The 109,615-nt window shown below is 42.0% G+C and overlaps 1 protein-coding gene across 5 annotated transcripts; it reads left to right on the top strand.

Moving 5' to 3' along the window:
* The first annotated feature begins 24,801 nt into the window (after window positions 1–24,801).
* HAVCR1 (hepatitis A virus cellular receptor 1) lies at window positions 24,802–78,993 on the top strand. 5 transcript variants are annotated; one of them, XM_004042891.5, is made up of 9 exons: window positions 24,802–24,997; window positions 25,962–26,019; window positions 28,400–28,732; window positions 31,277–31,573; window positions 34,793–34,900; window positions 40,754–40,809; window positions 46,070–46,184; window positions 50,569–50,602; window positions 53,643–57,668. In XM_004042891.5, exons 2-9 carry the CDS (start codon window positions 25,974–25,976, stop codon window positions 53,749–53,751), a joined length of 1,098 nt encoding a protein of 365 aa, XP_004042939.5. In that variant the 5' UTR covers window positions 24,802–24,997; window positions 25,962–25,973; the 3' UTR covers window positions 53,752–57,668. The 5 variants fall into 5 exon arrangements, with proteins under 5 accessions (XP_004042939.5, XP_018884176.4, XP_055243187.2 ...); XM_019028631.4 differs by having other exon boundaries at window positions 24,826–24,997; window positions 25,838–26,019; window positions 53,643–53,817; XM_055387212.2 differs by lacking the exons at window positions 24,802–24,997; window positions 53,643–57,668 and adding an exon at window positions 78,963–78,993 and having other exon boundaries at window positions 25,424–26,019.
* The last annotated feature ends 30,622 nt before the right edge of the window (window positions 78,994–109,615 follow it).

The raw sequence follows: 109,615 nt of genomic DNA, 5'->3' as shown, positions 1-109,615 counted from the left end.
TTGACCTCCTGGGCACAATTCACCCTTCTGCCTCAGCCTCCCCAGTAGCTGGGACTGTAGCCATGCACCACCACGCCAAGCTAATTTGCATAGTTTTAGTAGAGACAAGGTTTCACCATGTTGGCTCAGCTGGTCTCAAACTCCTGGGCTCAAGCAATCCCCCCTGCCTCGACTTCCCAAAGTGCTGGGATTTGAGGTGTGAGCCACCATGCCCGGACTAAATATTTTTGGAGTGAAAAAATTAAATAATCAGAAAGGTAGCTTTCTGGAAGACTTCCATTAGACAGCTCAGAGAAAGTGTGACTCTGCAAGTTCACTTCTTAGGGAACTCACAAATACCCAGAAGCTCCCATATTCACTCTTTTGTTTGTTTGTTTTGAGAGAGTCTCACTCTGTTGCCCAGGCTGGAGTGCAGTGGCACAATCTTGGCTCATCACAACCTGTGCCTCCTGGGTTCAAGCGATTCTCCTGCCTCAGCCTCCCAAGTAGCTGGGACTACAGGCGTGCACCACCACACCCAGCTAATTTTTGTATTTTTAGTAGAGACGGGGTTTCACTATGTTGGCCAGGCTGGTCTCAAACTCCTGACTGTGTGATCTGCCCACCTCGACCTCCCAAATTGCTGGGATTACAGGTGTGACCCACTGTGCCCAGCCCCATATTCACTCTTATCCAGGCCAAAGTGGCCTTTGTTTCTCAACATTGTTCAGCTCAGGCCTTTGTTGGGGTCTTACTCTTTTGTCTATTTCCCTCTTTCTGCTGAGCCATCCTCAGCACATAGGAATGAATTAACAATATGGGCCTATCACTGCCTAAAAACTGGTCCTCCCCAGGTGATGACTAAGCTGTGATTGTGTTGCATGCAGAAGATGTTGGCCAGCAAGGCTGTCACCAGCCTGCTTGTTTCTAGAAGTCTTTCTGACAGTCTCGTGTGAATTAGAGTGTTGGGCTGCATCTAGATAGTTTCGGGACAGACCGACATTCTGTAGGGAGATACGTAAGGGAGATCATTTTGCAAAATTAATTGTAGGGAGCAGCTCTCATACAGGCTAAAAAATTAATCTTAACTGTCTTTTTAAATTTTTTGACATAGAGTCTTGCTCTGTCGCCCAGGGTGGAGTGCAATGGTACAATCTCGGCTCACTGCAACCTCCACCTCCTGAGTTCAAGTGATTCTCCTACCAAAGCCTCCCAAATAGCTGGGATTACAGGTGCACATCACCACACTCGGCTAATTTTTTGTATTTTTAGTAGAGATGAGGTTTTGCCATATTGACCAGGCTGGTCTCGAACTCCTGACCTCAGGTGATCCACTCGCCTCGGTCTCCCAAAGTGCTGGGATTACAGGCGTTGAGTTATCGTGCCCAGCCCATAAGTGTCTTAATGCCATGAAATCCTAGTGAGAAGAAACTTCAGGACACATTTGAAGCAGATCAATGGTCTCCCTCAAAAGACATTCTTATCCTACCAAAATCTTTAAATAAGGGTATGTGTACAAGGCTGATCATTGCAATGGTGTTTGCAGAGATTTTTACAATGAGTAAGGGAATTGTTGATTACAGTGTTATGTCAATACACTGGTGCAAGTAAAAAGAATTAGGTGGTTTTATCATTAAGCTTTTTTGCTAAATCAACAAATACTTATTAAATGCTTACTGTGTGCCAGGCACTTTGTTTGGTGCTGGGACCACAGAAGGGGACCAAATAGACACATTCCCGGCTCCATTCCATTCAACTCCTAGTTGATCTGACAGGAAGGAGGATTCGTGTCCTTTCATTCATTCAGTGAAAAAAAAAAATGTATATATATATATATATTTATATACTACTAATATATATATTTATATACTACTATATATATTTATATACTACTATATATATATTTATATACTGCTTATATATATGTATATATACTACTACTACTTTTTTTTTTTTTCCCCGTCAGGTCAACTGGGAGTTCCATGGAGCCAGGGATGTGTATATTTGGTCCCCTTCTGTTTTGTTTTTTTTTTTTAATTTTTAATTTTTTTTTTTTGAGACTGAGTCTCACTCTGTTGCTCAGGCTGGAGTGCAGTGGTGCAATCTTGGCTCACTGCAGCCTTCGCCTCCTAGGTTTAAGCGATTCTCCTGTCCAGATACTCAATGGAGTAGCTGGAATTACAGGCGTGCGCCCCCATACCTGGCTAATTTTTGTATTTTTAATAGAGACGGGGTTTCACCATGTTGGTCAGGCTGGTTTTGAACTCCTGGCCTCAAGTGATCTGTTCGTCTTGGCCTCCCAAAGTGCTAGGATTACAGCTGTGAGCCACCACGTCCGGTGCATTCAGTGAATATTTGTTGGCACCTACTTTATGCCAAACGGTATTCTAGTCTCCAGAAATATAGCAGTGAATGAAGCAGTCAAAAATCCTTGCTGTCTGGAGCTTACATTACTTATCAGAGAATGCTACATAGTTAAGTTCAAAGGAAAATAAAAAGGGTTCCATAATAGTATATATATATATATCTGTTGAATTTGTTTTTGCCTTAAAAACATGCAAGAATATACCCAAATGAATATGGTTACTGATGGAGACAAATAGTGAAGACTCACTTTTCCCTTTTTCATGTTTCTGCTATAGTTTGAATTATTTTCTTCATTTTCTTTTGTAATAAAAAAAATTTAAGCACTATAGCAGTGTTTTTCTGTCTGCCCTCCTCATCAAAGAAATAAAGGAAGACAAGGTCAAGGTCAAGATCAAGGTCAGCAGTAGAGTGTAGCAGCAAGCCAGGACTGGAACCCTGGTTTTCAAGGTGGAATCTCCCTTTACATCAAGTATTTGGAATGGGAAAGCTGGACACAGAAAAACAAAAAAGGGAGGGGAATTACTACAAAGGGCCAAGGAGATGGCAAATGATAACTTAGAGAATTAAAAACAGCTGGGCGAGGTGGCTCATGCCTGTAATCTCAGCACTCTGGGAGGTCGAGGCGGGTGGATCACCTGAGGCCAGGAGTTTGAGACCAGCCTGGCCAACATGATGAAACCCCGTTTCTATTAAAAATACAAAAATTAGCCAGGCATGGTGGCGGGCACCTGTAATCCCAGCTACTTGGGAGCCTGAGGCAGGAGAATTGCTTGAACCCAGGAGGCAGAGGCTGCAGTGAGCCAAGATCGTGCCATCGCACTCCAACCTGGGGACAAGAGCAAAACTCTGTTTCAAAAAAAAAAAAAAAAAGAATTAAAAACAGTGCAACATAGACCAATGTTGGGGAGCCACGTATACACTGCCTCAGGCCACACCAGGTGTTCCTGCACAGCAGTTCCCAAGCATGTGAGACAGATACATTCTAAGGGAAGAGGCCCATGTGCCTGTCTTTTGCTGCATAAGCAAGGCTTTTCTAGCAATACTAGATCCCACTAAGAAACTCCCACGCTGGCATCTGAGCTCCTGATAGGCTGATGGAGCTCCTGATTTGACAAAGGAGCTTGCCTCCTTTGAATGACCTAGAGTACAGGGAGGAACTTGTCCATTAGTTTGGAATTGTGTTCTTCATAAAGACTGAGGCAAGCAAGTGCTGTGAAATAACATCTTAGTCCCTTGGGGGGTGTGTGTGTGTTTTATATATTTTAAGCATAAAACTTCATATAAAATTAAAATAAAAAAATGCAATAAAATTGAATGTGTGGTTTGCTCTTAGAAATGCCTTAGGATTTTTCTTCCAGAGCTGCCCACAGAAAGCCCACAGGCTCTGAAAAGGGGGAGAGTCCCTGATCTTTTTTAGAATGAAAAAAAGTAAAGTCTACTGTGTTTTATCTGCCCATCACTTCTAGATTTAGAATTCCTAAGGGAGAAATTCCAAGCAGGTCAATTGCTCATGAATTGATTCAGATAACATCAAGTCAATTTATGTAAATGAAAATTGTTTTTTTCCTTTTTTAATGTTATGAGAGAATGTATATATGGAAATCACTTATTGAATTTTTTTTTTTTTTTTTTTTTTTTTTTTTTGAGACAGAGTCTCACTCTGTCGCCCAGGCTGGAGTGCAGTGGCGTGATCTCGGCTCACTGCAAGCTCCGCCTCCCGGGTTCATGCTATTCTCCTGCCTCAGCCTCCCGAGTAGCTGGGACTACAGGCACCCACCACTTTGGCAGGCTAAATTTTTGTATTTTTAGTAGAGACGGGGTTTCACCGTGTTAGCCAGGATGGTCTCGATCTCCTGACCTCGTGATCCGCCCGCCTCAGCCTCCTAAACTGCTGGGATTACAGGAGTGAGCCACTCTGCCTGGCCTGAATTTTTATTTTTATTATTATTTTTCATTCTGCCATCATGTGGACAAATTTTTAAACAGGAACAATTTAAATGCATTAAAATGCTCTCTTTTTTCTTTTTTCTTTGAGACAGATTTTCCCTCTGTCTCCAAGGCTAGAGTGCAGTGGCGCCATCTTGCTCACCGCAACTTCTGCCTCCCAGGCTCAAGCTAATCTCGTGCCTCAGCCTCCCCAGTAGCTGGGATTACAGGCACGCACCATCATGCCCGGTGAATTTTTTGTATTTTAGTATAGACAGGGTTTTGCCATGTTGGCCAGGTTGGTCTCAAACTCCTGGCCTCAAGTGATCTGCCCACCTCGGCCTCCCAAAATGCTGGGATTACAGGCATGAGCCACCACGCCTGGCCAAAATGCTCTCATTTTAAGCAGACAATTTAAATTCCGCAAATAGTCCAGGCACAGTGGCTCACGCCTGCAATCCCAGCACTTTGGGAGGCCAAAGCAGGCAGATCACCTGAGGTTAGGAGTTCGAGACCAGCCTGGCCTATATGGTGAAACTCCGTCTCTACTAAAAATACAAAAATTAGCCAGGCGTGGTGACAGGCGCCTGTAATCCCAGCTACTAGGGAGGCTGAGGCAGGAGAACTGCTTGAACTTGGGAGGCGGAGGTTGCAGTGAGCCGAGATCGTGCCATTGCACTCCAGCCTGGGGGACAAAAGTGAGACTTCATCTCAAAAAAAATAAAAAATAAAAATAAAATAAAATAAAATAAATTCCACAAATATACACCTATGTAAATACTACCCCAAGCAAGATATAAAACATTTCCACCGTCTCAAAATATATTTTGAAGTTCAAAGGGCCCTCCTGTCTACTTCCAATGATAATTTATTGATTTAAAAAATTAAACCGAACACAAATTAATTTTGTGTCCTGATTTCTACTGAAAAAGTCTGGATGCTTCTAGAGATAAGTAGAGATGCCCTAGAGTAGTCACTTGCAAGATTTTCTATCATCATTTTCTGGAACTCAGTTGGAAAGTGGGGCAGAGGAGAGAGGCAGCTACCCAGTAGGCTGGGAGGTTCTTAAGTTTTAGGAGGGCTTGGATTTTGCTTGATTTTCAGTGGAAAAGCTGTGCAAGGGAGAATATCAATCAGAAATGTTAATTTTAGGCTTCTATTAGGTTGGTGCAAAAATTACTGCAGTTTTTGCCATCGAAAGTAATGGCAAAAACCGTAATAACTTTTGCACCAACCTAATAGAGCCTCTGTATCTTTTTCTCAGCCATATAGACTGCATTTACAAAGGTTATTTCAAGCAACTCACCTACTCATAGTCATGAATCTCTCGTGAATTAACATTCCAATTTCTTTTGCTTAAGGTGTGACTCTTTTTACAAAGAGAGCAGTGAGACTGAAAAAAAAAGGCTATTTAAACTACTCACATGTGGTGGTGGTGGTATGAGCTCATCTGTTTAAATGTGCATTTTATTATTATTATTTAATTTTAATTTTTTTGTTTTTTGAGACAGAGTCTTGCTTTATCACCCAGGCTGGAGTGTAGTGGTGGGATTTGGCTCACCGCATCCTCCGCCTCCCGGGTTCAAGTGATTCTCCTGCCTCAGGCTCCTGAGTAGCTGGGATAACAGGCACGCGCCACCCCATGCCCAGCTAATTTTTGTATTTTTAGTAGAAATGGGATTTCACCATATTGGTCAGGGTGGTCTCAAACTTCTGACCTCGTGATCCGCCTGCCTAGACCTCCCAAAGTGCTGGGATTACAGGCGTGAGCCACCGTGCCCGGCCATGAAATTAATTTTAAGAATATATTTTATTTAAATCCATTCATCTAAACTATTATCATTTCAATATGGAATAAAGATAAAAATAATTAATGAGGGCTGGGCGTGATGGTGCACACCTGTGATCCCAGCACTTTGGGAGCCTGAGATGGGCAGACCACCTGAGTCCAGGAGTTTAAGACCAGCCTGGGCAACATGGCAAAACCGCATCTCTATAAAAATACAAAAATTAGCTTGGTATGGTGATGTGTGCCTCTAGTTTCAGCTACCTGAGAGGCTGAGAGGTAGGAGGATTGCTTGAACCTGGAGGTCAAGGCTGCAGTGAGCCAAGATCACGCCATTGCACTCCAGCCTTGGTGACACAGGAAGACCCTGTCTCAAAAAAGAAAATGAGGGAGAGAGTTTATGTTCTTTCATTGTAAATTTTCAGAATTCAGTAAAAATTCAGTGTGCACTTTACATTTAAAGCACATCTCAGTTCTGACTAGCTGCATTTTAAGTGCTCAGTAGCTACGTGTGGCTAGTGGCTACAGTATTAGACAGCACAGTTCTGCACCATTCTCTATTCTCACTCTCTCTCTCTCATTTATTTATTCACTTTATTATTATTATTTTTTGAGACGGAGTCTCACTCTGTTGCCCAGGCTGGAGTGCAATGGTGCAATCTTGGCTCACTGCAAACTTTGCCTCCCAGGTTCAAGCGATTCTCCTGTCTCAGCCTCCTGAGTAGCTGGAATTACAGGCGCCCACCATCACACCTGGCTAATTTTTGTATTTTTAGCAGGGACAGGGTTTCAACATGTTGGCCAGGCTGGTCTCAAACTCCTGACCTCAAGTGATCCTCCCACCTCGGCTTCCTAAGGTTCTGGTATTACAGGCGTGAGTCACTGCACCTGGCCCTGTTTTTTAAAAATAGAGATGGGGGTCTCACTATGTTGCTTAGGATGGCCTTTGACTCCGGGGCTCAAGCAATCCTCCCACCTCAGCCTCTTAAAATGCTGAGATTGCATAGTAACTTTTGGGTAGAAGTTAAAAAACCAAACCAAAACAAGAACCTCCAAAAATAACAAAGTGCTGGATTACAGGCATGAGTCACAGTGAGCCACGATGCCCAGTCTGTCTCTCATACACACACGTACACACAAACAGATACAGGTTGTAACTTACTTTTTTTTTTTTTTAACCATTTGTAGAAGGCTATTAGTCCATGTCAGAATATTTGGGAGAATACCTTTTATTTAGATAGCTATATAGTATTGAGTAGAATAAACATGTATGTTCTATTAAATCATTTCCCTATTGAAATATATTTATTTTCTTTCTCTGTTTCAAATAAGGCTGTAAGGAACATCCTTTATACAAAAACTTACGTGCATTTGTGTATTTTCAAGGTATAGAGGTCTAGATATAGAATTGCTTTGTCAAAGGTTATGATGCTGGTGGAAGTATTATGACTATAAAACAATAATATATATTTCAAACCAATATGCTAGCAAGTGTATAGCTAAATATATACCATCTGTTTCAAGGCAATCATTTTAGAAAACCACATTTTAATTCCAGCATGTTCCTTCACTAAAAATAATTTGGTTTTGCTTTTTGAAATTTGACTTAAAAACCAGTTTAAGCTAAAAAATCTAGGTCAAGTGAGTCTCATGAGGCTTGCTCTTTTGTAATCAGAGTTATTTTTATTTTTTGAGGCAAGATCTCACTCTGTCACTCAGGCTGGAGTGCAGGGGCTTGATCACGGCTTACTGCAACCTCCGCCTGTTGGGCTCAAGCAATTCTCCAGCCTCAGCCTCCTAAATAGCTGAGACTACAGGTGCTTGCCACCACGCCTGACTAATTTTGGTATTTTTTGTAAAGACAGGGTTTACCATGTTGGCCAGGCTTGTCTTGAACTCCTAAACTCAAGTGATCCACTCGCCTTGGCTTCCCAAAGTGCTGGGATTACAGGCGTGAGCCACCGGCCCCAACCTGTAATCAGAGTTATTTTTATCTCTCATTCATCTGTTTCTGTCTTTCCTCCCTTCTCTCTTTCCTTCCTTCCTTCCATCCATCTGTCCATGCATCCATCCAAGAAATGGCTTCCTAATTGGTAGCCACCTAGTCCACTTTTGCTCTCCTGGTAGTTCATTCTCCTCACACAGTAGCCTAAGTATTTCCAGTATTTCCTTTTTCTTTTTTTCTTTTTCTTTTTTTTTTTTTTTTTGAGACGGAGTCTTGCTCTGTCATCACCCAGGCTGGAGTGCAGTGGCACGATCTCGGCTCACTTCAACCTCGCCTCCCAGGTTCAAGTGATTCTCCTGCCTCAGTCCCCCAAATAGCTGCGACTACAGGCACACACCTCCATGCCTGCCCAGATAATTTTTGTATTTTTAGTAGAGATGGTGTTTCACTATGTTGGCCAGGCTGGTCTCGAACTCCTGACCTCATGATCCGCCTGCTTAGGCCTCCCAAAGTGCTGGGATTACAGGCGTGAGCCACCGCACCTGTCATTTTTTTCTTTCTTAAATCATTAACTGGATTCAATTACTCTTATTTAAAACCTTTCCATAGCTTGCCATTGAACTGAAATTCTGCTGACCTTACCAACCACTCCTTATTCTCTGTTTCAGCCACACTGATGTTTCTGCTTCTAGAACAGCCCATGTTCTTTCTGATTCCAGCCCGTTTTCAGGCCATTTCCTCTCTTCAGAATACTTCTCTAAGATTGTTTGTAGAAAGCTTCCCCTTTCTCATCTTTTGGTTTCTAGTTTAAATTTCTTTTTTTTTTTAATTTAAATTTTTAATTTTACTTATTTATTTTTGGGACAGAGTCTTGCTCTGTCACCCAGACTGGAATGCAGTGGCGTGATCTCAGCTCACTGCAACCTCCTCCTCATGAGTTCAAGCGATTCTCTGCCTCAGCCTCCCAAGTAGCTGGGACTACAGGCGCACACCACCATGCCCGGCTAATTTGTTTTTGTATTTTTAATAGAGATGGGGTTTCCCCATGTTGCCCAGGCTGGTCTCAAACTCCTTGCCTCAAGTGATCTGCCCATCTCGGCCTCCCAAAGTGCTGGGATTATAGGCGTGAGCCACCGCGCCCAGCCTAAATTTCATCTAAGAGCTTTTCCCCAACCACCAAATCTAAGTAACTATCTTCCCATCTCTAATTCAGTTTATTTCCTACATAGTTTGTTCCAGTCTGAAATTCTCTTGCTTACATTTTTCTGTGTGTGATCTATCCACCCCAACCCTCAACTGGAAGGTAAACTCTATCATTCATGGCCTCTATCCCAGGGGCCTAGTACAATGCTTGGCTTACAGTGGGTGTGAAATAAGTATTTGCAGACTGAATGAACGAATGAACATATGCCTGCTGTATTGCAAACACAAGCTGTGACACAGGCACCACAAAAAGGTTTACGTTTTTCCTTCAAGGAAGTCAGAATATGGCAGGGCAGCCTGATCCCCAAGAATATAGTTACAATAAAAGGCAATAAGCATATAGCAGACCCACACACTAGAATCTGAATGATACAGAAAAGGGCTTTTTGATGATGTCTTTAAATAAAAATTTAAAGACATTTAAATTTTATTTAAATAAAAAAATAAAAATTTAAAGACATTAAAGGACATAAAAGACATTAAAGGACCAAAAAGCCCTTTTCTGTATCATTCAGAATAAAAATTTCTGGAAATACAAATCCTTAGCTTTACCACTTGCCTAACGTAACTCTGTAAAACTCCAAATGAGTCTCATAGAATAAGGTTGCCTGGCACATAGCAAGTGCTCAGTAAATATAAATGGGTGAATGCATAAAGTGACAGAGGTGATGCAGATTCTAACAGCAGTCCCTCAAATAAATATATATAGTTGACTCTTGAACAATATGGGGGCTAGTGGCACTGATCCCCTGTGCAGTTGAAAATATGCATATAACTTTTCTCTCTCTCTTTTTTTTTTTCTTTTTTTTTGCGATGGTCTCACTCTGTTGCTCAGGCTGGAGTGTGGTGGCATGATCACTGCTTACTGCAGGCTTGACCTTCTGTAAGCAATTTTCCCATCTCACCCTCTTTAGTAGCTGGAACTATATGTGTGTGCCACTATGCCTGGCTAATTTTTGCATTTTTTGTAGAGATAGGGTTTTGCCATGTTGCTGAGGCTGGTCTTAAACACCTAGGCTCAAGTGATCCTCCTGCCTTGGCCTCCCAAAGTGCTGGGACTACAGGCATGAACCACCATGCCCGGGCTGCATATAATTTTTGACTCTCCAAAAAATTTGCTAACAGCCTACTGTTGACAGGAAGCCTTATTGATAATGTGAACAGTCTATTAAAACACATTTTTGTATATTATATATATATGCTATATTCTTAAAGTAAGCTGGAGAAAAGAAAATGTTACTAAGAAATCCTATGGAAGACAAAATATATTTACTGCTCATTATAAGGATCATCCTCATCGTCTTTCCATTGAGTAAGCTCAATGTGAAGGAGGAGGAGGAAGAGGAGGGGTTGGTCTTGCTGTCCCAGGGGGAGTAGAGGTGAAAGAAGTGGAGATGGGGGTGAGGCAGGAAAAGCAGGCACACTTGGTATAACTTTTACTGAAAAAAATCTGCGAATAAGTGGACCCTTGCAGTTCAAAGCCATGTTGTTCAAGGGTGAACTATAGTGACTGGATGTATTTTCTTTGTAGAAGAACATGTGCTTTGTGGTGTAGCGCTTTTATGTTTATTAAAGCATTATTTCATAATCTTCCATCTTTCTAGATGCTTGGTGATGTCCGAGTCTAGCTTTTGGCAACTTCAGTTGCTATCTTTTCTCTCTGTCTTTCTGGGTTAAAGAAAAGGATGATTGTAATTAGGCTGTGAAAAATGAAGTACATTATGTGAATGTAAAACAACTTCCACTTATGGCTGGGTGAGGTAGCTCACACCTGTAATCCCAGCACTTTAGGAAGCCAAGACAGGAGGACTTCTTGAGCCCAGGAGTTTCAGAACAGCCTGGGCAACATAGTGAGACCTTGTCTCCACAAAATATAAAAAATATTAGCAGGGTGTGGTGGCTGGTGGCATGTGCCTGTTGTTCCACCTACTCAGGAGGTTGAGGTGGGAGAATTGATTGAGCCCAGGAGGTCGAGGCTACAGTGAGTCATGTTTGTGTCACTGCACTCCACCCTGGGTGACAGACAAACACCCTGTCTCAAAAGAAAAAAAAAAAAAAAAAGAACTTTACTTTTGCAAGAATGTACAGTTTTGGGATTGGGTTTTGCTTTTTGTCATTGTTGTTAAAACACTTTGCATGCATTATGTTATATAAACAGTATATTGGTACATTCCTGTAAAATACTGAAATGATACATAAATGGCTGGGCGCAGTGGCTCACACCTGTAATCCCAGCACTTTGAGAAGCCAAGGTGGGCAGATCACCTGAGGTCGGGAGTTCGAGACCAGTCTGACCACCTGGAGAAACCCTGTCTCTACTAAAAATACAAAATTAGCCAGGTGTGGCGGTGCATGCCTGTAATCCCAGCTACTCGGGAGGCTGAGGCTGGAGAATCGCTTGAACCTGGGAGGCAGAGGTTGCGGTGAGGTGAGATAGTGCTATTGCACTCCAGTCTAGGCAACAGGAGCGAAACTCCCTCTCAGAACAAACAAACAAACAAACAAATGATACATAAATATATAGCCTCAAACTGAAAGTTCCTCTTGTCTCAGCTGGCTTCGCTACCAGATAGGATACTCTGACCTCACTAGTTTCGTAGATTCTTTCCTGTAACTTTTCCGTATAGGTACATATGTATATATACATACATATGTGTCATTTTGTTGTAGTGTTTTTGCAAAAATGGATTCCTATAAACTAGGTGGTGGTTGTTGCGTGTGTGTGTGTGTGTGTGTGTGTGTGTGTGTTTTAAATTGTGTTTTCCTCTCACCTCAGCCTCTCAAGTATCTGGGACTATAGGCACACGCCACTACACTCAGCTATTTTTGTTTGTTTTTCGTAGATGCAAGGTCTCACTGCATTGCCCCGGTTGGTCTCAAACTCCTGGACTCAGTGATCTTCCCACCTCAGCCCCCTAAAGTGCTGAGATAACAGGCTTGAGCCACCGTGTTGTTGTTTTTTTGATCTAATATTTCTTTTTTGTTTGTTTTTGTATTTTTTTGAGACAGCGTCTCCGTCTGTCACCCAGGCTGGAGTGCAGTGTTGCAATCACGGCTCACTGCAGCCTCGACCTCTGGGCTCAAGCGATCCTCCTGCCTCAGCCTCTCTAGTAGCTGGGACTACAGACACCTGCCACCATGCCTGGCCTAATTTAATATTTCCTGGAAATACTTCTTTTCTTTTTATTTTTAAACAGAGTCTCATTCTGTCACCCAGGCTGTAGTGCAGTGGTGCCGTCTTGGCTCATTGCAACCTCTGCCTCCTGGGTTCAAACAATTCTTGTGGCTCAGCCTTCAGAGTAACTGGAATTACAGGCATGTGCTACAACTGCCAGTTAATTTTTTTCTTTTTTTAGTAGTGTCTAAAATACTAAATACTGGCCAGGCCCAGTGGCTCACACTTGTAATCCCAGCACTTTGGGAGGCTGAGGTGGGTGGAACACCTGAGGTTAGGAATTAGAGACCAGCCTGGCCAACATGGTGAAACCCCATCTCTACCAAAAATATAAAAATTAGCCGGGTGTGGTGGCAAAAGCCTGTAGTTCTAGTTACTAGGGAGGCTGAGGCAGGAGAATCACTTGAACCTGGGAGGCGGAGGTTGCAGTGAGCCGAAATTGTGTCACTGCACTCCAGCCTAGGCAACAGAGTGAGACTTTGTCTCAAAAATAAATAAAATACAATAAAATACTAAATACTAAGTTCACCATGTCGGCCAGGCTGGACTAGAACTCTTGGCTTCAAGTGATCCTCCCACCTCAGCCTCCAAAGTTCTGGGATTATAGGTGTGAACCACCACACCCAGCCTTCCCAGCCATATTTCTTGAAAATATTTCCATGTCATAGTTCCCAATAAAAAGTTGGCATTTTATCAACATATATCATTATTAAGCAGAGTCAACATTTTTTAAAGCCACAATGCCCACGACTATTACGACGTTTTGATAAAGGTTTTGATAGAACTCAGCATACATTTTACATAGTCGTTACTTACTGTCATGAGCAGTTCAATTTGGTGTCCAGGTCCTGTGGTGGTCTTGGTTTGGGAGTGTACAGAGTTCTTTAAAAACTTCTCTAATCCCATCTGGTAAAAGCCCCATGCCACACCTACGGTGAACTCATTTTTGACAAAGGTGCCAAGAACGTACACCTTGTTCTTGGGGGTGAGAATGCTTAATGGGTTAAAAAAAAAAAATAGAAAGAATGAATAATAAGGCTGGGCGTGGTGGCTCACACGCATAATCCCAGAACTTTAGCAGGCCAAGGCGGGACGAGTGCTTGAGCTACGCAGGAGGCTGAGGCAGAAGGATCGCTTGAGCCCAGGAAGTCAAGGCTGCAGTGAACCATGAATGTGCTACTGCACTCCAGCCTGGGCAACAGAACAAGACTGTGTCTAAAAAAAAGAAAGAAAGAAAGAAAGAAAGAAAGAAAAATCTAAATGTTCCATTCTTAGCATGGGGTGCTCAATAAATATTTATTGAAGTAATGTTTGTTGCGTAACAAGAACAGTGGAATAGGAGAAGTTAACCTGGCTTGTATTTCTGCCTCTGCCCCCAGTGGCTTCTGTGGGTCCCACACTCTATTCCACTGTTTGGACCTTGGTTTATTCACTATAAATTGAGAAACTTGGCCCCAGGTAGCTTAAAGTCCTTTCCTGCACCAGCGTTCACAAAGTCTGTATAGTTTTTCAAGCCTGGAGTCTGACCTAACATCCAGATCTTGGCTGAATCTTTAAAAAATAGCCCAGCAGAGCATGGTGGCTCCCGCCTGTAATCACAGCACTTTAGGGGGTCAGGGAGGGGTGGATCACTGGAGGTCAGGAGTTAGAGACCAGCCTGGCCAACATGGTGAAACCCCGACTCTACTAAAAATACAAAAATTAGCCAGGCATGGTAGCGAGTTCTTTAGTTCCAGCTACTCAGGAGGCTGAGGCAGGAGAATCGCTTAAACGCGGGAGGCGGAGGTTGCAGTGAGCCAAGATTGGGCCACTGCACTCCAACCTGCGCGATGGAGCAAGACTCCATCTCAAAACAAAAACAAAAACAAAACAAAACAAATGCCCAGTAGAGAACAAGTACTGTAACAATCTCCCTGTAATCTGTTTAAATTTGTAAGTGGATCAAATCCAGTAAAAAGATCAGCCAACTGGAGAAATGTAATGTTCAAACGTGCTTCCCCGTATTCTTATGTAAAGGTGTGGCAAAGAGATAAAGAATGGAATTCTGGGAGAAAGTAGTCTTAATCTATAAAGATCTTTGGAGGAGGGCTACAAACAGACCAGGAGGAAGGAGGAGAAGCTGGAAAACTGCCTTCTAACTAACCGGTAAGTGCGGTCCTCTGGAAACTTATGACAAAGAGAAAATCAGGATATAGTTGCTTGGACTTTCGTAGTTTTATATGAGATATAAGGACAATAATGATTGAGCCAAGAAATTTAGGGGAAATTTACATAAAACAGAGTTTTTTGGATTTCCTGAGAAATTGACTTTTATTTAAATGGAATCATGGACTGCCATAGCGGCCTTATTTAAACTTTACCTGGGCAAGTTTAGTGTGAGAAATAGGAGGAAAAACTAAAACTGCAGAAAATTGTGTGGTACATTTGTGTTAAGCCGTATTTATTCAGGCTGGCTTGAAACTGTGACTTTAGGCACAATACATATTTTTGGTGAGCTTCTCCTTATCTGTAAGATGGGTATTGTGTAATAATATGGAAATGTGTTGAGGGCATAGCTCTGTTAGTAGTTTTATGATTTGTAAAGTAAAAATATTAGGGGGCATGGTGGCTCTTGCCTATAATCCCAATGCTCTGGGAGTCTGAAGCAGGGGGATTGCTTGAGCCCAGGAATCTGAGACCAGCCTAGGCGACATAGTGAGATCCGCCTGAAAAATAATAGAAAAATTTGCTGAGTGTGGTGGCACATGCTTGCAGTCTCAGTTACTGGGGAGGCTGAGACAGGAGGATGGATTGAGCCTGGGAGGTGGAGGATGAAGTGAGCCAGAAAACTCTGTCTCAAAAAAAAAAAAATTGTAAAAAAAAAACCCATATAAAGATAATGTGCAGTAAAGCAGAAGCCTAGTACTGGCTGCTGACTTTTATGACAGAGTCTTGCTTTGTTACACAGGCTGGAGTGCAGTGGCTCAATCATAGCTCACTGTAACCTTGAACTCCTGGGCCCAAGTGATCCTCCCACCCCAGCCTCCTGAGTAGCTGGGACTACAGGAGTGCATCACCATGCCCGGCTAATTAAAAAAAAATTTTTTTTGTAGAGATACGGTTTCGCTATGTTGCCCAGGCTGGTCTCAAACTTCTGGGCTCAAGCAATCCACTTGCATCGGCCTCCCAAAGGGCTGGGCCTACAGGTGTGAGCCACAGCACCCAGCCTTGCTGCTGACTTTTTGTTTTGTTTTTTTGAGACAGAATCTTGCTCTGTCACCCAGGCTGGGGTGCAGTGGCTCCATCTCAGCTCACTGCAACCTCCACCTCCCGAGTTCGAGCAATTCTCCTGCCTCAGCCTCCTGAGTAGTTGGGACTAGAAGCACCTGCAACCATGCCTGGCTAATTTTTTTGTATTTTTAGTACAGATGGGGTTTCACCATGTTGGCCAGGCTGGTCTGGAACTCCTGACCTCAAGTGATCTGTCTACCTCCGCCTCCCAAAGTGCTGGGATTATACATCCGGCTGTTTTGTTCTGAGAACGGGTCTTGCTCACCGGGAGTGGTGGCTCACGCCTATAATCCCAGCACTTTGGGTGGCCGAGGCAGGCAGATCACCTAAGGTTGGGAGATGGAGACCATCCTTGCTAACATGGTGAAACCCTGTCTCTACTAAAAATACAAAAAATTAGCTGGGTGTGGTGGCACATGCCTGTAATTCCAGCTGACACAGGAGAATCGCTTTAACCCGGGAGGCGGAGGTTGCAGTGGGCCGAGATCGAGCCATTGCACTCCAGCCTGGGCAACAAAAGTGAAACTTTGTCTCAAAAAATAAAAATAAAAATAAAGAAAAAGAGAGAGAGAGAGAAAGGGTCTGGTTCTGCTGCCCAGGCTGGAATGCAGGGGTGCAATCACAACTCCTTGCAGCCTTGACCCCTGCTCAATTGATCCTTCAACCTCAGCCTTCCAGGTAGTTGGGACCACACACTTGTGCAACCATGCACATCTAATTTTTTTATTTTTATTTTTTGTAGAGATGGGGACTCACTCTGTTGCTCAGGCTGGGCTGCTGATTTTTGAAGGTTTGTAGTAGTCTCATGTGTTAGAAATTATTGAGCTTGCAAAGATTAGTGAGTATAAGCAATTTGGTTTGTTTGGAACTTTGTGAAGCTTAGAGTGATAGGGTGTGACCAGCCTGGGAAGGTGGGCAGCTTTTAGAGTTTGGACTTTGCCTTAAAGGCACTGGCAAGCCATTAAATGCCTTTGAAGTGGAAATGATTTTAGAGAAATACATGGGAAGATTAAGAAGGTATCTGCTGATGTGAGTCCTCTTCCTCCCCCATAGCCTGCACCTGCAGGTAGCTGCAGAGCATCAACCTCATGACCTCCTACTTCCAGTGATACCTGAGTGCTGCCAGATGGTGGAACATTTGTCCTTACTTCATTTGCTCTCCTAAAGTTCTCTTCAAATTCCCCAAACCTCTTCCCCATCCTTACTGCTAACCACAATCTCCGCCTCCCGGGTTCAAGTGATTCTCATGCCTCAGCCTCCCGAGTAGCTGGGATTACAGGCATGTACCACCACGCCCGGCTAATTTTGTATTTTTAGTAGAGACAGGGTTTCTCTGTGTTGGTCAGGCTGGTCTCGAACTCCCGACCTCCAGTGATCCGCCTGCCTCAGCCTCCCAAAGTGCTGGGATTACAGGCATGAGCCACCGTGCCCGGCCCTTACTGCTAACTTTTAACTGTTTCCTTTTTCACTGAGGAAGCAGTCAACCTGGAGTTTCCCCAGACATATGTGCTCACTTAGCGTGTGCACCAACAGGCTATCCCTGGTTGTGAATTAGAACCTTCTACTTGGGCAAAGGATCACACTCCTCTGTTTACTTGTTGCCCCAGCAAATTTTCCCTTTCTTCCCCTTGATTGTCTCCAGATCATACAAACATGCTGTTATTTTTATCACTTAAAAAAAAAAAAAACACCCAGGATTTTCTCCTTCCATTTTTGCAAAACTTTTTTTTTTTTTTTTTGGAAGATGGGGACTCACTCTGTCACCCAGGCTGGAATGCAGTAGTACTACCACATCTCACTGCAGCCTCAAACTCCTGGGCTCAAGTGATCCCTCCCCCTTAGCCTCCCAAATGGCTGGGACTATAGGCACTCAAGTCCAACTACTTTTCTCCATGCAAACTCCTTGAAAGCGTTTCCTGTATTCAATTATCTCCTGATTTTCCTCCTTGTAAACTTTTTACTGCAGTATAAAGTACTGGGCTCACTGATCATCTCCAGCTTGCTCAGTCTATGACAAATCTTATTCCTTTCCTTTGCGGCATTTGACTCATGATTGCTGCCTGTTCTTTGATGCGTTTGCTCCACTTGGCTTCTAGGACCTTTTTGCTTTTTCTCTTACCTCCTTGGGCTGCTTCCATTTCTGTGTTGGTGCCTCTTCCACCTCAGCATTTTTTTTTTTTTTTTTTTTTTTTTTTTTTTTAAGACGGAGTCTCGCTCTCTCGCCCAGGCTGGAGTGCAGTGGTGCGATCTCGGCTCACTGCAAGCTCCGCCTCCCAGGTTCACGCCATTCTCCTGCCTCAGCCTCCTGAGTAGCTGGGACTATAGGCGCCCGCCACCACGCCCGGCTAATTTCCACCTCAGCTTTAACAATTTTTTTTTAAATTAATTACTTTTTTTTTTTTTGAGACGGAGTCTTGCTCTGTCACCCAAGCTGGAGTGCAGTGGCAGGATCTCGGCTCACTGCGACCTCTGCCTCCCAGGTTCAAGCAATTCTCCTGCCTCAGCCTCCTGAGTAGCTGGGATTACAGGCATGCGCCATCACACCCGGCTAATTTTGTATTTTTAGTAGAGACGGGGTTTCACCATGTTGGCCAGGCTGGCCTGGAACTCCTGACCTCAAGTGATCAGCTTGCCTTGGTCTCCTAAAGTGCTGAGACTGCAGGTGTGAGTCGCCACACCCGGCCTTAAAATTTATTCTTATGTAGAGATGGTGTTTCACCATGTTGGCCAGGCTGACCTGGAACTCCTGACCTTAAGTTATCAGCCTGCCCCGGTCTCCCAAAGTGTTGGGATTACCTGCATGAGTCAACATGCTTGTCCCCATTTTAACCTTTTGATGCTGGAAGCCCCCAGGACCTAGTCCTTAGCATCAGGCATTCCTTTGAATCTCATCCTTTGAACTCCTACCTCATTCAGGCTCCTGGCTTTAAAATACCATTTCTTTTTTTTTTTTTTTTGAGGCGGAGTCTCGCTCTGTCGCGCAGTGGCGCGATCTCAGCTCACTGCAAGCTCCGCCTCCCAGGTTCACACCATTCTCCTGCCTCAGCCTCCCGAGTAGCTGGGACTACAGGCACCTGCCACCACGCCCGGCTAATTTTTTGTATTTTCAGTAGAGACGGGGTTACATCGTGTTACCCAGCACAGTCTCGATCTCGTGATCCGCCCACCTTGGCCTCCCAAAGTGCTGGGATCACAGGCGTGAGCCACCGCACCCAGCCAATACCATTTCTAAGCCAGTAACTTGTAACTGTATCTTTAGCTCAGACCTCCCTCCTGAACTCCAGTAGTCTCCACACGGGTCTAAGACATGTCAAACTCAACATACTTAAAACCCTGAATATTTCCTCTAAAACCTGTGGTCATGCAGGTTTTTGTTTTTTGTTTTTTGTTTTTTTTGAGATGGAGTCTTGCTCTGTTGCCCAGACTAGAGTGCAGTGTCACGATCTTGGCTCACTCCAACCTCTGCCTCCTGGGTTCAAGCAATTCTCCTGGCTCAGCCTCCTGAGTAGCTCAGATTACAGGCACCCACGACCATGCCTGGCTAAATTTTTGTATTTTTAGTAGAGACAGGGTTTTGCCATGTTGGCCAGGTTGGTCTTGAACTCCTGACCTCAGGTGATCCACCCGCCTTGGCCTCCCAAGGTGTTAGGATTACAGGTGTGAGCCACTGAGCCCAGCCTTTGCAGCTCTCCTTGTCTTAATTGGTTGGAACCTCCAGCTCTTCCCGTGGCTCAGACCGAAATCCTTGGAGTCATCTTAGGCCCTTTCTCCTCATATCCTACAGGAAATCCTGTTTGCTCCACCTTCTCCACCTCCTTGGCTCAAGCCATTCTCCTGCCTCAGCCTCTTTAGTAGCTGGGACTACAAGTTGCATGCCAGCATGCCTGGCTAATTTTTCTTTCTCTTTCCTTTTTTTTTTTTTTTTTGTAGAGACAGGGTCTCACTATGTTGCCCTGAGCTCCTGGGCTCAAGCAGTCCTCCCGCCTTGGCCTCCCAAAGTCCAGGGATTACAGCTGTGAGCCATCACATCTGGCTACTCTAGGTTGAGTGAGGAAAGTTCATTGACCACTTCCACTGCTAACCCATCTCTTTTGGAATCTTTCCATAGTCTCCTGACAGGTCTCCCTGCTTCTCAATCTAGCAGCCACAGTGGTCCTTCTCAAAGGAAGTTAGATACTATCACTCTATGCCCTTGCAGTGGTGCTTCTTTTCATGTGGGGTGAAAGCCTACGTCCTCAGAATATGGCTGCTAAGCCCCATGTGTCTGTCCTCTGCCCTCAGTCCTCTGTGATCCCTGTCCCTCGCTCTGTTGCAGTCACGCTGGCCTCTCTTGCCCTGTAAACACATCAGGCACCCTCCTGCCGTAGGGCCTTTGCCCTTCCTGTCTGTCTCCATGGAAAGCTTTTGCTGTCTTGGCTAACTTCCTTGTCCTTTGTCTTAGTTCAAATAATCACCTTCTTGGTGAAAGTAATAGAGACTATTCAAACCTGACCACCTTGTTTAAAATTGCAACTCAGTGCCTCCTCAACCCTCCACTCCCAACCACCTTCACCCTGCTCTTGCGTATCCTTTTGCCTTTTTTGCATTAGCATTCCTCAACTTGTAATATGCTGATAAATTACATTTTAGTGATGTTTTAAAAATCTGTATATTTATTTTTCAGTTAAATGTTAGTTACATGAGGCCAGGCGTGGTGGCTCACGCCTATAATCCCAGCACTTTGGGAGGCCAAGGCGGGCAGATCACTTGAGGTCAGGAGTTCGTGACCAGCCTAACCAACATGGTGAAACCCTGTCTCTGCTAAAATTACAAAAATTAGCCGGTGTGGTGATGCATGCCTGTAATCCCAGCTTCTTGGGAGGCTGAGGTAGGAGAATCACTTGAACCCAGGAGGCAGAGGTTGCAGTGAGCTGAGATCATGCCATTGCCCTCTAGCCTGGGCAAAAAGAGCGAAGCTCCATTTCAAAAAAAAAAAAAAAAAAAAAAAGTAAGTTACATGAGGCCAGGGGTCTTTGGTTCATTGGTACATTCCAGATGAATAGGATCATTTCTAACATATCGCAGATCATCAACAAATAATTGTTAAATGAGTACACTTTTGGTATTTTTATATATTTTCTTTTTTTTTTTTTGAGACAGAATCTCGCTCTGTCACCCAGGCTGGAGTGCAGTGGTGTGTGATCTCAGCTCACTGCAACCTCCACCTCCCAGGTTCAAGCGATTCTCTTGCCTCAGCCTCCCTAGTATCTGACACTACAGGCACGCGCCACCACGCCTGGCTAATTTTTGTAGTTTTAGTAGAGACAGGGGTTGCCATATTGGCCAGGCTGGTCTTGAACTCCTAACCTCAAGTGATCCTCCAGCCTTGGCCTCCCAAAGTGCTGGGATTACAGGTGTGAGCCACCATACTTGGGCTTTTATGTATTTTCTATGGTAAACATAGGTGGTACCCTGTAATTTTTATATCTTTGTAAAAGATATAAAAAAAAGAAGCATTATATTACTTGTTATGAAATCAGAGGAGTAAGCGAAGGAAAATAACTAGCTTAGGGCAGTGGGCAGGGCAGGAAGAGAACTGAAAGGTAGGAAGACAGTTTTGGAGGGAATTGCAGAAGTCTGGATTATAGAGGCCTAATATAAAGTGATACGGATGAGGGAGAGACTGACAGGTACAATGATGTGGAGTTGGTGAGTCCCTAGTTGTGGAGGGGGCCTAAGAAGATCTTGCTGTGGTGAAAGCATGGGGAAATGAACAGCTGAACTGTTTTGCAGGAGGCTGGAGCTGGAGGTACGATGTGCGCTGAGATAGCAGGGAAGTAAGTGGTGGTTGCAAGAAAGAACAGTGAATTATTTTCTTTTCTGAATTCTTTCTTTTTTTTGAGACAGGGTGTCAGTCTGTTGTCCAGGCTGGAGTGCAGTGGCACGATCTCAGCTCACTGCAACCTCCACCTCCCGGGTTCGAGCAATTCTCCTGCCTCAGCCTCCCAAGTAGCTGGGATTACAGGCACCCACCACCGCGCCCGGCCCATGTTCTGAATCATTTCAATTCACTGCCGTTAATCTTGGTTTATACAGATGCAGCCCCCTAGTGAGCAGCTGGAAATTCAGCTTTGGTGCCCAAGTATTGTCACTTCCAGCTTTACCCCACAACCGGGATGCATCCTTCAGGGGGTCATGAAGTTTGCCCTAAAGAGTAGTGATCCATGGAGGTTGTATAGCTCATTAAAAAAATCCACTGTGCTATATTGTTTGGGAGTCTTTAGAACACAGGCATCTCTCATGGGAGATGGTCCTGTGTCAGAAAATTCAACCCTATGGAATTGTACAGTTATGTAACATCTCAGAGCCTTGGCTCCACGTCCCTGTCTTGGCTCTCTCTGGCTCGTGATTTCCTCCACTTGAAACACCCTCCACCCATTCTTCTCACATGTCACTTTTTAAGAAATTCTTCCCACCCCCCCACATTCCGTCATCAAAATGAATGGTCTTTCCCTATGGGTTTGTGTTTCCATTTGTTTATCTATTCAATTAATAACTTTTTTTTTTTTTTGAGAAGTCTCACTCTGTGGCCCAGGCCAGAGTGCAGTGGCATGATCTCGGCTCAGGGTAAATTCTGCCTCCCGGGTTCAGGCGATTCTCTTGCCTCAGCCTCCTGAGTAGCTGGGATTACAGGCACCCGCCACCACGCCTGGCTGATTTTTGCATTTTTGGTAGAGTTGGGTTTCACCATGTTGGCCAGGCTGGTTTGGAACCCCTGACCTCAAGTGATCCTCCCGCCTCGGCCTCCTTTGGATTACAGGTGTGAGCAACCATGCCTGGCTTCAACACTTAAATTGCCTTAAAGGAGTTTATGGTCTGGACTTGGGTGCCACACAACACAGTCGCTATGTGTGACGATTTAAATTTTATTTTTTTATTTTTAATTAATTTATTTTTTTGAAAGCTCTGTCATCTAAGGCTTGAGTGCAGTGGTGCCATCTCAACTCCCCGAAGACTGTCTCCTGGGCTCAAGCAATCTGAAATTTTAATTAAAATGAAATTAAATAAAAATTTTTAGGCCAGGCATGGCGGCTCACACCTGTAATTCCAGCACTTTTGGAAGTTGAGATGAGCGCATCACTTGAGGCCAGGAGTTCCAGCCCAGCCTGGCCAACATGGTGAAACTCCGCCTCTGCTAAAAATACAAAAATTAGCCCAGGCATGGCGGCGCGTGTCTGTAGTCCCAGCTACTCAGGAGACTGCGGCAAGAGAATCACTTAAACCCAGGAGATGGAGATTGCACTGAGCTGAGATTGTGACACTGCACTCCAGCCTGGGTGAAAGAGTCAGGCTCTGTCTTGGAAAAAAAAAAAAAATTAAAAATGCCTTGGTTGCCCTAGCCACGTTTCAAGTGCTCAGTAGTCATATGTGGCTAGTGGCTGCTGTAGTGCACGACACTCACACAGAATAACTCCGTAACCAATATTCTGCTGGAGACAGAATCCATCCTATGGAATTCAAATTCAAATCCTATGGAACTGTACAGTTATGTAACATCTCAGAGCACTGGCTCCACATCCCTGTCTTGGCTCTCTCTGGCTCATCAGTTCCAGAATAACTCCATTACCAGAATAACTCCGTTACCAGAATAACTCCATTTACTAAAATTCTACTGGGTAGCACTCTATAGGAGGGAATAGAGACAGACACCACATATTGCACACACAGATAAAATGGATTAAGGAAAACAAGATAATAATAGTGAGAGGGACTGGTTGGCTACTTTAGATTGAAGGACCAGTGAAAAATGTCCAGGGAGGTCATATTTAAGCCAGGATAAAAATGAAAAGGAAAAAAGTGAAAATGGTGGGGCTGGGGAGCTAGATGGAGAACACAGCCACGGAAAAGGCCTTAGGGTTGAGGCAAGTTGGAAAGAAAGCTCTAGTAGCTGGGGCTGAGTCAGCAGGGGAGAGAGTGGTAGAAGAAATCTATGGGGTAGGTCAGGGCCAGATCACCAGGGCTTCAGTAATTTGAGTAAAGATTTAGGAATTATTATTATTATTATTATTTTTCTGAGAGAGTTCTGAGAGGGTTATAAGTGGGGGAATGACGTAGTCTGATTATATATTTATCTTTACCTCACTTATCCTGATTTCATTAGTTGCTTACTTACCCATGTCCCTGCCCAATTGCACAATTCTGGATTTTTGACGTCCTTAGTATATTGAGTCATGTCCCATCAGCTCAATATGTTAGTAATAACTGGTTGAATTGAATTAGCTTTTTTTTTTCAATCTTTTTTTTCCTTAAGAAACAGGGTCTTGCTCTGTCACCCAGGCTGGTGTGCAGTGGCACAATCATAGCCTCCAACTGCTGGGCTCAAGCAACCCTCCTGCCTCAGCCTCCTGAGTAGCTGGGAATACAGTCAGGTACACGAGGCCTGACTATTTTTTTTGTTCGTTTTTTTGCAGAGAGGGAGTCTTGCTATGTTGCCCAGGTTGGTCTCAAACTCCTTACCTCAGGTGATCCACTTGCCTTGGCCTCCCAAAGTGTTGGGATTACAGGTGTGAGCCACTGTGCCTGGCAAGAAATGAATTTTTGTTTTTATTTTTGAGATGGAGTTTTGCTCTTGTTGTCCAGGCTAGAGTGCAATGGCTTGATCTCGGCTCACTGCAACCTCCACCTTCCAGGTTCAAGCAATTCTTCTGCCTCAGCCTCCTAAGTAGCTGGGATTACAGGCGCCCGCCACCACCCCCAGCTAATTTTTGTATTTTTAGTAGAGTTGGGGTTTCACCATGTTAGCCAGGCTGGTCTTGAACTCCCGACCTCAGGTGACTGGCCTACTCGGCCTCCAAAAGTGCTGGGGTTACAGGCAGGAGCCACCACGCCCGGTCAAGAAATGAATTTTTAAACGCTGCCATACAAAACACCATGCTAAGATCATCCACTTCCCCATGAACCCTGTCATGAGCTGCAAGATACAGACCACCACTGCCTCCTTGGAAGTTACTGAATTCTTAGACCGGAAGAGGAGTTAATGAAGTACTAGGCAAGCTTACTCATGTTTGCATGGTTTAATGATTAAGAGCAGAAGTCAACAGCCCGATTTAACGCATGTGGGTGCTTGACACAGAGCCTGCTATATAGTATTCTCCAAAAACCTTAGCTAGTGCTATTAGTGCATATGATGTAGGTTTAGTTTTCCAAGTTCTTCCGTGGCCCTTTTTGCTTATTATATCAATCCTTGGTGGGAGATAGAGGAAGCATTTTTAGTGCTATTTTACAACTGAGGAAATAGAGGTTTGAAGAGAACTCAGGAACTCTCAGGGTTACCCAGCATTGTGAGTGACAGAGCTTGGATCTGAACGTAAGTCTGCTCCAGACTTCTGTTTCCTGAAGCATTCTCTTGAAATCCCTTGGTAAGGAGGTGTAGTCTGAAGCATGTTGTCCAGGAGCATGAAAGGTTAGGCACAGTGATTCACATTCACTCTCAATTTCTCTTGCTAATGGCAAACTTGGCAATATGACTGTTAAGGCTAGGGATAAGTCTTTGTGGCCACTGAGTAGGAAAAGCTCCACGTCCACCAGAGGCCCAGTTTATTCTGAAAAGCAAGTGCATCTCTGCCACTGGAAGGCTGGCATTTGCTCTCGTGCTGCCATTGAGCCACGCTGGTTCTCTGCTTCCAGTTTCCTTTTCTTTTTCTTTCTTTTTTTTGTTTTTTTGAGACAGAGTCCCGCTCTGTCGCCCAGGCTGGAGTGCAGTGGCGCGATCTCGGCTCACCGCAAGCTCCGCCTCCCGCGGGTTCACGCCATTCTCCTGCCTCAGCCTCCCGAGTAGCTGGGACTACAGGCGCCCGTGACCACGCCCGGCTAATTTTCTGTATTTTTAGTAGAGACGGGGTTTCGCCCTTTTAGCCAGGATGGTCTCGATCTCCTGACTTCGTGATCTGCCTGTCTCGGCCTCCCAAAGTGCTAGGATTACCGGCGTGAGCCACCGCGCCCGGCCCTGTTTCCTTTTTGTTTGTTCCCTGATACCCTGTATCAGGACCAGGAGTCAGTTTGGCGGCTATGTGTGGGGAAGAAACTGGGAAGTCAGGGGCTGTTTCTGTGGACAGCGTTCCCGGTCCTTTGGAAGGCACAGAGCTCTCAGCTGCAGGGAACTAACAGAGCTCTGAAGCCGTTATATGTGGTCCTCTCTCATTTCCAGCAGAGCAGGCTCCTATGAATCAACCAACTGGGTGAAAAGATAAGTTGCAATCTGAGATTTAAGACTTGATCAGATACCATCTGGTGGAGGGTACCAACCAGCCTGTCTGCTCATTTTCCTTCAGGCTGATCCCATAATGCATCCTCAAGTGGTCATCTTAAGCCTCATCCTACATCTGGCAGGTAAGTGAGTAGGTGCCCTGGGCGGGAAGAAGGGAGTAGAGGGGGGTTAGAAGCCAGAGAATGGGGTAGGGGAAGGGGAGGGGATGGTGGTGGTGGATGAATGTAGATGTTCTTTGGGCACCGTTGTATGGCTATGGGTTAACTAGTGAGCAGGACCAGAATAAAGTTTTAGGCCAAAGAAATTGCTTAACTGCTGTGAATTACAACATTCATGGCTAAATGAACAAGGCAAGATGCAGCACAGTGTGTGACATGCTGCCGTTTGTGTTTAAACAAAAAGGGAGTGGTTAGATGTATATGCATAGACACATGTATATAGGAAATAGTGACAGTGGGTACTGTGGGATGGGGGCAGAGGGTGGGAGGTGGAGGGAGGGTTAATCCTCATTGTATTTTTTTGTGCCTTCCGATTTTTTTCAGCCACATTCAATTCTTTCTTTTCTTTTCTTTCTTTCTTTCTTTCTTTCTTTCTTTCTTTCTTTCTTTCTTCTTTCTTTTTCTTTCTTTCTCTCTCTCTTTCTGTCTCTCTCTCTCTCTTCATGAGGTCTCACTCTGGAGTGCAGTAGGGCAATCTTTTTTTTTTTTTTTTTTTTTTTTTTTGAGACAGAGTCTCACTCTGTCGCCCAGGCTAGAGTGCAGTGGCGTGATCTTGGCTCACTGCAGCCTCTGCCTCCTGGGTTCAAGCAATTCTCTGCCTCAGTCTCCCAAATAGCTGGGATTACAGGTACCTGCCACCACTACCAGCTAATTTTTTTGTATTTTTAGTAGAGACAAGGTTTCCCCATCTTGGCCAAGCTGATCTTGAACTCCTGACCTTGTGATCCACCTGCCTCGGCCTCCCAAAGTGCTGGAATTATAGGCGCGAGTCACCGCGCCTGGCCTAGTTGGGCAATCTTGATTCACTGCAACCTCGACCTCCTGGGCTCAAGTGATCCTCCCACCTCAGTCTCCCAAAGTGCTGGGATTATAGGCGTTAGCCACCACACCTGGCCTAAGTATTTTATTTTGAAATAAACACTTTAATTCAAAACATTCTATGAGATAAGGAAAGATTAAAATAGGCATATCCTAATTTTTAAACACTAATTTCTGGAGTGATATATGCCTTTGGGATTATGGGGGAAAAATAATCTCTCATTATATACTTCTATAACCAAATTGTAATAGCATGCATTATATGTGTAATCCAAAAAAAAAGATACTAGTATTAGGCAAAATTAAATAAGAATTTCTTGGTGGCCGGGCGTGGTGGCTCACACCTGTAATCTCAGCACTTTGGGAGGCCGAGGCGGGCAGATCACGAGGTCAGGAGATCGAGACCATCCTGGCTAACATGGTGAAACCCCGTCTCTACTAAAAATACAAAAAAATTAGCCGGGCGTGGCGGCGTGTGCCTGTAGTCCCAGCTGCTGGGGAGGCTGAGGCAGGAGAATGGCGTGAACCTGGGAGGCGGAGCTTGCAGCGAGCCGAGATGGCACCACTGCACTCCAGCCTGGGCGACAGAGCGAGACTCTGTCTCAAAAAAAAAAAGAAGAAATTCTTTTTAGAAAGACTTTGTCTAAAAAAAAAAATTAAAAGAATGCTAGCATAGAAAAATGCTTATAATCTCAAATTTTAAAAATTCCAGCTATATCAGCTAACTTGGAAAAAGGGGAAAAACCTTCCAGCTATAATGTCTATTGACAAGGCTGGGCATGGTGGCTCATGCCTGTAATCCCAGCACTTTGGGAGGCTCAGGTGGGTGGATCACTTGAGGTCAGGAGTTCAAGACCAGCCTGTCTCTACTAAAAATACAAAAATTAGCCGGGCGTGGTGGCATGTGCCCGTAATCCCAGCTACTTGGGAGGCTGATGCATGAGAATTGCTTGAACCCAGGAGGCGGGGATAGCAGTGAGCCAAGATCTTTGCACCACTGCACTACAGCCTGGGTGATAGAGCAAGACTCTGTCTCAAAAAAATAAAAAATAAACAATTAAAAAAGGAATAAAATATTTTTTTAAAGAAAGTAAAATAAGTAAAAAAATTAAGAGAAATTTTTTTTGGGGAGGGGGAGACAGAGTCTGCTCTGTCCCCCAGGCTGGAGTGTAGTGGCACGAGCTCAGCTTGCTGCAACCTCCGCCTCCCAGGTTCAAGCACTTCTCCCTGCCTTAGCCTCCTGAGTAGCTGGGATTACACCACCACACCCCGCTAATTTTTGTATTTTTTTTTTTAGTAGAGATCGGGTTTTGCCATGTTGGCTAGGCTGGTCTTGAACTCCTGACCTGGGTTGATCTGCCTGCCTTGGTCTCCCAAAGTTCTTGGATTACAGGCGTGAGCCACTGTGCCCAGCCAAGATGAAATAGTGAGGGCTCATTCTCAGTTTGTCTTTTCTTCATTGCAGATTCTGTAGCTGGTTCTGTAAAGGTTGGTGGAGTGGCAGGTCCGTCTGTCACACTACCCTGCCACTACAGTGGAGCTGTCACATCCATGTGCTGGAATAGAGGCTCATGTTCTTTATTCACATGCCAAAATGGCATTGTCTGGACCAATGGAACCCACGTCACCTATCGGAAGGACACACGCTATAAGCTATTGGGGGACCTTTCAAGAAGGGATGTCTCTTTGACTATAGAAAATACAGCTGTGTCTGACAGTGGCGTATATTGTTGCCGTGTTGAGCACCGTGGGTGGTTCAATGACATGAAAATCACCGTATCATTGGAGATTGTGCCACGTAAGTTTTTCTTTGATATTTCTTGCTAGTTAATTGAATTTTCTGTTCGGTAGTAATTTTCTTTTTTCTTAATAGGGAAAGAGGAGGTTCCCGTAAGTCCTGTTTTTAAATAAACTCTTGTTCTTGGGAAACAGAATAACTTTTGTGTAGATGAAGTTACAAGGCCAAGCATAATTCAAGGTCAGGCTAGAATCAGCAAACTAGCTCCTAAAGCAGTACAATTGTTCCTTGATATCCATGGGAAATTGTTTCCAGGACCCCCTTGATACCAAAATCTGCAGATGCTCAAGTCCCTTATATAAAATGGTGTAGTATTTGCATGTAAACTATGCACATAGTCCCATATGCTTTAAATCATCTCTAGATTACTTATAACACCGAATACAATGTAAATACTATGCAATTGGTTGTTTTACTGAAATATTTAGGGAATAATGACAAACAAAAAAGTCTGTATTTGTTCAGTACAGCAGACAACATATCCTTCTTTTTCCACCATACATTTTCCATCCAAAGTCTTGGTTATATCTACAGATATAGAACCCACAAATATGGAGGGCCAAATGTACTTCAAACATAGTAGTTGGCCCAAGAAATAGCATTTACTGTTCCATAGTAAAATACAGTGAATATTTTTATCAAGCTGAATTTATTCACCTTGAGGAACTGTCCTTTTTAATTTTTTTATTTACTTTTTTTGAGACAGAGTCTCGCTGTTGCCCAGGCTGAAGTGCAATGGCACAATCGTGGCTCACTGCAACCCTCTGCCTCCCAGGTTCAAGCAATTCTCCTGCCTCAGCCTCCCGAGTAGCTGGAACTATAGGCAGGCGCCACCATACCCAGCTAATTTTTGTATTTTGTGTTAGTAGAGATGGGGTTTCACCATGTTGGCCAGGCTGGTCTTGAACTCCTGACCTCAGATGATCTGCCTGCCTCAGTCTCCCAAAGTGCTGGGATTACAGGTGTAAGCCACCACGCAGGGCCTTTTTTTTTTTTTTTTTTTTTTTTTTGAGATGGAGTCTCACTCTGTTGCCCAGGTAGCAGGCTGGAGTGCGGTGGTGTGATTGCTACTCACTGCAACCCCTGCCTCCTGGGTTCAAGTGATTGTCCTGCTTCAACCTCCTGAGTAGCTGGGACTACAGGAGTGCATCACCATGCCCGGCTAATTTTTAAAATTTTTTTTGTAGAGATATGGTTTCGCTATGTTGCCCAGGCTGGTCTCAAACTTCTGGGCTCAAGTGATCCACTTGCCTCGGCTTCCCAAAGGGCTGGGCCTACAGACATGAGCCACAGCACCCAGCCTTGCTGCTGACTTTTTGTTTTGTTTTTTTGAGACAGAGTCTTTCTCTGTCGCCCAGGCTGGGGTGCAGTGATGCGATCTCAGCTCACTGCAACCTCCGCCTCCTGGGTTCAAGCAATTCTCCTGCCTCGGCCTCCTGAGTAGCTGGGACTACAGGTGCACACCACCATGCCTGGCTAATTTTTGTATTTTTAGTAAAGATGGGGTTTCATGATGTTGGCCAGGCTGGTCTCAAACTCCTGACCTCAGGCAGTCTACCCGCCTCGGCCTCCCAAAGTGCTGGGATTACAGGTGTGAGCCGCCGCGCCCGGCCGTTGCTGTTTCTTAACGAATCTTCTTCCACTAAGGTCTTACAATGATAATAGAACCCAATACCTATGACCTTAATAAGCTATGTCTCTATTTTTGTTTTAATTAAGAGGAACTTTAATTTGCAGTCTCTTAGCTTTTGGACTTGGATTGTTTCCCTTATAAGGGCGAGCAAGATGAGGTCAATTCTTTTTTTTTTGTTTTTTAAGACAGGGTCTCGCTCTGTTTCTCGGGCTGGAGTGCAGTGGCCCAGTCTCTACTCACTGCAACCTCCACCTCTGGGGTTCATCAATTCTTATGCCTCAGCCTTTCAAGTAGCTGAGATTACAGGCATGTGTCATCACACTTGACTATTTTTTGTAGAGATGGGGTTTCGCCCTGTTGCCCAGGCTGGTCTCGAACTCTGAACTCCTGAGCTGAAGTAGTCCACCCACCTTGGCCCCATAAAGTGCTGGGATTACAGGCGTGAGCCACCACGCCCAGTCTCTACAAAAAAAGTTTTTTTAAAAATTAGCCAGGTGTGGTGATGCCTGCATGTAGTCCCAGCTACTTGGGAAGCTGACACAGGAGGATTGCTTGAGCCTGGGAGTTCGAGGCAGCAGTGAGTTGATCATGCCACTGCAGTCTGGCCTGGATGACAGAGTGAGACCCTGACCCCAAAAAAGTGCTTCAGTGCAAATATGAGGCGTCTGTTCTTATTTGCAGAATATGCATGCACCTTTCAATACATCTACTTTTCTTTTGGAAGGAGGGGTATGTCTCCAAGGCCCTCTCCTGTCACAGTTTCTAGCTGGGCAATGACCAAGATTGACAGTTCAGGAAGTTAACTCCACCTAGGGACAGTCTGTCATTGGTGTGCTAAGGTACAGTTCCAGCCTGAGGCTCTTGTTTCTTGTTTGACTTATGCTCACTCTCATGTTGATTTCTGACTCCAGCCAAGGTCACGACTACTCCAATTGTCACAACTGTTCCAACCGTCACGACTGTTCGAACGAGCACCACTGTTCCAATGACAACGACTGTTCCAACGACAACTGTTCCAACGACCATGAGCATTCCAACGACAATGACTGTTCCAACGACAACGACTGTTCCAACGACAATGACTGTTTCAATGACAATGAGCGTTCCAACGACAACGAGCATTCCAACAACAACAAGTGTTCCAGTGACAACAACGGTCTCTACCTTTGTTCCTCCAATGCCTTTGCCCAGGCAGAACCATGAACCAGGTAAACAGATGTGTTCAGAAGCCCAAAGGCCTTCTAATGAGGAGCTGCGGACCATCCAGGGCATTGTATCAAGGTAGAAGGACAGTCTAGAGTGAGGGGTCTTACCTGGGTTTCAATCAGGGTCTCCTCAGGGTTTGTGATCCTCCCCAACTCCCAAGTTATATGCATCTTTTGCACCAATAAGCATTTTTGGAGTGAGGGGACCCATTGCTTTTTGTCAGATTCTCAAAGAAATTGATTATTAACCAAAAACAGCTGGACCACTGATGTAGAACATCTAACAGGGATACTGTGGATCTGACTCAGCTAGGTATGGCTTTATGATTAAAACACAGGGAATGCCAGAGAACCAAGGTCAGATAAATGAGATTGTGTCCTCACGAAGAGCTCTGAAGAGAGATCATTTAGTCCATTCTGAAAGCAGACCTTGATTTCAGAGAAGTTAACATTTACTGTTTTCTATCTACCAGGCACCATGCTTCATGCATCTAATTCTTAGGATAATTATATCCACTGTAGGTGTGGTTTATAATTGTGAGAACTGAGACAGAGTCTAAAAGTTCATTGTTGAAAGTTACACAGATAGAAGCCAGGTGCGGTGGCTCATGACTGTAATTTTAGCCGAGGAGTTCAAAACCAGCCTGGGCAACATAGTGAGAGACCTTGTCTCTACATGGTGGTGCATGCCTCTAGTCCCAGCCACTTGGGAGGCTGAGGTGGAGGAATCGCTTGGGGCCGGGAGGTCAAGGCTACAGTGAGCCATGATTGCACCACTGCACTCTAGCCTGGGTGACAGAGTAAAAAAGAAAGAAAAGAGAAAGAAAAAAGAAATTTACACAGATAGAAAGTGGTTGAGTCAGGTTTTGATCTCTGTTAGCTTGAAATAGGGCCAGTATGTTTAACTACTGGATCATGCCTCCTATTATCAGCACTGAGTTTTATGTTTGGATGAGTTTGCCCTGATCTAATATTTTTACTGAAAAAAACCCCTAAACAACCACACTGTCTTTTCAGGGTAGTCAATGACTTACACATTTTTACTTCAAAGGTCCTTTAATTTATTTATGTACAGTGGAAATTGCAAAAGGTGTGATTTATACTTAGGAAAAAGTAACATTGGATTTAAGGGCTTTAGGGATTTAGAATGTACAGTTTATTTTTTTCAGTTCAGGCCATATAGTTGATACTTCAAATTCCCTGTAAATAAGACATTAGATTTAATACAAATGGAGGGTAACTTGACTTATAGGTAGGGAAATAGCTTGTCATTCTGAGGACAAGTATAGGTTCAAATCTTCCATTTCCGGGATTTAAAAGATAACTTTTAGTGGAGATTCTCAAAGCCCTCAGAAATCCATTGACCCCTTAGGGTGGCTCTGGATTCCGAGGAGTAACAAATGTCACAGCCTCTTAGCTGGAAAAATCTGATGGAGCATATTGATTTCCCTTGACTCCCATTGAATTGTGTGTGTATTTAACCAGGAGAGATCTGAAGGGTTGGGCTAGTAGCTCAGTTTGGAAGAGAGGGTGTTAATTAGATCATACCTGGGATTTTAGAGCCATAAAAGTTTTGTAAGAAAAACAGTTTTGTTCCAGGCAGCAGCACACACTAGAGAGTCTGTTAGACTTTCTCAATGTTGATTTCACTTTTTAATACTTAGCTCGTGTCTGCTAAGGTGGATGGATTAGTGGACTTGTTTTGGAGAACATCCCCAAGTCACTGACTTCATTTAAAGCCGAGATTTGGGAGAAAGTTGCCTTTCTCCTAAGAGTTGGTTTATATGGCTATAACTTGGAGGATGGTATCACTTGAGGTTATTCTTATTTGGATAGTTTTCTAAAGAGTTTGCATGAGTTGAACATTACAGTCCAGGAATGAGAGAACCCTGGAGCAAATAGAACGCAGGGACATTTATCTTTGCATCCAATCCTCCCTGCTCAGTGCCCCTACTACCTGCTCGCTGCCTAAAACATCCATGGAACAATTGTATGTATGGTTGTAGGAACAGTGGAGAAAAGAAAGATGCCATAAGGACCCAAACTTAGGAAAGAAGTTAAGCTCAAGAGATCTTTTGCACAGAACTCAACTGGGTACAGACTGCCCACGTGACTCTCCTGTGTTGTTCTGTTTTTCGTTCCGAAAGAGAGCCACATCCTCTTACAGGTTTGAGCACTAGAGGAAAACAGGAAAAAGTTGAGAACAGGAGAAAGAGCGATGTTGAAAAGTGAAGTTATTGAGACTGTGGTGGAGAAGGAGAAACAGACCAGTGAGAGGCAATAAGGAAAGCCAGGTTTGGGAATTCATCCAGTCACCGTCACTAATTGACTCTAAATTTCTGTGGTGCTCTAAGAGAAGGGAATCATGTAAATGCTTTGTGAAGAGGCAAGTGATCAACTTTGCAAATAAGGTGAGATATCTGATAGGAAATAAAGGAGGGATTTCAGGAAAGGAAAGGGGAATGTAGCCCTATGCTGGAGAATTCCTAATGGGAGCTTTACCATGAGAAGTGTAAGATGAGTCAGAAAACACAGGAAATCACCCCTAAAGGAATGACTAGAATGCAGATGCAGAAGGAGCTGGGGTCAGGTCCTGCCAGGAACCTTACCTTCAGGGTTGTAAATCATTACCAAGGCTGACATTGGGCAATATTGTCAGCTTTAAGAGACCTCAAGGAATTAATATTGTATCTATTCTCTGTTAGTTATTAGATGTGTGGATAATTGAACTTGAGTAAGGCCAGGAAACCCAGAATGGGGCTGTTGTGAAGGGGGTAGGGCATGTTAGTGCAAATTCCTAAGCCCCCATTTTCTGAAAGTGAAATATCACTTGTATGAATAAAATAAAGCTTAACTGGGTATTCTATATAAAATGCCCTGTTGTTGGCTTTGTCTACTTAGAGGGAACCTGGGAGTATAGAAAGTTTGAGATAATCGTATATATTGACTATGTGGAACATTATCTAGATCGCATTTCCTCGTGTTAATGAGATAATTGATAGCAGGGCAATGCCTGAAGGCCATCTTTGAATACATTTCTAAGAGGAGCCAAAAGGTTCAGAAGTGGGTCGGTAGAAGCCCTGCATGCCCACTGTGGAAGGCCAGGAGAAGGGCCCATGGAAAGTTGATGGTAATTCCTGATTCTAGTTTTGTTCTTTATTTTTCTTGGGGTGCACATTTTCCTCCACAAATGGAACAATTCTTCCATTCTTTTCATTCCAGTAGCCACTTCACCATCTTCACCTCAGCCAGCAGAAACCCACCCTACGACACTGCAGGGAACAATAAGGACACAACCCACCAGCTCACCATTGTACTCTTACACAACAGGTAACTGCGTTCTCTTTCCTGAAGACCTGGCATCATTCAAACCTTGATAACCATTGACTTTGTTGAGAGCACACGCTCTGGAATACGACTGATCTGACTTGAGTGCCAACACCAGCCACACAGATCAGTCATTTGACTTGTACAAATATCTACCCTTTCTGAACGTTTTGTCATTTGTGTGTGTGTGTGTGTGTGTGTGTGTGTGTGTGTGTGTGTTTTTCTTTTTTTTTCTGAGATGGAGTCTCACATTGTTGCCCAGGCTGGAGTGCAGTGGCACGATCTCGGCTCACTGCAAGCTCCGCCTCCCAGGTTCACGCCATTCTCCTGCCTCAGCCTCCCGAGTAGCTGGGACTACAGGCGCCCGCCACCATGCCCGGCTAATTTTTTGTATTTTTAGTAGAGTCGGGGTTTCACCATCTTAGTCACGATTGTCTCGATCTCCTGACCTCGTGATCTGCCCGCCTCCACCTCCCAAAGTGCTGGGATTACAGGCATCAGCCACCATGCCCAGCTGTTTTGTCATTTGTAAAAAGGATGTAATACCATGATCTTGCAGAATGCTTGTGAGGATCAAATGGGATGAAAGATTTGGGACATAGTTACAGGGGGTAAGTGATAAATATAATAGCAGCTATTATTATTATTCCTTAGAACATCAAGAATCCAAATGCCTGACTGCACAGATAGCTTATGTGATTTGGAAACATCCACATGCATATTACCTTGTTTTTAGAAATCAAATCAACCAGTCTTGAATCTGAACGTATTATTTTGACTTGGTTCCTTGGGCCAGGGCCTTAAAACAATTAAATCTAGCCGTCTGATGTTTAGCTCAAACACCAGACCCTATGCTTCTGACAAGTTCCAGACCCCAAAAAGTACCAGGAGGCTTCCACTGACTCATCAAATTTGTATTTACATGAGCATTCTCAGATGGGGCTATGATTTGAATGTTTGTGTCCTTGCTATTAAGGGAAAACTCCCAAACTGGGTTTTCTCTCTCTTCTCACACCACGTCAACAACAATCATCAACTCAGATGAAGACTTCTGTGACCGAATGTGTGGAGTTTTTTCCCCATACATCAAGCAGTGGACACCGGCTGTGTGTTTAATTCAATTCTTACACTGTCTACCCGGAGAGAGGGTCAGATCCCACAGGTAAGGGGCTCAGTCCCCAGGACTGCCCCTCCCACCCCCACCACACACACCAGTCACAAGTTCGGGTCTCTGGAACTTCTGAGCGGCCAGTTTCAAGTTGGGGTTCCCACAACCCTCTCTTTGGGTTCTATTAATTTCCTGGAGTGGCTTCCAGAACTCAGGGAAACACTTATGTTTACCAGATAAGTATAAAGGATATTGCAAAGGATACTGATGATGAGATGCACAGGATGAGGTATATGGGAAAGGGTTCCATGCCCTTCCTTGGGAACTTTACCTTCTAGGAACCTCCAAGTGTTTGACTATCTGGAAGCTCTCAAAACCTAGTCTTCTTGTACTTTTTTTTTTTTTTTTTTTTGAGACGGAGTCTTGCTCTGTCATCACCCAGGCTAGAGGGCAGTGGCATGATCTTGGCTCACTGCAACCTCCGCTCCCAAGTTCAAGCAATTCTCCTGCCTCAGCTTTCCAAGTAGCTGGGATTACATGTATGCGTCATCATGCCCAGCTAATTTTGTATTTTTAATAGAGATGGGGTTTCATCATGTTGTCCAGGCTGGTCTTGAACTCCTGACCTCAGGTGATCTGCCCACCTCAGCCTTCCAAAGTGTTGAGATTACAGGCGTGAGCCACCGCACCCAGGCCTTTTGGGTTTTTATGGAAACTTCAAGACATCAACATTCCATCCCCCAGGGGCACAGGGAAGGACTCTCTCTGGGAAGTGTCTTATGACCCACAATCAGAAAGGCAGGGGAAATTAAAGTTCTGCCTTGTCAGGTGAAAGGAGAGCAGGAGAAAGTCCAATATTGTTTCCTGAGGTCAAACATACTTACCATGATAAGAAAATACTATAATCAGGGATATGGGAGTTATGAGCCAGGAACCATGCACAGACCTCTATCTATCTATATATGTATGTATAATCTCATAACACCACACCCCTAAATTCATGTTGATAGATAATTCCCAAATTCATGTTGATAGCTAATTCCCAATGCAAGTATTAAGAGCTGGGGCCTTCGGAGCATGATTAGGTCATGAGGGCCCCGCCTTCATGAATGGAATCAAAGCTCTTATAAAAGGCCCAAGTTACATTTTCTGGGTGGGAGAGAAACAATAAATTAATTAGTTAAACAAAAAGAGGCCCAAGGGAACTTGTTTGACCCTTCCCCCATATGAGAACAAATAGAAGACACCATCTATAGGAAAGAGGACCCTCACTAGATTGAGTAATCAGCCTGTGCCTTGATCTTGGACTACCCAGCCTCGAACTGTGAGCAATAAATTTCTGTTTAAATTACCCAATCTAAGCTATCTTATCATAGCAGCCTGAACAGACTAAGACAGATGAGTTGAGGACACCCACACCAACATCAAAGAGGCATGCCCCTCTGAGATCCTGCTACTCTGCTCCAAACAATCCTTACTATTCTTTCAAGTCTGAACAGGCCTCTTAGAGTCTCTGCTCCTTGGAAGTGTAGAATTGACCTGTCTTTCCTTGTGATGGAGAAAGGTGATGCTGAAACCTGTCATCTTTCCCAGCTAACTCTCCTTGTTTCCCTTAGTGGTAAGCTCTGGAAGTGCCCTGTGCTGAGCTCCTCTGTGATGCTGAGCTGGCTGTGTCCTTGTGTGGCATCCAAGCAAGGTCACGTCTTGCAGGCCTCCTTGTGTGTATGACTCATTGTACTCAGCTGTTGCCAATCTGTAGGCAGCTGCTCCCCAGCCTGCATGGCCTACCTTTTTTGCCAATCATTCCTGGTAGCTGGTTAATTTAAAATGGACCTGCAGTGTGATTCACAGAGGGACTCATTCAACTGGGATTAGATAATGGTGACATTTCGTTTTGAAAGTGTAATCCTTAGCACAAACTGTTTCCAGGCACAAAAGCAAAATGAAAATAGATAAAAACACAAGGTAACAGTGGTAGGAGCAGCTGCACCCCACTCTTTGAGAGTGTAAGGAGGAAGAAAGTAGGAGTGGGGAATCAATCTCTGAAATACTATGTCAGTGAAACCTGGTCAAAGTAGAGTTTTCCAGGGTGGAACAGACAGTGGAGCAGCTGTATCCCCAGGATTTGTGTGGCTGCTGCCATTTTGGCCGTGGATCCAAGGCTCTTGGGCCAAGTTCTTACTGTGCCTGGGTTGGCCCTCAGTTGCCTAAAGCCTCATGGAAGCAAGGAATATTAGATCTGGAAAGGATTGGAGCTGTCATATGGCCCACTACCCACCTTTGACAGATGTATGTGCCAGGAAATGGATATATTATCTTGTTTAATTCTTTCAAGGCAGGCCATATTTAATGCTATTGCCAGATTGAGGAGGCGCTATAAATCTGCTTTGGATTTATTTGCCAGATTGAGGAGGCGCTATAAATCTGGTTTGGTGCTATCCTTGGTTTCATGCATCTACTTGAGGGTCTTGGAACATATCCCCTGTGGATAAGGGGGCACTACTGTATACACACACACACACACACATACACACACACCCCTTTATATACCTATACATACATACATAACTGTGTGTATGAAAAGGACCTTGAGTATCAAAGTTACATTGCTAACAGACATTGTCAGCATTGAACTCAAATTTTATCTGACTCCGGTCCATGCTGTTTTTCTGCATCACCCCATCCTCTTCCTGAAACTGTTACTTAAGGTCATAATACCTGTCACAAACAGGGCTGAGATTCTATATATTGCGTAAACCTACATATTGCTTTTGACTTTCTTTTTTCCTTCCTTCCTTCCTTCCTCCCTCCCTCCCTCCCTTCTTTCTTTCTTTCTTTCTCTCTCTTTCTTTCTTTCTTTCTTTCTTTCTTTCTTTTCTTTCTTTCTCTTTCTTTCCTTCTTTCCTTCTTTCTTTGTCTTTCTTTCTCTCTCCTTCCTTCCTTCCTCCTTTCTTCTTTCCTTTCTTTCCTTCCTTCCTTCCTTTCTTTCTTTTTCTTTCTTTCTTTCTCTTTCTTTCTTTCTTTCTTTCTCTCTCTCTTCCTTCCTTCCTTCCTTCCCTCCTTCGTCCTTTCTTTCTCCCTTCCCTTCCCTTTCCTTCCTTCTTTCTCAGTCTCACTCTGTTGCCCAGGCTGGAGTGCAGTGGCACAATCTTGGCTCACTGTAATCTCCACCCCCTGAGTTCAAGCAATTCTTGTGTCTCAGCCTCCCAAGTAGCTGGAATTACAGATGTGCAGCATCACATCTGTAATTTTTTATATTTTTAGTAGAGATGGGGTTTCACCATGTTGGCCAGGCTGGTCTTGAACTCCTGACTTCAAGGGATCTGCCTGCCTCAGCCTCCCTAAGTGCTGGGATTACAGGCATGAGCCACTGCGCCTGGCCTTGCCTTTGGCTTTCTAGGAAGCCTCAGAAGCAGTAAAATGTAAACACAGTAATGTAAATGTTGGGGAGATATTAGTCCAAGTTTATTCATATTGAGCCCTATAGCATTGTCACCAGTTACAGAATTTCATAGACCTAAGTATTTCCATTTCATAGAAGTGCAATGTATTGTGTAGGTTATCAGCAGAGGCTCTTGTCACTTAATTAGAAATCATCATTTAACCATTTCCTGTGTATTTCTTTATCCATAAAAATGGGATTAAGGAACTAACTGGTTGTTAGAATGTAAAGTGTTCACTACATGGTAGATGCTCAGTAAAAAGACAGTTCTGTATTTGACCTATAGTTGTCTAGGAAGGCCAACAGAATATACTCTTTTTTTGGGACAGGGTCTCACTCTGTTGCCCAGCCTGGAGTGTAGTGGTGCCATCACAGCTCACTGAAACCTCTGCCTCCAAGGTTCAGGGATTCTCCTACCTCAGCCATCCGAGTAGCTAAGTCTACAGGCATGTGCCACCATGCCCAGCTAATTTTTTGTATTTTTTGTTAGAGATGGGATTTCACCATGTTGCCCAGGCTGGTCTTGAACTCCTGACCTCAAGTGATCTGCCTGCCTTGGACTCCCAAAGTGCTTGGGTTTATAGGCATGAGCCACCCATGCCTGGCTGAGAATATACTGTCTATTACAAAGCAGATATTTTAAAACATGTTGAAATTTTTAAATGTTCAACTCTAAGAGAAATGTATCTTATATATTACATAAAATCTTAATCCTTATATGGCATAATATGCTTGATCTGGTGGCTGCTATATTTTCTAAAGCACTTCTAGATCAAAATGTAAGCACATCGGCAACAACACAGGAGTTATATGCCACCTGTTTTTGATATTACGGCATATTTTACTCCTCTGAATATAAAACCAATATGATGTCCATTCTGAAAAGAATGGTTCTGGTTTTTGGATGTACGTGCCTCTGACCATTCATTTACAGCTGTTTAGATAGCATAAGAGTATTGATTGCCTTTAAATGGCATTCTTAACCTGGTTCCATGAATGGGCTTCTGTGATGACCCTAAAATAGTAGATAAAATTCATGTGTGTGCACATGCATTATTTTTTTAATAAAGAAAAAAAAAGAGTCCATTTTCAAAGAGCCTGTGACAGAAAGGTTAAGAAATACAACTTTACAGGAGAAATTAATATAACATTAATAACTTGGTATGACTCTTGCAGTGCCTGCAGAATTTGATCATATTATCATTCAACTTTTCATCGCCAGAAGGTAATGTGAATATATTTAGGGTCTGCAGTGAAAATTCAATATTTTTTGTAATACTAATTAAATTTCCTTCTTGTTGAGTAGATGGGAATGACACCGTGACAGAGTCTTCTGATGGCCTTTGGAATAACAATCAAACTGTAAGCATATTCTCCCCTATTTGATTAGCCAGATTCACTTGCATATCTTCTTGGAAGCAAGTTACATTTAAAGACTATGTCTGTAAGACTAGCCCACAGAACTTTTTTTTCTTCTTAAAAAAAAGTTGAAGAAAATAATTTGACTCTTAAATAGGATGCTTTAATTTTTTTTTTTTTTTTGAGATGGAGTCTTGCTCTGTTGCCCAGGCTGGAGTGCAGTGGTGCAATCTCTGCTCACTGCAAGCTCTGCCTCCCGGGTTCAGGCCATTCTCCTGCCTCAGCCTCCCGAATAGCTGGGACTACAGGCACCCGCCACCATGCCCGGCTAATTTTTTGTATTTTTAGTAGAGACGGGGTTTCACCGTGTTAGCCAGGATAGTATCGATCTCCTGACCTCATGATCCGCCCGCCTCGGGATGCTTTAATTTGGAAAGTTCATTTAGGTGACCCAGTTTGTCAGAGATGCCCAAAGAGAATATGTTACTGAATAGCGTACTTAGATACATAGTACACAGACTTTCTGCTGGGAGAAAATAGGGGAAGAAAGAATGAGCTAATTTTTTGAGACAGTACATCACTCTGTCTCCTAGGCTGGAGTGTAGTGATGCGATCTCAGCTCACTGCAACCTCCGCCTCCTGGGTTCAAGCAATTCTCCTGCCTCGGCCTCCAGGGTAGTTGGGACTACAGGCGCACGCCACCACGCCTGGCTAATTTTTGTATTTTTAGTAGAGGTGGGGTTTCACCATGTTGGCCAGGCTGGTCTTAAACTCCTGACCTCAGGCAATCTACCCGCCTCGGCCTCCCAAAGTGCTGGGATTACAGGCGTGAGCCACCGCGCCCCACCCGAATGAGCTAATTTAAGGAGAACAAGTTAAGATAACACACCAAGGAGGAATTCAATTATCAATAGGGAAACAGCATGCTTTGATGGGGTGGAGTAGAGGCTGCCCCAAACAAAAGTAAAATGTAAGTGAAACTAACATAATATGTTTATTTTCCTAATATATTTCCCCTACCTAATGACCATTTTATGTAGAAATTTTAAAACATCTATTGATTTTTTTCTATACATAAACCTCCCCATGGGATGACTTTTTTTTCTTTCTTTCTTTTTTTTTTTTTTTTTTTGAGACAGAGTCTTGTTCTGTCACCCAGGCTGGAGTGCAATGGCGGGATCCCAGCTCACTGCAACCTCCTCTTCTTGGGTTCAAGAGATTCCCCTGCCTCAGCCTTCCAAGTAGCTAGGATTACAGGTGCATACCACCATACCTGGCTAATTTTTGTGTTTTTAGTAGAGATGAGGTTTCGTCATGTTGACCAGGCTGGTCTTGAACTTCTGATCTCAAGTGATCCTCCCGCCTAGGCCTCCCAAAGTGCTGGAATTACAGGCGTGAGCCACCGTACCCGGCCCAGGATGATTTTTTAAGATAACAAAGTTCTAGATAATAACTTTGATTCTGTAAAATGTTCCCATACTTTTTTTCTCAGTGAACTTGGGAAAAATTTAAGGGACCTAGTCTTACGATGCTCATCAAAGTCTTCTACCTCCATGTAAGTTAGATAGATTTACTAATAAGATCTTTTCTTTTGGCTCCTGTAAGAAACAATCTGCCTTTTAGTATGTGCAAGTAACTTTTTGAAGTAACAAACAAAAAAAGTCTGAGGTTATGAGAATAATCCTTCTGAGGTTTTTATTTTTTATTATGTATTTATTTATTTATTTATTTTTGAGACAGGGTTTTACTTTCATCGCCCAGGCTGGAGTACAGTTTCACAATCTCAGCTCACTGCAACCTCCACCTTCTGGGTTCAAGTGATTCTTGTGCCTCAGCCTCCCCAGTAGCTGGGATTATAGGCACCCACCACCATGCCTGGCTAATTTTTGTGTTTTTAGTAGAGATGGAATTTCACCACGTTGGCCATGCTGGTCTGGAACTCCTGACCTCAAGTGATCTGCCTGCCTTGGCCTCCCACAAGTGCTGGGATTACAGGCATGAGCCACCGCAGCTGGCCCGAGAATAATCCTTCTGATAGCCAGTTGTAAGAAATGACAACATGGCCATTGTATAAAAAATTCAAAATGATCAAAGTGGGGCTATTTAGTGTAGAGCCAAATACCTTAGTGACATTGTGAATGCCATTACATGGTGTAACATTTAAACATTTAGCAACTTGTATGGCATGCACTGATTGATCTGACATACTGGCTAAATATCAGAACTACCACCATGTATATGTTCAATGTGTTGACGTGTGTCTAGATTTGTGCTGGATTTAAAAAAAAACTCCTCAGGATAGTGAGGTTATTCTTTTCTTTTTTTTTTTTGAGACAGAGTTTCACTCTTGTTACCCAGGCTGGAGGGCAATGGCGCGATCTTGGCCCACTGCAACCTCCGCCTCCCAGGTTCAAGCAATTCTCCTGCCTCAGCCTCCCGAGTAGCTGGGATTACAGGCACCCGCCACCAGGCCTGGCTAATTTTGTATTTTTAGTAGAAACGGGGTTTTTCCATTTGGTCAGGCTGGTCTCCAACTCCCGACCTCAGGTGATCCACCCGCCTTGGCCTTCCAAAGTGCTGGGATTACAGATGTGAGCTACCGCGCCTGGCGGGTGAGGTTATTCTTGGTCTCAGTTACCTACAGAATAGGTATATTTAGAAGTAAGGGCAAACAATTTAGAGGCAGGTTCAAGGTTGGCAGTAGCAGAAACTTGGGCTTTCTGTGCCTTGACTGAAGATGTCAAGATGTCTTCTCCCAGGTATCTTGAAAACATGCAGAATACATTTTGACCCAGTAGGTCACTTTCCTGGGCTCTATCTTAAGGAAAAAATTGAACTAATAAATAAAAATGTATGAGGAGGATGTTCATTGTTAACACTTATAATCATGAAAATATTATAAACAACCTAAATGTTTAATAGTAAGGGATTACTTAGTTAAGCATGTGCACGTATTGCCATAAATAAAGTAGTCATTGGCAGGGCACGGTGGCTCATGCCTGTAATTCCAGCACTTTGGGAGGCTGAGGCAGGTGGATCACCTGAGGTCAGGAGTTTGAGACCAGCCTGACCAATATGATGAAACCTCGTCTGTACTAAAAATAGAAAAATTAGCTGGGTGTGGTGGCGGGTGCCTGTAATCCCAGCTACTTGGGAGGCTGAGGCAGGAGAATCGCTTCAACCAAGGAGGTGGAGATTGCAGTGAGCCGAGATTGCACCACTGTACTCCAGCCTGGGCAACAGAGCATAAGAATGTAGTCATTGCAGTGCATTTACTAACATAGGTTATAGAATGTTATAATATGTTGGTCATAACACATTATTAAGTGAAAGAAGCTACTTTTAACATAGTATACAATTAGGATATACTATAGTTCATATAGAATATAGTAATTATTTCTGTTAAGAAAAAATCCTAGAAGGATAAAATTCTATAAAAGTATATAAAGCAAAATGGCAAAAGTGCTCATTTCTGGATGTTAAAGTTATGGTTTATTTATTTATTCGAGACAGAGTCTCACTCCATTGCTCAGGCTGGAGTGCAGTGGCACGATCACAGCTCACTGCAGACTCATCCTCCCAGGCTCAAGTGATCCTCCCACCCCAAGCCTCTCAAGTAGCTGGGACCACAGGCACGCATCACCACGCCTGGCCAGTTTTATTTTTTTCTGGAGACAGGGTCTCACCAAACTGGTCTCAAACTCCTGGGCTCAGGCTGTCCTCCTGCCTTAGCCTCCCAAAGTGCTAGGATTATGGGTGTGAGCCACTGTCCCTGACCTGGTTGTGGTTTTTTTAGTTTTCCTTTTTTATGCTTAGCTGCACATTCCAAAATGAGCATGCAGTATTTGTGTGTTGTAATTAAAAAATGAAAGCAAAGCCTGCCTCCTGAAACCCCATTCTCCATCTACCCACATTACACTTCCCTGCCACCCTGTAGGTAAAGTAATAACCACATAGTTTTGCACTCCCAGACACTGGCTATGCCGCTTCTAAGCAAGCATGGCTCAAATGCTGTTACTCCACTATATTCATAGTGTTTATCAGGAAGGACCTGAAAGTACCCTTGCAAAGAACCCTATTGAATCTACTGTTGCTAGACATAGAAATAGATTCAGAGAGGCTAAATACCTTGTCCGTGGTCACATAGTGACTAAGTAGAAGACCTGGGATTCTGACTCCAGGGATTAAGATTTTACAAATGAGAAGATTTGTCCTTCACTCAGATTCTCCCCCTTCCTTCTATTAAAATACCTTCCCGGTGGGCTCTCTTTAGGATTAGAACTAAGCCATGAAATGGGGACCAGCAGGAAGCCAGGCACATTTCAGGCCTATTCCAGGAGGTGATGATCTCTTGTGATAGGCACCAGAAAACTTAAACAATTTTACATTTCTTCATGATTGCATAGCATTGAATTGTTAATCATGGCCATGTCTGTGTGCAGGTACTCTCAAATCTATTTATTTAGATAGAGACAGAATCTTCTATTACAGGTAAAAAGACAAGTAAGGACTGTAACCAAGGGCAAAATTCAATAACTGAGCACATTAAGATAACATCACATCAAGTCAATTTATATAAACAATTTTTTTTCTTTTTTTCTTTTTTTCTTTTTGAGATGGAGTCTCACTCTGTTGCCCAGGCTGGAGTGCAGTGGCGAAATCTTGGCTCACTGCAACCTCTGCCTCCCGGGTTCAAGCAATTTTTTGCCTCCGCCTCCCAAGTAGCTGGGATTACAGGCGTGCAGCACCACACCCAGCTGATTTTTGTATTTTTAGTAGAGATGGGGTTCACCATGTTGCCCAGGCTGGTCTCGAACACCTGACCTCAGGATGCCTGGGCTCCCAAAGTGCTGGGATTAGAGATGTGAGCTACCATGCCTGACATTTTTTCTTTTTTAATATCACAAGAGGATGTATTTGTGGAAATAGCCTATTGACTTTTAAAACAGTAAATTAAAAAATTTACATACAAACCCATTTTAAGCATACAGTTTTAGTTTTGACAAATGTGTACACCTATGTAAATACAACCTCAAGCAAGCTAGAAAACACCTCCATCATTGTAAAATATGTTTTGCGTTTCAAGTTGTCCTAGATTTTCACCATATGGTTATAAACTGAGATCATTTGGTCTTACCCTTACGTTCCAGAAGTCCCCAAGCACCAATACAGGTAAATGTGGCTGGGTAAGTGATTCTGGAAAATGTTTTCTCTTCATGACTTTCTAACAAGATGCTTTTTTGATCTGTTGTTGTTTCCTCAGCAACTGTTCCCAGAACATAGTCTACGGACGGCCAACACCACTAAAGGAATCTATGCTGGAGTCTGTATTTCTGTCTTGGTGCTTCTTGCTCTTTTGGGTGTCATCATTGCCAAAAGTAAGTCATTTCGAGATTGTTCCTAAGGGACAAGGGATGTACAGCCAAATTGCCTGGGTTCACTAGTTTCATAAGCCGCATGATTTTGATTTCACACGACTTCTCTTTGTCTCCCCAAATCCTCATTTGTAAAAGTCACATGGTAATACCATCTACCTCAAGGGGGAAGGGAAATGAAGTTTAAATGCATTGGTACCTACAAAGCACTAAGAATGGGAGCTGGGTGTGGGGTCTTATGCCTGTAATCCTAGCTACTTGGGAGGCTGAGTGAGGCAGGAGGATGGCTTGAGCCTAGGAGTTCAAGACTAGCCTGAACAACATGGTGGGACCCCATTTCTTAAAAAAAAACAAAAACAAAAACAAAACAAAAAAAAAACAAAACAAACAAACAAACAAAAAAACCATTAAAAAAAGCACCAGCCAGGAGCAGTGGCTCATGTCTGTAATCCCAGTACTTTGGGAGGCTGAGGCAGGAGGATTGCTTGAGCCCAGGAGTTCAAAACCAGCCTGGGCAACATAGTGAGACATTGTCTCTAAAATAAAAGGAAAAGAACAAAAAGAAAAAGCACTGAGAATGGTTCCTGGCACATGACAAGTGAACAGCAATCTTAAACTGTAATTGTAGTTAGAAAGATTCTTTTGCCATAAATCTCTATAAATCTCATGGAAGTTACATTCTAGTGGAGTTTTCACTTAAAATCACTATTTTTTAAACTTGTTATTTTTCAATTATTATTCCCCTATGGAAAAAATTTAATTCTATAAGAATTTTTTTGAGACAGAGTTTCTCTCTTGTCTCACAGGCTGGAGTGCAATGGCACGATCGTGGCTCACTGCAACCTCCACCTCCTGAGTTCAAGCCATTCTCCTGCCTCAGCCTCCTGAGTAGCTGGGACTACAGGCGCCCGCCACCACGCCTGGCTAATTTTTTGTATTTTTTAGTAGAGATGGGGTTTCACCGTGTTAGTCAGGATGGTCTCGATCTCCTGACTTCGTGATCCGCCTGCCTCGGCCTCCCAGAGTGCTGGGATTACAGGCATGAGCCACCACGCCCGGCCAAGTTTTTGTATTTTTAGTAGAGACAGGGTTTTGCCACGTTGGCTAGGCTGGTCTCAAACTCCTAACCTCAGGTGATCCACCTGCCTCGGCCTCCCAAAGTGCTAGGATTACAGGCATAAGCCACAATGCCAGGCCAAGAAAAATTAAATACAGGTGTTCGTCAGTACCCTTGGGGGATTGGTTCCAGAGCCCTTTGATTCCAAAATCTGCAGATGCTCAAGTCCCTTATAAAATGGTGTAGTATTTGCACATAGCCTACTCACTTCCTCCAGTATACTTTAAATCTTCCCTAGATTACTTAGAACACCTAATATACAATGTAAATGCCATGTAAATAGTTGTTATATTGTATTGTTTTTATCTGTATTATTATTGTTGTGTATTATTTTTATTGTTTTTTTAATTTTCAATTTGTGAGTGGTTGAAACTGAGGATGCCAAACCTGTGGATATCGAGGGCCAACTGTATCAAGAAATAGGAGTTTGTTGGGTAGTGTTGCGATCTGGAAGTCAACACACCATTGTGATATATAAGATTTATTTTCTCCGCCCTACAAAATCTAATTTTTTTCCCTGTGGGGGTGATATTGTTAAAATTTTGCAACGCTCATTTAGCAGAAGGGGCACATGAGACACTGGGAGGGGAAACTGATAGCAAGACACAGACTAAAAAAGTAAAACAAAAGTCTTCAAAAAGCAACCACCCCAGGCTTCATGTCTCCCTTCTGCTAACTGTGTGTGTGTGTGTTTGTCTCAGTATAACCTGCCTCCCGTAAAAGAACCCTAGTTAGCTATTTTGCAAGATGTGGTATTTGAAGCCATGACTGATTTAGTTCATGGGTCTGGGCAGAGGAGAATCAGAAAATTAAGAGTATGTTTGGCAAATTTGAGGAAGTTTTTATATAATTATTTTGGAGCTTGGTTAGTCAAAGTTATTTAGAAATTGGGTAAAATACCTTGCAGGGAAGTTCAAACTTTCTCTCTGAAATTTCGATACTTGAGTACGCCAAAAAAAAAAAAAAAAAAAAAAAAAAGATTATTAGGAGATTAACAGGAGAAAATGAATACATATTTATTATGTGTACAGAAGCCACACAAAATATGAGATGGAAGAAAGGGCCAGATGACTGGAGCTTAAATACCCTTTTCTTTCTTTTTTTTTGGAGACAGAGTCTCTTGCTCTGTCACCCAGACTGGAATGCAGTGGTGTGATCTCAGCTCTGTGGGGGAAAAGAAAGAGAGATCAGACTGTTACTGTGTCTGTGTAGAAAGAAGAAGACATAAGGAACTCCAGTTTGTTCTGTACTAAGAAAAATTCTTCTGCCTTGAGATGCTGTTAATCTGTAACCCTAACCCCAACCCTGTGCTCGCAGAAACATGTGCCGTGTTGACTCAAGGTTTAATGGATTAGGGCTGTGCAGGAGGTGCTTTGTTAAAAATGTGTTTGCAGGCAGTGTGCTTGGTAAAAGTCATCGCCATTCTCCAGTCTCGAGTACCCAGGGACAAAATGCACTGCGGAAGGCCTCAGGGACCTCTGCCCAAGAAAGCCTAGGTATTGTCCAGGGTTTCTACCCACTGAGACAGCCCGAGATACGGCCTGTGGGAAGGGAAAGACCTGACCATCCCCCAGCCCGACACCCGTAAATGGTCTGTGCTGAGGATTAGTGACAGAGGAAGGCCTCTTTGCAGTTGAGATAAGAGGAAGGCATCTGTCTCCTGCTTGTCCCTGGGAATGGAATGTCTCGATGTAAAACCCGATCATACATTCTATTTACTGAGATAGAAGAAAACTGCCTTATGGCTGGAGGTGGGACATGCTGGCAGCAATACTGCTCTTTACTGCACTGAGATGCTTGTGTAAAGTCAAACATAAACCTGGCCTACGTGCACATCGAGGCACAGCACCTTTCCTTAAACTTATTTATGACACAGAGACCTTTGCTCACATGTTTTCCTGCTGACCCTCTCCCCACCATCACCCTATAGTCCTGCCACATCCCCCTCACTGAGACAGTAGAGATAGAGATCAATAAATACTGAGGGAACTCAGAGACAAGTGCCGGCGTGGGTCCTCCGTATGCTGAGCGCCGGTCCCTTGGGCCCACTGCTCTTTCTCTATACTTTGTCTCCGTGTCTTATTTCTTTTCTCAGTCTCTTGTCCCACCTGATGAGAAATACCCACAGGTGTGGAGGGGCTGGCCCCCTTAAAGCTCACTGCAACCTCTGCCTCCCAGGTTCAAGCAATTCTCCTGTCTCAGCCTCCTGAGTAGCTGGGATTACAGGCTCGTGCCACCACACCCGGATAATTTTCGTGTTTTTAGTAGAGATGGGGTTTTCACCATGTTGGTCAGGCTGGTCTTGAACTCCTGACCGCCTGCCTCTGCCTCCCAAAGTGTTGAGATTACAGGCATGAGCCACTGCACCTGGCCTTAAATACCCTTTTCTTAGGGGAGAGAAAAGTGATGGATGTAGGCAATTTTAGAGGAAGAGTAAATGATTTTTAGGGGAGATGAATGGGCCCAAAGAACAGACTGTAGGGCAGGACAAATTCCTCTGGACTCTGAATGTGTTGTCAGCTCTAGTCTCCTTCCTGTGATGTGCATCAGTTCCCCCACCACCCCCACCCACCCCCGCCCTTGCCCCCACCCTGCCATTGATGAGATATCGAGATATCTGGGGAAAGGATTGACCACAACAGAATATCTTCTGGAGGATCTGGCCTTTAGCTAGATAGGGGAGCTTCAGAGAAAGCCCTTTCCTAAATATGCTCCTCCCCAGGTGCTCTCACTTTGAATTCCAAAGAAGCCTATTTGAGGGTATTGTATTCTGAGCCCTAACAACCTCAAAATATACTTTACTCCTTAAGCAAAAATAACTCATTATTTCCTTCTTTAGGAGAGAGATGACTGGTAGTACAAACTCTTGCAAAAGTATCCTTTGATAGAGGTGACTCTTAAAGTATCTTTATGACCCAGTTCATCTAAAACAAATCTTGGTTGACGCCTGTTGTTCAGTAGCCTATCAGAAGGATCTTGGACTTACTCATTTTTTAAAAAAATGAAAGATAATTTAAGAATTGCATTAAAGTTAGCGAGGATATGTGGATGAATACCCCAAACCATTAATGAAATTGAGATACTGGACAGTAAATGGCTTGTTTGGGTCCTGCAGAATCAAAAGGGACATGGGAAGGAGACACCTCAAGGTACCAGGGAAAAATCTAAGTAATAACAGAAATAATATACTTGATTGAAAAAAAGATTAAAACTCTTGCTGAGATGTTTAATTTTCTCTTCAACTCCTCTCTCCCCACCCCTTCAATTTAGAATATTTCTTCAAAAAGGAGGTTCAACAACTAAGGTAAGCTCGAAAATATTTCTATGAATACTTTTGAGGTTCCTACTCTGGTAAAATAAAAATAGATTTCTGTCTCTCTCCTAAACTCTCCATCGTACACCTTGGACCCTGACAGTCCATTTTAATGAGCAATTCTATTATTTACACCTTCCAGTGATATTTGTAGCTTTGTGCATTTCCCTGGAGTTGTGGTAGAGCTGGTACAGAGGGAGCACCTCAATCCTAAGCAAACCCCATAGGGCAAGATAACTAAATTGCAAGATTTGCTCGATGGAAGTAAACATTGAATGATTTGCTTTAGTTTGTTCTTTTATTTCGTTTAATGCTTTGTCTTTTTTTTTTTTTTTTTTTTTTTTGAGACTGAGTTTCACTCTTGCTGCCCAGGCTGGAGTGCAATGGCACCATCTCGGCTCACCACAACCTCCACCTCCTGGGTTCAAGCGATTCTCCTGCCTCAGCCTCCCCAGTAGCTGGGATTACAGACATGTGCCACCACACTCAGCTAATTTTGTATTTTTAGTAGAGACGGGGTTTCTCCATGTTGGTTAGGCTGGTTTCAAACTCCTGACCGCCGGTGATCTGCCTGCCTCGGCCTCCCAAAGTGCTGGAATTACAGACATGAGCCACCGCGCCCGGCCATTTTTTCGTACTTTTAGTAGAGACAGGGTTTCACCATATTTGATGCTTTGTCTTACTGAGTGTTATTGGCTGTTGTATTCCAAAGAGATGAATAAAACAGACAAAAACCATGTAAGCAAATAAGCATGGTTCTTTTACATGCTTACAGATAAACACCATGGGGACTATAGAACAGGATAAGGATCTGTTTGATTGAGTGCCAAGAAAGCAGCTAATTTGGAGGAAGATAATTCCTGGCTGCAGGGGCAGGGAGTGCAAAGGCACTGAGGTAGGGCAAGTGCCTCCAGTTTTCCACAGCTTCCATCATTCCCTGCTGCTCCCTACCCAGCCTGCTCCACTGATCTATATTAGCTGTCTAGCCTTGCAGGCACTTGAATTTGCCTTTAAAGGCCTTTCAGTCTACCCTGCTGCCTAGTTACTTTTTTTTTTTTTTTTTTTTGAGACACCCAGGCTGGAATGCAATGGTGCGATCTGCAACCTCCACCTCCTGGATTCAAGCAATTCTCCAGCCTTAGCCTGCTGAGTAGCTGGGATCACAGGCACCTGCCACCATGCCTGGCTAATTTTTGTATTTTTAATAGAGATGGGGTTCTGCCATGTTAGGCTGGTCTCGAACTCCTCACCTCAGGTGATCCGCCTACCTTGGCCTCCCAAAGTGCTGGGATTATAGGCGTGAGGGACTGCACCTGGCCCCAGGTACAATTTAAATCCTCTTTACTGCATCTATGCCCCAAGGCCATCTGCCCCACTGCTCGTAGTGGTAGGAGACAACTACCTAGTTCTAAAGCCAGCCAGCCTGCTTCATTTGGTTCAGGCTGAGTTTTAAGCAAGGACTTTCTCTGATTCAGAATCCATCCCTCTTACTTAGGCTGCCATCTATTAAGTCTAGTTCTCCTTCATTGGATGCTTGTACACAGACTTTCCTGAGTCTGAGTTAATTACCTGAGCCAATCCACAGAACCTGTCTGAACAGTGCCCAGCATATTGTAAGTGCTCAATACACATCGACTTTTGTTATTGCATTCAAGCCCTTCACAGCAATAAACTGCGAGAGAGGCACTATTCTCATTTTACAGATTGGAAAACAGTTTCAGAAATGTTGAGTGACATGTAAGGTCACATCACATAGCATATAAAGGACTCAATCTCAGGAATCTGTGCTCATAAATATTTCCGGAATGGAAGAGAAATGTGTAAAGTATTAAAAAAGCCAAAAAAAAAAAAAACCCCACACTAACAAATTATGAACACTTCTTCATGACATTATCTTCTCGGCAGTTATATCACACTGAGTCATTTGAGCTCATTGACACTTAAACTAAGTGTCTTCACACGTGTGTGACTGACCTGTTTAGGGACCATAGTGGAGCTTTGTTTTTCACAGTTCTTTAAATGTGTGGACATGTGTTTCATCTGCAGCTGAATGAAGACAAGTTCCATATTTTGGAGGCAGGCTTTGGTAACAAATAGTCACTATATACAAATATATAAAAATAACCAGTTACATCAAAATGCTACACATAAGTTAAAATTAAGTCTACTTTCTTCCCTCACTTGTATTTCCACTGTTTCTACTGATTTCTTTTTTTGAGACAGAGTCTCACTCTGTTGCCCAGGCTGGAGTGCAGTGGTGTGATCTTGGCTCACTGCAACCTCTGCCTCCTGGATTCAAGTGATTCTCCTGTCTCAGCCTCCCAAGTAGCCAGGATTATGGGCACAAGCCACCACACCTGGCTAATTAAAAAACAAATCTGTAGAGACGGGGTCTCGCTATGTTGCTCACGCTGGCCTCAAGGGATCCTCCTGCCATGGCCTCCCAAAATGCTGGGATCAGAGGCATGAGCTGCTGCACCCAGCACAGGAAGATTTTTAGCACTATGATCCAGTGTACACTTGTGAAACAGTACCATTTAACTATATTCAATGTTTCTCTGTTCTGTTTTTATCTTGAATATAGGATGTAGATTGCTAAGTAGATTTAACAACCCTCTCTAAAGGATCACAAGCTACAGTTGGAAAAGCACCAGTCATCCAATTCTTAGCCACATTTGAAAATGTGCATCTTGATTCAGCCACTTAGTTTGATGTCAGAGCTCTGTATTTTTAGATTTTCCATTTTTGTATTCTATTATGCGAGTTTCAAAGAGACCAGTCTGAGTTTTTGAATACTTCTTAGATTGTCTGTCTACATGCTTATTAAACAGACTTTTCTTCAACTTAATAATAAGAGCCACACCTTTTACAACTGTGGAAGGCACTATTTATTTTATACTTTGTGTGAACGGGGCTCCTGGAGTCTCGAATACCTGATATTGCCTGATCATAAACAAAAATGCAGCTTATATATGAGAAGTGGTCTGCTTTTTTTCTTACTCATGTTATTCTTCAACAACTCTTTCTACAGTGTTTCATTTAGCAGCCTTCAAATTAAAGCTTTGCAAAATGCAGTTGAAAAGGAAGTCCAAGCAGAAGACAATATCTACATTGAGAATAGTCTTTATGCCACGGACTAAGACCCAGTGGTGCTCTTTGAGAGTTTACGCCCATGAGTGCAGAAGACTGAACAGACATCAGCACATCAGACGTCTTTTAGACCCCAAGACAATTTTTCTGTTTCAGTTTCATCTGGCATTCCAACATGTCAGTGACACTGGGTGGAGTAACTCTCTCACTCCAAACTATGTATAGTCAACCTCATCATTAATGTAGTCCTAATTTTTTATGCTAAAATTAGCTCAATCCTTCTGATCATTGCAGTTTTCTCTCAAACATGAACACTTTATAATTGTATGTTCTTTTTAGACCCCATAAATCCTGTATACATCAAAGAGAATAGTCCCTGGAAACATAGCAAATGAACTTCTATCTTGGCCATCAGAGCTGTCCAGAAGAGGGGAATCTGTCTTAAAAACCAGCAAATCCAACGTGAGACTTCATTTGGAAGCATTGTATGATTATCTCTTGTTTCTATGTTATACTTCCAAATGTTGCATTTCCTATGTTTTCCAAAGGTTTCAAATCGTGGGTTTTTATTTCCTCCATGGGGAAACAAAGTGAGTCTAACTCACAGGTTTAGCTGTTTTCTCATAACTCTGGAAATGTGATGCATTAAGTACTGGATCTCTGAATTGGGGTAGCTATTTTACCAGTTAAAGAGGCTACAATAGTATGGAACACATAGACACCAGGGGAAGAAAATCATTTGCCAGGTGATTTAACATATTTATGCAATTTTTTTTTTTTTTTTTTTTTTGAGATGGAGCTTTGCTCTCGTTGCCCAGGCTGGAGTGCGATGGTGAAATCTCGGCTCACTGTAACCTCCACCTTCCGGGTTCAAGCAATTCTCCCGCCTCAGCCTCACGAGTAGCTGGGATTACAGGTGTCCGCCACTATGCTCAGCTAATTTTTTGTATTTTTTTTAGTAGAGACAGGGTTTCACCATGTTGGCCAGAATGATCTCGAACTCCTGACCTCAGGGGATCCAGCCTCCTTGGCCTTCCAAAGTGCTGGGATTACAGGCATGAGCCACCGTGCCTGGTCCATTTATGCAATTTTTATTACACGTGTGTCATGGTGCTAAGCATTTAAACAACCATCAGGCTTTCTGAACAAATTTTTAGAACCAAGAAGGTCAGCAATAAAAGAAAAAGAAAAAGGCGGGAGTAGGGAAAAGTCTGCCTTTTCTGCCTTATAAGTTACATTGCAGATATAAGTGTTTGAAACTCACTAGTTTTGACCCAAATTCTAAATCGCCTCCAAACCACTTTCATGTTTAAAATTGTTTAGGAGGCTAGCGCCGTGGCTCATGCCTGTAATCCCAGCACTTTGTGAAGCCAAGGTGGGCAGGTAGCTTGAGCCCAGAAGTTTGAGACCAGCCTGGGCAACATGGCAAGACCCCATCTCTATTAAGAAAAAAATTTAAGAAAAAAAAAAAAAAGATAAAATTGTTTTGGAAAGGCAAAGTGTCTTTCTCATATCTAATCAATTCCTGTATTTTTTTTTTTATAATTCAATTAGGCTTATTGTAAGGATATCTTTAGTCAGTATAAAAATATATAAAAAACAATTATACTAAACCAGTATAATTGTTTACAAGTATATATTTGCCGGCCGGGCATGGTGGCTCATGCCTGTAATCCCAGCACTTTGGAAGGCTGAGGCGGGCAGATCACTAGAGGTCGGGAGTTTGAGACCAGCCTGACCAACATTGAGAAACCCTGTTCTCTACTAAGTATAGATTTGCAAGGGCTAGATTTGTCAGAAAAGAAACATTTCTACATGAACAGTTAAGGCTGGGTATTAATTTCAATTTCAGTTTGAGTAAACTCTGAAATAATTCATGGTTGAGCTACCCATACCATAGTTGTCTGGGGCAACAGGATGCTTGCTTTCAGAGGAAACTTTTTGTTTTTGTTTTTGTTTTTTTGAGATGGAGTTTTGCTCTTGTCACCCAGGCTGAAATGCAATGGCACAATCTTGGCTCACTGCAACCTCCACCTCCCAGGTTCAAGTGATTCTCCTGCCTCAGCCTCCTGAGTAGCTGGGATTACAGATGCCCGCCACAACTCCCAGCTTATTATTTTTAGTAGAGACAGGGTTTCACCATATTGGCCAGGCTGGCCTCCAACTCCTGACGTCAGGTGAGCCACCTGCCTTGGCCTCCCAAAAGTGTTGGGATTACAGGCATGAGCCACCGCGCCCAGCCAGAGGCAACATTTTTTAACACAGTTATCGTTCTAGGAAATTTATAGGTCCTTTGAAGGAAAATTCTGTGGGCAAATAAATTGTGATACATGGTATTTCAGTTTTCCCAAATGTGGCCAGCCCGATCTGGTCAAAAATTTTATTTTTTAAAAACTATAGTGTCTTTTTTTCTTAAATTTGAGGCAACATGCACAAAATTGGAGATTTGAAATTAAAGCCAAGATCTGTAGTTTCTCTGGAAAGACCTGGCAAGATTGGACTGGATTGCTATGTGACCAGGGTCCCACTAGATGGGGCTGCATCCTCTAATCCCCAAATCCTTACGTTCCCTGCACGCTCACCTTTGTTACCTGCCTGACACCTGTGGGGCTTTTAACTTTATGGCAACTGCCCTATTCTCTGGATCCTTCCTGGGGATTTATGATGCATAATACTCCGGGAATCTGGTTAGCTTTGCTTAACACATTTCCAAAACTTGTTTGAATGCATGAGTACAGTCACTAGTAGCATTCTGTGAAGTACAATGTATGGGGGCTTAGGAGTTTAGGGTAGTATACAGGATTAGGGATAGGACTCGAGTCTAATCCTAACTCTTAGCAGTTACACTGGATGACATTAGAGCAAATGGTTCTTTACGTCTACATTTTCTTCATCTGTAGATGTAATAATTTCCATATCAACTATGATGTACAGTGCTAATTCCAATGAAATGTTACATGTGAGAAGTCTTTGAAATGTAAAAAACACTACAGATACTGAAGCAGTTTGGAGAATTAAAAAACACTATGAAAACATAGCTTGGTAAATAATTTTTTTTTTCTTTTGAGACAGAGTCTGGCTCTGTCATCCAGGCTAGAGTGTAGTGGCACAATCTTGGCTCACTGCAACCTCTGCCTCTCGGGCTCAAGCAATTCTCCTGCCTCAGCCACCTGAGTAGCTGGGATAGCCACCATGTCCACTTAATTTTTGTATTTTTAGTAGAGACAGGGTTCCACCATATTGGCCAGGGTGGTCTTGAACTCCTGATGTCAAGTGATCTGCCTGCTCAGCCTCCCAAAGTATTGGAATTGCAGGTGTGAGCCACCGTGCCTGGCCAGGGCTTAGCAAATAATTTCAATGGTGTTACACCTTGAACACCATTCAGTGTTCTCTTGCTGTATGGTATCTTTTAAAATAACATTTCTTTTTTGAGACAGTTGATATTGGGTAATTTGGCCATCATCATATACTGTAGAAAAAAATTGTCAAGTGAGAGGGAGAATAGGTAAGAAGGAAGAAAGGGGAGGAATTTAGTGAATATGAATTCTTTTCCTTTAGATATATTAGTCTTGTAGATCACATTGAATTTTTTAAATTACTATTTAAGATATTGTTGAGATTCCATTACCTCCATTTTTAAATTACTATTTAAGATATTGTTGAGATTCCATTACCTCCAATCAGTCTTGGGACATTAGAACACTGGTATAATTAAGACTGTATGTTTAAATTGAGAAATTTTGCACAACTTTAACAAGTAGCTGAACTAATTGTTCACTGATGGCTTTAAAGATGAAATAATTCTGTGAATACATGAAACTGTGAGGGACTCTTCGTGGTTGTCTAGGTTTATTTATATGCATACTCATTAATAAAAGTTTTTTTTTGTTTGTCTCTTGAAAACAAAACAGCTTTGTTTTAACAAAACAGCAATGGAACAAATTTGAAAACCGACTCGATATTTTCTCTGGCTCATCATTTAGTTTGGGTCAGACATCTTCAACTTGCTGTGAGCTCTAGTCAAAGTGGATCAAATTTGTGGCAAGTCACATAGGTGTCAGGTGCTCTTCAGGAAACAACCCTGAACTCCAAGTTCTAAGGAGCTTAGTAGGGCAGAAATACAAAACCTATCACTTCTGATACTGATTATTACTAAGAGAAAGAATCTTGTGATAGAGACTGGCTTCTCAACTATGGCATTTGGGGACAGAAATCTCTGTTGTAGGGGGCTGTCCTGTGCATTGTAAGGTATTTGGCATCATCCCTGGCCTCCACCCACTAGATGCCAGTCACATCCTCCAGTGGTGACAACTGACAATGTCCCTGTGGGCACAGTTGAGAACCACTGAGGTAGAGGGTGTTTGTTGGGGGGTAGGAAGTGGTGTAGCTTTAGCTGGTTGGTCAGCGGCTGCTTCTAGGAAAGAGGTGACATTTAAGTTGAAACCAAGAAAAATGTGTAGGTGGCAGCCACATGAAAATCTAGTGGAAGGAAAACAAATGCAAAGGCTGTGGGGCAGCAGGAAGCTTGTGTATTAAAAGAGAGGATGTTGTGTTCCAATGAGTAAAAAACTAGTGAGTGAGGAGAGATGAGGAGAAGCAAGGCTGAAGAGATGCGCAAGGGGTCTGGCCAGGTGCTGGATGAAAAGGAATCTACAGGCCAGGCACAGTGGCTCACACCTGTAATCCCAGCACTTTAGGGGGCCAAGGCTGGAGGATCACTTGAGCCCAGGAGTTCAAGGCCAGCCTGGGCAATAAAGTGAGCCTCCATCTTATTAAAAATTTAAAAAAGAAAGGAAAAGGGCTCTATGAAGATATCTGTTTGGAAAAGAGTCCCACTCTTAGAAAACCACTTTTGCATATTAAAGGCTAAACCTGCTACCCATCACCAAATTCTATGTTAACATTCACTAACATGCTTCAGTGACACTCTTCTAAGTCAGGTATAGCTCGAGAGTCAGGTTTGTTGGGATGACAGAAGCATATAGGCAGGGGAAAAAGAGGGGGAGAAGGGAACCTCTTGGCAGCAAGGGGCTTTCCACAGGGCTGTGAGACACCCCCAGGCCTTGCAAGAGGGGTTGTAAAAAAAGGGAACTGGCACCAACGTTTGGCTGTAATTGGTTTGGGCCCAAAATTGCTGCTTTGGGAGGCAGTAGTGGGGTGGTACAGGAGCTGATTTTATCCAGTCCACAAATGGATTTTTAAAATAGTTTTTTGATGTATATTTTTTAAGATGCATCAAACCCATGATTTAATGGGTATTGATTAGGATGAGTAAAATGTTAAAGTTAATTAATCTAAAATAATTTGAGTGAGTAATAGCAAAAAAGCAATGTGAATATGGCAAAGGTTATGTAGATGCCTGAAGTCGGAGAGTCAATAGATCAAAATCAGCTGGGAGCTTGTTAAAATACACATTTCTTGGCCCTATTTCTAGACATTCTGGTTTAGCAATACAGATGGTACCTGAGAATTTTTGTTTGTTTAAATGACAGAATACAAGCTACTATAAAATATTTTACATTTCAATAAAAGCATTCAGACTTCATGAAAGAACATGTGGAAATAAGAGCATACAATCATCCTTTACTTCTACTCATTTCAGATGTAAATCTCAGGAAATGAACCCGAAGTCTTTCTTGCAGGGGACTTTGGGTATTGCACTGCCACTTTTGTTTATTTAGTTACTTTTTGAGACGGAGTTTTGCTCTTGTCACCCAGGCTGGAGTGCAATGGCTCAATCTCGGCTCACTGCAACCTCCGCCTCCTGGGTTCAAGCCATTCTTCTGCCTCAGCCTCCCAAGTAGCTGGGATTACAGGCGCCTGCCACCACACCTGGCGAATTTTTGTATCTTTAGTAGAGATGGGGTTTCACCATGTTGGCCAGGCTGGTCTTGAACTCCTGACCTCAGGTGATCCACCCACCTCGGCCTCCCAAAGTGCTGGGATTACAGGCGTGAGCCACCACGCCCAGCTTTGCACTGTCACTTCTGAGGCTAAATAAAATTACCTGGAGTCTCCAAAATATAGGAAGACCCAAAAAATGTAGGGGAAGCTTATTTACACTCTGGTTTTCATGGTCTAGTTTGTGGATGTTTGTTACAGGTTCGTAGTGCTCTCTGGAAGGAAAGGAATGACAATTAGTCATTTGATCTCCCTCTGATTAAGGTTTTCTTTTGTTGTTGATTTCCTTTCGCTTTTTTTTTTTTTTCTCCTTTGAGACAGGGTCTTGCTCTGTCACCCAGGCTGGAGTGCAGTGGTGTGATCACGGCTCACTGCAGCCTTGAAGTCCTGGGCTCAAGTATCCTCCCACCTCAGTCTCCCGAGTAGCTGGGACCACAGGTGTGCACCACCTTGCCCGGCTAATTTTTGTGATTTTTGTAGAGATGTATTTTCACCATGTTACCCAGGCTGGTCTCAAACTCCTGGGTCCAAGCAATCTGCCCACCTCGGCCTCCCAAAGTGCTGGGATTGCAGGCATGAGCCACCACACCCGGCCCTTTTGCCATTAATTGTAAACAGTTTTGGAGGGTCTCAGAAGTCATATCCTCTTAAAGCCACCATGCCTGGCTAATTTTTTTTTTTTTAAGTAGAGATTAGGTCTTGCTATGTTGCCTATGTTGCCAGGCTGGAGTGCAGTGGTGTGATCATGGCTAACCCTAAGTGCAGCCTCAAACTCTTAAGCTCAAGTGATCCTCCTACCTCAGCCTCCTGGGTAGCTGGGATTACAGGCATGTGCCACCATGCCTGGCTCATTTTTGTATTTTTTGTAGAGACAGAGTCTCCCTATGTTGCCCAGGCTCTCTCAAAACTTTATTTCTTCTTTGACGATTGATCGCATTAGATTTTCTAAGGATATATACACAAAGGCTGTTGCTCTACTCACTGCAAAAGTAATGATAGCCAACCAGAAAACCTGAGGGTGCCCTTGGTAGCCTTGACACAGAATGTGAGCATGGTGTACATGGGGCTGAGAGAGAAACAGTCTATAACTCAGAACTCCTGGGAATCGAATTGTAATGTTCCCTTGGGGATTCTCATGGACACTAAGGACCTTTCCAACTCTTACTTAGAGTCTTGGGTGGCTACTTGTGCCTTACCCCAGTCGTTCCTGAGTCCTTCCTCTGCAGGGCCACCAGCATAACCTCAAAGCTAAGATCTGTTTGTGTTACATCTTAGCTGGAAATCCTGCAACTACTCCCAATTTGGTGAAATTCTCAACTCCACAGCAAGCCCTCCACCGCTTATCCCCAACTCACTTTGCCTGCTTCATGGAGTCCCTTCCTGCTATGTTCCAAAGGCTATAAATGCCTCAGATATCCACTCTCTACTCCATGGGTCATCCCACCTGCCAGGAATGCTTGTTCCCTGTTTCTCCAAGGGGCACGTCATTCCTCAAAGTCCTGCTCCAGCGTCAATGCTTCAGCCCTTCTGGTCCTAATCCTCCTGGACAGAATTAATTCTCTCTTCTGAATACTTCTGGGCAGCCCTTTTTAATTACTCAATAAACATGGAAAAATAGAGTACCTCCCATATTCTAGGCATGGTGCTAGTACCTAGCTGAGATTATTCTGCATGAGGCCAGGGTTCCGCCTAGCCTGTGGGGCACCTTAGGGTAAATTACAAAGAGGCCTTCCTCTTCTTTCTGGCTGACACAGCCCTGAGTCAGGACAGAGCTTGTAAAAAGGAGTGTGACTTAGGATTTTTGTGCTGTGCAAACTAAAACCATAAATGGTGATCCTATAACTTTGTCCCTTGTATTAGAGATATTTACATTGATGGTGCTTTTTTTACTCAACACTTCGAGGGAAGTGTCTGTATTTTCTCAGCACTTAGCTTATACTTAGTAGGTGTTCGATATATATCTATTAAAATTAGTTAATAAATGGATAGGGCCAGGTGCAGCGGCTCACCCATGTAATCCCAGCACTTTGGGAGGCTAAGATGGGGTGGATCACTTGAGGTCAGAAGTTCAAGACCAGCATGACCAACATGGTGAAACCCCATCTCTACTGAAAATACAAAAATTTGCCAGGTGTCTTGGCGCACGCCTGTAATCCCAGCTAGTCTCAGGAGGCTGAGGCAGGAGAATCGCTTGAACCCAGGAGGCTGAGGTTGCAGTGAGCCGAGATTGTGACACCGCACTCTATCCTGGGTGAGAGTGAGACTCTGTCTCAAGCAAAAAAACAAACAAATAAATAAATAAATAAATAAAAATAAAAAATAAATTGATAAAAGAATGTTTCTTAGAACCTTCCTGTGTACTCTAGGGATGGGATAGAGCAAGGAAGAGTGTCTCTTTTACAAGTCCATTTATATTACTGGCTGGAGCCGGTGTGAACCTCAGTGACTGTCTGAGATCAGTAATTTGCAACCTTAGCTGCGTATTAGAATCATCTGGGAAGGTTGAGAAACTACCCATGCCTAGATCAATTAAATCAGAATTTCAGGAGGGGGTCGCAGATATTATAATTTTTTCAATCTCCCCAGATTTTTTATGTTTTTGAGACAGATTCTTGCTGTGTTGTCCAGGCTGGAGGGCAGCAGTGTGATCAAGGCTCACTGCAGCCTTAACACCTGGGCTCAAGCAATCCTCCTGTCTCTGCCTTCGAGTAGCTAGGACTACAGGCACACCACCATGTCCATCTAATTTTTTTATTTGTAGAGACTGGGTCTCGTTATGTTGCCCAGGCTGTTCTTGAACTCGTGGGCTCAAGAGATCCTCCGATCTCAGCCTTTCAAAGTGCTGGGATTCCAGGCATGAGCCCTGTGACCAGCCTTCCCCAGGAGATTTGAGTGTGTAGCTGAGACTGAGAACCACTGACCTTGAGAGACTTGGGAAGGGGAGATGACAGCATGTTTCTATGTTGTGTGTGTCAAGTGCTCTGGAAGGACATAAAAGACACAAAATGAGACAGAAAAATGTCCACAATAGGCTAGAGCAGGGGAAAAACCAAGTAAGAAAAATGGCAAAAGGCTGGTGACCACAGGTGTGTCCTATGTCTAGCACCCATTACAAGAGCATGATGTTGGTGGCACCCCTGGGAACAAGAAGGCTGAATGCTGCCATGCTTTTGGAAAGCTTCCCAGGAAGCTGGCTCACAGCTGTTCAGCTGACTTTGTCCCTGGGCTTCCTAGGAACTAAATGTTTCCCCTACAAACTGGTAAAAATAAATAAGAAAGTCCCCTTTGGACTGTGAGGAAATGCTCTAGGGTAACCCCTATTTTGTGCTGTGGACAGCTGAGATGGGGCTTGCTCTGCCTGTAAGTGCCTGCACCTGCTTGAGCCTAAAAATACTTAAAAAAAATTTGGGAATGAGGTCTTGCAATATTGCCTGGGCTGGAGTGCAGCGGCTATTCACAGGCATGATCTTAGTGCACTACAGCCTTGAAATCCTGGCTTCAAGCGATCCTCTTGCCTCAGCCTCCAGAGTAGCTGGGATTCCAGGTGAGCATCACCATGGTCAGCTCTAAAAAATACTTTGATGATAACTGATGCACACATTACTTAATGGACTTTAATTTTTAGAAAAGTTTTAGGCTAACAGCAAAGTTGAACAGAAAGTACAGAGTTCCCACATAGACACCTTCCTCACACAATACACACACACATGATTTCGCCACCACTGTTAACATTCCCCACCAGTGTGGCATATTTGTTACAAATGATGAATCAACATTGACACATCATTCTCAATTGAAGTTCATAGTTTACATTAAGGTTCATGCTTTGTGTTGTGCATTCTATGGGTTTTGATAAATGTGTAATGACATGTACCCACCATTATACTATCATACAAAATGGTTTTGCTGCCCTAAAAATCTTATAGATCCACCTAGACATCCTTCCCTCTCCCCAAATCCCTGAAAGTCACTGATCTGATCTTTTCACTGTCTCCATAGTTCTATCTTTTTCAGAATGTCATATAGTTGGGGGTCATACAGTATGTAGCCTTTTCAGATTGATTTCTTCCAATTAACAATATGCATTTAAGGTTCCTCCATTCTTTTGATAGCTACACAGCTCATTTCTTCTTATTGCTAAATAATATTCCATTGTCTGGATGTATCACAACTTATTTTTGTTTATTAATTTGCTTTAGTTGCTTCCAAGTTTTGGAAATTATGAATAAAACTGCCATAAACATTCATGTGCACACAGGCTTTTGTATAGACTTAAGTTTTCAACTGATTTAGGTAAATATCAAGGAACACAATTATTGCATTGTCTGATAAGAGAATGTTTAGTTCTGTAAGAAACTGCCACACTGTTTTTCAAGGTGGCTGAGCCATTTTGTATTCACACCAGCAATGATTGAGAGTTCCTATTGCCCCACATCCTTGCCAGCATTTAGTGCTGGATGTTAGCCATTCTAATTGGAATGTACTGGTATGTCATTGTTGCTTTAATTTGCATTCCTTAATAACATAAGATGTTAAACATATTTCTTATGCTTATTTGCCAGCTGTATATCTTGAAAAATGTTTATTAAGATATTTTGGCCATTTTTTAATCAGCTGGTTCATTATCTTACTGTTGAGTTTTAAGAGTTCTTTGTATGTTTTATCAGATATGTCCTTTGCAAATATTTTCTCCCAGTCCATAGCTTGTCTTTTTACTGATGGTGTTTTTTGCAAAGCAGAAGTTTTTAATTTTATTAAATTCCAACTTGTCACTTTTTTCTTTCATGGATCGTGTCTTTAGTGTTGTATCTAAAAAGTCATTGCCAACCCCAAGGTTATCTAGATAGTCTTCTGTTATCTTGTATGAATTTTGTAGTTTGGCATTTTACATTTAGGGCTATGATCCATTTTGATTTAATTTTTGTGAAAGGAATAAAGTTTGTGTCTAGGTTCACTTTTTTAATGTGTGGACATCCAATTGTTTCAGCACCATCTGATAAGACACCATTTGCTCTGTTGTATTGCTTTTACTTCTTTGTCAAAGGTGAAATGACTGTATATGTATAAGTCTGTTTCTGGGTTCTCTCTTCTGTTGCACTTATCTCTTTGTCTATTTTTTCACCAATAATACAGTTTGATTCCTGTAGCTCAAAGTTATTGTAGTTCAATTATGGTAAGACTTAAAGTTGGGTAGTGTCAGTCCTCTGACTTTGTTCTAACATTTCAGTTTTGTATTGGCTTCTCTGAGTCTTTTGCTTCTCCATATATACTGTAGAATTGGTTTGTCAATTTTCACAAAAACAACTTTCTAGGATTTTGATTGGAATCTATTCATCAAGTTGGGCAGAACTGACAGCAATATTGACTCTTCCTATCCGTGAACATGGTATACCTTTTTATTTAGTTAGTTCTTCAATTTCTTTAATCAGTTTTTCAAAGTTTTCTTCATACAGTTCTTGCATATATTTTGTTAAATTTGTACCTATTTTATTATTTTGGTGCTAATGTATTGTTTTTAATTTTAAAATCCAGTTTTTAATTTCTGGCATATAGGAAAGCAATAGATTTTGGATATTAACCTAGTATCCTGAACCTTGATGTAATTGCTTATTGATTTCAGGAATTTTTTTTTTGTCAGTTCTTTGAGATTTTCTATAGACAATCATGTCACATGTGAACAAAGAGCTTTATTGCTTCCTTTGTGATCTGTATGCCTTTTTCTTGCTTTTCTTGTCTTATTGCATTAGCGAGGACTTTCAGTATGATGTTAGAAAGAAGTAGTGAGAGGGAATATCCTTGCCTTCTTCCTAATCTCAGTGAAAAAGCATCTAGTTTTTCACCATTATGTATGGTATTAGTTGCAGGTTTTTTGCAGATTTAAAAAATCAAAATACAAAAATTAGCTGGGTGTGGTGATGCATACCTGTAATCCCAGCTACTAGGGAGGCTAAGGCAGAAGAATTGCTTAAACCCAGAAGGCAGAGGTTGCCGTGAGCCGAGATTGTGCCACTGCCCTCCAGCCTGGGCAACAGAGTGAGACTCTGTCTCAAAAAAAAAAAAAGAAAAAAAAAAGAGAAAATAAGTTAGTTACATGAGGCCAGGGGTCTTTGGTTCATTGGTACATTCCAAATGAATAGGATCACCCAGGCTGGAGTGCAGTGGTGTGATCTTGGCTCAATGCAACCCCTGCTCCCTGGGCTCAAGCAACTCTCCTGCATTAGCTTCTTGAGTGGCTGGTATTACAGGCACATGCCACCATGCCCAGCTTTTTATTTTGAGTTTTAGTAGAGGGGAGTTTTTGCCATGTTGGCTAGGCTGGTCTTGAACTCCTGCCCTCAAGCTATCCACCCACCTCAGCCTCCCAAAGTGCCACTGCACCTAGCCAGATTCGCACTTTTTTGCTTTGTTTAGTTTTCCATAGGTTCAAACTTTTTTTTTTTTTTTTTTTTTTTGAGACAGGGTCTTGCTCTGTTGCCCAGGCTGGAGTGCAGTGGCATGATCATGGCTCACTCCAGCATCCACCTCCCAGGCTCAAGCGATCTTCTCACTTCAGCCTCTCTGGTAGCTGGGACTACAGGTGTGCGCCACCACACCAGGCTAATTATTGTATTTTTTTGTAGAGACAGGGTTTCACCATGATGCCCAGGCTGATCTTGAATTCCTGGGCTCAAGTGGTCTGCTCCCCTTGGCCTCCCAAAGTTCTGGAATTGCAGGCATGAGCCACCACACCCAGCTTCAAACTTTTTTTTCTTTGAGATGGAGTTTCACTCTTGTTACCCACACTGGAGTGCAATGGTATGATCTTGGCTCACTGCAACCTCCACCTCCCAGGTTCAAGCAATTCTCCTGTCTCAGCCTCTGGAGTGGCTGGGACTATAGGTGCCCGCCACCACACCTGGCTACTTTTTTTGTATTTTTAGTAGAGACAGGGTTTCAACGTGTTGGCCAGGCTAGTCTCTAACTCCTGACCTCAGGTGATCCGCCCGCCTTGGCGTCCCAAAGTGCTAGGATTGCAGGCGTGAGCCACCACTTCCAGCTGCGAACATTTTAAGAAAAAAAAAGTTACATTAACTTTTCTTTTTTCTTCTTTTTTTTTTTTTTCTTTTTTTGAGATGGAGTCTTGCTCTGTCACCCAGGCTGGAGTACAATGGCGCAATCTCAACTCACTGCAACCTCTGCCTCCCAGGTTCAAGTGATTCTCCTGCCTCAGCCTCCCAAGACCAGCTGGGATTATAGGCACCTGCCATCACACCCTGCTAATTTTTGTATTTTTAGTAGAGGTGGGATTTCACCATGTTGGCCAGCTTGGTCTTGAACTCCTGACCTCAGGTGATCTGCCTGACTTGGCCTCCCAAAGTGCTGCGATTATAGGCATGAGCCACCATGCCTGGCCTACGTTAATTTTTCTAACCTCCCCCACTCATTGATCTTTCATTCAAAATTTAACAACTCTTTATTATTCACTTGCCGTGCAAGGAATTTAAAGAATTTATGTAGAAGAAAACATAAGCGTAAATTTTCAATACCTTGGATAGGAGATGATTCTTTTTTTTTTTAAAGAAATTATTTATTTTATTTTATTTTTTATTATACTTTAAGTTCTAGGGTACATGTGCATAATGTGCAGATTTGTTACATATGTATACATGTGCCATGTTGCACCCATTAACTGGTCATTTACAGTTTGTATATCTCCCAATGCTATCCCTCCCGCCACCCCACAACAGGTCCCGGTGTGTGATGTTCCCCTTTCTGTGTCCAAGTGTTCTCATTGTTCAATTCCCACCTATGAGTGAGAACATGCGGCGTTTGGTTTTTTGTCCTTGTGATAGTTTGCTGAGAATGATGGTTTCCAGCTTCATTCACATCCCTACAAAGGACATGAACTCATCATTTTTTATGGCTGCATAGTATTCCATGGTGTATATGTGCCACATTTTCTTCATCCAGTCTATCATTGATGGACATTTGGGTTGGTTCCAAGTCTTTGCTATTGTGAGTAGTGCTGCAATAAACATACGTGTGCATGTGTCTTTATAGCAGCATGATTTATATTCCTTTGGGTATATACAGGAGATTATTCTTAGTTATGACACCAAAATCATGAGCAACCAAAGGAAAAAAACAGATAAGTTTGACTTTATCAAAATATAAACCTTTTAAAAATTTTTTAATTTTTTTATTATTTTATTTTTAGAGACAGGGTCTTTCTATGTTGTACAGGCTGGACTTGAACTCCTGGGCTCAAGAGATCCTCCTGCCTTGATCTCCCAAAGTGCTAGGATTACAGGCATGAACCACCATGCCCAGCCTGTTTTTAAATTGTTTTTTAATCAGCTAAATTTAAGATTCATTAAGACGTAAACCTTTTTGTGCATCAAAGGACATCATCACGAAAGTGAAAAGACAACCCAAAGAATGGAACAAAATATTTACAAATCACATATTGGATAGGAGTTTATTTTATTTTATTATATTTCATTTTTTATACTTTAAATTCTAGGGTACATGTGCATGACGTGCAGGTTTGTTACATAGGTATACAGGTGCCATGTTTGTTTGCTGTACCCATCAACTCGTCATCTACATTAGGTATTTCTCCTAATGCTATCCCTCCCCCAAGCCCCCACCCCCTGACAGGCCCCAGTGTATGATGTTCCCCGCTCTGTGTCCGTGTGTTCTCATTGTTCAACTCCCACCTATGAGTGAGAACATCTGGTGTTTGGTTTTCTGTCCTTGTGATAGTTTGCTGAGAATGATGGTTTCCAGGTTCATCCATGTCCCTGCAAAGGACATGAACTCATCCATTTTTATGGCTGCATAGTATTCCATGGTGTATATATGCCACATTTTCTTAATCCAGTCTATCATTTGGACATTTGGGTTGGTTCCAAGTCTTTGCTATTGTGAATAGTGCTGCAATAACCATATGTGTGCATGTGTCTTTATAGTAGCATGATTTATAATCCTTTGGGTATATAACCAGTAATGGGATTGCTATGTCAAATGACATTTCAGGTTCTAGATCCTTGAGGAATTGCCACACTGTCTTCCACAATGGTTGAACTAATTTACACTCCCACCAACAGTGTAAAAGTGTTCCTATTTCTCCATATCCTCTATCCTCTCCAGCATCTGTTGTTTCCTGACTGTTTAATGATCACCATTCTAACTGGCATGAGATGGTATCTCATTATGGTTTTGATTTGCATTTATCTGATGGCCAGTGATGAAGAGCATTTTTTCATATGTCTGTTGGCTGCTTAAATGTCTTTTTTTGAGAAGTGTCTGTTCATATCCTTCGCCCACTTTTTGATGGGGTTGTTTGTTTTTTTCTTGTAAATTTGTTTAAGTTCTTTGTAGATTCTGGATATTAGCCCTTTGTCAGATGGGTAGATTGCAAAGATTTTCTCCCCTTCTGTAGGTTGCCTGTTCACTCTGATGATAGTTTCTTTTGCTGTGCAGAAGCTCTTTAGTTTAATTAGATCCCATTTGTCTATTTTGGCTTTTGTTGCCATTGCTTTTGGTGTTTTAGTCATGAAGTCCTTGCCCATGCCTATGTCTTGAATGGTACTGCCTAGGTTTTCTTCTAGGGTTTCTTATATTTATGTCTTTTTTTTTTTTTTTTTTTTTGATGGAGTCTCGCTCTGTTGCCTGGACTGGAGTGCAGTGGTGTGATCTCGGCTCACTGCAACCTCCACCTCCCAGGTTCAAGCAATTCTCCTGCCTCAGCCTCCCGAGTAGCTGGGACAACAGGTGTGTGCTATATGCCCAGCTAATTTTTGTATTTTTAGTAGAGATGGCGTTTCACCATGTTGGTTGGCCAGAATGGTCTCAATCTCTTGACCTCATGATCTGCCTGCCTTGGCCTCCCAAAGTGCTGGGATTACAGGCATGATCCACCACACCTGGGCCCATTTAAGTCTTTTTTTTTTTTTTTTTTTGAGACAGAGTTTCGCTCTGTCACCCAGGCTGGAGTGCAGTGGTGCAATCTCAGCTCACTGCAAGCTCTGCCTCCCGGGTTCACCCATTCTCCCGCCTCAGCCTCCCGAGTAGCTGGGACTACAGGTGCCTGCCACCATGCCTGGGTAATTTTTTGTATTTTTAGTAGAGATGGGGTTTCACCATGTTGGCCAGGATGGTCTCAATCTCCTGACCTCGTGATCCACCTGCCTCGGCCTCCCCAAGTGCTGGGTTTACAGGTGTGAGCCACCGCACCCAGCCCATTTAAGTCTGTAATCCATCTTGAATTAATTTTTTTTGTATGATGTGAGGAAGAGATCCAGTTTCAGCTTTCTACATATGGCTAGCCAGTTTTCCCAGCACCATTTTTTAAATAGGAAATCCTTTCCCCATTGCTTGTTTTTGTCGGGTTTGTCAAAGATCAGATGGTTGTAGATGTGTAGTGGTATTTCTGAGATTTCTATTCTGTTCCATTGATCTATATGTCTGTTTTGGTACCAGTACCATGCTGTTTTTGTTACTATAGCCTTGTAGTATAGTTTGAAGTCAGGTAGCATGATGCCTCCAGCTTTGTTCTTTTTGCTTAGTATTGTCTTGGCTATGCAGGCACTTTTTTGGTTCCATAGGAACTTTAGAGTAGTTTTTTCCAATTCTGTGAAGAAAGTCAGTGGTAGCTTGATGGTTATAGCATCGAATCTATAAATTACCTTGGGCAGTATGGCCATTTTCATGATATTGATTCTTCCTATCCATGAGCATGGAATATTCTTCCATTTGTTTGTGTCCTCTTTTATTTCGTTTAGCAGTGGTTTGTAGTTCTCCTTGAAGAGGTCCTTCATATCTCTTGAAAGTTGGATTCCTAGGTATTTTATTCCCTTTGTAGCAATTGTGAATGGGAGTTCACTCATGATTTGGCTCTCTGTTTGTCTATTATTGGTGTATAGGAATGTTTGTGATTTTTGCACATTGATTTTGTATCTTGAGACTTTGCTGAAGTTGCTTATCAACTTACGGAGATTTTGGGCTGAGATGATGGGGTTTTCTAAATATACAATCATGTCATCTGCAAACAGAGACAATTTGACTTCCTCTTTTCCTAATTGAATATGCTTTATTTCTTTCTCCTGCCTGATTGCCCTGGCCAGAACTTCCAACACTATGTTGAATAGGAGTGGTGAGAGAGGGCATCTGATAGGAGTTTATTATCCCAAATATATAAAGAACTCTTGCCAGGCAGAGTGGCTTGTGCTTGTAGTCCTAGCACTTTGGGAAGCTGAGGTGGGAGGATTACTTGAGCCCAGGGGTTTGAGGCCAGCCTGGGCAACATAGGGAGATCTTGTATCCACAAGAAAACAATTTTTAAAATTAATTAATTAATTAATAATATAAATAACTCTTATAACTCAACAACAAAAGATAAATAATTAATTTAAAAATGGACAAAAACTTGAAAAGGCATATCTCCAAAAAGATAAACAAATGACCAGGCCAGCCATGGTGGCTCACGCCTGTAATCCCAGCACTCCAGGATGCTGAGGCGAGCGGATCACTTGAGGCCAGGAGTTTGAGATCAGCCTGGGCAACATGGTGAAACCTCGTCTCTACTAAAAATATAAAAATTAGCCAGATGTGGTGGTGGGTGCCTGTAATCCCAGCTACTCGGGAGGCTGAGGCAGGAGAATCGTTTGAACCTGGGAGGCAGAGGTTATAGTGAGCCAAGCTCTTGCCACTGCTCTCCAGCCTGGGTGATAGAGTGAGACTCTGCCTCAAAACCAAAACAAAACCGAACCAAAAAACTAATGACCAATAATTACATGAAAAACTCCTTAACATTATTAGTTATTAGGTAACTAGAAACTAAAGCCACAATGAGATATTACTTTACACTTGCTAAGGTAGCTGTAATTAAGGAAAATCAAAACCAACCAAACAAAAACCAGAAGATAACATTCTTGTGTGAATGTACAATGATGCAGCTACTTTGGGAAGCAGTCTAGTCTGGTCATTCCTCAAAAAGTTCAATGTAGAGTCACCATGTGATACAGAACTTCCACTTTTAGGTATATACCAAAGAGGATTAAAAACATCTGTTCACACAAAAATTTGAACATAAATGTTTATAGCAGCATTACTTATAGGAGGAAAGAAACAGAAATAAATGTCCAAAACTGATAAATGGATAAATAAAACTTGGCATATCCATCTAATGAATATTACTCAGCCATAAAATGAAATGAAATACTGATTTATGCCACAACATAGGTTAACCTCAAAAACATTGTGCTAAGTGAACAAAGCCAGACACAGAAGACAATGTAGTATATGTTATGTTCTATAAAATATCCAGAATAGGAAAATACAGAAACAGAATGAAGATTACTGGCTTGTAGGGGCTGAAAAGAGGAAAGAATAGAGAGTGACTGTTAATGAAATATGGAGGGATATGCGGTTTCATTTTGGGATGATAAAATCGTTCTTATATTAGTGGTGATGATTGTACAACTTCATGGATATATAAGAACTAGTGTAAATTGGTGCATTTTATGGTTTTTGCATTTCAACAAAATTAAGAGTAGGAAAAGAACTTGCATTGATTGATAGATGGATATGTGTGATTTAGGCACTATAAGAGAAAGGATTTTAAAAATTTTCCTCCCCTTCCAATGAAGCCCTCCAATAAAAGTTCAGTATAAGTGCAGTGGCTATTTGTCATTCTTTGTTATATTTGATCTTGTAGTAACATTTGACCCAGTGACCAAACCATCTTTCTTTCAACTCTGTCTTCCCTTTTGCTCTCATGAAGTGACACCACTTATCCTGGTTTTCTTTCTACCCCTCTAATATAGTTTGGATTTTTAAAAATTTTTATTTAAATTTTCTTGTAGAGACAGGGTCTTCCTATTTTGCCCAGGCTGGTCTCAAACTCCTGGGCTCAAGCAATCCTGCCTTGGCCTCCCAAAGTGCTGGGATTACAGGCTTGAGCCACCATGCCTGGCCTTTGTTTGGATTTTTGTCCCCTCCAAATCTCATGTTAAAATGTGATCCCTAATGTTGGAGGTGGGGCCTGGTAGGAAATATTTGGGTCATGGGGCAGATCCCTCATGAATGACTTTGGTGCCCTCCCGACAGTAATGAGTGTGTTCTCACTCTTAGTTCATGTCAGAGCAGGTTTTTAAAAAGAGGCTGGCATCTCTCTTAATCCTTTTTCCTTTTTTTGTCATGTGACATGCCTGTTTCTCTGTGCCTTCTGCCATGAATAAAAGCTTCCTGCAGCCTCATCAGAAGACAAGCAGATGCTCGTGCTATGCTCATACAGCCTGCAGAACCATGAGCCAAAATAAACCATTTTCTTTATAAACTATCCAGTCTCAGGTATTCTTTTATAATGATACAAAATAGACTAACACAGAAAATTGGTACCAAGGAGTGGGGTGTTGCTATAAAGACACTTGAAAATGTAGAAGCAGCTTTGAAACTGGGTACTGGGCTGAGATTGGAAGAATTTGGAGGGTTCATAAGAAGACAGGCAGACCAGGGAATGTTTGGAACTTCTTAGATACTTGTTAAGTGGTTGTGACCAAAATGCTCATAGAATTATGGACAGTGAAGGCCATGCTGATGTAGTCTTAAATGGAAATGAGGAACTTATGAGAAACTGGGCAAGGGTCACCCTTGTTACACCTTAGCAAAGAGTTTGGCTGCATTGTGTCTGTGCCCTAGGGATTAGTGGAAGGTTAAAATGATGAGTGATGACAGGGCATCTGGTGGAAGAAATTTCTTAGCATCAAAGTATTCAAGAGGTGGTATGGCTGCTCCTAACAGCCTATGATCAGATGTGGGAGCAAACGAATTACTTAAAGTGGGAATTTATAGTTGAAAGCAGAGTGTAAGAGTTTGGAAAATGTATAGCTTGGCTATGTGGTATAGAAGGAAAGAGCTTTTTTTTTTTTTTTTTTTTGAGAATGGAGTTTTGCTCTCATTGCCCAGGCTAGAGTACAGTGGCACAATTTTGGCTCACTGCAACCTCTGCCTTCAAGCGATTCTCCTGCCTCAGCCTCCCAAGTAGCTGGGATTACAGGTGCCTGCCACCACACCCAGCTATTTTTTTTAATATTTTTAGTAGAGACGGGGTTTCACCATGTTGGTCAGGCTGGTCTCAAACTGCTGACCTCGTGATCCACCCACCTTGGCCTCCCAAAGTGCTGGGATTACAGGTGTGAGCCACCATGCCTGGCCCTGGAAAGAGCTTTTTTAGGGGAGGAATTCAAACAGGCTACAAAGTGATTGCTTGCTAGAGAGACTAGAATGACTAAAAGAGAGTTCAAAGGGCTGCAAGTTCAGCTCTGGCTGCCACTTCAGAGCATGCAGCCTGGAAGCCACAAGCCATAAGCTTTGACAGCTCCCATGTGGTGTTAAGCCTGTAGGTGTACAGAATGCAAGAGTGAAGAAGGCATGGCAGCTTCTACCTGGGTTTCAGAGGATGAATGGGAAAGCCTGGGTGCCCAGGCAGAAGCCTGCTGCAAGGGTGGAGCCCTTCCCTGCAAGAGCCTCTACTATCACAATACCAAGGGGAAATGTGGGGTTGGAGCCCTCATACAGAGTCCCCAGTTGGGCACTGCCTAGTTCAGTTGTTGGAATAAGACTGCCACTGTCCAGATTCCAGCATGGTGGCACCACCAACAGCTGGCAACCCTAGTGTGGAAAAGCCACAGACATCAGACTCCAATTCATGAGAGCAGCCACTTGAGCTATACCTAGCAAAGCCATAGGGGTGAAGCTGCCCAAAACTTGGAAGCCTACCTCTGCCACCAGTGTGCCCAGGATGTGAAACATGGATCCAAGGGAGATTACTTTGGATATTTAAGGTTTAATATCTGTCCTGCTGGGTTTTAGACTTGCATGGGGCCTGCTGCCCCTTTCTTTTGGCCAATTTCTCTCTTTTGGAATGGGAATATTTACCCAATGTGTGTTCTACCATTGTACCTTGGAAGTAAATAACTTGTTTTTGATTTACAGGCTTATAGGTGGAAGGAACTTGCCTTGAGTCTTAGATGAGGCTTTGGACTTTGGTCTTGGGGCTTTTGAGTTAATGCTGCATTGAGTTAAGAGTTTGGGGGACTATTGGGAAGGCATTATTACATTTTGCAATGTGAGAAGGACATGACATTTGGGGGGCCAGGGCAGAATGATATCATTTTGATTTTTGTCCCTTCCAAATCTCATGTTGAAATGTGATCCCCATGTTGGAAGTGGGTCCTTGTGGGAGGTATTTGGATCATGGGGGCAGACCACTCACGAATGGCTTAGTGCCCTCCCTGTGGTAATGAGGAAATTCTTGCTCTAATAGTAAATGCAAGAGCTGGTTATTTAAAAGAGCCTGGCAGCTCTTTTGCTCCTTCTGTCTCCATGTGACATGCCTACTCTCCTTGTGCCTTTTGCCATGAGTAAAAGCTTCCTCAGGCCTCACCAAAAGCTAAACAGATGCTGGTGCTATGTTTGTACAGCCTGCAGAATGGTGAACCAAAATAAACATTTTTCTTCATAAATTACCCAGTCTCAAGTATGCCTTTATAGCAACGTAAAACAAACTAACGCATCCTCTACTTTTGTTCTTAGCAGCGGTGGCTGGCTCCTCTTTTTCTATCCTTTCGTGTTTATGTCCCTCAGGACTCAACCTACTGCATACTTCTTTCTAGGCATCTTTTCCCTACTCACTGGAGATTCCTAAATCTCTATTGCAGTCAGATGTCTCTCCTGAGCTTCAGAACCATTTGTTGACTGCTAGCTTCACATTTCCACCTGGGTATTTCACAGTCAGCTGCAACCTTCTGTGTCCAGACATGAACTTAGCCTTTTAAAGCCCCTCCTTCTTCCACAAACAGCTTTGAGTCCAAAAACCAGATGTAGCCTGGATTTTTCCATCTTGCTTCATTCTTTCCCAAAGCTCTTCTTCCATCCACTACAAGCAATAAGTACAGCCTATTGATTATATCCCATGACTGCCTTTAATGCATAACTACCCTTCCATTCCCCACAGCTGCACTTTCAGTTCTAATTTGGTTAACTTGGACTAGATTACTGCATTAGCCTCACCTGTCTACTCTCTCGCTCCCTTCACTTCCCTTCAGCTAATTCTCCATGCAACTCCTGCAGAGATGACCTTAAAGTACGTATGTGTCATATTTCTCTCCTGCTGAGGATTCTGTCTTTTACCTCATGACCTAGAGAATTGATGCATCTTAATGTGGCCCCTAGGACTACACCTTTTCTTGGGTCACTGTCCACTCTTGGTTCTTCCTGTTTCTTTCACTTTATCCTCCAGACAAGCCAAAAGGTTCATTATCCTATACATACACCATGCTGTTTCTCATTTTGCTCTATTGCAATGCCAGTTCCATGGCTTAGCATAACTTCGTTTATCTCATAAACTCCCATTCACCTCTCAGCACCCTGGTCAGGCTTCATCTTTTCCTGATAGACCTCTCTATATCATCCTCTTTGCCATTCTATACATTGCATTTGTTTTTTATTTTTATTTTTATAGAAACTGGGTCTTGCCATGTTGCCCAGGCTGGTCTTGAACTTCCAGGCTCAGGTGATCCTCCTGCCTTGGCCTCCCACAGTGCTGGGATTACAGGTGTGAGCCACCGTGCCCAGCCGCATTGCATGTGTTTTTATTCTTGCATTTATTACACTGCAATTTCCTTAAAGGTCTTTCTCTTCTTTTGGCCTATGACCTCCTTGGGGGCAGTTGTGATGTCTTATTCATCCCTGTATTTCTTGGGCCTGCTCTGATGCCTGGATGGCACATAGCTGGCACTCAGTAAATACTGTTGAATATATTAATATTTGTCAGTCTCCTTTTAGTCTTTAGCAGCAAGCTCCTGTGGTAGATTAAAGACAGCCCTGCATTCTTTTGTACTTGTGGTGGGCAGACTTTCAGAGAGTCCTTAATGATTCACACTCCTGATATTCACATCCTTGTGAAACCCCCTACTCATGAGTGTGGACCAGCCTAGTGGATTGCATCTAACCAACAGAATGAAGCAAATGAGATTGCAGCTTTTGTTTTGCTACCAGTTTCTCTAATGGCTCTCTTCCTTTCTGGCTTTAATGAAGTAAGGTATCATCATATGGAGAGACCCCCATGGCAAGGAACTCAGGGAAGCTTTTGTGTGACAGCTAGCCAGAAGATGAGGCCCTCAGTCCAATAGCTCACTAGGAACTAAAATCTGCCAACAGCCATGCAAATGAGCAGTGTATCCTTTCCCAGTTGAGCCTCCAGATAAGACCCAGCCCTGGCAGATACCTTGGTTGCTTCCTTGTAAGAGACCCTAAAGCAGAGGACCCAATCAAGCCCTGCCCAGATTCTCGACCCCTGGAAACTATGAGTTAACAAATATATGTGATTTAAAGTCAGTATAGTTGTGTGGGGTTTTTTTGTTTGTTTGTTTTTACCAGTGGTAGATAACTAATACAGTGTCCAGTCATTGACAGGTGAACTCTAATTCCTCTCACCTTGAATCTGGGTTAGCCTCAGTGATCTTTGACCTATAGAATGTGGCAGAGGTGATGTTACGGGAACTTTTGAAGTTAGATCATAAGAAGCCTTGCAACTTTCAGGCCAGGTGCAGTGGCTCATGCCTGTAATCCCAGCACTTTGGGAGGCTGAGGTGGGCAGATCACCTGAGGTCAGGAGTTCAAGACCAGCTTGGCCAATATGGTGAAACCCTGTCTCTGCTAAAAATACAAAAATTAGCCAGGTGTGGTGGCACACACCTGTAATCCCAGCTACTTGGGAGGCTAAGGCAGGAGAATTGCTTGAACCTGGGAGGTGGAGGTTACAGTGAGCCAAGATTGCACCACTGCACTCCAGCCTGGGCAACAAGACTGAAACTCTGTCTAAAAAAAAAAGAAGGCTTGCAGCTTTCACTTGGACCTCTTGGAACACTTGTTCTTAAGATGCTCTCTGTTTGATGCTCTTATTCAGAACCCAACTGTCATAATGAAAGCAGCCCAAGCCAGATGAAGAGGCTGGGTAGATACTGTAGTTGACAGCCCAGCTGAGTTTTCTACCAAAAGCCAGCATCAACTGCAAGCCATGGGAGGGAGTCATCTTGGATGTCTAGCCCAGTCAAGCCTTCAGATGATTACAGTCCCAGCCATCATCTGATAGCAACTGCATAAGTGACCCCAAATGAGAATGCTCCAGAAACATGAGAGATAATAATATAATGTGGTTTTAAGCCACTAAGTTTTAATGTGTTTTGCATGTAGCAATAGGTAACTGAAATGACCCCTTTGAGTGAAAAGAGCCCTTATGCCATTTAAAAAATTCATTTTATAAAAATTTTTTGTGGAGACAGGATCTTACATGTTGCCTAGGCTTGTCTCCAACTCCTCCCAAAGTGTTGGGATTACAGATGTGAGCTACCATGCCCAGCCTCACTGATGCCATTTTTAATAATAGCCAACAAGAGGAGGGCTTGATGCACTATAGGGCCATTATTCTTCCATTTCTGATAAAGCAATATCCTTAAAATGTGAATTATTTTACACAATCCATCTATACATAGTCCTTAGAATGAACCCCCAGTTCTTCCTTTGGCCTGTGTCATATGGCTTTTTTCTGGTAGTTATTCAAATATGGTCCACACCATCTTTCTGTCACTCACTGCATTCTGGTCATACTGGCTTTCTTTATATGTCTAGGAAATTCCAAGTTATTCCTCAACTTAGTGTCTTTGCACATTCTGTTTCCTCTATCTGCAAGGCTATGCCTTTGGCTCATTTCATGCCATCTCTCTCTCTCTACCTATAAAGGAAGAGACTTATTATACAGTATTGGCTTATGCAATTACGGAGGCTGAGAAGTCCCTTGGTTTGCTGTTCTACAAGCTGAAGACATAGAAAAACCGGTAGGGTAGTTCAAAGGCCTGAAAGACAGAGGGCTGATGGTGTAGATGACAGTCTGGGTCTAAAGGCCTGCAAACCAGATTCACTGAGAACAGAGAAGATTGATATTCCAGTTCAAGTGGTCAGGCAGAGTTAATTTCCTCCATCTTTTTGTTCTACTCAGGTCCTCACAGACTGGAGGGTGTCCACTCATATTGGGGAGGGCCAGCTGCTTTACTCAGTCCACCAATTCAAATGCTAATCTTGTCCGGAAATATTCTCACAGATAGACCTAGAAATAATGTTTAGCTATGTAGGCATCCTGTGACCAAGTCAAGTTGATACATAAAATTAGCCGTCATAGTCATTTTCTCAGAAAGACTGTTTCTGATCAATATTTCTGCCAACCTTTTTTTTTTTTAATCTGCAGCTTTGTTTCTTTTATTCATAGCATCTGTTACAACATTAGTTGATTACTTGTTTTCTCTTTCTCCACCTCTAGATGCTAAGCTCCATGAAGACAGCAGGTCATGATAGTTCTAAACGGTGGAATATCTCAGGTATGTGAGAGGGGAAGGAAAATAGCTCAAGGAAATAAGTAGCCTTAGAGGCCCAGGAAGGTATCCAGTAGTGCCTCACTGCAAAAATGTGAGCTTAAGCCAGAGAAGTCTCAGGCTTCTTAGGAACCCACAGGTCAGCCATTTCTGACTTTACACCATTGCCCATTTAATAATGTCAGCCTTAACTTGTAACTGGGTAGAGGGAAAAGTGGAACTTAAAGTGAATTTTTTTCTATTCATGGAAGAAAGACTGTACAAAACCAGAGAAGTTTTAGCTTTCAAAAATATATTTTATAAAACTTACAAAGGAAATACATGTTTATTGTACAAAATTTAAAAAGTACACAAAGTATTAAATAAGAGGTGAAATAATTACATCAATATATAAGTATAGTTCTGAGGAGATTATACAACAACTTTGCTAGTAAAATATTCCTATCATCCAGATTCCATAGGTGAAGAAATTAAGGCATTCAGAAATGTACTTGTGTTTAAATAACTTGAAAGTGGTGGAAATAGGCTGTGGATATATTCATTTTGATTCTAGAGCTGTGCTGTTCACTAAGCCAGCCAGTAGCCATATATGGCTATTTTAAAATTAAAATTAATTAAAATGGAATTAAATTAAAAATTCAGTCCTCAGTTGCATTAGCGACTTTTAAAGTGTGCAATAATCACAGATGGCTAGGAGCTACCCTGTTGAACAGCATAGTGTTGAACCTTTCCATCATCACACATTTTTTTTTTTTTGTAAACAAGTATTCTTAATTTTTATTTTGCTTAATCATTCTTTCACACCATCTTCTACAATGGTTTAACTAATTCACATTCCCACCAACAGTGTAAGAGCATTCCTATTTCTCTACAACCTCACCAGCATCTGTTGTTTTTTGACTTTTTAATAATGGCCATTCTGACTGGCATGAGATGGTATCTCATTGTGGTTTTGATTTGCATTTCTCTAATGATCAGTAATGTTGAGCTTTCTTTTCATATGTTTGTTGCCTGCATGAATGTCTTCTTTTGAGATGTCTGTTCATGTCCTTTGCCCACTTTTTAATGGGGTTGTTTGTCTTTTTCTTGTAAATTTGTTTGAGTTCCTTGTAGATTCTGGATATTAGACCTTTGTCGGATGGATAAATTGCAAAGGTTTTCGGACAGGTGCAGTAGCTCAAGCCTGTAATCCTAGCACTTTGGGAGGCTGAGGTGGGCAGATCACCTGAGGTCAGGAGTTTGAGACCAGCCTGGCCAACATGGTGAAACCCTGTCTCTACAAAAATACTGGGCATGATGGCAGATGCCTGTAATCCCAGCTACTCAGGAGGCTGAGGTGGGAGAATCGCTTGAACCTGAGAGGCAGAGGTTGCAGTGAGCTGAGATTGTGCCATTGCTATCCAGCCTGGGTGACAGAGTGAGACTGTCAAAAGAAAAAAAAAAAAAAAAAAAGGGCAAAGATTTTCTCCCACTCTGTAGGTTGCCTGTTCACTTTGATGATAGTTTCTTTAGCTGTGCAGAAGCTCTTTAGTTTAATTAGATCCCATTCATCAATTTTGGCTTTTGTTGCAATTGCTTTTGGCAATTTTATCATGAAATCTTTGCCCATGCCTATGTCCTGAATGGTATTGCCTAGATTTTCTTCTAGGATCTTTATAGTTTTGGGTTTTACATTTAAGTCTTTAATCCATCTTGAGTTAATTTTTGTATAAGGTGTGAGGAAGGGGTCCAGTTTCAATTTTCTGCAAATGGATAGCCAGTTGTCCCAGCACCACTTATTAGATAGGGAGTTCTTTCTCCAATGCTTGTTTTTGTCAGGTTTGTCAAAGATCTGATGGTTGTAGATGTGTGATCTTATTTCTGAGTTCTCTATTCTGTTCCATTGGTCTATGTGTCTGTTTCTGTACCAGTACCATGCAGTTTTGGTTATTGTAGCTTTACAGTATAGTTTGAAATTCAGCTGAGTGATGACTCCAGCTTTGTTCTTTTTGGTTGGGATTGTCTTGGCTATACAGACTCCTTTCTGGTTCCATACGAATTTTAAGATAGTTTTTTCTAATTCTGCACCACAAAATGTTTTATTGTATAGTGCTGCTATAGAGACTACTTCTAATCACATCTAGAAAATGTTTTTTCTTCAATCTCATTTCTTATTCCATAGTGAAGTGATTACTGCAATTCATGGTTGCCTGTGTATCCCTTCCACAATTTTTCCTAAGCAAATACAAATATAAATACCCATATACATTTTGTTTTGTGTTGTGCTTTTAAAAATAAGATCAACCTTACTTCTGCAAAAATGGCCATAATTAAAAAATAAATAATAACAGATGTTGGCTTGGAGGTGGTGAAAAGAGAACACTTCTACACTGCTGGTGGGAATGTAAACTAGTACAACCACTATGGAAAACAGTGTGGAGATTCCACAGAGAACTAAAAGTAGAACTACTATTTGATCCAACAACCCCACCACTGGGTATCTACCCCGAGGAAAATAAGTCATTATATGAAAAAGACACTTGCACAGCATGTTTATAGTACACTGTTCACAATTGCAAATATATGGAACCAATCTTAAATGCTCATCAACCAACAAGTTAGATAAAGAAAATGTGTTTTATATATATACCATGGAATACTACTCAGCCATAAAAAGGAACAAAATAATGGCATTCACAGCAACCATTATTCTAAGTCAAGTAACTCAGGAATGGAAAACCAAACATCATGGGTTCTCACTTATAAGTGGGAACTAAGCTATGAAGATGCAAAGGCATAAGAATGATATAATGAACTCTGGGGACTTGGGGGGAGGAGTGGGAGGAGGGTGAGGAATAAAAGACTACACATTGGGTACAGTGTACACTGTTCAGGTGATGAGTGCACCAAAATCTCAGGAATCAGCACAAAAGAACCTTTCCATGTAACCAAACACCGCCTGTTCTCCCAAAACGACTGAAATAAAATTTTAAAAGAAGACCAAATTATGCATATTGTTCTGTAACTTGTTTTGTTACTTAACGACTGATTTTGGATCCACCTGTGCATTAGGTTTTTAAGAAACTACCAAACAATTTTCCAGAATGGTGGCACCATTTATATTCCCATTAGCAAGTATGGGTGATTTGGTGTTTCTTGACACTTGTCAGCATTTGATATTGTTACTGTTTTTAAATTTAGCCAATCTGATGGATGTGTCATGTTACCTAATTGCAGTTTTAACTTGCAATTTTTTGTATTCTATTTTATTTTTGTAGATACAGTTTCTCACTATGTTGTCCAGGCTGGAGTACAGTGATGCAATCTCGCCTCACTGCAACCTCCACCTCCAGGGCTCAAGCCATCCTCCTGTCTCACCTTCCCAAGTAGCTGGGACTATAGGAGCATGTCACCACACCCAGCTAATTTTTTTGTATTTTTTTGTAGAGATGGGGTTTTGCCACGTTGCCCAGCTGGTCTCGAACTCCTGGGCTCAAGCAATCTGCCCACCTCTGCCTCCCAAGGTGTTGGAGTTACAGGTGTGAGCCACCGCTCCCAGCCTTAACTTGCATTTTTCTAATGGCTAACAATGGTAAGTATCTTTCCACATTCTCATTTGCCACCTGTACATCCTCTTCAGTGAAATTTCCATTTATATCTTTTCTAACTAGATTTTTTTTAACTGCTGAGTTTTGAGCTCTTTATTTATTCTATATGTGTTCTTTATGTATTCTATAGATTCAGTTCTTTGCTGGATATGTGGTTTGCAAATATTTTCTCCCAGTCTGTAGCTTATCTTTCTTCCTTTTTTTTTTTTTTTTTTTTCCAGTTGGAGACTCACTATGTCACCCAGGCTGCAGTGCAGTGGCAGGATCTCAGCTCACTGCAACCTCCGCCTCCTGGGTTCAAGTGATTCTCATGCCTCCCTCCTGCGTAGCTGGGATTACAGGCATGCGCCACCATATCTGGCTAATTTTTTATATTTTTAGTAGAGACAGGGTTTCACCATGTTGGCCAGGCTGGCCTTGAACTCCTGACCTCAGGTGATCTGCCCACCTTGGCTTCCCAAAGTACTGGGATTACAGGCATTAGCCGCCGTACCCAGCCTTTCTTCCTTTTAACAGAGTCTCTTGCAGAGAAAAAGTTTTAACTTTGATGTACCTCAATTTTTCCTTTTACAGATCATGCTTTTGGTGTCTAGTTTGAACACTCCTTGCTGAGCTCTAGACCCGAAGATTTTTCTAGTATGTTTTTTCCTAAATGTTTTATAGTTTTATATTATATATAAACTTAAGTCCATGATACATTTGAGGTTTAATTTTTATATGAGGCCTGAGGTTAGGTTGAGGTTTATTTTTTGCTTATGAATATATATTCAATTGCTCCATCATCATTGGTTAAAAAGGCTATTTTCACTGAATTATGCTTGCAACTTTGTACAAATTTATAGCAAATACTCTGACTTGGTCACTGCATGTAACAAAATATCACATGCCCCTCATAAATACATACAAATATTTAGTATCAATAAATACAATTTATTGGGGGCATTTGTGGGTCTATTTCTGGGTTCTCTTTTCAGTTCTATTGATTGACGACTCTATCACTCAGCCAATACTACACAGTCTTGATGACCATAGCTATCTAAATATTGAAATTGGGTAGAATGATTCTTCCTAAATTGTTCTGCTTTTTTACTTTTACGATTATTTCAGCTATTCTAGTTCCTTTGTTTTTTCATACATATTTTAGAATAATTTTGTCTATATTATTAAAATCTTGCTGAGATTTTGATAGGAATTGCTTTAAACATATATATCAATTTGTGGATAATTGATATATTTACTATATTAAATCTTATAATCCATGAACACAGTGTGTCTCAATTTATTTAGATCTTCTTATTATTATTCTTCCTTGTTTTAGGAACAGAGTCCTGCTATGTTGCCCAGGCTGGTCCTGAACTTCTGGCCTCAAGCAATTCTCCCACTTTGGCCTCTCAAAGTGCTGGGATTGCATGCGTGAGCCACCACGCTCAGCCTAGATCTTCTTTAAAGTTACTTTCCTCAGTATTTTGTAGTTTTCAGCATACAAGTCCCATACATTTTTGTTAGACTTACACTTAAGTATTTCTTTTTTCTTTTTGAACAATTTAAAATGGTATTGTATTTTTAATTTCAGTGTCTATATATTCATTGCATTTATATAGAGATACAATAAATTTTTGCGTATTTGTCTTACATCTTCCATATTTACTGAACTCTAATTCTAGGAGGGGTCTTTTTTTTGTGAAGATTTCTTAAGGTTTTTTATGTAGACAATCACGTTGTATAGAAACAGGAACAGTTTTATTTTTTCTTTTCTGATTTGTATGTCTTTCATTTCCTTTTCTTGTCTTATTGACCTGAATAGAACTTGCAGCCCTCATCCTCATGAATAAGGATGGTGAGAGGAGAAAGACATCCTCGTCTCCTTACCAATTTTAAGGGGAAAATACTCAGTTTTCACCTTTAATATGATGCTAGCTGTAGGTTCTCATGTATATGCTCTTTATATTCTTGGGGAAGTTCTCTATTTTTATGTTTATGAGAATCTTACTCATAAAAGAGTTCTAAATACTATCAAATATTTTCTGCCTTAATTGATATGATTCCATGATTTTTCTTCCTCAGTCTGTTATTATAGTAGATTACACTGACTGATTTTTGAATGTTGAATCATATTTACATGCCAGGTATAAACAGCACTGGGTCATGTTGTATAATTTCTTTTATACAATGCCAAATTCTATGTTCTAATATTTTGTTAAGGATTTTAGTATTTATATTCATGAGGGATATTGGTGATACTTTCTTCCATACCGTCTTTGTTTGGTTTTGGTATTAAGGTGATACCAGCTTCAAACCAAAACCAGACAAGGACAACAAAAAAACCCTACATGCCAACATCTTTGATGAACATAGATGCAAAAATCCTCGATAAAATACTAGGAAATGGAAGCCAACAACACATCAAATAGATAATATGCCATGATCAATTGAGATTTGTCCCAGGGATGTAAAGATGGTTCAACATATGCAAATGAATAAATGTGCTACATCACATCAACAGAATGAAGGACAAAAACCATATGATCATTTCAATATACAAAGAAAAAACATTTGATAAAATCCAAATCCTTACATGATAAAAACTCTCAAACTAGGAACTTAGAAGAAACATTCCTCAATATAATAAAGGCCATATAAGGCAAACCCATCATACTAACTAACATCATACTGAATGGGGAAAAGCTGAAAGCCCTTTCTCTAAAAACTGGAATTAGACAAGGCTGCCTTTTTTTTTTTTTAGACAGTCTTGCTCTGTTGCCCTGGTGAGGATGCCCACTTTCACCACTCTTGTTGAACACAGTACTAGAAGTCCTAGCCAGAGCAATCAAGCAAGAGAAAGAAATAAAAGGCATCCAGATTAGAAAAGAAAAAGTCATTTTTTTTTTTTTTTTGCAGATGATGTGATCTTATATAGAGAGAAATCTAAAACCTCAACCAAGGAACTCCTAGAACTGATAAACGAATCAGTAAAGTTGTAGGATACAAAATCAACATATAACAATTAATGGCATTCCCTTTTTCTTTGTCTTTTTTGAGACAGGGTCTCACTTTGTCACCCAGTAGTGGTGATCTTGGCTCACTGTAGCCTCCACCTGGACTCAAATGATCCTTCTGCCTCAGCCTCCTGAGTACCTGGGACTATTGGTGCACACCACCATGCCCAGCTAATTTTTTGTAGAGATGGGGTTTTGCAATGTTGCCCAGTCTGGCCTTGAATGCCCAGCCTCAAGTGATTCATCTGCCTTGGCTTCTCAAAGTGCTAGGATTACAGGCATGAACCACTGTGCCTGGCCTCTTCTTCTTCTTCTTTTTTTTTTTTGGGGGACAAAATTTCTCCCTATTATCCAGACTGGAGTGCAGTGGTGGGAGATAATGGGTTACTGTAGCCTTGACCTCCCAGGCTCAAGTAATCTTCCTACCTCAGCCTCAAGTAGCTGGGAGCACAGGCTGATGCCACCACACCCAGCTAATTTATTTATTTATTGGTAGAGGCAGGCTTTTGCCATGTTGCCCAGGCTGATCTTGAACTCCTGGAAGCCAAGGTGGGCAGATCACATGCGGTCAGGAGTTCGAGACCAGCCTGGCTAACATGGTGAAACCCCATCTCTACTAAAACTACAAAATTTAGCCAGGCGTGGTGGTGCATGCCTGTAATCCCAGCTACTCTGGAGGCTGAGGCAGGAGAATCACTTGAACCTGGGAGGCAGAGGTTGCAGTGAGCCGAGGTCACACCACTGCACTCCAGCCTGGGTGGTGGAGTGAGAGTCCGTCTCAAAAAATAGAAAAAAAAAAATGTCCTTTCACTATTCATACACCCACTCACCCACTGCCTAATGATTTTCTTCTGTACATTTATATTCCCATGTACATATTTACATACACATAATTGTAATAATATATGGGATTATTCTATGCATAGTATTTCCCAACTTTTTTTATGTGCCAATATATCTCAGTTATTTTCATGTTAGTAAATATAAGAATACCTCTTTCCTATTTGCATTTTCTACTATTAAGTGTTAAAATTTATTTTTTGATTTTATATAATAAAAATTTTCAGGCATTTTAATGGAGCTAAGCAATGATCACCAATGGTTCTTAACATAACAAAAGAGAAACAAGCAGACATAATATGCCTCCTGACAGAAAGTCACATCCCCAACTCTGCCAAAAAAATCAAATTTTATCAAGTTCGTAGATTATGATCAATTTATAGGAAATACAAAGGAAAGATGAACATGTTAAACAACACTGTGAGAACAGAATCAGCGACATCTAGATTTTAGAAACCACTAGGGCACAACTAACCTGTTTTTTCAACAAAAATTTAAAGAAAAAAAAGAAAAAGAGGTGGTAGAGCATCTGTAGATTAAAAGACCCTTAAAAAGCATATTGTAGTATATCAATTTTACTTTGATTCTGATTCAGACAAATCATAAAACTCAAAAATATTTTAGGACAATTAGGGAAATTTAAACACTTATGCTTACTCGATGATACTGAGAAATTATTATTGAATGATTTTAGGCATAATAATGGCATTTTGATTATGTTAAAAAAGAGTCCTCAGGCACACGTTCTCAGGACCTCCTGAGGGCTGTATCATGGAAGGGAAAAAAAAAGAGTTCTTGTTCTACGGACATACATTCTAAAATACTTACAGATGGCATGATATGAGATGTAGGATTTGTTTCATACAATCTGGGATAGAGAAATGGGAGGTGATATAGAGGAAGCAATATTGACCGTGAACTAATGATTGTTGACCCTGGGTAATGGATAAAAGGGAGCTCATTTAATATTGTTTCTACTTTTACATGTTTGGAATTTGTTAAAATAAAAGAGTTCAGATATTTTTCTTTCAAGCACAGATAAAATGGAAAGCACCGAAGTAAGCCTGCATTTATTCATCACCTTGATTTAGGCTTAGTGATGGTTATTAAATTTGATTCCCTTATTTTTTTTCCTGCAGTATTTTAAACAAATTCAGCTGGGTGTGGTGGCTCACACCTGTAATCCCAGCACTTTGGGAGGCCAGGGCAGGTGGATCACTTGAGGTCAGGAGTTTGAGACCAGCCCGGCCGACAATGGCAAAACCCTGTCTCTGCTAAACGTATAAAAATTAGCCAGGCGTGGTGGCATGCGCCTGTACTCCTAGCTACTTTGGAGCTTGAGGCAGGAGAATCACTTGAACCCAGGAGGTGGAGGTTGCAGTGAGCCAGGATCGAGCCACTGTACTCCAGCCTAGGCGACAGAGCAAGACTCTATCTCTCAAAATAATAATAACAATAAAATAAATAAATAAAATAAAAATAAAACAAATTCTAGACATTTTTAGAGACCAGGATACCACTCAACATGGTGTATTATTTAAGTATTTATCTAGAATAGTGACTTCCCCCTTTTTATCATGCCATTGACTTGTTGAAGATACTAGATGAATTTTTCTATAAAATGTCCCACATCGTGGACTTTTCATATGGTTTCATTTCCTATAACCTTCAAGTTGGAGCTAGATGGTTTATTAGATTCAGCCTTACTCGCAATTTTCTATTTATTATTATTATTTTTAATTTCCTTCAAATAGTTTTTTTTTCTGCTTGCTAGGAAATATTAGATTAAGTTTTAATATTTTTGAAAAAATTACCTCAGGTGGTGTTATTAAATATTGTTTCTAATAGTAAAAATTTGGGGAGGGGAAAAATCTAACTATCCCATAAAGGGGACTTATATAAAGTCAATTATAACATATCCATGCAGAATGCAAACAATCATTATGATATTAAAAATACTTAGTAAAGGCTGGGCACAGTGACTCATGCACATAATCCTAGCACTTTGGGTGGCTGAGATGGGAGGATTGCTTGAGGTCAGGAGTTTCAGACCAGCCTGGTCAACATGGTGAGACCCCATCTGTAGAAAAGAAAGAAAAAATACTTAATAAGGCTGGGTGTGGTGGCCCACGCCTGTAAGCCAGCACTTTGGGAGGCTGAGACAGGCAGATCGCTTGAGCCTAGGTGTTCAAGACCCAGCCTGGGCAATATAGTGAGACTCCGTCTCTACAAAAAAGTACAAAAGTTAGCCGGGTGTGGTGGTGGGTGCCTGTAGTCCCAGCTACTTAGGAGGTTCAGAGGTGGGAGGATCACTTAAGCCTGAGAGTTTGAGGCTGCAGTGAGCTGAGATTGTGCCACTGCACTCCAGCCTGGGTGACAGAGCGAGACTCTGGTCTCAATTAAAAGAAAAAAAAACTTAGTAAAGTTTAAATTAAAATGTAAGAATATGAAACATGTTCATATGGTGAATTTGAAACATGTTCAGGTGCAGTACCTGAAAAAAAAGCTGATTAGAAAGCATATGTATACTATTTGTGATTATGACTGGCAGGATCTACATCACAAACTATTGATTAGTGGTGGGACCATATGCAATTGACCTTTTTTTTCTTTGTAGGAAATAAACAGATGAATAATAACCATGCTTTATTTTGTAATAATACTAATATAAAACCAATGGAATTTATCTATAAAAACATCCCCCAGAAATTAAATGGTATAAAGGCAGCGTAAACCTTTGTGGTCTGTAGGTTTTTCAACTCTTCCAGACTACCGTCTTTAATAAAGGAATTTGTGACGAAGCAGAGATGATGGATTCAGGGCTCTCTTATCAATATTAGGAGCCCAGAAACCTGTGAAAGGGGGAAGACAAGACACATTAGAAACAAAATATAAATGTAGAGTAGTTTTGTTTTATATTTGTACTTTATTTTATTTTATTTTATTTTATTTTTGAGACAGAGTCTTACTCTGTCACCCAGGCTGGAGGGCAGTAGCATGACCTTGGCTCACTAAAAACCTCCACCTCTTGGGTTCAAGCAGTTCTCATGTCTCGGCCTCCCAAGTAGCTGGGATTACAGGCGTGTACCACCAAGCCCGGATAATTTTGTATTTTAGTAGAGATGGGGTTTCACCATGTTGGCCAGGCTGGTCTCGAACTCCTGACCTCAGATGATCCACCCACCTTGGCCTCCCAAAGTGCTGGGATTATAGGCGTGAGCCACCATGCCAGGCCTGTTTTTTATTTTTGTGTTTCATTTTAGTCAATGGTCTGCTGAATATAGAGTAGCTTAACAATTAGGGTTGTAGCTACTCCTTTCAGCCCAGAGATTCAGAGTTCTTAGCACACAAATGTCTGATGCGTGACTCAGACAAACTGAGCAGTCACCCTGAACACAGTCCCAATTGTGTCATGTGGTCACCCCTCCCCCCATGTCCATGTAAAGGGACACCAGAGGCCAGCCAGGCCACCGCTATGAAAGGAGGACCTGATTCAGCTCCTTGCCATTTCTCCGTCAGGTTCCTCCTCCCTGTGTGGCCACCACCTTTACCACTTCTTATTTCCAAAGGACTTTCTCCTCCTCCATAGCTACCATCCCCTCACTGACTCTTACTGTCTATTCGTTTGCAGGGAACTTCTCTTTGAGGCAGTATAGGGTGATGACCAGGCATTCAGGCTCCATCAGACTATAGAATCTGGCTCTACCACTTATTATTTTTCAAACAGCCTTGTAACTGTAACTACCACTTATTAATATACATTATCATGCAAGTATTTAACAACCCTTAGGCCGGGTGTGGTGGCTCACACCTGTAATCCCAGCACTTTTGGAGGCCAAGGTAGGAAGATTGCTTAAGCCTAGGAATTAGAGACCAGAGTGGGCAACATCATGAGATACCCCTGTCTCTACCAAAAAAAATTGCCAGGAGTGGTGGTGCATGTCTGTGGTTCCAGCTACTCAGGAGGCTTGAGGGGAGGATCACTTAAGCCCAGGAGTTCGAGGCTGCAGTGAGCAATGATCACACCACTACATTCCAGCCTGGGCAACAGAGCAAGACCCTCTCTCTAAAAATAAAAAATAAAAATAAAAATAAAAACAGAAAAATCCTCTTAGATTCAGTTTTTACAAAGTGTCACTGGAGGCAGAAAATGTGGACTTGAAGATTTTTCAAATATTTAACACCTGATGGCTCTTTGGCAAGGTTTCCATTGGCGGAGTTTTGTGCTGGAGATGAGGAAGTTTTTTCTCCCTTTATTTTCTAAGTATTTATCAGAGAACAGTATTAAAATAACTTAGAGGATATATATTTCCCTCTGAACTGTTATATAAAATTTAACACAGGTAAAAGAAATCAATGGAACAGATAACAATTATTTCTTTGTCTCCTTGCTTACACCCACTTCTCCTTTCATCAAAGGAAGATCATCATTAGCTGAATATATTCTAAGGTTGTTTCTCTGTACTTTTTTTTTTTATTATACTTTAAGTTCTGGGACATGTGCAGAACGCGGAGGTTTGTTACATAGGTATACACATGCCTTGGTGGTTTACTGCACCCATCAACCCATCATCTACATTAGGTATTTCTCCTAATGTTATCCCTCCCCTACTTCCCAACACTCTGACAGGCCCCGATGTGTGATGTTCCCCTCCCTGTGTCCATGTGTTCTCATTGTTCAACTCCCACTTATGAGTGAGAACGTGCAGTGTTTGGTTTTCTGTTCTTGTGTTAGTTTGCTGAGAATGATGGTTTCCAGCTTCATCCATGTTCTGCAAAGGACATGAACTCATCATTTTTTATGACTGCATAGTATTCCGTGGTGTATATGTACCACATTTTCTTGATCCAGTCTATCATTGATGGGCATTTGGGTTGGTTCCAAGTCTTTGCTATTGTGAATAGTGCTGCAATAACCATATGTGTGAATGTGTCTTTATAGTAGAATGATTTATAATCCTTTGGGTATATACCCAGTAATGGGACTGCTATGTCAAATGGTATTTCAGGTTCTAGATCCTTGAGGAATCGCCACACTGTCTTCTACAATGGTTGAACTAATTTACACTCCCACCAACAGTGTAAAAGCTTTCCTATTTCTCCACATTCTCTCCAGCATCCATTGTTTCCTAACTTTTTAATGATAGCCATTCTAACTGGCATGAGGTGGTATCTCATTATGGTTTTGATTTGCATTTCTCTAATGACCAATGATGATGAGCTTTTTTTCATATGTTTTTTGGCCACATAAATGTCTTCTTTTGAGAAGTGTCTGTTCATATCCTTCACCCACTTCTTGATGGGGGTTGTTTGTTTTTTTCTTGTAAATTTGTTTAAGTTCCTTATAGATTTTGGATATTAGCCCTTTGTCAGATGGATAGATTGCAAAAATTTTCTCCCATTCTGTCAGTTGCCTGTTCACTCTGATGGTAGTTTCTTTTGCTGTGCAGGAGCTCTTTAATTTAATTAGATCCTATTTGTCAATTTTGGCTTTTGTTGCCATTGCCTTTGGTGTTTTGTCATGAAGTCCTTGCCCATGCCTGTGTCCTGAATGGTATTGCCTAGGTTTTCTTCTAGGGTTTCTATGGTTTTAGGTCTTACGTTTAAGTGTTTAATTCATCTTGAGTTAATTTTTGTATAAAATGTAAGGAAGGGGTTCAGTTTCAGTTTTCTGCATATGGCTAGCCAGTTTTCCCAACACCATTTATTAAATACGGAATCCTTTCCCTATTGCTTGTTTTTGTCAGGTTTGTCAAAGATCAGATGGTTGTAGATGTGTGGCATTATTTCTGGGGCCTCTGTTCTGTTCCATTGGTCTACATACGTGTTTCGGTACCAGTACCATGCTGTTTTGGTTACTGTAGCCTTGTAGTATAGATTGAAGTCAGGTAGTGTGATGCCTCCAATTTTGTTCTTTTTGCTTAGGATCGTCTTGGCTATGCGGGCTCTTTTTTGATTCCATATGAAATTTAAAGTAGTTTTTTTTTCTAATCCTGTGAAAAAAGTCAATGGTAGCTTGATGGGAATAGCATTCAATGTATAAATTACTTTGTGCATATGGCCATTTTCACAATATTGATTCTTCCTATCCATAAGCATGGAATGTTGTTCCATTTGTTTGTGTCCTCTCTTATTTCCTTGAGCAGTGGTTTGTAGTTCTCCTTGAAGAGGTCCTTTGGCCTGGCATGGGAGCTCACGCCTGTAATCCCAGCACTTTGGGAGGCTGAGGTGGGCAGATCACAAGATCAGGAGTTTGAGACCAGCCTAGGCAATATGGTGAAACCTCATCTCTACTAAAAATACAAAAATTAGCTTGGCTTGGTGGCAGGCGCCTGTAATCCCAGCTACTCACAAGGCTGAGGCAGGAGAATCACTTGAACCCGGGAGGCAGAGGTTGCAGTGAGCCGAGATTGCACCACTGCACTCCAACCTGGGCAACAGAGTGAGGCTCCATCTCAAAAAAGAAAAGAAAAGAAAAGAGGTCCTTCACATCCCTTGTAAGTTGTATTCCTAGGTGTTTTATTCTCTTTGTAGCAATTGTGAATGGGAGTTAACTCATGATTTGGCTCTCTGTTTGTCTATTATTGGTGTATAGGAATGCTTGTGATTTTTGCACATTGATTTTGTGTCCTGAGACTGCTGAAGTTGCTTTTCAGCTTAAGGAGATTTTGGGTTGAGACTATGGGGTTTTCTAAATATGCAATCATGTCATCTGCAAACAGAGACAATTTGACTTCCTCTCTTCCTATTTGAATATCCTCTATTTCTTTCTCTTGCCTGATTGCCCTGGCCAGAACTTCCAATGTTATGTTGAATAGGAGTGGTGAGAGAGGGCATCCTTGTCTCATGTTGGTTTTCAAGGGGAATGCTTCCCGCTTTTGCCCATTCAGTATATTGGCTCTTTTTTTTTTTTGTCATAAATAGCTCTTATTATTTTGAGATATGTTCCATCAATACCTAGTTAATTGAGAGTTTTTTAGCATGAAGGGCTGTTGAATTTGTCAAAGGATTTTTCTGCATCTATTGAGATAATCATGTGGTTTTTCTCATTGGTTCTGTTTATGTGACGGATTACGTTTATTGATTTGCATATATTGAACCAGCCTTCCATACCAGGGATGAAGCTGACTTGATCGTGGTGGATAAGCCTTTTGATGTGCTGCTGGATTCGGTTTGCCAGTATTTTATTGAGGATTTTTGTATCAATGTTCATCAGGGATATTGGCCTGAAATTTTGTTGTTGTTGTTGTGTCTCTGCCAGGTTTTGTTATCAGGATGATGCTGGCCCCATAAAATAAGTTAGGGAGGAGTTCCTCTTTTTCTATTGTTTGGAATAGTTTCAGAAGGAATGGTACCAGCTCCTCTTTGTACCTCTGGTAGAATTCGGCTGTGAATCCATCTGGTCCTGGGCTTTTTTTGGTTGGTAGGCTATTAATTACTGCCTCAATTTCAGAACTTGTTATTGGTCTATTCAGGGATTCGACCTCTTCCTGGTTTAGTCTTGGGAGGGTGTATGTGTCCAGGAATTTATCCATTTCTACTAGATTTTCTAGTTTATTTGCATAGAGGTATTTATAGTATTCTCTGATGGTAGTTTGTATTTCTGTGGGATCAGTGGTGATATCCCCTTTATCATTTTTTATTGTGTCTATTCAATTCTTCTCTCTTTTCTTCTTTATTGGTCTGGCTAGCAGTCTATCTATTTTGTTAATCTTTTCAAAAAACCAGCTCCTGGATTCATTGTGTTTTTGAAGGGTTTTTTGTGTCTCTATCTCCTTCAGTTCTGTTCTGATCCTAGTTATTTCTTGTCTTCTGCTAGCTTTTGAATGTGTTTGCTCTTGCTTCTCTAGTTGTTTTAATTGTGATGTTAGGGGTAGAGTTTAGATCTTTCCCACTTTCTCCTGTGGGCATTTAGTGCTATACACTTCCCTCTAAACACTGCCTTAGCTGTGTCCCAGATATTCTGATATGTTGTGTCTTTGCTCTCATTCATTTCAAATAACTTATTTATTTCTGCCTTAGTTTCATTTTTATCCAGGAGTCATTCAGGAACAGGTTGTTCAGTCTCCATGTAGTTGTGTGGTTTTGAGTGAGTTTCTTAATCCTGAGTTCTAATTTGATTGCACTGTGGTCTGAGAGACTGTTTGTTATGATTTTCATTCTTTTGCTTTTACTTCCAATTATGCGGTCAATTTTAGAATAAGTGCGATGTGGTGCCGAGAAGATTGTTGATTTGGGGGCGAAGAGTTCTGTAGATGTCTATTAGGTCTGCTTAGTCCAGAACTGAGTTCAAGTCCCAAATATCCTTGTAAATTTTCTGTCTCATTGATCTGTATAATATTGACAGTGGTGTGTTAAAGTCTCCCACTATTATTGTGTGGGAGTCTAAGTCTCTTTGTAGGCTTCTAAGAACTTGCTTTATGAATCTGGGTGCTCCTGTATTGGGTGCATATATATTTAGGATAGTTAGCTCTTCTTGTTGGCTTGATCCCTTTACCATTATGTAATGGCCTTGTTTGTCTCTTTTGATATTCATTGGTTTAAAGTCTGTTTTATCAGAGAGTAGGATTGCAACCCCTGCTTTTTTTTGCTTTCCATTGCTTGGTAGATCTTCCTCCATCCCTTTATTTTGAGCCTATGTGTGTCTCTGCATGTGAGATGAGTCTCCTGAATACAGCACACTGATGGGTCTTGATTCTTTGTCCAATTTGCCAGTCTGTGTCTTTTAACTGGGGCATTTAGCCCATTTACATTTGAGGTTAATATTGCTATGTGTGAATTTGATGCTGTCATTATGATGCTAGCTGGTTATTTTGCCCAATAGATGATGCAGTTTCTTCATGGTGTCGATGGTCTTTACAATTTGGTATGTTTTTGCAGTGGTTGTTCCTTTCCATGTTTAGTGCTTCCTTCAGGAGCTCTTGTAAGGCAGACCTGGTGGTGACAAAATCTCTCAGCATTTACTTGTGTGTAAAGGATTTTATTTCTCCGTCACTTATAAAGCTTAGTTTGGCTGGATATGAAATTCTGGGTTGAGCATTATTTTCTTTAAGAATATTGAATATTGACCCCACTCTTCTGGCTTGTAGGGTTCCTGCAAAGAGATCTGCTGTTAGTCTGATGGGCTTCCCTTTGTGGGTAACCCGACCTTTCTCTCTGGCTGCCCTTAACATTTTTTCCTTCATTTCAACCTTGGTGAATCTGACAATTATGTGTCTTGGGGTTGCTCTTCTCAAGGAGTATCTTTGTGGTGTTTTCTGTATTTCCTGAATTTGAACATTGGCCTGCCTTGCTCTGTTGGGGAAGTTCTGGAAAATATCCTGAAGAGTGTTTTCCAACTTGGTTCCATTCTCCGCATCACTTTCAGGTATACCAATCAAATGTAGGTTTGGTCTTTTCACACAGTCCAATATTTCTTGGAGGCTTTGTTTGGTCCTTTTCATTCTTTTTTCTCTAATCTTGTCTTCATGCTTTACTTCATTAGGTTGATTTAAATCTCTGATATTCTTTCTTCCACTTGATCAATTCTGCTATTGATATTTGTGTATGCTTCACGAAGCATACACAAGTTCTCGTGCTGTGTTTTTCAGCTCCATAAGGTTATTTATGTTCTTCTCTAAAATGGTTATTCTAGTCAGCAATTTGTCTAACCTTTTCTCAGGTTCTTAGCTTCCTTGCATTGGGTTAGAACCTGCTCTTTTAGCTCAGAGGAGTTTGTTATTACCTATCTTCTGAAGCCTGCTCTGTCAATTTATCAAATTCATTCACCGTCCAGTTTTGTTTCCTTGCTGGAGAGGAGTTGTGATCCTTTGGAGAAGAGCCATTCTGGTTTTGGGAATTTTCAGCCTTTTTGCTCTGGTTTTTCTTCATCTTCATGGATTTATCTACCTTTGGTCTTTGATGTTGATGACCTTTGGTTGGGGTTTCTGTGTGGATGTCCTTTTTGTTGATGTTGATCCTATTCCTTTCTGTTTGTTTGTTTTCCTTTTGACAGTCAGGCCTCTCTGCTACAGGTCTGCTGGAGTTTGCTGGAGGTCCACTCCAGACCCTGTTTGCCTGGGTATCACCAGCAGAGGCTGCAGAACAGCAAAGATTGCTGCTTGTTCCTTCCTCTGGAAGCTTCGTCCCATAGGGGCACCTGCCAGATGCCAGCTGGAGGTCTCCTGTATGAGATTTCTCTTGACCCCTGCTGGAAGGTGTCTCCCAGTGAGGAGGCACGGGGGTCAGGGACCCACTTGAGGAGGCAGTGTGTCTCTTAGGAGAGCTCAAGTGTTGTTCTGGGAGATCCCCTGCTCTCTTCAGAGCCGGCAGGCAGGAATGTTTAAGTCTGCTGAAGCTGCGCCCACAGCTACCCCTTCCCCCAGGTGCTCTGTCCCAGGGAGATGGGAGTTTTATCTATAAGCCCTGACTGGGGCTGCTGCCTTTCTTTCAGAGATGCCCTACCCAGAGAGGAGGAATCCAGAGAGGCAGTCTGGCTACAGCCGTTTTGCAGTGCTGTGGTGGGTTCCATCCAGTTCAAACTTCCCTGCAGCTTTGTTTACACTGTGAGGTGAAAACCACCTACTCAAGCCGCAGTAATGGCGGACTCCCCTCCTGCCACCAAGCTGGAGTGGAGCATCCCAGATCAACTTCAGACTGCTGTGCTGGCAGCAAGAATTTCAAGCCAGTGGATCTCAGCTTGCCGGGCTCCATGCGGGTGGGATCTGCTGAGTTAGACCACTTGGCTCCCTGGCTTCAGCCACCTTCCCAGGGGGTTGTGAACAGTTCTATCTCACTGGTGTTCCAGGTGCCACTAGGGTATGAAAAAAAACTCCTGTAGCTAGCTTGGTGTTCGTCCAAATGGCCACCCAGTTTTGTGCTTTAAATGCAGGGCCTGATGGCATAGGCACCCAAGGGAATCTCCTAGTCTGCTGGTTGTGAAGACCATGGGAAAAGCTTAGTATCTGGACCGGAATGCACTGTTCCTCATGGCACAGTCCCTCAAGGCTTTCCTTGGCTAGGGGAGGGAGTTTCCCAACCCCTTGCACTTCCCGGGTGAGGCGACACCCCACCCTGCTTGGCTCGCCCACTGTTAGCTGCACCCGCTGTCTAACCAGTCCCAATGAGATGAGCTGGGTACCTTAGTTGGAAATGCAGAAATCACCCACCTTTTGCGTTGAACTCGCTGGGGGCTGCAGACCGGAGCTGTTCCTGTTTGGCCATCTTGCCAGCCACCTCTTTGTTTTGTTTTCAAAGAAAAGCACTAAAGAAAAATTCTTTATATTTCTATAGAGCTTTACATTTTATATTTCCACATACTTTGATAGTGTTTTTTTCTTAAGTTTTGTTGCATGCTTCGTAAAAACAGCTATATTGGGGTATGATTTACATACAATAGAACTCACCCATTTCGCGTATACCTCAGATTGGCAAATATATACAATTGTATAACTACCAACACACTCAAGATACAGGGTCAGGTGCAGTGGCTCACACTTGTAATCCCAGCACTTTGGGTGGCTGAGGCATGTGGATCACCTGAGCTCAGGAGTTTGAGACTAGCCTGACTAACATGACACAACTCTGTCTCTACCAAAAATGCAAAAAATTAGTCTGGCATGGTGGTGTGCACCTGTAATCACAGCTACTTGGGAGGCTGAGGTGGGAGGATCACTTGAACCTGGGAAGTGGAGGTTGCGGTGAGCCATATTCATGCCACTGCGCTCGATCCTGGGTGACAGAATGACAGCCTGTCTCAAAAATAAAATTGTTATACAAAATTAGAAGGTGTATATATATAAAAGAAAAAGGACAAAAAAATCACCTGTTTCCTTTGCCCAAAAGAGACACATTGTTAAACAATTTTAAAAATATAACTTTTCAGGCTTTTGTCTGTGTATGTATGTGTTCCTTCTTACAAGAGTGCGTTAAGGTTGTTGATCTTTTGTATTTTAATTGTCACACTCAATGATGAAGATCATTTTCCTCACTTCTATCCTGGGGATCTTTTCACATCAATAAATATGCACCTACAACATTCTTTATTACTTTTGTTAACTTTTATTTTAAGGTTAGGAGTACACGTGCAGGTTTACTGCATAGGTAAACTTGTGTTATGAGGGTTTGTTCTACAGATTATTTTGTCACCCAAGTATTAAGCCTAGTATCCATTAGTTGTTTTTCCTGATCCCCTCCCTCTTCCCACCCTCCACCCTCTGATAAGGCCCAGTGTTTATTGTTCTCCTTTACGTGTCCACGAGGCATTCTCATCATTTAGCTTCGACCTACAAGTGAGAACATGAGTTATTTGGGTTTCTGTTCCTGCATTAGTTTGCTAAGGATGATAGCCTCCAGCTCCACCTGTGTTCCTGCCAAGGACATGATCTCATTCTTTTTTTTAATAGCTGCATAGTATTCCATGGTGTGTATGTACCACATTTTTGTTTTTCTTTTCTTTTCCTTTCTTTTTTTTTCTTTTTTTTTTTTTTGAGACAGAGTCTTGCTCTGTCACCCAGGCTGGAGTGCAGTGGCACAATCTTGGCTCACTGCAACCTCCGCCTCCCAGGTTCAAGCTATTCTCCTGCCTCAGCCTCCCGAGTAGCTGGGATTACAGGCATGCACTACTAATTTTGTAGTTTCTTAGTAGAGATGGGGTTTCACCATGTTGCCCAAGCTGGTCTCGAATTCCTGACCTCAGGTGATTGACCTGCCTCAGCCTCCCAAAGTGCTGGGATTACAGGCATGAGCCACCGTGCCCAGCCCACATTTTCTTTATCCAATCTGTCATTGATGGGCATTTAGGTTGATTCCATGTCTTTGTTATTATGAACAGTGTTGCAATGAACATATGTGTGTATATATCTTTATGATACAGCAATTTATGTTTCTTTGGGTATATACCCAGTAATGGGATTGCTGAGTTGACTGATGGTTCTGTTTTTAGGTCTTCAAAAAATAGTCACACAGTTTTCCACAATGCGGAAACTAATTTACACTCCCACCAACAGTGTATAAGCGTTCCTTTTTCTCTGCAACCTCATCAGCACTTGTTACTTTTTGACGTTTTAGTATTAGCCATTCTGACTGGTGTGAGATGGTACTCATTGTGGTTTTGATTTGCATTTCTCTAATGATCAGTGATACAATATTCTTATAAATGGTTGCTGAATCTTTATTTGATTACTCAGAATCTTTATTTGATTCATGTTGATGGCACATGAGACTTAGATTATTTGCAATTTTATGATATTAACACTAGTCTTGTATTCATTTTTAAGAAATTTATTGTACCTCCACCTACTTCTAAACCATACTTTTGCATTTTGAGAAGATCATTTGATTTTAAGATCTGCTGTTCTTTAAAAGTATAACATTGGTTTCTTTCCCAGGTACCCTAGAGATGTTGGGGAAGAAATTGGACCTGGTGCATAGATGGAGAAGTGAACTTCACGTAAGTGAAGAAATACATCTGTTATGCAAGACACTCAGGTGGTGGATTTTGCATGTTTTCTCTAATATATTTTTTATCTGAATATGAAAAAAACTCTCCTAGCCCACAAAAGAGGAAGTTTGAGTAAAAATTTGGTAGAAAAGTGTCTGAAAGGACAAGCTTCCTTTAGCAATACAACTCCAGAAGTTTCATTTCTCCCTCTTCCTCTTTTCTTTTCAGACTAGGAAACACTTAAAATACATGGGCCCAGTTGAAAAGAGCTTCAGTATTAGAGTGGGGGTTTGGGGGGTGATAGAGCTGATGAGCTGATGACAGGGAAAGAGCCAGTTCAGTAACTAGCCAAAATGACAATGGTAAAAATAATTCCTGTCCAAAAATATCCATTCCTGAATTGTATCTGTGCACTTATGTAGACTAAACTTATTCCCCTCAAGTTCCCTTAAAGAATAACTGTTCTTGGCCAGGTGTGGTGGCTCATGCCTATAATCTCAGCACTTCGGGAGGCTGAGGTGCACAGATCACTTGAGCCCAGGAGTTCAAGACCAGCGTGGGCAACATAGTGAGACCTTGTCTCTATAAAAAAATTAAAAAATTAGCCAGGCCTGGTGTTATATGTCTGTAGTCCCAGCTGCTTGGAAGGCTGAGGTGGGAAGATTGCTTGAGCCTGAGAAGTTGAGGCTGCAGTGAGCTGTGATCAGGCCACTGCACTCCAGCCTGGGCAACAGAGCAAAACCCTGTCTCAAAAAAAGAAAGAAAGAAAGAAAGAAAGAGAGAAAGAAGAGAAAGAAAGAAAGAAAGAAAGAAAAAAAAGTAGCAGAATTGTTCTCAAAGCCTTCTTGACAAAGAAAATGATAGAAAACTCAATGGTGGAGATTAATTCACACAAAATTATTGTCTACCCCCACTTGTTCATTTTCTAAAAAGACTATTTTCAGAGATTTGAGACAAAAGGAAGTTTAGGTATCATTTAGTACAGACTTCTTCTTTCTACATGAGGGAGTATGTGGAGAATATATCGTTTAGATTTCATTCTGATCTTTGTTTTCTTTTTGCTGTAAAGGCTTGGCTCTTCAATTCTTGGTTTATATAACCATTTTTTATTTTATTTTATTTCTTGTAGAGACAGAGTCTCACTACGTTGCCCAGGCTAGTCTTGAACTCTTGGGCTCAAGTGATCCTCCCAGCATGTTGGGATTACAGGTGTGAGCCACTGCAGCTGGTCTTTGTAACCATTTTTGAAAAGGGTTGTTTCCCTAGTAACTAGTAACTCTCTAATTCATAATGACTGAACTGAGTTTTCTAACAGGAAAGTATTTTCCTCTTCAAGGGATGAGGTTTAAACCCCTCAGGACTACTTCAACTTAAGGAGTGAACTGTTTGGCTTTCTCCACTTAACTGACTATATTTTTCTGTATCTTTAACCTTTCTTGTTTCACTCCTTATTTTAGAGGAAGAAATAGCCTTGTTCCTTTGCAAAGGCAAACTTTTCATTTGTGTTTTCTTTTTTCCATTTGTTTCATAAAATGTTTTTGGAAAAGCAACCCACGCTGATTAAATACAAAGTAGAAAATAGTTAAGAAGTCAATATATAACATTTCTTTATCTCATCAATAATTTTCTAGAAAATGTAAAAATAACATACAAATCACATTGGCAATAAAATGCCTAAAGTATGTAGTAATTAACCTTATCAAGAGTACACAGAACATTTATGGCAAAAAATCTAAAACTTTATTAAGAATCATAAGAAAACATGAATATGCTGAGTTTATGGATGGCATGATTTAACATTTGTAAAGATGTAAATTCTTCTTGGGTCAATAGGGTCAGTCAAGGAAACTCCAATAAGAAAATCTAATAGGATTTTTTGGGGTACTCAACAGCAGACTCTGGAATTTTCATGGAAGTATAATGTATAAAATAGCTTTAAAAATTGTTTAAAAAGACCAAAAGCAGTGGGAAGGGTTGGACTCACCCTTTATTAATATTGAAGTTTGTTACAAAGCCTTCATAATAAATAATGAGATACTGGTGCAAGAACAAACTCCAATGCCACAGAATAAACAGCACAGGACATGCATACAGCACATACCTTTATCTACCTATCTAATATCCTTCATCACATATGATTGACATAGCATCATATATCAATGAGGAAAATATGGATTTTTAGCAGAAAGTAGTGGAAAAACTATATTGTTACATAGAAAAAATAAAGCTGGATTCATACCTCATACTATATCCAAAGGTGAACTCCAGAGGGATTAATGACTAATTGGGAAAGCAAAACTAAGAAGTTAATAGAAAAACTATAGACAAATATTATGGTAATCTTGCAGTGGGAAAGGATTTTTTTTTCTTTCTTCTTTTTTAAAATAGACACAAGGTCTTCTCTGTTGCCCACGCTGGAGTACAGTGGCATGATCGTGGCTCACTGCAGCCTTGACCTCCTGGGCTCAAGCAATCCTCCCACCTCAGTGTCCTGATTGGCTGGAAATACAGGTACTTGACACCACACCTAGGTAATATTTTTTAAAAATTTTGTAGAGAGAAGGTCTCGCTATGTTGCCCAGGCTGGTCTTGAACTTTTGGGCTCAAGTGAGCCTCCCAACTTAACCTCCCAAAGTGCTGAGATCATGGGTGAGCCACTGCACCCAGCCAAGATTTCTTAAACAACATCTCCGAAGCAGGAGCCATAGGATAAAGATGGATGATTTCTAATATTAATATATCAATATTAAGGATTTCTGTTCAGTGAAGTATTCAATGGACAAATTTGGCAGAGGGATGATGGAGTAGAAGAAATTACTTTTAATGTTTAGAGAAGACGTTATACAGATACCCAGGCAGAAAGAGAGAGTAAGAGAAAGGAAAAGAAAAACAGAAAAGAAGGAGGAAGAAGAGGAGGAGAGGAAGAAAAATAGAAATATGGGCAAAAATGTGAGAAGTCAATTTGCTGAAGGGGAAACATAAACAGTTAACAAATATGTGAACAAATCATTAAACCCCCAAAATCATCAAAAAAATCAAAAGCGAACAACAACAAAGTAACACATTATATCCAAGAGCTTGGCAAAAATTATAAAGAGATGTACTAGTGTTAGCTAGTACCTGGGTTAACAGAATTCTCATGTGCAGAGGGTTGGAGTAAAGCTGGCCAGTTTGCTCTGGAGAGAGATTTGATGGTACTTAGTGAAATTAAGTGTGTGGCTAGCCTATGATGTAACAGTTCCCTTTCTGGATGCCTACTCTGATAAACTCTTTCTCAGATCCATGTAGGGACATGTATGAGGTTATTCAATGAAATATTTTTTGTGTTAGTAGGTAACTTAGACATTCCTCATTAAGAGAATGGATGAATATAGGTAGGGCGCGGTGGCTCACGCCTGTAATCCCAGCACTTTGGGAAGCCAAGGTGGGCAGATTGCTTGAGGTCAGGAGTTTGAGACCAGCCTGGCCATCATGGTGAAACCCTGTCTCCACTAAAAGTACAAAAATTAGCCGGGCATGGTGGCGTGTGCCTGTAATCCCAGCTACTTGGGAGGCTGAGGCAGGAGAATCACTTGAACCCAGGAGGTGGAGGTTGCAATGAGCCGACATTGCACCACTGCACTCCAGCCTCGGGGACAGAGCAAGACTCAGTCTCAAAAAAAAAAAAAAAAAAAAAAAAGAGAGAATGGGTGAATAAAATAGGGGATATGTCCACAGTGGTATTATATATTATGCAGCAATTAGGAGCTATAAGCTAAATATACATATGTTGACACAGTTAGATTTTAAGGTCATAGAGTTGGGTGGGAAAGGAAGCAGAAGGAGATCCATAGCAAAATGTTTTGTAATTTGAAAACATAATATACAAAGCAATACAGTGCATCTTTCAAGGTTACTTATATATCCAGTGACATTGATTTAATACATTAGCAAAAATTTGCATTATGTATTGAGATATCAGGGAAAATCTGAGGAGGCTTACCAGACCCATGATGACACTGTGCCTTAAAATGTATGATGAACTTAGTTCTACGCCTGTGAAGAAAATACATGCATTCACTCATACGAGGAAAATCTATTCATCTGACTATTACTTAGTGAGCACCTGCTGGAATGAAAAAAACATACCACCCAAATCCTACCACATAAAAATAACCATATTTGACATTTTGTACACCTGTGCTCTTTTCTCCACCTCTGTCTCCCATTTTGAATCCTGATTAAAATAATTTTACTTTTCTGCTGAAACGCACCTGTTGACAGTTTCTTATCTTATTTTTTATTTATTTTAATGTTTTTACAGGCACCACCACGCCTGGCTAATTTTTGTATTTTTAGTAGAGATGGGGTTTCACCACGTTGGTCAGGCTGGTCTTGAACTCCTGACCTCGTGATCTGCCAGCCTTGGCCTCCCAAAGTGCTGGGATTACAGGAGTGAGCCACTGTGCCTGGCCAACAGTGGTCATTTCTTCCACCCTTCCCTTAAAGCTATTTTCTCAAAGGTCATCAATGGTTTCTTAATTGTTAATCAAGTGGTCTTTTCTCTGTTGAGATCAATAAGTATTTATTGGGTATATACTTTGATATATGATGGCAGGGTCTATGTTAAGTGCTGGGGCTATGAGATGATTTCACTACAGTTCCTGTGTTCCAGGAGATCACACTGTGGTTAGAAAATAGATATGAAGGCTGGGCACGGTGGTTCATGCCTGTAATTCCAGCACTTCGGGAGGCTGAGGCAGGTGGATCACGAGGTCAGGAGCTCTAGACCAGCCTGGCCAACACAGTGAAACCCCATCTCTACCAAAAATGCAAAAATTAGCTGAGCATTGTAGTGCACACCTGTAATCCCAGCTACTTGGGGAGGGTGAGGCAGAAGAATTGCTTGAACCCGGGAGGTGGAGGTTACAGTGAGCCAAGATTGCACCACTGCACTCCAGCCTGGGCAACAGAGCAAGACTACATCTCAAAAAAAAAAAAAAAGATATGAAAATGGATAATCTTAATATAATGTTCTAATTACAGAGACAAGGTGTGCCCAGGTTGCTGAAGTTCCCACTGGAGCTCAAGTGGGAACTTGCACTTAAGAAGATGTGTTGGAGAAGATTCAGTCTGAGTTTGAAGGGTGAACCAATTAAATAAGATTAGGGAATTTTAGGCAAGTGGTTCTCAGACCTAGCTATACATTTAAGTTTAAAAAAATGCTAATGCCTAGGCCCCCGCCCAGACCAATGAAGTCATGTCTAGGGGTGGAATCTGCATCCCTCTTGTGATTTTAAGATGTAACCAGATCTGAGAACCACAGCTCTGGACTGAGAGAGAAACAGAAGCCAGGCACAAGGGTGCAGAATGGTTGGAGATGTAGCTAATGTCAGAACCTTTTAATTTTTTTTTAATAATGAGATGGGTCTCGCTATGCTGCCTAGGCTGGCCTCAAACTCTTAAGCTCAAGCAATCTGCCTGCCTTGATCTCTCAAAGTTCTGGGATTACAGGCGTGGGCCACCACAGCTGGCCTGGTGTCAAAGTCGTTGATCCCAGACTGTCTCACTCCAAAGAATGTTCTTAACCACTTCTCATTACTGGTTCCACATGACTGAGGTATTAGTCAGAATATGTAAGATTATGCTGTGGTTAAATAAACAATAATTTAGTGGTTTAGAATAACAAAGTTTGGGCCGGGCGTGGTGGCTCACACCTGTAATCCCAGCACTTTGGGAGGCCGAGGTGGCAGATCACGAGGTCAAGAGATCCAGACCATCCTGGCCAACACGATGAAACTCCATCTCTACTAAAAATACAAAAATTAGCTGGGCGTGGTGGGGTGTGCCTGTAGTCCCAGCTGCAGGCTGAGGCAAGAGAGTCACTTGAACCCGGGAGGCAGAGGTTGCAATGAGCTGAAATTGTGCCACTGCACTTCAGCCTGGCAACAGAGTGAGACTCCATCTCAGGAAAAAAAAAAAAAAATGAATAGCAAAATTTGCTTTCTATTTTTACATGTTTCCACTGAGGATCATGGGGGTGGAGGGTGGGGCTCTACTTAACATCATCCTTAATCAGAGACCCAGGTTTGGGGTCTTTCACTATTTGAAGCCAGACAAAGGAAACGTAGTGAATTGTACACCAATTCTTTTAGGCTTCCACCTGCAAGTGGTCCATGACACTTTTAGTTACATGCACTTGCCAAATTCAGTCATGTGTCCATAATGAACATCATGGTGATGGGGGCGTGTTACACTGTTATGTGCCTAGAAGAAAACTAGAATATTTGTAAAAATAATTAAGGCTATATGAAATAAAATTAAACTCAATTGCCAATGGCAGCCATTTATATTCATCTGAGGTCCCACACTATGGCACCTGGAAGAAGTAATTTCACTATATTTGCACCAACCAGGATATTTCCAGGGGAGTTTAATGCTGTACTTTTTCATTCTTACATCCAATTCTTCCACTTTCAATTCTTGCCTTCCTTCCTTCCTCCCTCCCTCCCTCCCTCCCTCTTTCCCTCTCTCTCTTCCCCCTCCCGCTCTCTTTCTCTCTTTTCTTTCTTTCTCTTTCTTCCTTCCTTCCTTCCCTCCCTCCCCCAACTCTCTTTCTTTCTCTTTCTTTCTTTCTTTCCTTCCTCTCTCTCTCTCTTTCTTTTTTTCTCTTTTCTTCTCACTCTCTGTTTCTTTTTTCGAATGGGTCTTGCTGTGTCACCCCAGGCTGGATAGCAGTGGTGCAATCATAGCTCACTGAAGCATCAACCTCCCAGGCTCAAGCGATCCTCCCACCTCAGCCTCCATAAGTTGCTGAGATTATGGGCATGAGCCACCATGCATGATCCACTTTCAATTTCTTAACAAACATCTGGCCTTGCCGGCAGAATAAAAGTTGGGTTTCCAATATTTCAGTACTTTCTGTATTTCTTCAGATGGAAACTCTTTCCTCTTCCGAGAGTAAAACTAATGTAACAATGACTTTTTGACGCAACTGCAACATGTATCCACCCAAGCTCCATTTCTCCTTTTCTATTTGTGGATCCTCCCTTTGTCAGGTTGATTTATGAGGCCAATTGACTCATGCCAGCTTCTTCCCATCTTTTTTCCTTTGCTTATAAGTTGAAACTTTTTCCTACGTCTTTATGACTTTAAAGAACTTGCCCATAAGTAATCTCACTTAATTCTCAAATAGACTCTACACTGAAGGCATTATTCAATCCTTTTTTACAAATAAAGAAAATAAATTTCAGAGGTGAGACAGGGTCTCACGAAGATTTCTGAAATATTTACATCTTCTGACAGCTACTCTTACCTTCTTTCCACTTTGTATTATTTTCTCCTATTAATGAATCAAAATGTTGACTCATTCATTCATTCATTCATCAGGTACTTACTATCTATTAGAAGCCTGGCATTGAATCAGCCACAGGGTTGTATGTACTTGGTCTCTGTGCTCTGCTGTCCATTGCTCAGGCAACAGCCTTTTCTTCTTCTAACAGAACTCTAATTTTCTTCAGGGAACCAGCAGGTTTCATCTCCCGATCTGAAGGACCCTAGATCCCTACCCCAGGCTCAAGGCGTAGGCCTAATTGGTCTAAACCAGTCATACCAAGAACCCAAAAGCAAATGCAATAAAAACAAAGATAAATAGCTGGGACCTAATTAAACTAAAGAGCTTTTGCATGGCAAAAAAGAACAGTCAGCAGCATAAATAGACAACCCACAGAGTGGGAGAAAATCTTCACAATCTATACATCTGATAAAGGACTAAATCCAGAATCTACAATGAACTCAAATCAGTAAGAAAAAAAAAAAATCCCATCAAAAGTGGGCTAAGGACATAAATAGACAATTCTCAAAAGAAGATATATTTGTATCTTTGGCCATATATGGCCAAATAATTATATAAAAAATGCTCAGCATCACTAATGATCAGGGAAATGCAAATCAAAACCACAATGAGATACCACCTTACTTCTGTGAGAATGACCATAATTAAAAAATAATAATAAAAAAAAAACAGTAGATGTTGGCGTGAATGTGGTGAACGGGGAATACTTCTACATTGCTAGTGGGAATGTTAACTAGTACAGCCAGTATGGAAAACAGTGTGGAGATTCCTTAAAGAACTAACAGTAGATCTACCATTTGATCCAGCAATCCCACTACTGGGTAGGATTTTACCCAGAGGAAAAGAAGTCTTTACTTGAAAAGGACACTTGCACACACATGTTTATAGCAACACAATTCACAATTGCAAAATCTTGGAACCAACCCAAATGCCCATCAATCAATGAGCAGATAAAGAAACTGTGGTGTGGAATACTATGTAGCTATAAAAAGGAATGAATTAACAGCATTTGCAGTGACCTGGATGAGAGTGGAGACTATTATTCTAAGTGAAGTAACTCAGGAATGGGAAACCGAACATCGCATGTTCTCACTGATATGTGGGAGCTAAGCTATGAGGATGCAAAGGCATAAGAATGGTACAGTGGACTTTGGGGAGGACTTGTGGGGAAGAGTGGGAGGAGGGTAAGGGATAAAAGACTACAAATATGGTGCAGTGTGTACTGCTTGGGTGATGGGTGCACCAAAATCTCACAGATCACCACTAAAGAACTTATTCATGTAACCAAATACCACCTGTACCCCAGTAACTTATGGAAAAATAAAAAATAAAAATAAATGAATAAACCAGTCATAGCCATCTCATGCAATAGATTTGAGGGTAAGCTGGTGGCTTAGTTCTGGATAAGTCAAGTCTGCTGAGAAGGGCTTCTCTTCCCAAATAAAAAGTCAAAGACTAACAATGTGAAAGCCTTTCTGTCTCCCCTTTGCCCTTCCCAAACATGAACTTGATGTCCAGAAGTACCTCAGCCCTCCTGTGACCAGGGTGTGACAAACCAGTATGGAGGAAGAGAAAGAGAAGAGTCTGGCTCCTTGATGATATTTTTGATTCCTTGGGCTGTCTACGTCCAGGCTTCTTTTTATGAGAGAAAAAACCAACTCCTTATATGTTTAGGCTTCTGTGAATTGGACTTTCTGTTCCTTCCAGTTGACTGGATTCCTAAGTGACTTAAATGATTGTTTTGGCGACAGACTCATAAAAAATTTCTATTTGTACTAGATTTGTTAGTCATTGCCTACCAAACCCAGCCACTTCTGAGCAACCATACTCCATCCACAGCCCAATTGCTGAAACTGCAAATGGAATGGTAGCATTCTGCATGGTGGAATCTTTCTTCTCCAGGGTAAGGCTGATCTCAGGGTAGCCAGTCACAGAGGCAGCCAGTGGAAAACAATCTGAGGCCTACCTTGGAAAATGCGAACCAGAGGGGCTCAAGTTCTCCCTCAGGAATCTGGCATTTAGAATTAAAAGAATGAGTGAGTGAGCTCAGAGAGCTGGGTTGAGGGTTACTTAGAGGATTTGGGGCTAGGGTGTATAATAAGGACCATGAGAAAGCTGACCTCATGAGAAAGCTGGTCAGGGGAGAGGTTCAGAGAGGGACAGAAAGAGATACCCCAGAGAAGAGCAGAAGAAGTAACACCTTGATGTTTCCTAATGAGGTGCTGATTCCAGATTGCCTGTGCCCTTGTCATGAGTAACCTCCTCCTCGGGGTGATTTGAGTGAATCTCTATTCTTGTCCTGATATCAGCTCGAGTATACTAGGCAGTAAAAGCTATATTTCGAGTTAAGTTTTCAATGTCTTCCATTCCCTCTTTCCTTGTACGTATAGTGCCAAATATAATACCTCCTTTGAGGGTTTGTTGC

The sequence above is a fragment of the Gorilla gorilla genome, chromosome 4, assembly GCF_029281585.2.
Source record: "Gorilla gorilla gorilla isolate KB3781 chromosome 4, NHGRI_mGorGor1-v2.1_pri, whole genome shotgun sequence".
In the NCBI taxonomy this organism is placed as follows: domain Eukaryota; kingdom Metazoa; phylum Chordata; class Mammalia; order Primates; family Hominidae; genus Gorilla; species Gorilla gorilla.
Note: the sequence above shows the minus strand (reverse complement) of the source record. Positions and strands in the feature narration are given on the sequence as shown.

Excerpts from the sequence above, each read along its gene's own strand:
- HAVCR1 (XM_019028633.4), top strand. The coding sequence starts at position 25,974 with ATGCATCCTCAAGTGGTCATCTTAAGCCTCATCCTACATCTGGCAG. Across the intron at positions 28,733-31,276 it reads ATCATTGGAGATTGTGCCAC|CCAAGGTCACGACTACTCCA; the intron begins GTAAGTTTTTCT and ends TTCTGACTCCAG. Across the intron at positions 34,901-40,753 it reads ATTGTACTCTTACACAACAG|ATGGGAATGACACCGTGACA; the intron begins GTAACTGCGTTC and ends CTTGTTGAGTAG.